At 47.2% G+C, this 144,179-nt stretch overlaps 1 protein-coding gene across 1 annotated transcript; it reads left to right on the forward strand.

Moving 5' to 3' along the window:
• Nucleotides 1–56,259: 56,259 nt before the first annotated feature.
• On the forward strand, nt 56,260–117,770 carry ZNF638 (zinc finger protein 638). The gene is made up of 24 exons (XM_069745120.1): nt 56,260–56,455; nt 77,100–79,110; nt 80,183–80,244; nt 82,027–82,065; nt 82,142–82,413; nt 83,138–83,613; nt 87,231–87,371; nt 87,617–87,733; nt 88,190–88,221; nt 88,342–88,373; nt 90,128–90,180; nt 90,254–90,382; nt 97,112–97,243; nt 99,645–99,686; nt 99,921–100,058; nt 101,825–101,950; nt 102,034–102,071; nt 102,688–104,290; nt 114,180–114,239; nt 114,709–115,420; nt 115,527–115,697; nt 116,235–116,339; nt 116,497–116,615; nt 117,084–117,770. Exons 2-24 carry the CDS (start codon nt 77,314–77,316, stop codon nt 117,135–117,137), a joined length of 6,450 nt encoding a protein of 2,149 aa, XP_069601221.1. The 5' UTR covers nt 56,260–56,455; nt 77,100–77,313; the 3' UTR covers nt 117,138–117,770.
• Nucleotides 117,771–144,179: the final 26,409 nt, after the last annotated feature.

The following is a 144,179-nucleotide window of genomic DNA, read 5'->3' on the forward strand; positions in this document are numbered from 1 at the left end:
CATAGAGTAACCGCTGTCATGTCCTATCTTTGTTGCTGGACTAACATGTAAGTAGCCTTATTCATACATCTCCTATCTCAGGAATGAGAACGCCTGTATTCACTGAGGACACATCTCACCTCTGACTTGAGAACGAATGATCAGTCCGATCAGATTTCTCTAATGTGACATAATCCGCAATTTGCTATTTTCACGGGTACTAATGATTTCAGAAAAGAAAAAAAATGGCGCTTACACTGCAATCTACTCGCTGACTCCATTAATGCAGATCGCGTTTCGCTGGTGGGGCTTCTGGCGTTCTCACAGTAAGGTTTGCCAAGCATCTTCACCTGTCTGCCTCCTGCTGATTGGAAAAGGACACCGAACAGGAATTAAAGTGACAACTTAGGCCGTTCATTAATTGTGGAAATAAGCCCTGTTTAGAGCTCGGCCTCGTACATGGGTGACATTTCAATTGAGATAATCCCTCGTAAATTGCATTAGTAACGACATTTGGCAAACTGAAGGGCACCGGTTCACAGTCTCCAGAAGAACAAGGGATTATCTGTCACTGGGACACATAGCAGTAAAGTCTGAGATTAGTTCAACCATATCCACAAGCGCCTTCAGCACATTTATTTAAAAAAATGCACTGGTTTTAGCCATATTTTGTTGTTTTTGTTGCCCAAAAATAATTTGAGCAGACATTTGCTACACGCCAATAAGGTAATATTAAATTATAATACCGGTATCCCTTAAAGGGAACCTGTCACCCCCGTTTTTTTAGATTGAGATATAAATACTGTTAAATAGGGCCTGCGCTGTGCGTTACTATAGTGTATGTAGTGTACCCCGATTCCCCACCTATGCTGAGAAATACATTACCAAAGTCGCCGTTTTCGCCTGTCAATCAGGCTGGTCTGGTCAGGTGGGCGTGGTGACATCGCTCTTTTCTTCCCCAGCTTTCCGTTGGTGGCGTAGTGGTGTGCGCATGTCCAGAGTTCCTAATCCCCTGCGCGCACGTGAAGCAAAAGCGCGCGTTGATGCAAACTCGGCTTTGGGAAAATGGCCGCCGCGATCTCTAATGCGCACGCGCGGCATCCCGCGGCCATTTTCCTGAAGCCCCGTGCAGCAGAGCACTCGATCTGCGCACGCGCGGCCCCAGGAAGATGGCCGCCTCCACCGATGACAGGGGGTAGTAGCGCAGAACGCGCGCTTTTGCTTCACGTGCGTGCAGGGGATTAGGAACTCTGGACATGCGCACACCACTACGCCACCAACGGAAAGCTGGGGAAGAAAATAGCGATGTCACCACGCCCACCTGACCAGACCAGCCTGATTGACAGGCGAAAACGGCGACTTTGGTAATGTATTTCTCAGCATAGGTGGGGAATCGGGGTACACTACATACACTGTAGTAACGCACAGCGCAGGCCCTATTTAACAGTATTTATATCTCAATCTCAAAAAACGGGGTGACAGGTTCCCTTTAAGGTGATAGCGCCCCCAGTAGGGCAATAGGGTACTTGGAGCCGGGTCCTTCGGTTCTCGGTGGAGATGTCACGGTGGCTGACCTGGTTCGTGGCCCTAGGGACGTCCGTGGATAAAAGGGGGAAAAGACTTTAAAGGGATAATGTTCGTGACGCCACCTGTGGTATTCGGTCTGGGTGCCGACGCTGCTTAGGGGTCTGCTGGGGTGATGTTGTGGCAGCTAGATGGTATACCTTCCCACAGGTGAAGTGTGTCCCAAGGACTTCCTGGAGTGTAGATCATGGATGGTGTGAGCAGTGAAGAACGAGGACACAAGGGTGCAGTCTCTTTACCTTTACTGAAGGCTTCAGAGTCCACAGTCCAGAGCACAGATCACAGGGCGGGCAGAGTCCGGCCGGTCTGAAGGCAAATCCAGAGTCCCCTTATCCAGGTGGAAATCAGTAGCCTTCCTCTAGCGCCTGGGTGTTGTAGTACCTCCCTGCTGTGCGTCTCGGTAAGGTCCTCACAACTGTTGTAGATGTTCTAGATGTTATGTCTCTTTCACTCTCTGTCCCCCCTGATGGTAAGGATAGGACAAACCCGTATGACTATCACGCCCCGGCCCCCACAGTTGCCACCGTGCCTCCTGGGTTTAAGGTCGGGCAACTAATATGGAACTAGAAGACACAAAAGAGCACAGTGAGGTCAAAAATACTCTATTGTAAAAAAAAATCACAGTAATAAGCAAGTGCTAGTCAAAAGATGGAAAAAACAGGGTATTTAGTCGATACTTTTTTTGCAAAAAAAAAGTATACTAAGCTGCTCCACCAATCGTCAAGGTATACCCATATAGAGCAGTCCTACCTAATGTATATAATCCCTATCTGATGTATTTAAAAACCTGATCATCTGTATAGTACCTGTATAAACAGGGTTCAGAGAGGGAATATCCATGTGGACATGCTGGAACAGCTTTGATGCAAATGACCCATAAGGAGTGGTGGACTCCCTAGTCTTGTAGAAACAAGAGAACAATTACAGAACCAGAACACATGGGCTACTTGCACAATGAACAAGTCTGTAGGAACCTGCAAAAAAACATATAAACTAAATACCCTGTTTTTTCCATCTTTTGACTAGCACTTGCTTATTACTGTGATTTTTTTGTACAACAGAGTATTTTTAACCTCACTGTGCTCTTTTGTGTCTTCAAGTTTCTTGGTGGTGTGTGAACAGTTTCCTACAGACTTGTTACTGTGTTTTTTAAACACATCAGATAGGGATTATATACATTAGGTAGGACTGCTCTATATGGGTATACCTTGATGATTGGTGGAGCAGCTTAGTATACTTTTTTTTGCAAAAAAACGTATCAACTAAATACCCAGTTTTTTCTATCTTTTGACGGGCACTTGCTTATTACTGTGATTTTTTTTTTACAACAGAGTATTTTTGACCTCACTGTGCTCTTTTGTGCCTTCAAGTTTCTTGGTGGTGCGTGAACAGGTTCCTACAGAATTGTTCATTGTGCAAGTAGCCCATGTGTTTCTGGTTCTGTAATATGGAACTAGCTGTCCTGCCGGTCTCTGGACCCAAGCTTGGAGACGATGACTCCCTCGGTGTTCCGGCTACCGGCTTCTGCGCCTCAGAAAAGAGGCAGCCTTTTACAGGGCAGAACTCCTTCTGGTTTCCTCTCCTTTTGTTATGACTTTGTTTCTAATTCTCAGCAACGCAATCCCCTTCAATGTCTCTTTCTTTGGATGCTGCTGCATTGGTAAGCAGGCGCAGCTCCGTGTCCTTCTGTCTAGGCCTCTGACAGGATCCCACCCCTGTCCGGGACCCACTACCTGAGTGGAGCTCAGATAGCAGCTCACTGGGTGAAGCCCAGCCAGCATCCGCCAGACTTGTGCTGCCTGGGTGAAACCCAGCTCGCCTCTCCCTACTTCCCGCCAAGCCCACCAGTTTTACCTGTGAGGAGTGCCCTGATAGGAGCATGGCTCCCCCTGGCGGACTGGAGTGTGAAGTGTGTTGTGTGGTTTGTGATACCTGGTAAAGAGATCTCCTTTATTGCCTTCAGACGTAACATCACTCCCCCTGGTGGAAGAATGACATTACTGCAACAACCAGGACTCTGGGGCGCTGTAATTCTTTTCCCGCTTTACTAGCTTTTCTTTCTTTGTGACTTTGTAAAATCCCAGCAAATTGGGGCAAAGCATTTTTTTTTGCAATTTGAGAATTTTTTTTCTTCCATAAATGTCTCAAATTGCAAAAAAAATGCAAGTTGTCACTTTAAGGCTGTGTGCACACGTTGCTGATTTTCCGTGTTTTTTTTTCCGCTTTTTTTGTTATAAAAACACTATAAAACTGCAAAAAAAAAGCATACATTATGCATCCCATCATTTAGAATGAATTCTGTTATTTTTGTGCACATGATGCGTGTTTTTCCGCGAAAAAAAACGCATCGCGGTAAAAAATGCAGCATGTTCATTAATTTTACATATTTTTTGCAGATTTCCCACTATATAATGCATTGGGAAATGTCCGGAAAAATCAGCAAAAAAAAAATGCACAAAAAATGTACCACAAACGCGCAAAAAACGCGCAAAAAACACATGCAGATTTCTTGCAGAAAATGTCAGGTTTTTCTCAGGAAATTTCTGCATGTGAAATCCTGAACGTACTGAACGTGTGTACATAGCCTAAATGTCCATAAATGTCTACAGATTTTTTTTCTCCTTACATTACAAATAAAGTGAGTCAAAGAGGGATCACATGACTTAAAAATATAGTAAAAAAACAAACAAAAAGAACAGGGACAAAACACCTTAATTTAAAAAAAAAGCCTAAAAAATGTCTGATAAACTCTTGTTAAAAAGTCAAACACTGGAAGATGTGTGCGCAGGTAGCCTAAAATTAATGCACAGTATATATGTAGATATTTCGGAATGTTTCTTCTCCTTTGTAGCTGAATAACAAGTTTTTTGGATTGTGCATGTCTGGGGGTAAGAGAAATGAGAACGTTGTGCAGGGCTGGTTGATCACAATTAAGATGGAAACATTTCTGATGTCCAAAGAAGTGCAAGATTACAGGAGTTGTACAGTATCAAAAGGGAATTTGTGCAAAGTGACAAAAACTATGGAAAGTCAAAACTGAAAACTTTTAAAACAGGAACAAAACAAATAGTCCATGGTGGGTGATCCCGATCATAGATCCAATGGAATTCATGCGATTCTTTATAGGTTCTGTTAGGTTCCGTTCACATGTCCAGTAATCATCCATTAAAACGGATCCAGCAGCAATCTGTTATGTAAGGTGTGGGGAAGATTTAATGTGTGTGGGGAGATTTAGTGTGTGTGGAGGGGATCTAGTGTGTGTTGGGATTTAGTGTGTGTGGGGGAGATTAAGTGTAGCGAGGGGAGCACTTGAGAACACAAATTTGGGGAGCAACGAGGAACAGGTGCAGACACAATATGGGTATTGAGAAAAATTTGAAGGCACAGTATGAGTACCAAGGGGGGAAATAGGGGCATATATAGGGAAACCTTATGGGGGGATGGGTGTGTACACAGTATGGTGAGTGGGAGGATTGGTGCAAATGCAGTATGGGTGTCATGCTGTGACGGTTTTCGGTACGGAATGGGGGCTCAAACTGTCCCTGGAAGTAGGACCCTAACTGTCCCTTTCCCAGGGATACTCTTGAAGGTAGAGCGGTCTGAGTCTCTGACCTTACTATGCTCCTGTCCTAAGCGGTCCCCTCCCCTTCGAGGCCTGGGACAGATATGTTAGTGTATAAATACATAAGGAATATAGGAAAGGATAGAAAGGTACAAACCAAACAGGAATAGGAGAAGGAAGAAAGCATACACCTCAAAACAGCAAACAATCTACAGCTGCAACTACAAACTCCAAATTCAGCACACTAACTCCAGCAAGCCAGGAAGTAAACTTTCACAGCAGGGGATGAGAAGGTCTGGCCAGGTTTAAGAGAGGAGGTTTTATAGAGAAGAGTTGTTAACCTATTCAGTGCCAAAGGAAACAAAGTCAATTTAATATGAGGAACAAATCACACAGGGTACATGGAAGACCTGTGATTCACAGAGTACGTAAAGATCACCTAACCCCAGATCTCCCAGGAGGACATGACACACTCATGAAAATAGTGAGCAAGTAGGAGGATGGATGCACACACAGTATGGTGAGTAGGGGAGATGGGTGAATACACATTATAGCAAGTGGGAGGATGGGTGCAGGCAATATGATTAGCGAGGGGAAAAATGTATGCAGAGACAGTATGGGGAGCGAGGCTGAGGATGTATGTGGACACAGTATATAGAGTGAGAGATGGGATGTGTGCAGACACAGTATGGGGAGTTAGGGGGATGTATGAGGGAGCAGTATAGAGAGTGAGGGGGTAAATATATGAGATAGTATGGTTCGCAGCGGGATGTGAGAGGAGACAGTATGAGGAGGGAGGGGAAAACGTGTGAGACTATTGATGGGAGAAGGGTGGGTTAGCATTGGGGGACAGTGTAAGGGCACAGTATGCCAGGTGAGGGGTAGTGTGAATAGGAGGCACAGTATAGAGACTGGGCTCTATAGGGGGGACACAGTGTGAGAGGACAGTGTGAAGAGGTGGCCTAGTATGGAGAGGGCAAGGTGGAGGACATCTACCATAAGAAGGTCAATGTGTGTTAGATTTTATGCAGGGAATATAGTGAGGGCAATCATTTATTCAGGGGCTTCACCTAGGGCAGATATTTTTTATTCAGGATCATTATAATTCTGCACAAGACCGGGGAAGATGGAAGTCTGCAGAGAAGAGCTGTGGATGAGAAAACACATTGTGGTGTCTGGACAAGATGAAGAAAAGAAAGAATGAATCCATTCGGAGACAACGTCATCTATAAGGTACCTGGATGTAAAAAAAAATTGTGATGCTAATTCTCATGTTTTTATTTATTTTAGGAGCATTAAAGGGGATGTCCAAGTTTGTGATGAGTCTGCAGTCATTCTACGTGTCTGCAGACACACTTATTTCATAGTTACTTTTGCTGAGCACAATCTGCATTGGCTGTAAACAACCAGTTCACATTGGGAAAGGCCTAGATGGGAAAGGATAAGATGCTGTTCTTCAAAAAAATGATGGTCAATCGTCTTCACTCTTCAGAACTGTTCTGGACAAGAAGTATGTTCTTTTTTATCCTGTCCAGAACATAGTAAACATCATCATAAAGAGGATATAAAAAATCTACACATCCCTGTTAAAAAACCCTACCAAGAAGAATCAGTTCAGAACGTTTTTCGCTATAATGTCACCTAGAATCTGTACAAATCAATTGAAAAATAAACAAATCTTTTCAGGTGAAAAAAAAAGAAAACTAAAATAATGTGGATAATGTGGTTGTATAAATCTGTCCATACATATACTAATAGTTTGGCTAGGCCATTTCAAAACTTTAATCTTCTTCTGGCAAAGCCATTCTTTTGTTGATGTGGAGGTCGCTTATGGTCATTGTCGTGCCTCAACTTTTTAACAGATGTTGGAAGGTTTTCTTTAACCCCTTCATGACCAGGGGATTTTTCGTTTTTCCGTGTTCGTTTTTCGCTCCCCTCCTTCCCAGAGCCATAACTTTTTTATTTTTCCGTCAATTTGGCCATGTGAGGGCTTATTTTTTGCGGGACGAGTTGTACTTTTGAACGACATCATTGGTTTTAGCATGTCGTGTACTAGAAAACAGGAAAAAAATTCCAAGTGCGGTGAAATTGCAAAAAAAGTGCAATCCCACATTGGTTTTTTGTTTGGCTTTTTTGCTAGGTTCACTAAATGCTAAAAATGACCTGCCATTATGATTCTCCAGGTCATTACGAGTTCATAGACACCAAACATGACTAGGTTATTTTTTATCTAAGTCGTGAAAAAAAATTCCAAACTTTGCTAAAAAAAAAAAAAAAAAAAATTGCGCCATTTTCCGATACTCGTAGCGTCTCCATTTTTCGTGATCTGGGGTCGGTTGAGGGCTTATTTTTTGCGTGCCGAGATGACGTTTTTAATGATAGCATTTCGGTGCAGATACGTTCTTTTGATCGCCCGTTATTGCATTTTAATGCAATGTCGCGGCGACCAAAAAAACGTAATTCTGGCGTTTCGAGTTTTTTTCCCGCTACGCTGTTTAGCGATCAGGTTAATACTTTTTTATATTTGATAGATCGGGCAATTCTGAGCGCGGCGATACCAAATATGCGTAGATTTGATATTTTTTTATTGATTTATTTTGATTGGGGCGAAAGGGGGGTGATTTAAACTTTTATGTTTTTTTTATTTTTTTCACATTTTTTTTAACTTTTTTTTTTAACTTTTGCCATGCTTCAATAGCCTCCATGGGAGGCTAGAAGCAGGGACAGCACGATCGGCTCTGCTACATAGCAGCGATCTGCTGATCGCTGCTATGTAGCAGAATTGCACGTGTGCTGTGAGCGCCGACCACAGGGTGGCGCTCACAGCGACGGGCAATCAGTAACCATAGAGGTCTCAAGGACCTCTATGGCTACAATGGAGACGCATCGCCGACCCCCGGACATGTGACGGGGGTCGGCGATGACGTCATTTCCGGCAGCCCGGCCGGAAGCGGTAGTTAAATGCCGCTGTCTGCGTTTGACAGCGGCATTTAACTAGTTAATAGGTGCGGGCAGATCGCGATTCTGCCCGCGCCTATTACGGGCACATGTCAGCTGTTCAAAACAGCTGACATGTCCTGGCTTTGGTGCGGGCTTACCGCGGAGCCCTGCATCAAAGCAGGGGAGCCGGCATCGGACGGTATAGTACGTCCGATGCCGGTAAGGGGTTAAAATTTGATGATATTTGAAACTATTCATAATTCCCTCCACCTTGATAAAACCCCCAGTTCCAGCTGCTGATAAACAGCATCAAAGCAGCCTCCGCCATGCTTCACTGTTGGCATGGTGATCTTTTGGTGATGTGCAGTGTTGGCTTTCTGCCAAACATATTTTGGAACTATGGACAAAATGTTTCACATAACACAGTTCCCACATACTTTTGGCAGACTGGATGAGGTTTTGACAAAACGTAGCCAGGCTTGAATGTTTCTATTTGTAAGAAGAAGTTTCCATCTTGCCATCGTACCCCATAGGCCAGACATATAAAGAACATGGCAGATTGCTGTCACATTAAATACACAACCAATACTTGCAAAAATATCCCGGTAGGTCCTTTAATGTTGCTGTAGGCCTTGTGGCAGACTCCTGGGCCAATTTTCATCTTGACATTTCATCAATTTCTAAGGGACGTCCACTTATAGGTAATTTCACTGTTCTAATACATTTATTCCAGTTTATGATGAGGTCTTCACAGGGCTCTGTCCTATATCTAATGCCTTGGAAAATGATTTGTACCCCTCTGACTGATAACTTTCAACAGTGAGATCCATTTGCTGTGTTGTAAGCTGTTTACGAACCATGGATTCTGCTGTAAGATTCAACAAACAAAATGTCATTAAATTCTTACTAGAACAGCGAAACTATATGTAGGGTTAATCAGAATCACTGTAAATGATGGCGGCTGTGCACTAATTACCATCAGTTTATATGTCATTGGCTAATTCTAAACACAAACACAAGCTCAATTATGAAAGTGCTCGGAACTATGTAACCACATTATTTTAGTTTTGCTTTTCTTTTTAATTCTCCCCTCAAAATTATTTCAGTTTGTTTCTCAATGAATTTTTACAGATTGTGGTTGAAAAACTTCTGATATGATTCTTCTTGGTATGTCTCTTTTACAAGACAAAAATCTTGTTTTGCCGCAGGGGTGTGTAGACTTTTTAGATCCACCTGGAGGTGTAATATAGCAATATGTGGCCTTGCATGTGCTGACAATCTCTCCTTTACATGCATCTGCATATTTCCCATAAGGGATGGGGGCAGTGTTCTGGAATCACTGCGTTGAGAAACACGTGATGGTGTCTCCGCGGTGTTGGATGTTTTGGTCTCCCCGAGGCCAATCATCTGTGCCTTTATTGACAATCTCTCCTAGTGAGCAGAAATTAGTTTTCTAGAAAGGAGGCTATTCAAATGAGTCTTCAGCCAAAGTCGTAGAGCGGCATTCCTTCAACATTCAACAGTTATGAAGAGACCCAGACTATTGCACTAAGAGAAATGCCTCAAGTGTTACAATTGACATTATAGGATTTATAGCATTTTCTTGGCGGTAATATGAAGGGTGTAACCTGACATCATTAAGATTACTAAGTCTGCGGATGTTGAAGTATTATGTGCAAAGAACTATCTCAATCCATTAATTTTTTTCAACGTTCAAATTCTCAAAATGTCAAGCCCAGTGATACTGCTGTTTGTACACCAGGTATTTGTACTTTTGGCCGTGTGGACAGGGGCCAAGTCTTGCTGGAGAATGACATTTACATATCCAAAAAGCTTGTCGACAGAGGGAAGCATGAAGTGCTCTAATATTTCTTGGTAGATGGCTGCGCTGACTTTGGTCTTGATAAAACACAGTGGACCTACACCAGCAGATGACATGGCTCCCCAAACCAACAGATTGTGGAAACTTCACACTGGACCTCCAGCAGCTTGGATTGTGGCCTCCATTCTTCCTCGAGACTCTGGGACCTTGATTTCCAAATGAAATGCAAAATTTACTTTAATCTGAAAACACCTTGGACCACTGACAACAGTCCGGTTCTTCTTCTCCTTGGCCCAGGTAAGACACTTCTGGCGTTGTCTATTGCTCATGACTGGTTGACACAAGGAATGTGACACTTGTAGACCATGTCCTGGATACGTCTGTGTGTGGTGGCTCTTGAAGCAATGATTCCAGCAGCAGTCCACTCCTTGTGAATCTTCCCCAAATTTTTGAATGATCTTTTCTTAACAATCCTTTCAAGACTATGGTTATCCCGGTTGCTTGTGCAGCTTTTTCTATCACACATTTTCCTTCCACTCAACTTTCCATTAATATTCTTGGATACAGCGCTTGTGAACAGCCGGCTTCTTTAGCAATGACCTTTTGTGGCTTCCCCTCCTTGTAGAGTGTGTCAATGGCTGCCTTCTGGACATCTGTCAGGTCGGCAGTCTTCCTCATGATTGTGGAGCTACTGAAACAGACTAAAGGACCTTTATAAAAGCATGGGAAACCTTTTCAGGTGTTTTTTGTTAATTATTCTAATTTACTGAGATAATGACTTTTGCGTTTTAATTGGCTGTAAGCCATATTCATAAACAGAAATAAACACGTAAAATAGATCACTCTGTGTGTAATGACTCTATAGAATATAGGAGTTTCACTTTTTGGATTGAAGAACTGAAATAAATTAACTTTATGATGATATTCTAATTTTGTGAGAAGCACCTGTATCTTGCTTCCAGAGTGAAGGACTTTCCGTACAGCACAAAGGAATAGCAGAGATGTATAAGGAAACTGGTATCTTGCTTGCAGAAATGCAGTTACACACAGGAATAACAGATTTGAAGACAAACTGGGTATCTGCAGAGATATTGCTACTCACAGGAATAGCAGGGTAGGAAATGTGAAGAGCATCAGGATAGCAGAGATGAGCTTGCTAACATAACTTGATACAACAAAGCCGAGAAAGCAGTATCACCAGGAATTGCCAAACTGAGCTTTGAAGTAGTAGCTGGTTTCTGGATTGCAGTCAAGAGTAATTGGGAACATATATATATATATATATACACATGACTAGAGAAGAGTCAAGAGGAAAATTATGCTAACTCCATTAAAAAGCATGTGGTAGTAAGGTGCTATACATCCTTACTACCACAGGTAGTCTGTCAGGTCAGCAGTCTTCCCCATGATTGTGGAGCTGCTGAAATAGACTAAGGGACCTTTATAAAAGCATGGGAAGCCTTTTCAGGTGTTTTTTTTATTAATTATTCTAATTTACTGAGATAATGACTTTTGAGTTTTTGTGGCCAATCTAAAATATGTGGGTTTTGGTGGCCAATCTAAGCTGTCCCTAAAAGACCTAGAATGATGACATCAGTGGTGCTTGTCGAGCTTCCACAGTAACCCGGCAGATTAGCACAGTGGGAGCTGGCCATAGGAGATGGATGCAAGACCCAGCACTGGAGCTGACCTGGCAATATGATTCCCCAGGGGTCAGTATGATTATGCACATACTAAACATGCATAGTTTTTGTTTTACTTAAAGGGGTTGTCAAAACCGATTAGTCTGCAGCCACTTGTATTGTATTGAGCAGAGGCCTGTCTAGTGACGCGGCCGGTCAGTGAGCATGACCGACTAGAGGGTGCGTCCTCACTCCATACAAATGTATATAGAGCAAGGTCATGCCCACCGGCCTGGGGTATGTATAACTCATATATAACCTCCGGTCACCGGGTCTAAAACCGACGAATCCCCGCAGCGCACAGTGCGTGTCCTGGGAGAATTCATAAGTCTGCAGTCACAAAGTGACGGTTTTGACCGTACAACGCCTTTAAGTGGTGAAAAAAAAAGAAATTTGTAAAAAAACAAAACTCGCAATGTTTTAAATTTTCATGATATGGAGGTTTGCTTTTTGCGAACAAAGCCAATGTTTTTATTAATATAGTTATGGGGTAGATATGATGTTTTGATCGCCTCTTGTTACATTTATTTGTGCTGTTGTAGCTTCTGAAAAAAAAAATTCTGGCGTTTTGATTTTGTTCTCATTATGCCATTTACCATTCGTATTATTTAATATGTCGATAGAACAGACTTTTTTTTTTTTACGAATGCAGCGATATTACATAGTAACATAGTTAGTAAGGCCGAAAAAAGACACTTGTCCATCCAGTTCAGCCTATATTCCATCATAATAAATCCCCAGATCTACGTCCTTCTACAGAACCTAATAATTGTATGATACAATATTGTTCTGCTCCAGGAAGACATCCAGACCTCTCTTGAACCCCTCGACTGAGATCGCCATCAGCACCTCCTCAGGCAAGCAATTCCAGATTCTCACTGCCCTAACAGTAAAGAATCCTCTTCTATGTTGATGGAAAAACCTTCTCTCCTCCAGACGCAAAGAATGCCCCCTTGTGCCCGTCACCTTCCTTGGTATAAACAGATCCTCAGCGAGATATGTGTATTGTCCCCTTATATACTTATACATGGTTATTAGATCGCCCCTCAGTCGTCTTTTTTCTAGACTAAATCCTAATTTCGCTAATCTATCTGGGTATTGTAGTTCTCCCATCCCCTTTATTAATTTTGTTGCCCTCCTTTGTACTCTCTCTAGTTCCATTATATCCTTCCTGAGCACCGGTGCCCAAAACTGGACACAGTACTCCATGTGCGGTCTAACTAGGGATTTGTACAGAGGCAGTATAATGCTCTCATCATGTGTATCCAGACCTCTTTTAATGCACCCCATGATCCTGTTTGCCTTGGCAGCTGCTGCCTGGCACTGGCTGCTCCAGGTAAGTTTATCATTAACTAGGATCCCCAAGTCCTTCTCCCTGTCAGATTTACCCAGTGGTTTCCTGTTCAGTGTGTAATGGTGATATTGATTCCTTCTTCCCATGTGTATAACCTTACATTTATCATTGTTAAACTGTTATGAAAGGTAATTCAGTACCACAATGGACATAGAGGTCAGCGCACATACAGTGACCTGGCAATAACCCAAAAAACAAGAACGAGCTCTGAGACGTGGGAACTCTGTTGACCGCAATTCCTAATCCTCTCCAACCACACTAAAGGCAGCCGTGGATTGCGCCTGACGCTCCCTATGCAACTCAGCACGGCCTGAGAAACTAGCTAGCCTGAAGATAGAAAATAAGCCTACCTTGCCTCAGAGAAATACCCCAAAGGAAAAGGCAGCCCCCACATATAATGACTGTGAGTTAAGATGAAAAGACAAACGTAGAGATGAAATAGATTTAGCAAAGTGAGGCCCAACTTTCTGAACCGAGCGAGGATAGGAAAGGTAACTTTGCGGTCAACACAAAACCCTACAAAGACCACGCAAAGGGGGCAAAAAGACCCTCCGTACCGAACTAACGGCACGGAGGTACACCCTCTGCGTCCCAGAGCTTCCAGCAAGAAGAAAAAAACAAATTGACAAGCTGGACAGAAAAAAACAGCAAACAAATAGCACAGAAGAACTTAGCTATGCAGAGCAGCAGGCCACAGGAACGATCCAGGAGGAAACAGGTCCAATACTAGAACATTGACTGGAGGCCAGGATCAAAGCACTAGGTGGAGTTAAATAGAGCAGCACCTAACGACTTCACCACATCACCTGAGGAAGGAAACTCAGAAGCCGCAGTACCACTTTCCTCCACCAACGGAAGCTCACAGAGAGAACCAGCCGAAGTACCACTTGTGACCACAGGAGGGAGCTCTGCCACAGAATTCACAACAGTACCCCCCCCCTTGAGGAGGGGTCACCGAACCCTCACCAGAGCTCCCAGGACGACCAGGATGAGCCATATGAAAGGCACGAACAAGATCGGGAGCATGGACATCAGAGGCAAAGACCCAGGAATTATCTTCCTGAGCATAACCCTTCCACTTAACCAGATACTGGAGTTTCCGCCTTGAAACATGAGAATCCAAAATCTTTTCCACAATATACTCCAACTCCCCCTCCACCAAAATCGGGGCAGGAGGATCAACAGATGGAACCATAGGTGCCACGTATCTCCGCAACAATGACCTATGGAATACGATATGTATGGAAAAAGAATCTGGAAGGGTCAGACGAAAAGACACAGGATTAAGAACCTCAGAAATCCTATACGGACCAATAAAACGAGGTTTAAACTTAGGAGAGGAAACCTTCATAGGAATATGACGAGAAGATAACCAAACCAAGTCCCCAACCCAAAGTCGGGGACCCACACAGCGTCTGCAATTAGCGAAACGTTGAGCCTTCTCCTGAGACAAAGTCAAATTGTCCACTACATGAGTCCAAATCTGCTGCAACCTGTCCACCACAGTATCCACACCAGGACAGTCCGAAGACTCAACCTGTCCTGAAGAGAAACGAGGATGGAACCCAGAGTTGCAGAAAAACGGTGAAACCAAGGTAGCCGAGCTGGCCCGATTATTAAGGGCGAACTCAGCCAAAGGCAAAAAGGATACCCAGTCATCCTGATCAGCAGAAACAAAGCATCTCAGATATGTTTCCAAGGTCTGATTGGTTCGTTCGGTCTGGCCATTAGTCTGAGGATGGAAAGCCGAGGAAAAAGACAAGTCAATGCCCATCCTACCACAAAAGGCTCGCCAAAACCTCGAAACAAACTGGGAACCTCTGTCAGAAACGATATTCTCTGGAATGCCATGTAAACGAACCACATGCTGGAAAAACAATGGCACCAAATCAGAGGAGGAAGGCAATTTAGGCAAGGGTACCAAATGGACCATCTTAGAGAAGCGATCACAGACCACCCAAATGACTGACATCTTTTGAGAGACGGGAAGATCTGAAATGAAATCCATAGAGATATGTGTCCAAGGCCTCTTCGGGACCGGCAAGGGCAAAAGCAACCCACTGGCACGAGAACAGCAGGGCTTAGCCCAAGCACAAATCCCACAGGACTGCACAAAAATACGCACATCCCGCGACAGAGATGGCCACCAAAAGGATCTAGCCACTAACTCTCTGGTACCAAAGATTCCAGGATGACCAGCCAACACCGAACAATGAACCTCAGAGACAACTTTATTCGTCCACCTATCAGGGACAAACAGTTTCTCCGCTGGGCAACGATCAGGTTTATTAGCCTGAAATTTTTGCAGCACCCGCCGCAAATCAGGGGAGATGGCAGACACAATTACTCCCTCTTTGAGGATACCCGCCGGCTCAGATACACCCGGAGAGTCGGGCACAAAACTCCTAGACAGAGCATCCGCCTTCACATTTTTAGAGCCCGGAAGGTATGAAATCACAAAGTCAAAACGGACAAAAAACAACGACCAACGAGCTTGTCTAGGATTCAACCGCTTGGCGGACTCGAGATAAGTCAAGTTCTTATGATCAGTCAAGACCACCACGCGATGCTTAGCTCCTTCAAGCCAATGACGCCACTCCTCGAATGCCCACTTCATGGCCAGCAACTCTCGATTGCCCACATCATAATTTCGCTCAGCAGGCGAAAACTTCCTGGAAAAGAAGGCGCATGGTTTCATCACCGAGCAATCAGAACTTCTCTGCGACAAAACAGCCCCTGCTCCAATCTCAGAAGCATCAACCTCGACCTGGAACGGAAGCGAAACATCTGGTTGACACAACACAGGGGCAGAAGAAAAACGACGCTTCAACTCTTGAAAAGCTTCCACCGCAGCAGAAGACCAATTGACCAAATCAGCACCTTTCTTGGTCAAATTGGTCAATGGTTTAGCAATACTAGAAAAATTGCAGATGAAGCGACGATAAAAATTAGCAAAGCCCAGGAACTTTTGCAGACTTTTCAGAGATGTCGGCTGAGTCCAATTATGGATGGCTTGGACCTTAACAGTGTCCATCTCGATAGTAGAAGGAGAAAAGATGAACCCCAAAAATGAAACCTTCTGAACACCAAAGAGACACTTTGATCCCTTCACAAACAAAGAATTAGCACGCAGGACCTGAAACACCGTTCTGACCTGCTTCACATGAGACTCCCAATCATCCGAGAAGATCAAAATGTCATCTAAGTACACAATCAGGAATTTATCCAGGTACTCTCGGAAGATGTCATGCATAAAGGACTGAAACACTGATGGAGCATTGGCAAGTCCGAATGGCATTACTAGATACTCAAAATGGCCCTCGGGCGTATTAAATGCAGGTTTCCACTCATCGCCTCGCTTAATACGCACAAGATTATACGCACCACGAAGATCTATCTTGGTGAACCAACTAGCCCCCTTAATCCGAGCAAACAAATCAGATAACAATGGCAAGGGGTACTGAAATTTAACCGTGATCTTATTAAGAAGGCGGTAATCTATACAAGGTCTCAGTGAACCATCCTTCTTGGCTACAAAAAAGAACCCTGCTCCTAATGGCGACGATGACGGGCGAATATGCCCCTTCTCCAAAGACTCCTTCACATAACTCCGCATAGCGGCGTGCTCAGGCACAGATAAATTAAACAGTCGACCTTTTGGGAATTTACTACCAGGAATCAAATCGATAGCACAATCACAATCCCTATGCGGAGGTAGGGTATCGGACTTGGGCTCATCAAATAAATCCCGGTAATCAGACAAGAACTCAGGAACCTCAGAAGGGGTGGATGACGAAATAGTCAGAAATGGGACATCACCATGTACCCCCTGACAACCCCAGCTGGACACAGACATGGATTTCCAATCTAATACTGGATTATGGACTTGTAGCCATGGCAACCCCAACACGACCACATCATGCAGATTATGCAACACCAGAAAGCGAATAACCTCCTGATGTGCAGGAGCCATGCACATGGTCAGCTGGGTCCAGTACTGAGGCTTATTCTTGGCCAAAGGCGTAGCATCAATTCCTCTCAATGGAATAGGACACTGCAAGGGCTCCAAGAAAAACCCACAACGCCTAGCATACTCCAAGTCCATCAAATTCAGAGCAGCGCCTGAGTCCACAAATGCCATGACAGAATACGATGACAAAGAGCAGATCAAGGTAACAGACAGAAGAAATTTTGACTGTACCATACCAATGGTGGCAGACCTAGCGAACCGCTTAGTGCGCTTAGGACAATCAGAGATAGCATGAGTGGAATCACCACAGTAGAAACACAGCCCATTCAGACATCTGTGTTCTTGCCGTTCAACTCTGGTCAAAGTCCTATCGCACTGCATAGGCTCAGGTTTAAGCTCAGGTAATACCGCCAAATGGTGCACAGATTTACGCTCGCGCAAGCGTCGACCGATCTGAATGGCCAAAGACATAGACTCATTCAGACCAGCAGGCATAGGAAATCCCACCATGACATCCTTAAGGGCTTCAGAGAGACCTTTTCTGAAAATAGCTGCGAGCGCACCTTCATTCCACTGAGTGAGTACGGACCACTTTCTAAATTTCTGACAATATACCTCTATTTCATCCTGACCCTGACACAGAGCCAGCAAATTCTTCTCTGCCTGATCCACAGAATTAGGCTCATCGTCCAGCAATCCGAGCGCCAGGAAAAATGCATCGATATTACTTAATGCAGGATCTCCTGACGCAAGAGAAAATGCCCAGTCCTGAGGGTCGCCACGCAAAAAAGAAATAATGATCCTAACTTGTTGAACTGGGTCACCAGAGGAGCGAGGTTTCAAAGCCAGAAATAGTTTACAATTATTTTTGAAACTCAGAAATTTAGTTCTATCTCCAAAAAACAAATCAGGAATAGGAATTCTCGGTTCTAACATAGAATTCTGAACCACAAAGTCTTGAATACTTTGTACTCTTGCCGTGAGCTGATCCACACATGAAGACAGACCTTTAATGTCCATTGCTACACCTGTGTCCTGAACCACCCAAATGTCTAGGGATAAAAAAAAGGCAAAACACAGTGCAAAGAAAAAAAAAATGGTCTCAGAACTTCTTTTTTCCCTCTATTGAGAATCATTAGTACTTTTGGCCTCCAGTACTGTTATGAAAGGTAATTCAGTACCACAATGGACATAGAGGTCAGCGCACATACAGTGACCTGGAAATAACCCAAAAAACAAGAACGAGCTCTGAGACGTGGGAACTCTGTGGACCGCAATTCCTAATCCTCTCCAACCACACTAAAGGCAGCCGTGGATTGCGCCTGACGCTCCCTATGCAACTCGGCACGGCCTGAGAAACTAGCTAGCCTGAAGATAGAAAATAAGCCTACCTTGCCTCAGAGAAATACCCCAAAGGAAAAGGCAGCTCCCACATATAATGACTGTGAGTTAAGATGAAAAGACAAACGTAGAGATGAAATAGATTTAGTGAGGCCCAACTTTCTGAACCGAGCGAGGATAGGAAAGGTAACTTTGCGGTCAACACAAAACACTACAAAGACCACGCAAAGGGGGCAAAAAGACCCTCCGTACCGAACTAACGGCACGGAGGTACACCCTCTGCGTCCCACAGCTTCCAGCAAGAAGAAAAAAACAAATTGACAAGCTGGACAGAAAAAAACAGCAAACAAATAGCAAAGAGGAACTTAGCTATGCAGAGCAGCAGGCCACAGGAACGATCCAGGAGGAAACAGGTCCAATACTAGAACATTGACTGGAGGCCAGGATCAAAGCACTAGGTGGAGTTAAATAGAGCAGCACCTAACGACTTCACCACATCACCTGAGGAAGGAAACTCAGAAGCCGCAGTACCACTTTCCTCCACCAACGGAAGCTCACAGAGAGAACCAGCCGAAGTACCACTTGTGACCACAGGAGGGAGATCTGCCACAGAATTCACAACATTAAACCTCATCTGCCACCTTTGAGCCCAAGTTTCCAACTTATCCAGATCCATCTGTTGCAGAATACTATCTTCTCTTGTATTAAAGGGAACCTGTCACCCCGTTTTTTCAGATTGAGATATAAATACTGTTAAATAGGGCCTGTGCTGTGCGTTACTATAGTGTATGTAGTGTACCCTGATTCCCCACCTATGCTGAGAAATACATTACCAAAGTCGCCGTTTTCGCCTGTCAATCAGGCTGGTCAGGTCAGGTGGGCGTGGTGACATCGCTCTTTTCTTCCCCAGCTTTCCGTTGGTGGCGTAGTGGTGTGTTATGAACTGGTGATTCAGAAACACAATAGACCTGGTTGTTAAGAGCACACAAGTGACCTGATAGTTACAAATAACATAGGACAAGCTCTGAGACGTGGGAACTCTGCTGACCGCAATCCCTAATCCTATCATACCACACTAAAGGTTGCCGTGGAGCGCTCCTGACAAAACCTAGGCGCCTCGGGCACAGCCTGAGAAACTAGCTAGCCTGAAGATAGAAAAATAAGCCTACCTTTCCTCAGAGAAATTCCCCAAAGGAAAAGGCAGCCCCCCACATATAATGACTGTGAGTTAAGATGAAAATACAAACACAGAGATGAAATAGATTTTAGCAAAGTGAGGCCCGACTGTTAGAGCTGGCAATCAGGCAACACAGCGTGCAGTAATCAGCGCACATACAGAGATCTGGCAATAACCAAAAACAATAGGACGAGGTCTGAGACGTGGAATCTCTGTAGACTGCAGTACCTGATCTATCCTCACACAACTATAAGCAGCAGTGGATTGCGCCTATCACTACCTATGCAACTCGGCACTGCCTGAGGAGCTGACTAGCCTGAAGATAGAAATACAAGCCTGACTTACCTCAGAGAAATACCCCAAAGGAATAGGCAGCCCCCCACATATAATGACTGTTAGCAAGATGAAAAGACAAACGTAGGAATGAAATAGATTCAGCAAAGTGAGGCCCGATATTCTAGACAGAGCGAGGATAGCAAAGAGAACTATGCAGTCTACAAAAAACCCTAAAACGAAAACCACGCAAAGGGGCAAAAAGACCCACCGTGCCGAACTAACAGCACGGCGGTGCACCCCTTTGAAGAAAACAAACTAGAAGCACTTATCTAGCAGAGCAGCAGGCCCAAGGAAAGATGCAGTAGCTCAGATCCAACACTGGAACATTGACAAGGAGCAAGGAAGACAGACTCAGGTGGAGCTAAATAGCAAGGCAGCCAACGAGCTCACCAAAACACCTGAGGGAGGAAGCCCAGAGACTGCAATACCACTTGTGACCACAGAAGTGAACTCAGCCACAGAATTCACAACAGTACCCCCCCCCTTGAGGAGGGGTCACCGAACCCTCACCAGAACCCCCAGGCCGACCAGGATGAGCCACATGAAAGGCACGAACAAGATCTGGGGCATGGACATCAGAGGCAAAAACCCAGGAATTATCTTCCTGAGCATAACCCTTCCATTTGACCAGATACTGGAGTTTCCGTCTAGAGACACGAGAATCCAAAATCTTCTCCACAATATACTCCAATTCCCCCTCCACCAAAACAGGGGCAGGAGGCTCCACAGATGGAACCATAGGTGCCACGTATCTCCTCAACAACGACCTATGGAATACATTATGTATGGAAAAGGAGTCTGGGAGGGTCAGACGAAAAGACACCGGATTGAGAATCTCAGAAATCCTATACGGACCAATAAAACGAGGTTTAAATTTAGGAGAGGAAACCTTCATAGGAATATGACGAGAAGATAACCAAACCAGATCCCCAACACGAAGTCGGGGTCCCACACGGCGTCTGCGATTAGCGAAAAGCTGAGCCTTCTCCTGGGACAAGGTCAAATTGTCCACTACCTGAGTCCAGATCTGCTGCAACCTGTCCACCACAGAATCCACACCAGGACAGTCCGAAGACTCAACCTGTCCTGAAGAGAAACGAGGATGGAACCCAGAATTGCAGAAAAATGGAGAGACCAAGGTAGCCGAGCTGGCCCGATTATTAAGGGCGAACTCAGCCAACGGCAAAAATGACACCCAATCATCCTGGTCAGCGGAAACAAAACATCTCAGATATGTTTCCAAGGTCTGATTGGTTCGTTCGGTCTGGCCATTAGTCTGAGGATGGAAGGCCGAGGAGAAAGATAGGTCAATGCCCATCCTACCACAAAAGGCTCGCCAGAACCTCGAGACAAACTGGGAACCTCTGTCAGAAACAATATTCTCAGGAATGCCATGTAAACGAACCACATGCTGGAAGAACAAAGGCACCAAATCAGAGGAGGAAGGCAATTTAACTAAGGGCACCAGATGGACCATTTTAGAAAAGCGATCACAGACCACCCAAATGACCGACATTTTTTGAGAAACGGGAAGGTCAGAAATGAAATCCATCGAAATATGTGTCCAAGGCCTCTTCGGGACCGGCAAGGGCAAAAGCAACCCACTGGCACGTGAACAGCAGGGCTTAGCCCTGGCACAAATTCCACAGGACTGCACAAAAGCACGCACATCCCGTGACAGAGATGGCCACCAGAAGGATCTAGCAACCAACTCCCTGGTACCAAAGATTCCTGGATGACCGGCCAGCACCGAACAATGAAGTTCAGAGATAACTTTACTAGTCCACCTATCAGGGACGAACAGTTTCTCGGCCGGACAACGATCAGGTTTATTAGCCTGAAATTTCTGCAACACTCTCCGCAAATCAGGGGAGATGGCAGACACAATGACTCCTTCCTTGAGGATACTCGCCGGCTCAGATAACCCCGGAGAGTCGGGCACAAAACTCCTAGACAGAGCATCCGCCTTCACATTTTTAGAGCCCGGAAGGTATGAAATCACAAAATCAAAACGAGCAAAAAATAACGACCAACGGGCCTGTCTAGGATTCAAGCGCTTGGCAGACTCAAGATAAGTAAGGTTCTTATGATCAGTCAAAACCACCACGCGATGCTTAGCACCCTCAAGCCAATGACGCCACTCCTCGAATGCCCACTTCATGGCCAGCAACTCTCGGTTGCCCACATCATAATTACGCTCAGCAGCAGAAAATTTCCTGGAAAAGAAAGCACATGGTTTGAACACTGAGCAACCAGAACCTCTCTGTGACAAAACCGCCCCTGCACCAATCTCAGAAGCATCAACCTCGACCTGGAACGGAAGAGAAACATCAGGTTGACACAACACAGGGGCACAGCAAAAACGACGCTTCAACTCCTGAAAAGCTTCCACGGCAGCAGAAGACCAATTAACCAAATCAGCACCCTTCTTGGTCAAATCGGTCAATGGTCTGGCAATGCTAGAAAAATTACAGATGAAGCGACGATAAAAATTAGCAAAGCCCAGGAATTTCTGCAGACTTTTTAGAGATGTCGGCTGAGTCCAATCCTGGATGGCCTGAACCTTAACCGGATCCATCTCGATAGTAGAAGGGGAAAAGATGAACCCCAAAAATGAAACTTTCTGCACACCGAAGAGACACTTTGATCCCTTCACGAACAAGGAATTAGCACGCAGTACCTGGAAAACCATTCTGACTTGCTTCACATGAGACTCCCAATCATCTGAGAAGATTAAAATGTCATCCAAGTAAACAATCAAGAATTTATCCAGATACTCACGGAAAATGTCATGCATAAAAGACTGAAAAACAGATGGAGCATTGGCAAGTCCGAACGGCATCACCAGATACTCAAAATGACCCTCGGGCGTATTAAATGCCGTTTTCCATTCATCTCCCTGCCTGATTCTCACCAGATTATACGCACCACGAAGATCAATCTTAGTAAACCAACTAGCCCCCTTAATCCGAGCAAACAAGTCAGAAATCAATGGCAAGGGATACTGAAACTTAACAGTGATCTTATTAAGAAGGCGGTAATCAATACACGGTCTTAGCGAACCATCCTTCTTGGCTACAAAAAAGAACCCTGCTCCCAATGGTGACGACGATGGGCGAATATGTCCCTTCTCCAGGGACTCCTTCACATAACTGCGCATAGCGGTGTGTTCAGGTACGGACAAATTAAATAAACGACCCTTAGGGAATTTACTACCAGGAATCAAATCGATAGCACAATCACAATTCCTATGCGGAGGTAGGGCATCAGACTTGGACTCTTCAAATACATCCTGAAAGTCCGACAAGAACTCTGGGATGTCAGAAGGAATGGATGACGAAATAGACAAAAATGGAACATCACCATGTACTCCCTGACAACCCCAGCTGGTTACCGACATAGAGTTCCAATCCAATACTGGATTATGGGTTTGTAGCCATGGCAACCCCAACACGACCACATCATGCAAATTATGCAGTACCAGAAAGCGAATAACTTCCTGATGTGCAGGAGCCATGCACATGGTCAGCTGGGCCCAGTACTGAGGCTTATTCTTGGCCAAAGGTGTAGCATCAATTCCTCTCAACGGAATAGGACACCGCAAAGGCTCCAAGAAAAATCCACAACGTTTAGCATAATCCAAATCCATCAGATTCAGGGCAGCGCCTGAATCCACAAACGCCATGACAGAATACGATGACAAAGAGCACATTAAGGTAATGGACAAAAGGAATTTGGACTGTACAGTACCAATAACGGCAGAGCTATCGAACCGCCTAGTGCGTTTAGGACAATTAGAAATAGCATGAGTAGAATCACCACAATAGAAACACAGTCTGTTCAGACGTCTGTGTTCTTGCCGTTCTACTTTAGTCATAGTCCTGTCGCACTGCATAGGCTCAGGTTTACTCTCAGACAATACCGCCAGATGGTGCACAGATTTACGCTCGCGCAAGCGACGACCGATCTGAACGGCCAAGGACATAGACTCATTCAAACCAGCAGGCATAGGAAATCCCACCATTACATCCTTAAGAGCTTCAGAGAGACCCTTTCTGAACAAAGCCGCTAGTGCAGATTCATTCCACAGAGTGAGTACTGACCACTTCCTAAATTTCTGACAATATACTTCTACATCATCCTGACCCTGGCATAAAGCCAGCAGATTTTTCTCAGCCTGATCCACTGAATTAGGCTCATCGTAAAGCAATCCCAGCGCCTGGAAAAATGCATCAACATTACTCAATGCAGAATCTCCTGGTGCAAGAGAAAACGCCCAGTCCTGTGGGTCGCCGCGCAAAAAAGAAATAATAATCAAAACCTGTTGAATAGGATTACCAGAAGAATGAGGTTTCAAGGCCAAAAATAGCTTACAATTATTTCTGAAGCTCAGGAACTTAGTTCTGTCACCAAAAAACAAATCAGGAATCGGAATTCTTGGTTCTAGCATCGATTTCTGATCAATAGTATCTTGAATCTTTTGTACATTTACAACGAGATTATCCATTGAGGAGCACAGAGCCTGAATATCCATGTCCACAGCTGTGTCCTGAAGCACTCTAATGTCTAGGGGAAAAAAAAGACTGAAGACAGAGCTAAGAAAAAAAAATGATGTCAGGATTTCTTTTTTCCCTCTATTGGGAATCATTGGTGTGGCTCCTTGTACTGTTAGAGCTGGCAATCAGGCAACACAGCGTGCAGTAATCAGCACACATACAGAGATCTGGCAATAACCAAAAACAATAGGACGAGCTCTGAGACGTGGAATCTCTGTAGACTGCAGTACCTGATCTATCCTCACACAACTATAAGCAGCAGTGGATTGCGCCTATCACTACCTATGCAACTCGGCACTGCCTGAGGAGCTGACTAGCCTGAAGATAGAAATACAAGCCTGACTTACCTCAGAGAAATACCCCAAAGGAATAGGCAGCCCCCCACATATAATGACTGTTAGCAAGATGAAAAGACAAACGTAGGAATGAAATAGATTCAGCAAAGTGAGGCCCGATATTCTAGACAGAGCGAGGATAGCAAAGAGAACTATGCAGTCTACAAAAAACCCTAAAACGAAAACCACGCAAAGGGGCAAAAAGACCCACCGTGCCGAACTAACAGCACGGCGGTGCACCCCTTTGCTTCTCAGAGCTTCCAGCAAAAGATAATAGCAAGCTGGACAGAAAAAACAGAAAACAAACTAGAAGCACTTATCTAGCAGAGCAGCAGGCCCAAGGAAAGATGCAGTAGCTCAGATCCAACACTGGAACATTGACAAGGAGCAAGGAAGACAGACTCAGGTGGAGCTAAATAGCAAGGCAGCCAACGAGCTCACCAAAACACCTGAGGGAGGAAGCCCAGAGACTGCAATACCACTTGTGACCACAGAAGTGAACTCAGCCACAGAATTCACAACACCCGACTTACTGAATAGACCGAGGATAGGAAAGATAGCTTTGCAATCAGCACAAAAACCTACAAACAACCACGCAGAGGGGGCAAAAAGACCCTCCGCGCCGACTAACGGTACGGAGGTGCTCCCTCTGCGTCTCAGAGCTTCCAGCAAGCAAGAAAAACCAATATAGCAAGCTGGACAGAAAAAATAGCAAACAAATGTAACACAAGCAGAACTTAGCTTATGCAGGGCAGACAGGCCACAAGAACGATCCAGGAGAGAGCACGACCAATACTGGAACATTGACTGGAGGCCAGGAACAAAGAACTAGGTGGAGTTAAATAGAGCAGCACCTAACGACTTAACCTCGTCACCTGAGAAAGGAAACTCAGAAGTCGCAGCCCCACTCACATCCACCAGAGGAAGCTCATAGACAGAACCAGCAGAAGTATCACTCATGACCACAGGAGGGAGCTTGACCACAGAATTCACAACAGTACCCCCCCTTGAGGAAGGGTCACCGAACCCTCACCAGAGCCCCCAGGCCGACCAGGATGAGCCAAATGAAAGGCACGAACCAGATCGGCGGCATGAACATCAGAGGCAAAGACCCAGGAATTATCTTCCTGACCATAACCCTTCCACTTAACCAGATACTGAAGTTTCCGTCTCGAAATACGAGAATCCAAAATCTTCTCCACTATATACTCCAACTCCCCCTCAACCAAAACCGGGGCAGGAGGATCAACGGATGGAACCACAGGTGTCACGTATCTCCGCAACAATGACCTATGGAATACGTTATGGATGGAAAAAGAAGCTGGAAGGGTCAAACGAAAAGACACAGGATTAAGAACCTCAGAAATCCTATACGGACCAATGAAACGAGGCTTAAACTTAGGAGAGGAAACTTTCATAGGAATATAACGAGATGACAACCAAACCAAATCCCCAACACGAAGTCGGGGACCCACACAGCGCCTGCGGTTAGCGAAACGTTGAGCCTTCTCCTGAGACAAGGTCAAATTGTCCACCACGAGTCCAAATCTGCTGCAACCTATCCACCACAGTATCCACACCAGGACAGTCAGAAGACTCAACCTGCCCTGAAGAGAAACGAGGATGGAAACCAGAATTGCAGAAAAACGGCGAAACCAAAGTAGCTGAGCTGGCCCGATTATTAAGGGCGAACTCAGCCAAAGGCAAAAAGGACACCCAATCATCCTGATCGGCAGAAACAAAACATCTCAGATATGTTTCCAAGGTCTGATTGGTTCGTTCAGTCTGGCCATTTGTCTGAGGATGGAAAGCCGAGGAAAAAGACAAATCAATGCCCATCCTAGCACAAAAGGCTCGCCAAAACCTCGAAACAAACTGGGAACCTCTGTCAGAAACGATGTTTTCCGGAATGCCATGTAAACGAACCACATGCTGGAAGAAGAATGGCACCAAATCAGAGGAGGAAGGCAATTTAGACAAGGGTACCAAATGGACCATCTTAGAGAAGCGATCACAAACAACCCAAATGACCGACATTTTTTGAGAGACGGGGAGATCCGAAATAAAATCCATAGAGATATGTGTCCAGGACCTCTTCGGGACCGGCAAGGGCAAAAGCAACCCACTGGCACGAGAACAGCAGGGCTTAGCCCGAGCACAAATCCCACAGGACTACACAAACGAACGCACATCCCGCGACAGAGACGGCCACCAAAAGGATCTAGCCACCAAATCCCTGGTACCAAAGATTCCAGGATGACCAGCCAACACCGAACAATGAACCTCAGAGATAACTCTACTCGTCCATTTATCAGGGACAAACAGTTTCTCCGCTGGGCAACGGTCAGGTCTATTAGCCTGAAATTTTTGCAGCACCCGCCGCAAATCAGGGGAGATGGCAGACAAAATTACCCCCTCTTTGAGAATACCTGCCGGCTCAGACAAACCCGGAGAGTTGGGCACAAAACTCCTAGACAGGGCATCCGCCTTCACATTTTTAGAGCCCGGAAGGTACGAAACCACAAAGTCAAAATGGGAGAAAAACAGCGACCAACGAGCCTGTCTAGGATTCAACCGTTTGGCAGACTCGAGATAAGTCAAGTTCTTGTGATCAGTCAAGACCACCACGCGATGCTTAGCTCCTTCAAGCCAATGACGCCACTCCTCGAATGCCCACTTCATGGCCAGCAGCTCTCGATTGCCAACATCATAATTACGCTCAGCAGGTGAAAACTTCCTGGAAAATAAAGCGCATGGTTTCATCACCAAGCCATCAGAACTTCTTTGCGACAAAACAGCCCCTGCTCCAATCTCAGAAGCATCAACCTCGACCTGAGAAACTAGCTAGCATGAAGATAGAAAAATAAGCCTACCTTGCCTCAGAGAAATTCCCCAAAGGAAAAGGCAGCCCCCCACATATAATGACTGTGAGTAAGAAGAAAATACAAACACAGAGATGAAATAGATTTTAGCAAAGTGAGGCCCGACTTACTGAATAGACCGAGGATAGGAAAGATAGCTTTGCGGTCAGCACAAAAACCTACAAACAACCACGCAGAGGGGGCAAAAAGACCCTCCGCACCGACTAACGGTACGGAGGTGCTCCCTCTGCGTCTCAGAGCTTCCAGCAAGCAAGAAAAACCAATATAGCAAGCTGGACAGAAAAAATAGCAAACAAATGTAACACAAGCAGAACTTAGCTTATGCAGGGCAGACAGGCCACAAGAACGATCCAGGAGAGAGCACGACCAACACTGGAACATTGACTGGAGGCCAGGAACAAAGAACTAGGTGGAGTTAAATAGAGCAGCACCTAACGACTTAACCTCGCCACCTGAGAAAGGAAACTCAGAAGCCGCAGCCCCACTCACATCCACCAGAGGAAGCTCATAGACAGAACCAGCCGAAGTACCACTCATGACCACAGGAGGGAGCTTGACCACAGAATTCACAACAGTGGTGTGCGCATGTCGCAGTGACGAATCCACTGCGCACACGTGAAGAAGTAGCGCGCGATCTGCGCTACTACCCCCTGTCATCGGTGGGGGCGGCCATCTTCCTGGGGCCGCGCGTGCGCAGATGGAGTGCTCTGCTGCACGGGGCTTCAGGAAAATGGCCGCGGGATGCTGCGCTTGCGCAGAAGAGATCGCGGCGGCCATTTTCCCAAAGCCGAGTTTGCATCTCGGCTTTGGGAAAATGGCCGCCGCGATCTCTAATGCGCACGCGCGGCATCCCGCTGCCATTTTCCTGAAGCCCCGTGCAGCAGAGCACTCCATCTGCGCACGCGCGGCCCCAAGAAGATGGCCGCCCCCACCGATGACAGGGGGTAGTAGCGCAGATCGCACGCTGCTTCTTCACGTGCGCGCAGTGGATTCGTCACTGCGACATGCGCACACCACTACGCCACCAACGGAAAGCTGGGGAAGAAAAGAGCGATGTCACCACGCCCACCTGACCTGACCAGCCTGATTGACAGGCGAAAACGGCGACTTTGGTAAAGTATTTCTCAGCATAGGTGGGGAATCAGGGTACACTACATACACTATAGTAACGCACAGCACAGGCCCTATTTAACAGTATTTATATCTCAATCTGAAAAAACGGGGTGACAGGTTCCATTTAACTGCTTTACATAGTTTTGTATCATCTGCAAATATCAATATTTTACTGTGTAAACCTTCTACCAGATCATTAATGAATATGTTGAAGAGAACAGGTCCCAATACCAACCCCTGCGGTACCCCACTGGTGACAGCGACCCAGTTAGAGACTATACCATTTATAACCACCCTCTGCTTTCTATCACTAAGCCAGTTACTAACCCATTTACACACATTTTCCCCCAGACCAAGCATTCTCATTTTGTGTACCAACCTCTTGTGCGGCACGGTATCAAACGCTTTGGAAAAATCGAGATATACCACGTCCAATGACTCACCGTGGTCCAGCCTATAGCTTACCTCTTCATAAAAACTGATTAGATTGGTTTGACAGGAGCGATTTCTCATAAACCCATGCTGATATGGAGTTAAACAGTTATTCTCATTGAGATAATCCACAATAACATCCCTCAGAAACCCTTCAAATATTTTACCAACAATAGAGGTTAGACTTACTGGCCTATAATTTCCAGGTTCACTTTTAGAGCCCTTTTTGAATATTGGCACCACATTTGCTATGCGCCAGTCCTGCGGAACAGACACCGTCGCTATAGAGTCCCTAAAAATAAGAAATAATGGTTTATCTATTACATTACTTAGTTCTCTTAGTACTCGTGGGTGTATGCCATCCGGACCCGGAGATTTATCTATTTTAATCTTATTTAGCCGGTTTCGCACCTCTTCTTGGGTTAGATTGGTGACCCTTAATATAGGGTTTTCATTGTTTCTTGGGATTTCACCTAGCATTTCATTTTCCACTGTGAATACCGTGGAGAAGAAGGTGTTTAATATGTTAGCTTTTTCCTCGTCATCTACAACCATTCTTTCCTCACTATTTTTTAAGGGGCCTACATTTTCAGTTTTTATTCTTTTACTATTGATATAGTTGAAGAACAGTTTGGGATTAGTTTTACTCTCCTTAGCAATGTGCTTCTCTGTTTCCTTTTTGGCAGCTTTAATTAGTTTTTTAGATAAAGTATTTTTCTCCCTATAGTTTTTTAGAGCTTCAATGGTGCCATCCTGCTTTAGTAGTGCAAATGCTTTCTTTTTACTGTTAATTGCCTGTCTTACTTCTTTGTTTAGCCACATTGGGTTTTTCCTATTTCTAGTCCTTTTATTCCCACAAGGTATAAACCGCTTACAGTGCCTATTTAGGATGTTCTTAAACATTTTCCATTTATTATCTGTATTCTTAATTCTGAGGATATTGTCCCAGTCTACCAGATTAAGGGCATCTCTAAGCTGGTCAAACTTTGCCTTCCTAAAGTTCAGTGATTTTGTGACTCCCTGACAAGTTCCCCTAGTGAAAGACAGGTGAAACTGCACAATATTGTGGTCGCTATTTCCTAGATGCCCGACCACCTGCAGATTTGTTATTCTGTCAGGTCTATTAGATAGTATTAGGTCTAAAAGTGCTGCTCCTCTGGTTGGATTCTGCACCAATTGTAAAAGATAATTTTTCTTGGTTATTAGCAGAAACCTGTTGCCTTTATGGGTTTCACAGGTTTCTGTTTCCCAGTTAATATCCGGGTAGTTAAAGTCCCCCATAACCAGGACCTCATTATGGGTTGCAGCTTCATCTATCTGCTTTAGAAGTAGACTTTCCATGCTTTCTGTTATATTTGGGGGTTTGTAACAGACCCCAATGAGAATTTTGTTACCATTTTTCCCTCCATGAATTTCGACCCATATGGACTCGACATCCTCATTCCCTTCGCTAATATCCTCCCTTAAAGTGGACTTTAGACAAGACTTTACATAGAGACAAACCCCTCCTCCTCTCCGATTTTTATGATCCTTTCTAAACAGACTGTAACCCTGTAAGTTAACTGCCCAGTCATAGCTTTCATCTAACCATGTCTCGGTTATTCCCACTATGTCAAAGTTACCTGTAGATATTTCTGCTTCTAGTTCTTCCATCTTGTTTGTCAGGCTTCTGGCGTTTGCGAGCATGCAGTTTAGAGGATTTTGTTTTGTTCCAATATCCTCGCTGTGGATTGTTTTAGAAATGTTCTTACCTCCCTTCTGAGTATGTTTTCCTGGGTCTTCTTTGTTCAAGTCTCATGTTTTTCTTCCCGTCCCCTCTTCTTCTAGTTTAACGCCCTCCTGATGAGTGTAGCGAGTCTTCTGGCGAATGTGTGCTTCCCAGGTTTGTTGAGGTGTAGTCCGTCTCTGGCAAGGAGTCCATCGTACAAGTAATTCACACCGTGGTCCAGGAATCCGAATCCTTGTTGTCTGCACCATCGTCTTAGCCAGTTGTTCGCATCAAGGATCCTGTTCCATCTCCTGGTGCCATGCCCATCTACTGGAAGGATAGAATAAAAAACTACCTGTGCATCTAGTTCCTTTACTTTCTTCCCCAACTCTTCAAAGTCCTTGCAGATTGTCGGTAGGTCCTTCCTTGCTGTGTCATTGGTGCCAACATGTATCAGAAGAAATGGGTGGACGTCCTTGGAGCTGAAGAGCTTTGGTATCCTATCGGTCACATCCTTGATCATCGCACCTGGAAGGCAGCATACTTCTCTTGCGGTTATGTCCGGTCTGCAGATGGCTGCTTCTGTGCCTCTCAGTAGTGAGTCTCCCACCACCACCACTCTTCGTTGCTTCTTGGCTGTACTTTTTGCTGTCTTGGCTGTACTTTTTGCTGTCACTTGTTGTTGTGTGCCCTTTTCTTTTTTGCTTGCTGGTATTGCTTCATCCTTAGTTGTGCCATCTTCATCCTCTACAAAGATTTGATATCGGTTCTTCAGTTGTGTGGTTGGTGATTTCTCCATGGTCTTCTTGCTTCTTTTGGTCACATGCTTCCACTCATCTGCTTTTGGAGGTTCTCTGACAATTTTTTCACCTTCTGTGACCAGTAGAGATGCTTCTGTTCTGTCTAGGAAGTCTTCATTCTCTTTGATGAGTTTCAAAGTTGCTATTCTTTCTTCCAGACCCCGCACCTTTTCTTCTAAAAGGGCCACTAGTCTACACTTCTGACAGGTGAAATTCGATTCTTCTTCTGGTCGATCTGTGAACATGTAGCACATGCTGCAGCTCACCATGTAGGTTGTCACATCTGCCATGTTGCTCCTAGATCCTGCTGACTTGCTGTGTGTTTTCCTTCTTGTGTAATCTACTCAGCCAAGCTTTCTTGCAATAATGTCCTACAGGCAAAAATTCGTGATGCTTTCCAAGCAGCTGGTCTGTTGTGAATTCTGTGGCTGAGTTCACTTCTGTGGTCACAAGTGGTATTGCAGTCTCTGGGCTTCCTCCCTCAGGTGTTTTGGTGAGCTCGTTGGCTGCCTTGCTATTTAGCTCCACCTGAGTCTGTCTTCCTTGCTCCTTGTCAATGTTCCAGTGTTGGATCTGAGCTACTGCATCTTTCCTTGGGCCTGCTGCTCTGCTAGATAAGTGCTTCTAGTTTGTTTTCTGTTTTTTCTGTCCAGCTTGCTATTAACTTTTGCTGGAAGCTCTGAGAAGCAAAGGGGTGCACCGCCGTGCTGTTAGTTCGGCACGGTGGGTCTTTTTGCCCCTTTGCGTGGTTTTCGTTTTAGGGTTTTTTGTAGACTGCATAGTTCTCTTTGCTATCCTCGCTCTGTCTAGAATATCGGGCCTCACTTTGCTGAATCTATTTCATTCCTACGTTTGTCTTTTCATCTTGCTAACAGTCATTATATGTAGGGGGCAGTACAAGGAGCCCCACCAATGATTCCCAATAGAGGGAAAAAAGAAATCCTGACATCATTTTTTTTTCTTAGCTCTGTCTTCAGTCTTTTTTTTCCCCTAGACATTAGAGTGCTTCAGGACACAGCTGTGGACATGGATATTCAGGCTCTGTGCTCCTCAATGGATAATCTCGTTGTAAATGTACAAAAGATTCAAGATACTATTGATCAGAAATCGATGCTAGAACCAAGAATTCCGATTCCTGATTTGTTTTTTGGTGATAGAACTAAGTTCCTGAGCTTCAGAAATAATTGTAAGCTATTTTTGGCCTTGAAACCTCATTCTTCTGGTAATCCTATTCAACAGGTTTTGATTATTATTTCTTTTTTGCGCGGCGACCCACAGGACTGGGCGTTTTCTCTTGCACCAGGAGATTCTGCATTGAGTAATGTTGATGCATTTTTCCAGGCGCTGGGATTGCTTTACGATGAGCCTAATTCAGTGGATCAGGCTGAGAAAAATCTGCTGGCTTTATGCCAGGGTCAGGATGATGTAGAAGTATATTGTCAGAAATTTAGGAAGTGGTCAGTACTCACTCTGTGGAATGAATCTGCACTAGCGGCTTTGTTCAGAAAGGGTCTCTCTGAAGCTCTTAAGGATGTAATGGTGGGATTTCCTATGCCTGCTGGTTTGAATGAGTCTATGTCCTTGGCCATTCAGATCGGTCGTCGCTTGCGCGAGCGTAAATCTGTGCACCATCTGGCGGTATTGTCTGAGAGTAAACCTGAGCCTATGCAGTGCGACAGGACTATGACTAAAGTAGAACGGCAAGAACACAGACGTCTGAACAGACTGTGTTTCTATTGTGGTGATTCTACTCATGCTATTTCTAATTATTCCATGGTATGCACTGACTTTACCCAGCTCTCCCTGGCTCCAGAATATCTCTGTATACTGCATTGATTTTCCATGGTATGCACTGACTTTACCCAGCTCTCCCTGGCTCCAGAATATCTCTGTATACTGCATTGATTTTCCATGGTATGCACTGACTTTACCCAGCTCTCCCTGGCTCCAGAATATCTCTGTATACTGCATTGATTTTCCATGGTATGCACTGACTTTACCCAGCTCTCCCTGGCTCCAGAATATCTCTGTATACTGCATTGATTTTCCATGGTATGCACTGACTTTACCCAGCTCTCCCTGGCTCCAGAATATCTCTGTATACTGCATTGATTTTCCATGGTATGCACTGACTTTACCCAGCTCTCCCTGGCTCCAGAATATCTCTGTATACTGCATTGATTTTCCATGGTATGCACTGACTTTACCCAGCTCTCCCTGGCTCCAGAATATCTCTGTATACTGCATTGATTTTCCATGGTATGCACTGACTTTACCCAGCTCTCCCTGGCTCCAGAATATCTCTGTATACTGCATTGATTTTCCATGGTATGCACTGACTTTACCCAGCTCTCCCTGGCTCCAGAATATCTCTGTATACTGCATTGATTTTCCATGGTATGCACTGACTTTACCCAGCTCTCCCTGGCTCCAGAATATCTCTGTATACTGCATTGATTTTCCATGGTATGCACTGACTTTACCCAGCTCTCCCTGGCTCCAGAATATCTCTGTATACTGCATTGATTTTCCATGGTATGCACTGACTTTACCCAGCTCTCCCTGGCTCCAGAATATCTCTGTATACTGCATTGATTTTCCATGGTATGCACTGACTTTACCCAGCTCTCCCTGGCTCCAGAATATCTCTGTATACTGCATTGATTTTCCATGGTATGCACTGACTTTACCCAGCTCTCCCTGGCTTCTGAATGTTTCTGTATATTGCACTGGCTTTTCTATGCTTCCCCTGGATCTGAGTGTCTTAGTGCAGCACATATAATCCTTTTAGTATGCTTTCTCACCTATGAGCTTGTTTCCACGACCTGTTTTCATGTCTCTCATTGTGTGATCCTGGCATCTCTTTGAGTGGTCAGTCTTACCCCTCCCTCACTTTATGACCTTTGCTTAACTCTCTACATCTGGTCTCCCATACCCAGCCACCCCCTCATTCACACCTGATTGCCCTTAACTGGGGATATATTCACATGCAGGAGTCTGCTATAGACTCAGTCTGCTGCAAATCATCTTTTAACTTCCATCTTTTAAATTACATCTTTTTAATTATGATTCTGAATTAGACTGAATTGGACTGGAATTGACTGGAAGGTAACAGAACACCAACCACTACAATGTTTCGGTTTCTTTTCTCTTTCACCCCCATACTACTTTCCTTCTTACAATCTCCTGCAATCCCTCCTCCTAGTAAGGAACTAGTCATTTCTTCCTCCATACTCCCCAGCCATCTCACCTTCCCCTCAGAACTGTTCCTCCACATACAATCCTTTTTATCCAGACACACACGGCCACATCATGTCCTATCCTGCTCCCACCTTCTAATGATCTGTCTGTTACTCCTCATTGCTGGTGACATATCCCCAAATCCCGGCCCTCCCCAATTCATCCCCACACTCGTTTCTAACCCCCTGCCACGATCCTCCGCACGTTTTCCCAACCACGACAACCTCATACCCATTCATCCAGCCCCCACTCCCCCGCTCCCCCTACTTGGAGCACTATGGAACGCACGCTCCATCTGCAACAAACTGCCATTTATCCATGACCTCTTCATCACCAACAAACTCTCCTTCCTCGGCCTCACTGAAACCTGGCTCACCCCCTCTGACTCGGCCTCTCCAGCTGCGCTCTCCTATGGCGGATTCCACCTCTCTCACACCCCTCGCCCCAGCAACAAACGCGGTGGAGGAGTTGGCTTGCTCCTGTCCGACACCTGCTCCTTTACTCCAATCCCGCTACCACCCTCCGCTACTCTTCCCTCGTTTGAGGTGCACTCTGTCCGCATCTATTCCCCCTCCAACCTCCAGCTGGCTGTCATCTACCGCCCCCCAGAACTAGCCATCTCCACCTTTCTCGACCACTTCACCACCTGGCTACTTCATTTCCTCTCTGTTGACATCCCCACTATCATCATGGGTGATTTCAATGTCCCCATTGACACTTTCACCTCAGCTACCTCTAAACTTTTATCACTGACTGCCTCCTTTGGCCTCACTCAATGGTCCTCTGAGGCCACTCACAAAGATGGCCACACGCTCGACCTCATCTTCACCCGCTTCTGCTCCCTTACTAACCTCACTAACACACCCCTCCCCCTGTCTGACCACAACCTACTGACATTCTCGTCCCTCTCCTCTCCTAGTGTGCAACCCCCACTCCACAAACTCACTCACCCTCGCAGAAATCTCAAACATCTCAACTTACAATCACTCTCTGAGTCCCTTCTCCCTCTCACAGACATAGCCTCCCTTCATGACACAGATGCTGCTGCCACTTTTTATAACACCACAATAACAACAACACTCGATTCGGCCACCCCACTCATGCATAGTAAAACTCGTACAATTAACAGGCAGCCCTGGCTGACCAGCCTGACCAAAGAATTGAGACGGGCTTCCAGGATTGCTGAGCGGAGATGGAAGCGATCCCACTCTGCCGACCACTTCACTGCATACAAGCAGTCCCTCGCCAGCTTCAAGTCTGCGCTCACTGCCGCAAAACAAACTTACTTCTCATCCCTCATATCCTCCCTGTCCCACAACCCTAAACAGCTTTTCAACACTTTCAATTCTCTACTCCGTCCCCCCGCACCTCCTCCCTCCCCCCTCATTTCTGCTGATGACTTCGCCTCTTTCTTTAAACAGAAGATCGATACGATCAGAGAAAGCTTTGGCCCACAGCGCCCACTGCCCCTCTTAGCTGCTCAACCCTGCTCCTCCAAAACCAGCTTCTCCACCATGACAGAAGATCAGCTCTCCACCCTCCTGTCAAGATCACACCTCACCACCTGCACGCTTGACCCGCTCCCATCCCACCTCATCCCTAACCTTTCCACGGTCTTCATCCCAACCCTAACACACCTCTTCAACCTCTCACTCACAACAGGTGTCTTTCCCTCATCCTTCAAGCATGCCAAGATCACACCCATCCTCAAAAAGCCCTCCCTCGACCCATCCTCTGTGTCTAGCTATTGCCCAATATCTCTTCTCCCTTATGCCTCCAAATTGCTGGAGCAACACGTCCATCTTGAACTGTCCTCCCACTTCTCCTCCTGCTCCCTCTTTGATCGGTTACAATCAGGCTTCCGTTCCCATCACTCAACTGAAACTGCCCTAACTAAAGTCACCAATGACCTACTAACTGCCAGGAGCAAGCGACACTACTCTGTCCTCCTTCTCCTGGACTTGTCTTCTGCCTTTGACACTGTAGACCACTCCCTTTTGCTACAAATCCTCTCATCCCTTGGCATCACAGACTTGGCCCTTTCCTGGATCTCGTCATATCTGACAGACCGAACATTCAGTGTCTCCCTCCCCCACACCACCTCCTCACTTCGCCCCTTGTCAGTCGGTGTTCCTCAAGGCTCTGTTCTAGGACCCCTACTCTTCTCCATCTACACTTTCGGCCTGGGACAGCTCATAGAATCCCACGGTATGCAGTACCATCTCTACGCTGACGACACGCAGATCTACCTCTCCGGACCTGACCTCTCCTCCTTGCTTACCAAAATCCCGCACTGTCTGTCTGCCATTTCAGCCTTCTTTTCTGCTCGCTTTCTACAACTGAACATGGACAAAACAGAATTCATCATCTTTCCCCCATCTCACTCTACCCCTCCACCAGACCTATCCATCAATGTCAATGGCTGCTCACTATCCCCAGTCCCACACGCCCGGTGCCTCGGGGTGATCCTCGACTCTGCCCTCTCTTTCAAGCCACATATCCAAGCCCTTGCCTCCTCCTGTCGTCTCAAACTCAAAAATATTTCCCGGATCCATGCTTTCCTTGACCGCAACACTGCAAAAACGCTAGTGCATGCCCTTATCATCTCCCGCCTCGACTACTGCAACCTCCTACTCTCTGGACTCCCCTCTAGCACTCTGGCACCACTCCAATCCATCCTACACTCTGCTGCCCGACTAATCCACCTGTCCCCCCGCTATTCCCCAGCCTCTCCCCTGTGTCAAGCCCTTCACTGGCTTCCTATCGCCCAGAGACTCCAGTTCAAAACCCTCACACTGACATACAAAGCCATCCACAACCTGTCTCCTCCATACATCTGTGACATGGTCTCCCGGTACCTACCTACACGCGACCTCCGATCCTCCCAAGACCTCCTTCTCTACTCCCCTCTCATCTCTTCTTCCCATAACCGCATCCAAGACTTCTCCCGTGCTTCCCCCATACTCTGGAACTCTCTACCCCAACACATCAGACTCTCGCCTAACATAGAAACCTTCAAAAAGAACCTGAAGACCCACCTCTTCCGACAAGCCTACAGCCTGCAGTGATCCTCAACCTACTGAACAGCCGCGCAACCTGCCCTACCCTCTCCTAGTGTTTCCTCACCCACCCCCTGCAGACTGTGAGCCCTCGCGGGCAGGGTCCTCCCTCCTTATGTACTTGTGTGCCTTGTTATCTGCTCATGTTTAATGTATTTGTCTATATTTGCCCCGTATTCACATGTAAAGCGCCATGGAATAAATGGCGCTATAAAAATGTATAATAATAAATAATAATAATTGTCCTAAACGCACTAGGCGGTTCGATAGCTCTGCCGTTATTGGTACTGTACAGTCCAAATTCCTTTTGTCCATTACCTTAATGTGCTCTTTGTCATCGTATTCTGTCATGGCGTTTGTGGATTCAGGCGCTGCCCTGAATCTGATGGATTTGGATTATGCTAAACGTTGTGGATTTTTCTTGGAGCCTTTGCGGTGTCCTATTCCGTTGAGAGGAATTGATGCTACACCTTTGGCCAAGAATAAGCCTCAGTACTGGGCCCAGCTGACCATGTGCATGGCTCCTGCACATCAGGAAGTTATTCGCTTTCTGGTACTGCATAATTTGCATGATGTGGTCGTGTTGGGGTTGCCATGGCTAGAAACCCATAATCCAGTATTGGATTGGAACTCTATGTCGGTAACCAGCTGGGGTTGTCAGGGAGTACATGGTGATGTTCCATTTTTGTCTATTTCGTCATCCATTCCTTCTGACATCCCAGAGTTCTTGTCGGACTTTCAGGATGTATTTGAAGAGTCCAAGTCTGATGCCCTACCTCCGCATAGGAATTGTGATTGTGCTATCGATTTGATTCCTGGTAGTAAATTCCCTAAGGGTCGTTTATTTAATTTGTCCGTACCTGAACACACCGCTATGCGCAGTTATGTGAAGGAGTCCCTGGAGAAAGGACATATTCGCCCATCGTCGTCACCATTGGGAGCAGGGTTCTTTTTTGTAGCCAAGAAGGATGGTTCGCTAAGACCGTGTATTGATTACCGCCTTCTTAATAAGATCACTGTTAAGTTTCAGTATCCCTTGCCATTGATTTCTGACTTGTTTGCTCGGATTAAGGGGGCTAGTTGGTTTACTAAGATTGATCTTCGTGGTGCGTATAATCTGGTGAGAATCAGGCAGGGAGATGAATGGAAAACGGCATTTAATACGCCCGAGGGTCATTTTGAGTATCTGGTGATGCCGTTCGGACTTGCCAATGCTCCATCTGTTTTTCAGTCTTTTATGCATGACATTTTCCGTGAGTATCTGGATAAATTCTTGATTGTTTACTTGGATGACATTTTGATCTTCTCAGATGATTGGGAGTCTCATGTGAAGCAAGTCAGAATGGTTTTCCAGGTACTGCGTGCTAATTCCTTGTTCGTGAAGGGATCAAAGTGTCTCTTCGGTGTGCAGAAAGTTTCATTTTTGGGGTTCATCTTTTCCCCTTCTACTATCGAGATGGATCCGGTTAAGGTTCAGGCCATCCAGGATTGGACTCAGCCGACATCTCTAAAAAGTCTGCAGAAATTCCTGGGCTTTGCTAATTTTTATCGTCGCTTCATCTGTAATTTTTCTAGCATTGCCAGACCATTGACCGATTTGACCAAGAAGGGTGCTGATTTGGTTAATTGGTCTTCTGCTGCAGTGGAAGCTTTTCAGGAGTTGAAGCGTCGTTTTTGCTGTGCCCCTGTGTTGTGTCAACCTGATGTTTCTCTTCCGTTCCAGGTCGAGGTTGATGCTTCTGAGATTGGTGCAGGGGCGGTTTTGTCACAGAGAGGTTCTGGTTGCTCAGTGTTCAAACCATGTGCTTTCTTTTCCAGGAAATTTTCTGCTGCTGAGCGTAATTATGATGTGGGCAACCGAGAGTTGCTGGCCATGAAGTGGGCATTCGAGGAGTGGCGTCATTGGCTTGAGGGTGCTAAGCATCGCGTGGTGGTTTTGACTGATCATAAGAACCTTACTTATCTTGAGTCTGCCAAGCGCTTGAATCCTAGACAGGCCCGTTGGTCGTTATTTTTTGCTCGTTTTGATTTTGTGATTTCATACCTTCCGGGCTCTAAAAATGTGAAGGCGGATGCTCTGTCTAGGAGTTTTGTGCCCGACTCTCCGGGGTTATCTGAGCCGGCGAGTATCCTCAAGGAAGGAGTCATTGTGTCTGCCATCTCCCCTGATTTGCGGAGAGTGTTGCAGAAATTTCAGGCTAATAAACCTGATCGTTGTCCGGCCGAGAAACTGTTCGTCCCTGATAGGTGGACTAGTAAAGTTATCTCTGAACTTCATTGTTCGGTGCTGGCCGGTCATCCAGGAATCTTTGGTACCAGGGAGTTGGTTGCTAGATCCTTCTGGTGGCCATCTCTGTCACGGGATGTGCGTGCTTTTGTGCAGTCCTGTGGAATTTGTGCTAGGGCTAAGCCCTGCTGTTCACGTGCCAGTGGGTTGCTTTTGCCCTTGCCGGTCCCGAAGAGGCCTTGGACACATATTTCGATGGATTTCATTTCTGACCTTCCCGTTTCTCAAAAAATGTCGGTCATTTGGGTGGTCTGTGATCGCTTTTCTAAAATGGTCCATCTGGTGCCCTTGGTTAAATTGCCTTCCTCCTCTGATTTGGTGCCTTTGTTCTTCCAGCATGTGGTTCGTTTACATGGCATTCCTGAGAATATTGTTTCTGACAGAGGTTCCCAGTTTGTCTCGAGGTTCTGGCGAGCCTTTTGTGGTAGGATGGGCATTGACCTATCTTTCTCCTCGGCCTTCCATCCTCAGACTAATGGCCAGACCGAACGAACCAATCAGACCTTGGAAACATATCTGAGATGTTTTGTTTCCGCTGACCAGGATGATTGGGTGTCATTTTTGCCGTTGGCTGAGTTCGCCCTTAATAATCGGGCCAGCTCGGCTACCTTGGTCTCTCCATTTTTCTGCAATTCTGGGTTCCATCCTCGTTTCTCTTCAGGACAGGTTGAGTCTTCGGACTGTCCTGGTGTGGATTCTGTGGTGGACAGGTTGCAGCAGATCTGGACTCAGGTAGTGGACAATTTGACCTTGTCCCAGGAGAAGGCTCAGCTTTTCGCTAATCGCAGACGCCGTGTGGGACCCCGACTTCGTGTTGGGGATCTGGTTTGGTTATCTTCTCGTCATATTCCTATGAAGGTTTCCTCTCCTAAATTTAAACCTCGTTTTATTGGTCCGTATAGGATTTCTGAGATTCTCAATCCGGTGTCTTTTCGTCTGACCCTCCCAGACTCCTTTTCCATACATAATGTATTCCATAGGTCGTTGTTGAGGAGATACGTGGCACCTATGGTTCCATCTGTGGAGCCTCCTGCCCCTGTTTTGGTGGAGGGGGAATTGGAGTATATTGTGGAGAAGATTTTGGATTCTCGTGTCTCTAGACGGAAACTCCAGTATCTGGTCAAATGGAAGGGTTATGCTCAGGAAGATAATTCCTGGGTTTTTGCCTCTGATGTCCATGCCCCAGATCTTGTTCGTGCCTTTCATGTGGCTCATCCTGGTCGGCCTGGGGGTTCTGGTGAGGGTTCGGTGACCCCTCCTCAAGGGGGGGGTACTGTTGTGAATTCTGTGGCTGAGTTCACTTCTGTGGTCACAAGTGGTATTGCAGTCTCTGGGCTTCCTCCCTCAGGTGTTTTGGTGAGCTCGTTGGCTGCCTTGCTATTTAGCTCCACCTGAGTCTGTCTTCCTTGCTCCTTGTCAATGTTCCAGTGTTGGATCTGAGCTACTGCATCTTTCCTTAGGCCTGCTGCTCTGCTAGATAAGTGCTTCTAGTTTGTTTTCTGTTTTTTCTGTCCAGCTTGCTATTAACTTTTGCTGGAAGCTCTGAGAAGCAAAGGGGTGCACCGCCGTGCTGTTAGTTCGGCACGGTGGGTCTTTTTGCCCCTTTGCGTGGTTTTCGTTTTAGGGTTTTTTGTAGACTGCATAGTTCTCTTTGCTATCCTCGCTCTGTCTAGAATATCGGGCCTCACTTTGCTGAATCTATTTCATTCCTACGTTTGTCTTTTCATCTTGCTAACAGTCATTATATGTGGGGGGCTGCCTATTCCTTTGGGGTATTTCTCTGAGGTAAGTCAGGCTTGTATTTCTATCTTCAGGCTAGTCAGCTCCTCAGGCAGTGCCGAGTTGCATAGGTAGTGATAGGCGCAATCCACTGCTGCTTATAGTTGTGTGAGGATAGATCAGGTACTGCAGTCTACAGAGATTCCACGTCTCAGAGCGCGTCCTATTGTTTTTGGTTATTGCCAGATCTCTGTATGTGCGCTGATTACTGCACGCTGTGTTGCCTGATTGCCAGCCATAACACTGGTCCCAGCTGTACCCAACGATCTTCTAGCTGAGGGAGACTCTTCGTTTTTCCCAGAAGGCACCTGGAATATGCAAATTATCCTCCTCAAGCTTGAATCCCTGGTTTGGTGATGCTTTCCAAGCAGCTGGTCCCGGCTGTACCCAACGATCTTCTAGCTGAGGGAGACTCTTCGCTTTTCCCAGAAGGCACCTGGAATATGCAAATTATCCTCCTCAAGCTTGAATCCCTGGTTTGGTGATGCTTTCCAAGCAGCTGGTCCCGGCTGTACCCAACGATCTTCTAGCTGAGGGAGACTCTTTGCTTTTCCCAGAAGGCACCTGGAATATGCAAATTATCCTCCTCAAGCTTGAATCCCTGGTATGTGTATTTTTTTTATTTTTAATGGGGTAAAATGGGGTGATTTGCACTTTTACATATTTATATTTTTAAACTTTTTTTTTTTTTTTTTTTACTGAATTTGTAAGTCCGTTTAGGGGACTTGAACCTGTGATCATCTGATCACTTCTGCTATACACAGCAATGCCACGGGCTGGTTTTCGCAGAAGTACCATCACGACAGGCACAATGGTCTTCAGCAGAGGCATGGTCATAATGTCAACCCATCGTCGCCCCCCGATCACGTCATGGGCATGCCAATGGGAGCATAGAACAAAGCGCCCCTGTGCCAGTGCGTGGTCATTGCCATTGTCACAGACTGACAGCAGCATTTAACATGTTAACAGCTCAGTTCCACCCGCGATTGTTAAGAGTCAAATGATGGCCAATTATTATAGCCATCATCTGCTGAGAAAGATGCAAGCCCACATCAAACCTTGTACGTCATATGTCGTTAAGTGTTAAAGCAGCTGGTTCACAGCTTGTTACAAACCACTGCATGCTAGGAATATCCCAAAGACCCACCATAATAATGTTGCCCTAGTCCAAGTAATTCAGAGCCTTACACTTACCCTACTTCTAACAAATAAATTTCACAAATTGACCGTTCAATTTGCTCCTCGCTGTATCCCACCATTTGACAAGCGCCATTCTAACAAGATAACCATTGTTATTCATTTGACCTGTAAGTGGCTTTAATGTGATGGCTTAAAAACAATCTGTAACCCAGTTATTAACTGAGCCAACGTGAAAAATAGTCAACCGTCAAAGGGTAAATAGTTGTCCAAAGAGCGAAGAGAAAATACCTATATTTACGTCGTTTTCACCTTTTGCAGTTCCACAATATTTAATGCATAGGGGTCAATCAATTGATATTTTATTTCTGAAACACAATTCTAATGTACAGTGGGGCAAAAAAGTATTTAGTCAGTCAGCAATAGTGCAAGTTCCACCACTTAAAAAGATGAGAGGCGTCTGTAATTTACATCATAGGTAGACCTCAACTATGGGAGACAAACTGAGAAAAAAAAATCCAGAAAATCACATTGTCTGTTTTTTTATCATTTTTTTTTTTGCATATTATGGTGGAAAATAAGTATTTGGTCAGAAACAAACAATCAAGATTTCTGGCTCTCACAGACCTGTAACTTCTTCAAGAGTCTCCTCTTTCCTCCACTCATTACCTGTAGTAATGGCACCTGTTTAACCCCTTAGCGACCGCCGATACGCCTTTTAACGGCGGCCGCTAAGGGTACTTAAACCACAGCGCCGTTAACGGCGCTGTGGAAAAAGTCAATAGCACCCCCCAGAGGCCGATTTTCTCCGGGGTCTCGACTGCCGAGGGTAGCCGAGACCCCAGAGAACATGATTCGGGGGGTTTTTAACCCACCCCGCATTTGCGATCGCCGGTAATTAACCGTTTACCGGCGATCGCCAAAAAAAAAAAAAAAACGCGATCTCTTTTTAATTTCTCTGTCCTCCGATGTGATCGCACATCGGAGGACAGAGAAAAGGGGTCCCAGGTGGCCCCCCAATACTCACCTAGCTCCCCCGATGCTCCTCGTGTCTCCCGGTGGGCGCCGCCATCTTCAAAATGGCGGGCGCATGCGCAGTGCGCCCGCCGGCCGGCACCGGGAGAATCTTTGGGGTCTCGGCTGCCGGGGGTAGCCGAGACCCCAAAGAGCATGATCGGGGTCGGTATTACCGACCCGTTTTGCGATCGCCGGTAATTAACTGTTTACCGGCGACCGCAAAAAAAAAAAAAAAAAAAAGTAAAGTGTAATTCTCTGTCCTCTGATGTGATCGCACATCAGAGGACAGAGAAATAGGGGGATTCGGGGACCCTAGCATACTCACCTGTGTCCCTGGATCCTCCTGCTGCTCCTCCTGGCCGCCGGCAGAAGAACATGGCGGACGCATGCCCAGCGCACCCGCCATCTGTCTCCATCTGCCGGCCGGCAGGAGAACAGCAGTTGGGGCTAAAATTAGTGTTAGGGGTAGGGTTAGGGGTAGGGTTAGGGCTAGGGTTGGGGCTAAATTTAGGGTTGGGGTTGGGGCTAAATTTAGGTTTAGAGTTGGGGCTAAATTTAGGGTTAGGCTTCTTTCACACTTACGTCGATACGGGCCGTCGCAATGCGTCGGCCCGACATACCGACGCACGTTGTGAAAATTGTGCACAACGTGGGCAGCAGCTGTAGTTTTTCAACGCATCCGCTGCCCAATCTTTGTCCTGGGGAGGAGGGGGCGGAGTTACGGCCACGCATGCGCGGTCAGAAATGGCGGATGCGACGTACAAAAAAACGTTTCATTGAACTTTTTTTGTGCCGACGCTCCGCCAAAACACAACTGATCCAGTGCACTACGGACGCGACGTGTGGCCATCCGTCACGATCCGTCGGCAATACAAGTCTATGGGCAAAAAACGCATCCTGCGGGCACATTTGCAGGATCCGTTTCTTGTCCAAAACGACGGATTGCGACGGAATGCCAAACGACGCAAGTGTGAAAGTAGCCTTAGAGCTAGGGTTAGGGTTGGGGCTAAAGTTAGGGCTAGGGTTGGGGCTAAAGTTAGGGTTAGAGCTGGGATTAGGGTTAGGGTTTGGATTAGGGTTGGTATTAGGGTTAGGGTTGGCATTAGGGTTACGCTTGGGATTAGGGTTAGGTTTGGGATTAGGGTTAAGGTTAGGGTTGTGATTAGGGGTGTATTGGGATTAGGGTTAGGTTTGAGATTAGGATTTAGGGGTGTGTTGGATTTAGGGTTTTGATTAGGGTTATGGTTAGGGTTGACATTAGGGTTGTTTTGGGGTAAGGGTTGTGATTATGGTTAGGGTTAGTGATTAGGATTATGGATCAGGTTGGGATTAGGGTTAGGGGTGTGTTGGGGTTAGGGTTGGAGCTAGAATTGGGGGGTTTCCACTGTTTAGGTACATCAGGGGGTCTCCAAACACGACAGCCAATTTTGCGCTCAAAAAGTCAAATGGTGCTCCCTCCCTTCTGAGCTCTGCCGTGCGCCCTAACAGTGGGTTACCCCCACATATGGGGCATCAGCGTACTCGGGATAAATTGGACAACAACTTCTGGGGTCCAATTTCTCTTGTTACCCTTGTGAAAATAAAAACTTGGGGGCTACAAAATCTTTTTTGTGAAAAAAAAAAATATTTTTTATTTTCACGACTCTGCATTCTAAACTTCTGTGAAGCACTTGGGCATTCAAAGTTCTCACCACACATCTATATAAGTTCCTTGGGGGGTCTAGTTTCCAAAATGGGGTCACTTGTGGGGGGTTACTACAGTTTAGGTATATCAGGGGCTCTGCAATCGCAACATAATGCCCACAGACCATTCTATCAAAGTCTGCATTCCAAAAAGGCGCTCCTTCCCTTCCGAGCTCTGCCGTGCGCCCAAACAGTGGTTTACCCCCACATATTGGGTATCGACGTACTCAGGAGAAATTGCACAACAACTTTTGTGGTCTAATTTCTCCTGTTACCCTTGTGAAAATAAAAATTTGTGGGCAAAAAGATCATTTTTGTAGAAAAATGCGATTTTTTTTTTCACGGCTCTACGTTATAAGCTTCTGTGAAGCACATGGGGGTTCAAAGTGCTCGCCACACATCTAGATAAGTTCCTTAAGGGGTCTAGTTTCCAAAATGGTGTCACTTGTGGGGGGTTTCCACTGTTTAGGCACATCAGGGGCTCTCCAAACGCGACATGGCGTCCAATCTCAATTCCAGCCAATTTTACATTGAAAAAGTAAAACGGCGCTCCTTCACTTCCAAGCTCTGCGGTACGCCCAAACAGTGGTTTACCCTCACATATGGGGTATCAACGTATTCAGGAGAAATCGCACAACTTTTGTGGTCTAATTTCTCCTGTTACCCTTGTGAAAATAAGAATTTGTGGGCGAAAAGATCATTTTTGTGTAAACAAAAGCGATTTTTTATTTTCACGGCTCTACGTTATAAACTTCTGTGAAGCACTTGGGGGTTCAAAGTGCTCACCACACATCTAGATAAGTTCCTTAAGGGGTCTAGTTTGCAAAATGGTGTCACTTGTGGGGAGTTTCCACTGTTTAGGCACATCAGGGGCTCTCTAAACGTGACATGGCGTCCGATCTCAATTCCAGCCAATTCTGCATTGAAAAAGTCAAACGGCGCTCCTTCACTTCTAAGTTCTGCGGTGCGCCCTAACAGTGGTTTACCCCCACATATGGGGTATTGGCGTATTCAGGAGAAATTGCATAATAAAATTTATGGTTACATTTCTGTTTTTACACTTGTGAAAATAAAAAAAAAAGGTTCTGAATTAAGATGTTTGCAAAAAAAAGTTAAATGTTCATTTTTTCCTTCCACATTGTTTCAGTTCCTGTGAAGCACGTAAAGGGTTAATAAACTTCTTGAATGTGGTTTTGAGAACCTTGAGGGGTGTAGTTTTTAGAATGGTGTCACACTTCATTATTTTCTATCATATAGACCCCTCAAAATGACTTCAAATGTGATGTGGTCCCTAAAAAAAAATGGTGTTGTAAAAATGAGAAATTGCTGGTCAACTTTTAACCCTTATAACTCCCTAACAAAAAAAAATTTTGTTTCCAAAATTGTGCTGATGTAAAGTAGACATGTGGGAAATGTTATTTATTAACTATTTTTCGTGACATATCTCTCTGATTTAAGGGCATAAAAATACAAAGTTTGTAGTTTTTTTCATAAATAATCGCAAGTAATATCGAAGAAATGTTACCACTAACATGAAGTACAATATGTCACGAAAAAACAATCTCAGAATCAGCGGGATCCGTTGAAGCGTTCCAGAGTTATAACCTCATAAAATGACAGTGGTCAGAATTGCAAAAATTGGCCTGGTCATTAAGTACCAAATTGGCTCTGTCACTAAGGGGTTAAACTTGTTATCAGTATAAAAAGACACCTGTGCACACCCTCAAACAGTCTGACTCCAAACTCCACTATGGTGAAGACCAAAGAGCTGTCAAAGGACACCAGAAACAAATTGTAGCCCTGCACCAGGCTGGGAAGACTGAATCTGCAATAGCCAACCAGCTTGGAGTGAAGAAATCAACAGTGGGAGCAATAATTAGAAAATGGAAGACATACAAGACCACTGATAATCTCCCTAGATCTGGGGCTCCACGCAAAATCCCACCCCGTGGGGTCAGAATGATCACAAGAACGGTGAGCAAAAATCCCAGAACCACGCGGGGGGACCTAGTGAATGAACTGCAGAGAGCTGGGACCAATGTAACAAGGCCTACCATACGTAACACACTACGCCACCATGGACTCAGATCCTGCAGTGCCAGACGTGTCCCACTGCTTAAGCCAGTACATGTCCGGGCCCGTCTGAAGTTTGCTAGAGAGCATTTCGATGATCCAGAGGAGTTTTGGGAGAATGTCCTATGGTCTGATGAAACCAAACTGGAACTGTTTGGTAGAAACACAACTTGTCGTGTTTGGAGGAAAAAGAATACTGAGTTGCATCCATCAAACACCATACCTACTGTAAAGCATGGTGGTGGAAACATCATGCTTTGGGGCTGTTTCTCTGCAAAGGGGCCAGGACGACTGATCCGGGTACATGAAAGAATGAATGGGGCCATGTATCGTGAGATTTTGAGTGCAAACCTCCTTCCATCAGCAAGGGCATTGAAGATGAAACGTGGCTGGGTCTTTCAACATGACAATGATCCAAAGCACACCGCCAGGGCAACGAAGGAGTGGCTTCGTAAGAAGCATTTCAAGGTCCTGGAGTGGCCTAGCCAGTCTCCAGATCTCAACCCTATAGAAAACCTTTGGAGGGAGTTGAAAGTCCGTGTTGCCAAGCGAAAAGCCAAAAACATCACTGCTCTAGAGGAGATCTGCATGGAGGAATGGGCCAACATACCAACAACAGTGTGTGGCAACCTTGTGAAGACTTACAGAAAATGTGTGACCTCTGTCATTGCCAACAAAGGATATATTACAAAGTATTGAGATGAAATTTTGTTTCTGACCAAATACTTATTTTCCACCATAATATGCAAATAAAATGTAAAAAAAACAGACAATGTGATTTTCTGGATTTTTTTTTCTCAGTTTGTCTCCCATATTTGAGGTCTACCTATGATATAAATTACAGACGCCTCTCATCTTTTTAAGTGGTGGAACTTGCACTATTGCTGACTAAATACTTTTTTGCCCCACTGTATAGTCTAGAAATGTAAAATAAAATGGTCAAAATCTAACCGGAAAAGGACCTTGCAAGGATAAAAACAATCAGTCCGCCTTTTACACAGATTACAACACATCTCTGCAGTTTTTAGTAATAGTAGTGACCATTGACCGCTGTGTGCACACTTGGAAACCGTACATGTTAGTTGCGACTCCTGTCTATTTAGATGTGATGCAGCTCTTTTGTTTGGAATTACAGAGGTCAGACGTTTCCTGTGGTTCTTGACCAAGTTTGCACACCCTGCAGCAGGGATTTTGGCCCCCTCCTACATACAGATCTTCTCCTGATCTTTCAGGTTTCAGGGCTGTCGCTGTGTGACTGAGTTTCAGCTCCCTCCAAAGATTTTCTATTGGGTTCATGTCTGAAGACTAGCTAGGCCACTCCGGACTGTGAAATGCTTCTTACGGAGCCACTCCTTGGTTTCACTGGCTGTGTTTCAGGTCATTCTCATGCTGGAAGACCCAGCCTCAATCCATCTTCAATGCTCTTACTGAGGGAAGGAGGTTGTTGGCCAAAATCTTGTGGTACATGACACCATCCATCCTCCCTTCAATACGGTGAAGTCGTCCTGTCCCCTTTGCAGAAAAAACACCTCCAAAGTATGATGATTCCCCCACCATGCTTCACAGTTGGGACAGTGTTCTTGGGGTTGCACTCATCCTTTTTCCTTCAAACAAGGCGAGTGGAGTTAATGCCAAGAAGTTCTATTTTAGTGCCGGGAGCAGCAGTCATGCGATATGTATACTCCCAGCCACACTCCAACTAGATTGTTTTCAGCCTCAAAACACTGACATTGAGTGAGGAATCGCTCATCTAGTCAGAATATGGCCGGGATAATGTGTATGGCATATTTGTGGTCATATAACTGCTGAGAATTCTCAGAGTGCAGTGTTAACAAAAAAATTAAGTTTTCGCAAGAGAAACTTCCCAACTCTCTAATTAAAACTAATGGTTTTTGGAGATGAGTGTGAAGATACCCTAACGGTGGCTAATTCCCCTCTTACCATTGAAAACACATGATGCATGCTCCACCGACCACATACGGTCTGTTATCTTGATTTTCTGAGTGGTTTGTCTTTTTTTTTTTTTGCTTTTCATCTGCTCTATCAAGCTTTTGTGCTTTTTTATTTATCACATTTTCGTCAGTTTGATTTTATGTCTGGAAGTGGAAGTATGGTTTATTAAAGTGACGTGTACTGCTTGATTTATCATGATCGACATTTTTAAAAGTTGATAAGAAAAATGGCAAATTCACTCCACTCGCTTGGTGGCTAAAAAGTTTTGAAAATGAGGTTACATTTACCAAGACTTTTTGTCATGTTCAAATTTTAATCAGAGCAGGTTTACAATTAACTTTGTCTACATGAGTTAATTAGTATTTAGCTTTCGATTCACATACAAGGTCAGGTATGTAATCTACTCACAATTATCTTCCATTATATTTTTTTATTATGTGTAAATAACTTGTGCAATGTTAATAAGTTATAAGTTCATGCCATCTTTTATACTGTAATATTCTTTGAAAATGTTTAAGTTAATGACAGAAATGATTGAGACAGTCACATCTGCAAATTGCTACATGACAGGCTCCGTGCACTCCTGGTCAATGCACTGACCAAAACCATATATGTTTAAACCAGACTTTAAAGGGTACATTTTTTTTACCTTTAAAATTATAGCAGGCCATTCAGAAGGGCTTTGGTGACCAATAATTAGACATTGCAGTGTAAGGTTCTCCTAGACAACTATAAATTCTTCACAAATCAGGATGTGATGATCCAGGCCGGGGTTTACTGTCTGCCTTTCCTTCTCCGGTCTGGTCATGGCAGGGTTAACATTTCCTGCCTCTCTTTGATTTTTGGGTGGCTATTTATTGGTGCTGTTGCTAGCAGCCTTTGTCAGCGATAGTTCTGGTCCTCGGCTTGAGCAGCTGACCCATTATTCCCTAGTGGTAGTGATCCTTCTGCCTCTGACTTCCTGTATTCATGTTTGATCTGTTCCCTATCCCTGACTTAGCACTTGTTTGGCAATTACTCTATAGTGTATGACTCGGCCTGAACTTTGAACCCCGCCTCCTGTTCCCCGATTTTGATACTACGCTCTCTGACCGACTTTTGACTTACTGGCTTGTAATCTGACTCCGCCTCTGGTTTTGGATACCGCGTTCCTTGTCCGGCTTTGACTCTCTGGCTAGTACCGACTCCGCTTTCCGTCTCTGGCACTGCGCTCTTGGCTGTTAATGACCCGGCTAGTTTGACTTCTCTCCAGCCGTCTCGCGGCTCCTCTACTCCTCTGGAGGTTAGCTATGGTCATCCTCCAGGGGTACTGCACCCTTGGCAACACATTATCGCTGACCTTTCTAATTTTGGGGGATCCCTTCTCCCCTTCACTGTGTGTTGTGGTATGGATCCACTCCGTACTCTGGTGGACCAACCTACTCAAATGATGCAAGAATTATCTGTGGAGCACAGGCCTTTGGCTACTTCTCAGAAGCAGGTGCAGAGGGAGCTGGCTGAGACAGTTAAAATAGCCCAGGTGACTGTCAGTAAGGCTGGTGAGGTGACTGATGTGTCTCTGCACTCTCCGGAGCCTTCAGTGAAACTCCCTGACACTTTCTATGGCGAGAAGGATAAGCTCCGCATGTTCAGGGAGGGTTGTGGACTATTGTTTTCCATTAAGACCCCAATCTTCAGGGGATGAGAGTCAGTGGGTGGGGATAATTATATCTTTACTGAGGGAGGGTCCAGTCTTGGGCTTTTTCCTTACCCCCGACAGCTCCTGTGAGAATGTCTGTGGATAATTTCTCTGGGCCTCATCTATAACGAACCAGACCGAGTCAGATTGGCAGAGGACACTTATGGGTCTATCTCAAGGAAAGCTCTCTGCCGAATGGTACTGTTCAGATTTTCTGCGATGGTCCCCAGAGGTGTCATGGATTGACTCGGCACTCAGGTGTCAGTTCCGGAGGGGACTGTCTGATCATTTAAAGGATGCTCTGGAAGAGGCCATGACTCAAGCCATCCGCATGGATCAGAAGTTACGGGAGAGAGGAGTCATGCAACGGGAGGCTTTTCCTTCCGGTTAAAACGGCATCCTCAAAGCTGCTGAGCCCATGGAAGTTGGGGCCATCACCTTTAAGGATAGGGAGATGGTAACGGGAAGGCAAATTTTGTTTTTACTGCGGTGCTCCAGGACATTGGAAGGACTGTCCCTCCTGACCTCCCACTCCCAAGGTGTCAGGAAACGCCTAAGTCTGGGTAACTACCAAGGAGGTTGCCCAGACTGACAGGTACCTTTTTCCTCATTCCTTAAAGTACTGTTAAAAGGGGAACTTGATATTGAGAACTGCTTCAGTCCCACTTCGGCCTTTGTGGACTGGGGGTCATCCATGAACTTGACTCTAACTTGGTGGCCAGCTGCAAGTTAGGAACAGTTAGGTTGGGGACTCCCATTAAAATCGTGGCCATTGAGTCAACACCTCTCACCAAGAGTGATGTTAATTTCATTTCTGAAGAGTTCACCCTCAAGGTTGGGGCCCTACACCAGGAGCGTATTTCTGTCAGCGCCTCGTGCACAGCTCGTCATCCCGTCAGCGCCTCATGCAGCTTGCTTTCCCGTCAGCACCTCGTGTACAGCTTGCTTTCCCGTCAGCGCCACGTGCACAGCTCGTCATCCCGTCAGCACCGTGGGCACAGCTCGCTTTCCCGTCAGCGCCTTGTGCACAGCTCGCTTTCCCGTCAGCGCCTCGTGCACAGCTCGCTTTCCCCTCAGCGCCTCGTGCACAGCTCGCTTTCCCCTCAGCGCCTCGTGCAGAGCTCGCTTTCCCGTCAGCGCCTAGTGCACAGCTCGCTTTCCCCTCAGCGCCTCGTGCATAGCTCGTCATCCCATCAGCGCCTCGTGCAGCTTGCTTTCCCGTCAGCACCTCGTGTACAGCTCGCTTTCCCCTCAGCGCCTCGTGCACAGCTCGTCATCCCGTCAGCGCCTCGTGCAGCTTGCTTTCCCGTCAGCACCTTGTGTACAGCTTGCTTTCCCGTCAGCGCCTCGTGCTCAGCTCGCTTTCCCGTCAGCGCCTCGTGCACAGCTCGCTTTCCCGTCAGCGCCTCGTGTACAGCTCACTTTCCCGTTAGGGCCTCGTGCACAGCTCGTTTTCCCGTCAGCGCCTCGTGCACAGCTCGCTTTCCCGTCAGGGCCTCGTGAACAGCTCGCTTTCCCCTCAGCGCCTCGTGCACAGCTCGCTTTCCCGTCAGGGCCTCGTGCACAGCTCGCTTTCCCCTCAGCGCCTCGTGCAGAGCTCGCTTTCCCGTCAGGGCCTCGTGCACAGCTCGCTTTCCCGTCAGCGCCTCGTGCACAGCTCGCTTTCTCCTCAGCGCCTCGTGCAGAGCTCGCTTTCCCGTCAGCGCCTCGTGCACAGCTCGCTTTCCCCTCAGCGCCTCGTGCAGAGCTCGCTTTCCCCTCAGCGCCTCGTGCAGAGCTCGCTTTCCCGTCAGCGCCTAGTGCACAGCTCGCTTTCCCCTCAGCGCCTCGTGCATAGCTCGTCATCCCATCAGCGCCTCGTGCAGCTTGCTTTCCCGTCAGCACCTCGTGTACAGCTCGCTTTCCCCTCAGCGCCTCGTGCACAGCTCGTCATCCCGTCAGCGCCTCGTGCAGCTTGCTTTCCCGTCAGCACCTCGTGTACAGCTTGCTTTCCCGTCAGCGCCACGTGCACAGCTCGTCATCCCGTCAGCGCCGTGGGCACAGCTCGCTTTCCCGTCAGGGCCTCGGGCACAGCTCGTTTTCCCGTCAGCGCCTCGTGTACAGCTCACTTTCCCGTCAGGGCCTCGTGCACAGCTCGTTTTCCCGTCAGCGCCTCGTGCATAGCTCGCTTTCCCGTCAGGGCCTCGTGAACAGCTCGCTTTCCCCTCAGCGCCTCGTGCACAGCTCGCTTTCCCGTCAGGGCCTCGTGCACAGCTCGCTTTCCCCTCAGCGCCTCGTGCAGAGCTCGCTTTCCCGTCAGGGCCTCGTGCACAGCTCGCTTTACCGTCAGCACCTCGTGCAGAGCTCGCTTTCCCGTCAGCGCCTCGTGCAGAGCTCGCTTTCCCGTCAGCGCCTCGTGCACAGCTCGTTTTCCCGTCAGCGCCTCGTGCACAGCTCGCTTTCCCGTCAGGGCCTCGTGCACAGCTCGTTTTCCCGTCAGCGCCTCGTGCACAGCTCGCTTTCCCGTCAGCGCCTCGTGCACAGCTCGCTTTCCCGTCAGCGCCTCGTGCACAGCTCGCTTTCCCGTCAGCGCCTCGTGCACAGCTCGCTTTCCCGTCAGCGCCTCGTGCACAGCTCGCTTTCCCGTCAGCGCCTCGTGCACAGCTCGCTTTCCCGTCAGCGCCTCGTGCAGAGCTCGCTTTCCCGTCAGGGCCTCGTGCACAGCTCGCTTTCCCCTCAGTGCCTCGTGCACAGCTCGCTTTCCCGTCAGGGCCTCGTGCACAGCTCGCTTTCCCCTCAGCGCCTCGTGCAGAGCTCGCTTTCCCGTCAGGGCCTCGTGCACAGCTCGTTTTCCCGTCAGCGCCTCGTGCACAGCTCGCTTTCCCCTCAGCGCCTCGTGCACAGCTCGCTTTCCCGTCAGCGCCTCGTGCACAGCTCGCTTTCCCGTCAGCGCCTTGTGCACAGCTCGCTTTCCCGTCAGCGCCTCGTGCACAGCTCGCTTTCCTCTCAGCGCCTCGTGCACAGCTCACTTTCCCGTCAGCGCCTCGTGCAGAGCTCGCTTTCCCGTCAGCGCCTCGTGCACAGCTCGCTTTCCCGTCAGCGCCTCATGCACAGCTCGCTTTCCCGTCAGCGCCTCGTGCACAGCTCGCTTTCCCGTCAGCGCCTCGTGCACAGCTCGCTTTCCCGTCAGCGCCTCGTGCACAGCTCGCTTTCCCGTTAGCGCCTCGTACACAGCTCGCTTTCCTCTCATCGCCTCGTGCACAGCTCGCTTTCCCGTCAGCGCCTCGTGCACAGCTCGCTTTCCCGTTAGCGCCTCGTACACAGCTCGCTTTCCTCTCAGCGCCTCGTGCACAGCTCGCTTTCCCGTCAGCGCCTCGTGCACAGCTCGCTTTCCCGTCAGCGCCTCGTGCACAGCTCGCTTTCCCGTCAGCGCCTCGTGCACAGCTCGCTTTCCTGTCAGCGCCTCGTGCAGAGCTTGCTTTCCTGTCAGCGCCTTGTGCACAGCTCGCTTTCCCCTCAGCGCCTCGTACACAGCTCGCTTTCCTCTCAGCGCCTCGTGCACAGCTCGCTTTCCCGTCAGCGCCTCGTGCACAGCTCGCTTTCCCGTCAGCGCCTCGTGCAGAGCTCACTTTCCCGTCAGCGCCTCGTGCAGAGCTCGCTTTCCCGTCAGCGCCTCGTGCAGAGCTCCCTTTCCCGTCAGCGCCTCGTGCACAGCTCGCTTTCCCGTCAGCGCCTCGTGCAGAGCTTGCTTTCCCGTCAGCGCCTCGTGCAGAGCTTGCTTTCCTGTCAGCGCCTCGTGCAGAGCTCGCTTTCCTCTCAGCGCCTCGTGCACAGCTCGCTTTCCCGTCAGCGCCTCGTGCACAGCTCGCTTTCCCGTCAGCGCCTCGTGCACAGCTCGCTTTCCTGTCAGCGCCTCGTGCAGAGCTCGCTTTCCCGTCAGCGCCTCGTGCACAGCTCGCTTTCCCGTCAGCGCCTCGTGCACAGCTCGCTTTCCCGTCAGCGCCTCGTGCAGAGCTCGCTTTCCCGTCAGCGCCTCGTGCAGAGCTCCCTTTCCCGTCAGCGCCTCGTGCACAGCTCGCTTTCCCGTCAGCGCCTCGTGCACAGCTCGCTTTCCCGTCAGCGCCTCGTGCAGAGCTCGCTTTCCCGTCAGCGCCTCGTGCAGAGCTCGCTTTCCCATCAGCGCCTCGTGCAGAGCTCGTTTTCCCGTCAGCGCCTCGTGCACAGCTCGCTTTCTCGTCAGCGCCTCGTGCACAGCTCGCTTTCCCGTCAGCGCCTCGTGCACAGCTCGCTTTCCCATCAGCGCCTCGTGCACAGCTCGCTTTCCCGTCAGCGCCTCGTGCACAGCTCCCTTTCCCGTCAGCGCCTCGTGCACAGCTCGCTTTCCCGTCAGCGCCTCGTGCACAGCTCGCTTTCCTGTCAGCGCCTCGTGCAGAGCTTGCTTTCCTGTCAGCGCCTCGTGCAGAGCTCGCTTTCCCGTCAGCGCCTCGTGCAGAGCTCCCTTTCCCGTCAGCGCCTCGTGCACAGCTCGCTTTCCTCTCAGCGCCTCGTGCACAGCTCGCTTTCCTCTCAGCGCCTCGTGCAGAGCTTGCTTTCCTGTCAGCGCCTCGTGCAGAGCTCCCTTTCCCGTCAGCGCCTCGTGCAGAGCTCCCTTTCCCGTCAGCGCCTCGTGCACAGCTCGCTTTCCCGTCAGCCTCGGGCACGGGCAGAGCTCGCAGTCTGTCAGTTTGAGGTAAAAAAAATATGGCGCCAAAATCTCCAAGGCGAGAGCGACACGAGAGCGCTCACGCTGGGTGCCGCGTGTGCTGACGTCAGCACGTTTCAGCCGCGGAGTCGCGCACGTCGGAGGAGGAGCTTCGTTCGCGCTGTGAGGAGAAGTCGTTGTCGTGACGTCTGCGTTCGGTGACCGCTGCCGAGTTCCAGTGTGCGGAGAAGCGCGGCCGGAAACGGCGGCAGCACCCGCGGTGTGAGGAGGAGGGAGAAGGCGAGCAGCGGAGCCGGTAAGTGGAGACACGGGCGGAGGGAGAGCAGCGACTGCGTGACTGCAGGAGGAGACAAGATGGCGGCGGCCGCCAGAGTGAGGGGAGGGAAGGGAGACCTCACTGCTCTGTACCGAGACGGGGGCCGAGGGGTTAATATTTCCCATCACGCCGCGCTCTGGGTGTTAATATGAGGATTTTGCTGCGTTTTATTTACACATCCTCTATATATATATATATATATATATATATGTGTGTGTGTATGTATATATATATATATTTCTGTGCTCGGTCAGCGCCACATCCGCTGCCGTTTCCCTCCTGACTGCGTCACGTCCTGTGATTTCCGCTGAACGCCGCCGTTTCTGGGGCGCGTCCTCGTAGCTCGTCTGTATGTTGGCCGTTACCGTTTGTATCTCTATTTTGCTGTATTTGCTGCTTATTCGGCTCAGCCTGACACTTCTAAAAACGTTTTCTTAATAATAGCTGGGGAAAAAAAGTATTTAAAGGGTTTAAAATTAAAGGGGCGACCCGCTGTGGTATGTTCTACATTAGCGCAAAGCGATCGGCAGGACCCGGGTCATCGTCCACGGCGGAGAACCTGCTGTTACCTGACGACGTCCGTGGCGCTTTATTAGCCGGCCTGGCATAACATAATCATTGTGCATATATAGTACGGCCATCGCCATTAGTCATACAGCATCCCAGTCTGCAAATCCTCTAAAAACCAGCAGCAGCCGTGTGAGGACGAGGAAGAAGGAGAGAGGAGTGGCGGGAGAGCAGTGACTGCAGGAGACGAGATGGCGGCGGCCACCGCAGCCACACCGAGGCCCTCACTGCTCACAACTTCTTCTCATACCCCATGTACGGGGCGAGGCTGTGCCCGCTGGCCAGGGGTGTGTATAACGTATACATACCCGTTCCTGGGTCGGAAGCCGGCGAATCCCCACAGTACAGTTCGTGTCCTGGGAGGATTCAGAAGTCTGCAGACTTTATTGGTTTTGACCGGACAACCACTTTAAAATAGAGAAATAAGACACCTACCAAACCGCACCATTTCACATTACTCTGGCAGCCAATCACAGGCCACGCTCTCTCCGCGTCTGAGTGGCAACTAATTGGCTGCAGTGGTCCTCTGCTAGAAGGGAGAATGTGGAGATGTCCAGTAGCGTGATGGTTGGGTAGGTATTTTTTTTATACAAAAAAATTGTAGTGGATAACCTTAAAGGCTACCTGTGACTTGGGGGGGCAATGTGGGTTTAATCTGCAGGTTACTAGCCTTCTCAATATGTCCTGTGTCCGAACTTGAAGCCCTTCTGCTAGGAAGAAATAAACTTTACCCCCCCTGCAGTGTTTGGTTATGGGGGAGGTGCTGTGTATAGGGTTGGGGTTTCCTCCCAGGCTCGAAGTGCAGGAATTGGGCACGTTCTGGACGCTATTAAGGCTACTTTCACACTAGCGTCGTGCACTGCACGTCGCAATGCGTCGTTTTGGAGAAAAAACGCATCTTGCAAAATTGCGTGCAGGATGCGTTTTTTCGCCATTGACTAACATTAGCGACGCATTGACACACGTCGCAACTGTCGTGCGACGGTTGCGTCGTGTTGTGGTGGACCGTCGGCAGCAAAAAACGTTAAATGTAACGTTTTTGCTGCGTTGTGTCCGCCATTTCCGACCGCGCATGCGCGGCCGGAACTCCGCCCCCACCTCCCCGCAACTCACAATGGGGCAGCGGATGCGCTGGAAAAATGCATCTGCTGCCCCCGTTGTGCGGCACTTGCACAGTATGCGTCGGTAGGTCGGGCCGACGCAGCGCGACGGCCCCGTACCGACGCTAATGTGAAAGTAGCCTAACCTGCAAAAATAAGTTTGAATTGCTCCCCATGTAAAATGAAAAAATAAAAAAAAATACAATTATCTTCTTTTCATTGTGTCAAAAACACATCCTTTTGCAGTTCCAGGAAAGTGAATCGATTTTTTTTGTTTGTTTGTTTGTTTTCACAATTTTGCTGTACTAAGAATTTTTTTTTTACAGCTTTCCATTACCTCACGTGATAAAAAGGACTGTATAATTCAAAAGTGCAACTCGTCCCGCAAAAAACAGGTCCTCATACGACTGCGGAAGAATGTAAAAAGTTAAGGGCTGTTGGAAGAGGGGCTTAAAGGGAACCTGTCACCCCGTTTTTTCAGTAGGAGATAAAAATACCGTTAAATAGGGCCTGAGGGTATTTTTTGTCCCCTGATTCCCTACCTATGCTGCCGAAATACCTTACAAAAGTGTCCTTTTTCGCCTTTCAATCAGGCTAGTCAGGTCAGATGGGCATGGTCACAGCGCTGTTTCTCCCCCACATCTTGCTTATGTTCCCGTTGGTGGCGTAGTGCTTCTCGCATGCGCAAGTGCCGAATGCACTGCGCAGCTGTAGAAAAAGCGCGCTCGCCGCTATTCAGCGGTTTCTCGGTGGGCGCGGCCATCTTCCTGAGGCCGCGCGTGCGCAGATGGAGTCTCCTGCTTCCCGGGGCTTCAGGAAAATGGCCGCGGGATGCCGCGCGTGTGCAGATGGACATCGCGGCGGCCATTTTCCTGAAGCCGAGATTCTGGGAAAGGGTTAGAAGGGATGTCATAACAATATGACCAATTCTCTTAAGTAAACATATTTTTGAGTAATCTTTCTATGCTATGTCACTATGTCTTGTACTTTTCACACTGAGGCCTCGGTCTCTTTCGTCCCGCTACATTTAGCCCAACTTGGGTCTCTCCCTAAGGTGGCTAGCATGTGTGTATCGCTTGCTCACCGAGCCCCACTCCATACAGCCAACCAATTCCAGCCCTGTGCTGATGAGGGCCTAAAGCCCGAAACACGTGTCCACAGGTAGGAATTGGTTGGCTGTGTAAATTTAGAAACTAATCCGCAGCATTGCACGCTTGGCGGTTCCAAGCGCTGTGGATTAGACTGGGGTGGAAAGAGATGATTTGCATAGCTCCGCCTACTGCAAAGGATTCTGGGTAAACCTGCTATTCTTTGTATTATGCTGCTTGCAAGTACTTTCCGTTTCAGGAAAGCATCCACTATATAATAAACTAAGTCTTTCTGCTCTGTAGACATCATGGTGGGCAGGGTAAGGATGACACTGATTTATAGATGTTGCAGGATCCGTCAGTCACAATAGACGTGTTCCTCCGTGTCCACGGCCCAGGACACTAAGCATTAATAAACCTCTCCAGACTATTGTTTCCTAAGCACCATATGGCTGCCTCCATAACATACAGAAATTAATAAAGGAATTTTCAATTTATCAATAAAAATTGGTGATATATTCCTTTTTAGAAATGTCTGTTTAGTGGAAAATTTCTCTTTACAGGAATTACTGTAATCAAGGAGCACTGAGTGCATTGACCAAGTGAGCAAAAAGAGTTTCAAAATAAGCATGTTCTTCAAAAAGTCAGGAAATATATTTGCAAGAAATGTTTTACACATATCATTCTAGATATTGTGACATTCCCTTAATCTGGCGTTTATGGTAACTGCCATGGATATTATGCTAATCCAGAGTATGCAGCTAACATTTTGGCCCAGATTTGTTATCGTCTTTGCGCCTTTTTCTGGATTTGGCTCTAATGGCATGTATACATACTGCATTTTTGCAGCATTTTTTTTGATTGGGGAGGGAGCTGTGTTCTACATTACTTGTGAAAGCCATGAGATTTCAGAAATCTCTTGCAACCCCGTGTTTGTTTTTTTTTCTTGACTGAATTTTATCACTGCAGCATTTTTGAAAATCTGCAAAATGTCACCTCTTTGTGTTTGTGCAACTTTATTTTACCCATTGAAGGTGACGAGAAAGTTAAAAAAAACACAGCATAACATTCATTCTGAGTTTTTACAGCATTTTTGGTGAATAAATAACATGTTTTGTAGACAAGTCACACATATAATCTGCACCAAAAAAAATCTCAGCGAATAGGTGCATTTTATATGCAGTGTTGTTAATGCTATAGTATGATATATATAGAATGGGCCATGTATATGGATACACCTAAATAAAATGAGAATAGGTGATGATGTCAACTTCCGGTTTGTGGCACATTAATATATGGGTGGTGTCCATGGCGGCCATTTTTACATCCAACTTAATTTTTCCCAATGTGAAGAGGGTCATGTGACACATCAATCTTATTGAGAATTTCAGAAGAAAAACAATGCTGTGCTGTCATAAGCCATCAGTATGAAGACCTAAGCAGAGCACCACATAGAGCCCTCTCCACACGCCACACCGGAGCACGAGAATCTCATTAACTGAAAACACAGATTACACAAGAACCACCAGACAGATTTCATGTATAATTTTAATCAGTGTAATGGTGCCAACCTGACACTGTCTGTAGGATACTCGTTTTTAGTTAATTTTGTTCATGAGAAAGGCCATTGCATTTTTGGCAGCATTTTTTCCCCCTTTCTATTGATGCAAAAACGGTTACAGAATCTAAATGCTGCAGATTTAAAAAAAAAAAAAAAAAACATAGCAGGTTTTCCCTTCTCCCATGACAGCACCACCTGAGAGAGTATGCGCCCACCAGGACAGGAAGTGTACTGAATTAAAAGGCTGTACCTCTCCTCCGCATCAGTTTCCTCGTGGGATCCTACAGATGAAGCGGCACACGTAGCCGGGAGGATGTCTGGGAACATAGGATGCCATCTGCGGGTGAGGTGACGCTGACCAGGAGGTTGGTGCAGGCTTAGACCTCTTGGGCAAATGTCTCCTAGATTCCATGGTGCTGTTCATGAGAGGATTGCATATAAATTGGTGAACCATCTAAAGGTACCGTCACACTAAGCGACGCTGCAGCGATACCGACAACGATGTCGATCGCTGCAGCGTCGCTGTTTGGTCGCTGGAGAGCTGTCACACAGACCGCTCTCCAGCGACCAACGATCCCGAGGTCCCCGGTAACCAGGGTAAACATCGGGTTACTAAGCGCAGGGCCGCGCTTAGTAACCCGATGTTTACCCTGGTTACCAGCGTAAACGTTAAAAAAACAAACACTACATACTTACCTTCAGCTGTCTGTCCCCGGCGCTCTGCTTTCCTCTGCACTGTCAGCGCCGGTCAGCCGGAAAGCAGAGCGGTGACGTCACTGCTGTGCTTTCTGGCTGGCCGGCGCTGACACAGGATGCAGGAGGAGTGCAGAGAAGCAGAGCGCCGGGGACAGACAGCTGAAGGTAAGTATGTAGTGTTTGTTTTTTTAACGTTTACGCTGGTAACAAGGGTAAACATCGGGTTACTAAGCGCGGCCCTGCGCTTAGTAACCCGATGTTTACCCTGGTTACCAGTGAAGACATCGCTGGATCGGCGTCACACACGCCGATCCAGCGATGTCAGCGGGAGATCCAGCGACGAAATAAAGTTCTGGACTTTCCTCAGCGACCAACGATCTCCCAGCAGGGGCCTGATCGTTGGTCACTGTCACACATAACGATTTCCTTAACGATATCGTTGCTGCGTCACAAAAAGCAATGATATCGTTATGTGTGACGGTACCTTAACAATGACAGACTGATAAAGAGAGGAGATGGCCCTGCTGCTGCCAGCTTCCATTCTGTAGGATTCAGTCTGGAAAAAGTGTGTGCATGACATATCCGAAGTCTCATAGCTTTGTAAAAAGTATCTTTTAATTTTAAAAAAGTGCAATGGGTGAACATGGCCTAATCGTGACTTTATTTGTGTGTGTGTGTGTGTGTGTATATATATGTATATATATATGTATGTATGTATGTATGTATGTATGTATATATATATATATGTATGTATATATATATATGTATGTATATATATGTGTATATATATGTATGTATATATATGTGTATATATATGTATGTATATGTATGTATATATATGTGTATATATATATATATATGTGTGTATATATATATATGTGTGTATATATATATATGTGTGTATATATATATATATATATATATATATATATATATATATATATATAATTTTTTTTTTTTTACAGGTATGGGGGATTAGTCAACCAGTTCAAGCCCAGGCCATGATCCCCCTCCCCTCTTTTCCAGATTAGGCAGAAGTATATAATGTTTTAAGAGCGCTAACAAACATTCTTGTTTTAGATATAAATAAATGTTACATTTTTTTTTCATGATTTGTGCGGTATAATATCTACTCGAATTCTTTTTCTTCCTTCCTCTTTGCCAATATCTGGGTAAGTGTTTGGGGAAACGCATATTTTCGTCGTCTGCGCGGGATCTTAGCTGTTACCAGCATTGCTCTTTTCTGGACAGAGAGCTCAGATGTTGCTCCTGGGATCTGTTGTAGCCATTCTTCCAACTTAGGGGTCACTGCTCCAAGTGCTCCTATCGCCACTGGAATCACTGTTGCCTTCACCTTCCACATCTTCTCCACTTCTCCTTTGAGGCCCTGGTATTTCTCCAGCTTCTCATATTCTTTCTTTCTGATGTTGCTGGGCACTGCCACATCTATTATTGCTGTCTTCTGGTCCCTGTCTACGATCACTATGTCTGGTTGGTTAGCCAACACCTGCCTATCTGTCTGGAACTTGAAGTCCCACCGGATTTTAGCCCTTTCATTCTTCCACTTTTTTCTGGGGTCTCCCACTTGGACTTGGGGGGGACTTATCCCATATGCTGTGCAGATGTTCCTGTATACAATCCCTGCTACGTGGTTGTGGCGTTCGGTATACGCTGTTCTTGCATTTTGCATCCCGCCCCTGTGTTGGACGGTTTCTGAGGGTTCTTTGCATAGTCTGCACCTTAGGTCTTGCCTTGTTTGGTAGATTCCTGCTTCTATGGATCTGGTACTTAAGGCCCCTTCACATTAAGCGACGCTGCAGCGATACCGACAACGATCCGGATCGCTGCAGCGTCGCTGTTTGGTCGCTGGAGAGCTGTCACACAGACCGCTCTCCAGCGACCAACGATGCCGGTAACCAGGGTAAACATCGGGTAACTAAGCGCAGGGCCGCGCTTAGTAACCCGATGTTTACCCTGGTTACCATCCTAAAAGTAAAAAAAAAAAAAACACTAGATACTTACCTACCGCTGTCTGTCCTCCAGCGCTGCGCTCTGCTTCTCTGCTCTCCTCCTGTACTGGCTGGGAGCCGGAAAGCAGAGCGGTGACGTCACCGCTCTGCTTTCCGGCTCACAGCCAGTATAGGAGGAGTGCAGAGCACAGCGCTGGAGGACAGACAGCGTTAGGTAAGTATCTAGTGTTTGTTTTTTTTTACTTTTAGCATGGTAACCAGGGTAAACATCGGGTTACTAAGCGCGGCCCTGCGCTTAGTTACCCGATGTTTACCCTGGTTACCAGTGAAGACATCGCTGGATCGGTGTCACACACGCCGATCCAGCGATGTCTCCAGGGAGTCCAGCGACGAAATAAAGTTCTGGACTTTGTTCAGCGACCAACGATCTCCCAGCAGGGGCCTGATCGTTGGTCGCTGTCACACATAACGATTTCATTAACGATATCGTTGCTACGTCACAAATAGCAACGATATCGTTAACAATATCGTTATGTGTGAAGGTACCTTTAGTGCTTCCTCTTGTGCCGCAATGATTGGTGCCTCTGTGCTGTCTCGGTGTCCCGTTTTCTCCAGCCATTGGTAAGATTTCTCGATGTCTTCCACCTCCATTATCGGTCGATGGTACGTCCCATGCAGCAGCTTGTCTTGCCATGGTGCCTCATGGTCCAGTTCTTCCTTCCAAATCTGTTGTTGTTGCTGCCTTAGACTTTCTCTCAGCATCTCATGGTGACATTTTCCTGATGTATTCCTGGATACTCCTTGTTTCATCCGTGATGGTGCCTTGGATGCTCATCAAGCCTCGACCACCCTCCTTCCTGTTGGTGTACAATCTTTGTAAGTAAGGCTAGGTTCACATTGTGTTAATGGGTTCACGCTAACGAACTGCGTTGCACTGCGAAAATGTCGCAATTAACGCCGTTCAACGGGTCCGTTAGCGCACCCATTGACAGCAATGTGATTTGTGCCTGTAGCACATTGCTTGCGCATGCCATTTTCGGCACGCGCTAGTGATGTGCCGTTCTTTTGTGTCCGAGGTCCGTCCCTCGCTACCGCAGATCGGGGATCTGCGCTAGCGGGGACGGCGAACGCGGACCCAAAATAAACATTGCGTTAGCGCTATGCGCTTAACGGATTGCCCTAACGCAATGTGAACCTAGCCTTAGACTTGGGGTGGAGACCTCCATGCATTGTGAGGAGCTTTCATGTCTTCACATCTGCAGCTTCCATCTCTTCCTTTGGCCAGCACACTATGCCATCAGGATATCTGATTGTGAAGGAACAGATTAAAGGGAACCTGTCACCCCGTTTTTTGTGATTGAGCTATAAATACTGTTAAATAGGGCCTGCGCTGTGTGTTCCTATAGTGTATGTAGTGTACCCCGATTCCCCATGTATGCTGAGAAATAACTTACCAAAGTCGCCGTTTTCGCCTGTCAATCAGGCTGGTCAGGTCGGGAGGGCGTGGTGACATCGCTGGTTCTTCCTCAGCTTTACGTTGGTGGCGTAGTGGCGTAGTGGTGAAGACACAGCGCGCGATCTGCGCTGTCATCCCTTTCGTCGGTGGGGGCGGCCATCTTCCTGGGGCCGCGCGTGCGCAGATCGAGTGCTCTGCTGCACGGGGCTTCAGGAAAATGGCCGCGGGATGCCGCGCGTGCGCATTAGAGATCGCGGCGGCCATTTTCCCAAAGCCGAGATGCAAACTCGGCTTTGGGAAAATGGCCGCCGCGATCTCTAATGCGCACGCGCGGCATCCCGCGGCCATTTTCCTGAAGCCCCGTGCAGCAGAGCACTCGATCTGCGCACGCGCGGCCCCAGGAAGATGGCCGCCCCCACCGACGAAAGGGATGACAGCGCAGATCGCGCGCTGTGTCTTCACCACTATGCCACCACGCCACCAACGTAAAGCTGAGGAAGAACCAGCGATGTCACCACGCCCTCCCGACCTGACCAGCCTGATTGACAGGCGAAAACGGCGACTTTGGTAAGCTTATTTCTCAGCATACATGGGGAATCGGGGTACACTACATACACTATAGGAACACACAGCGCAGGCCCTATTTAACAGTATTTATAGCTCAATCTCAAAAAACGGGGTGACAGGTTCCCTTTAAGAAAGACTCTCCATTTTGTGCTTTGACTCCATTTTCTTGTTGGTTAAAGATAAATTCTGTTATTTAATTAGGTAAAGGGTTACTGCTGCCATGAAGTAACTTTTATTTTGTTTTTCACAAGCCTGTTATTCAACTAGGCTATGGTTCATAATTGGTATAAAGACCTTGAGTGTTCTAACTCGAGCCAGATAACAGACTCGGGGGGGGTGTATCGCTATACAAGACTTTGAGACACATGTTAATATGTTCTTTTATGCCAAAAAGACACGACCATATATGTAGTTTCCGTTTTTTCCTGTATTCTCATGGGTTAAGTTTTTCCTGCATTCTTATAGGTTAAGAACTGTGAGCATGTTCTTATGCTGATTGGTTGAAGTATAATTTCTATGACTATGAAAAGTCATACACAATAAATGGGGGCTCAGAGATGTGCTCGATTCCCCCATACAGAGGCACGCGTCTCCGTCTGGTCATTTTCAGTTGCTGGCAACGCCCTGTAGATTAATTTGGAAATCACTGAGTCAACCGTGAAGGATCAATTTAGATCCTCCCTCAACATAACTGGCAGGGCATATGTATTGATGGCGCGGGTTTTATTCTTCCCATTGAGCTGGCTCTTCAGGACCTGTCTTACCCTTTGATGGTATTTGGATGTTGCTGCTTTCCTTGCCTCCTCATCATGGTTACCGTATCCCTGTGGGATGCCGAGGTACTTGTAGGTTGTCTGTACATCCATGTGCCCTGCTGGTAATTTCACTCCGTCAGTCTTGACTACTTGCCTCTTTATTACCAACTGGCTGCACTTTCCAGTCCGAAGGACATCTCGATGTTCTTCACTGTAGATCCTTGTCAGGTGGATCAGTGAGTTGATGTCTCATTTGTTTTTCGCTTACAGCTTGATGTCATCCATATAGAGGAGGTGGCTGATGGTGTTTCCACTCTTGACCTTGTATTCATAGCCGGACTGTAATTATCCGACTGAGGGGGTTCACACCTATGCACAACAACAATGGGGACAGAGCATCACCTTGGTATATGCCGCATTTGATGGTCACTTGTGCTAGTTGTCTTGAGTTGACTTCCAGTGTTCTTCTCCATTGCCCCATTAACTTTCTGAGGAAGCTTCTTAATTTCCTGCTGACATTGTAGAGAGCCAAGCATTCGCAGATCCATGTGTGTGGCATTGAGTCATAGGCTTTCCTGTAGTCAATCCAGGCTGTGCTGAGATTGGTCTGTCTGGATCTTGAGTGACTGCTCTATCTACTAGGAGCAGGTGCTTGGAGCCTCTGGTGTCGGACCCAATGCCTTTCTGAGCTGGATTCATGTACTAGTTCATATGGTTCTGTAGCTTGGTGGCTATGATGCCTGACAGGAGTTTCCATGTTGTTGGAAGGCAGGTTATTGGGTTGGAGTTGGATGGTACTGTTCCTTTTGTGAGGATCTTTCATGATCAGCACTGTTCTTCCTTGTGTTAGGCCGGGTTCACATTGCATTAAACAGCAGCCCGTTCAACACATACGTGAATGGGCTGCTGAAGCAAGTGCCGACATTCTCCATCGCGCTAGCGCACATAGAGCATCTGCTAGCTCTATCTGCGCTAGCAGTGACGGACCCGGAAACGCTGCAGCCCGCGTCTCAGGGTCCGTCACTCAGTGACGGCACATCCCTAGCGCACGCCCATTGTGGGCGCGCGCTAGGGATGCATCCGACATAGGAATTAATGGCGGCCTTAACGGACTACGTTACACCGCGTTTATGCCGTGGTGTAACGTCCGTCTAACGGACTGCCAGAACGCAGTGTGAACCCAGCCTTAGCCAAGCTGGGTGGTGGCCTGCTTCTAGCAGTTGGTTCATCTGCTTTGCCATGCAGTCATGTACCGCTGTTAATTTCTTTAGCCAGTAGGTGTGGATCATTTCTGGGCCAGGTGCTGTCCAGCTCTTCATGTTCTTGACCTGCTGTTGGATGTCTGCTTCTGTAATGGTGACTGGTTCTTTCTTTAGGTGGTTGCTGTGTTTCATTCTCAGATCTTGCAGTCGCATTGCACTGGTGTCGTGTAATTTATATATTTTTTTTTTCCTTCTCCCGTATGTTCCTCCAGTATTGTTCAGTCTCTGCTATTGGTGGAGTTGCTGCCTTTGTGCTGTTATTCTGTAGTTGGGAGTACACCTTGGATGGTTCTTTGGAGAACAGGGCATTTATCCTCTTGGCCTCAGCTTCTCTAGTATATCTCCCTAGTCTTGCAGCGAGTGCTGTGAACTTCTGTTTTGCAGTCTCTAGTGCTTCGGTTGGGATCAGACCTTTGTACTTGTCTAACTTGGTCTTATTCTTGATCTTTACACCCTTCTGTATTTGCTGACTTCCCTTCATGTCACCTTGATCTTTGTCTCTCCAGTCTTCTTTTCCAAGGGGGGCACGTACTTCTGTTGTTCTTGCTGGTTGTATAGCCAAGCATTTCCATGATTGCTGAGGCAGTAGCGTATATCAGTTTATTGGTTTGAATTATGGTGGTATTAGGTATTGATGCAAGTGCTCTATTGGCATCTTCTAGCATACTGTCTTGTAGTTTTTTTTTTTTTTTTTCTTGCTGAGCCTTGGCTGTAGATCTCTGGTATTTATGGTATTTAGTTTATCCAAGATCTTGTGTTTCAGATCAGCTGCAGTGCTCTCCAGTTGCAGGGTTGGATCAGGATCTTCAGGGGTTGCACATGTTGTTCTTCCAGGTCTTCGTGTGGGGTGGATCTGAAGTACAGTTGATCCATCTCAAGTTGTGATAATAGCTTTCTCTTCATGATATTGAAACGTTGGGTGACTAGTTGTTTCTCAGTCACTGGAAATGCATGTCTTTCTTCCATCCAGAGTTTCCTCACATGCTTCATATATCCCCTCTCATTTGGTCTGCTGTTATAGTAGCATTTCACCAGATCTAGGTTCTCTTGCCTTGTCCATGTATGGTTTGTTCCAGTAGCCCATTTATCATCAGATAGTCCTGGTCCCTCAGCACCTGACGCAGACCTTGTTAATCCGGGGGATATCCAAGCCGGCATGACTCTTCTTTTGTGACACTGTCATGTTTATTGATGTAGACACTATAATGTTAGTAGTCTTCCCTAAGGACGACTACTGGAATAATATTTTCAACAGGGCAGAGCCAGATTGGTGGTTGTGCAGCTTAACCGCTACGCTAGAACAGCCACCTAGGGTAGGTATTAGTGTATTATGGTGTTAGGAGCCATATAGGGAATGTCTGTCTGTCTGTCACGGAAATCCCGCATCGCTGATTGGTCGCGTTCGCTCTTCCTACTCTCACAGTGCTCCCTCCAGTCAGCGCTCACACAGGGTTAATGGCTGCGTTACACCGCTTTATGCCGCAGTGTAACGCAGTCCTTTAACGCTGCTATTAACCCTGTGTGACCAACTTTTTACTACTGATGCTGCCTATTCTGCATCAATAGTAAAAAGATCTAATGTTAAAAATAAGGAAAAAAAAATCATTATATGCTCGCCGTCCGGTGCCTTTCCTGCTTATCGCGATGCTCCGGCCCATGCATTGCGGTCTCGCGAGACCGCTAAGTGATCTGGGTAATTTCACAATGCATTACTGGGAACGGAAGTCGGCGGCTGCATCGCGCTCATAGGGACAGCTACGCTGGACGCCGGAGGGTGAGTATATAACTATTTATCTTTTTTGAACAGGGATATGGTGCCCACAGTGCCATATAGTACTTGGGCTGTGTTATATACTGCGAGGCTGCTATATACTATGTGGCAGTGTTATATACTGTGTGGCCTGTTATATACTGCGCGGGCAATTTTATATACTACGTGGGCTGTTATATACTACGTGGATGCTATATATTACGTGGGCAGTGTGATATACTACGTGGGCAGTGTGATATACACATACCTACCTACCTACCTAGACATTTGTGTCTACATGTTTTTTGGTGGTGTGAACCGGTTTCTACAGACTTGTTCACTGTGCAAGTAGCCCTACATACATACATACATACATACATACATACATACATACATACATACATGCATACATATTCTAGAATACCCGATGCGTTAGAATCGGGGCACCATCTAGTATATAGCCAAGTAAATCAAACTTCTGTGAAATCAAACTGTCCACTTAGGAAGCAGCACTGTTTGACAATCAATTTCACATGCTGTTGTGCAAATGGAATAGACAACAGAGAGAAATTATTGGCAATTATCAAGACACTCGATAAAGGAGTGGTTCTGCAGGTGGGGACCACAGACCACATCTCAGTACCAATGCTTTCTGGCTGAAGTTTTGTTCACTTTTGAATGTTGGTTGTGGTAGCATGAGCCTTACTCTACAACCCACACAAGTGGCTCAGGTAGTGCAGTTCATCCAGGATGGCACATCAATGCGAGCAGTGGCAAGAAGATTTTCTGTGTCTTGTCAGCGTAGTTTCCAGAGGCTGGAGGCGCTACCAGGAGACAGGCCAGTACACCAGGAGACATGAAAAGGGCCGTAGGAAGGCAACAACCCAGCAGCAGTACTGCTACCTCAGCCTTTGTACAAGGAGGAACAGGAGGAGCACTGCCAGAGCTCTGCAAAATGACTTCCAGCAGGCCACAAATGTGCATGTCTGCAAAAATGGTTAAACTCCATGAGGATGGTCTGAGTGCCCGATGTCCACAGATGGAGGTTGTGCTCACAGCCCAACACCGTGCAGGAAGCTTGGTATTTGCCACAGAACACCAGGATTGGCAAATTCGCCACTGGCGCTATGTGCTCTTCACAGATGAAAGCAGGTTCACACTGAGCACATGTGACAGAGTCTGGAGACGCCGTGGAGAGCGATCTGCTGCCTGCAACATCCTTCAGCATGACGGGTTTGGCAGTGGTTCAGTAATGGTGTGGGGTGGCATTTCTTTGGAGGGCCGCACAGCCCTCCTTGTGATCGCCAGAGGTAGCCTGACTGCCATTAGGTACCGAGATGAGATCGTCAGACCCCTTGTGAGACCCCTTGTGAGACCATATGCTGGTGCAGTTGGCCCTGGGTTCCTCCTAATGCAGGACAGTGCCAGACCTCATGTGGCTGGAGTATGCCAGCAGTTCCTGCAAGATGAAGGCATTGAAGCTATGGACTGGCCTGCCCGTTCCTCAGACCTGAATCCAATTGAGCACATCTGGGACATCATGGCTCGCTCCATCCATCAACGTCACGTTGCACCACAGACTGTCCAGGAGTTGGCGGATGCTTTAGTCCAGGTCTGGGAGGAGATCCCTCAGGAGACCATCCGCCACCTCATCAGCAGCATGCCCAGGCGTTGTAGGGAGGTCATACAGGCACGTGGAGGCTACACACACTACTGAGCATCATTTCCTTGTCTTGAGGCATTTCCACTGAAGTTAGATCAGCCTGTAACTTAATTTACCACTTTGATTTTGAGCACCATTCCAACTCCAGACCTTCGTGGGATATTAGTTGTTATTTACGTTGATAATGTTTATGTTTTACTGTTCTCAACATATTCCACTATAATGAATGAAGACTTACAACTGGAATATTTCATTCAGTGATATCTAGGATGTGGGATTTGTGTTCCCTTTATTTTTTTGAGCTGTGTGTGTATGTTACTGTCCTTTTATAGTCTGTTGTGTAAGCAGACGGCACACTGACCGAAAATACATTCATCTGAATGTAGCCTCCATCAGCATTCAGAAAGCTTTATTTTGGTCTGAGTTTCCACTGATGGACCTTGCGGTTTTAATGAAGTATATTTACCATGTCTTAGAGCTCCAATAGAGATGCTGAGTACATGACATCAGTGTGAATGCAGCCGAACATGTAGCAGCAGCAGTGGTGTAACGGCCATTGGAAGTTCTCATCTGCTCCACACCTACCGAGCAAGCTCTTGTGCAGCTCTGTTCATGGGAGACTGTGTGTGTGTAGGCCGCCATGCTAAAGATATGCCAAATTGACTTTAATTGTGAGCCCATACTGTTCGAATGTACACTTTTTGGCCCTTTTCTTTTACGAAGGTATTCTCTTGTATGAGTGGGATAATTGGCTCTGTGGGTGCCGTAAATTCCAAAACCGTATTTCAAATGCACTCAGACCCATGCTGCACAACCGTTCACATCCCCATAAGTTACCAGCACTCGAGGACGCTAGTTATCACCAAGAGTTCATTCAGAAATCGTGACTGTGGAAGCTTATGCAGCATTTTTTAGCCTGAGTGCGTTTGTGACACCTGGATTTTTGCGACTTAGTATTTGTTTGCTTTTTAATGATCTGAAATAAAATATTGGATTTTACTGCACTCTTAGAACTGAACCATTTTCCTACTCAAACATAAGTTTTCCCTGGAAATGGCATTGTAAAGACGTGTAAAAACACAGTATTGGAGAGCTGGCAGACTAACATACAATCTATCACAATAGTGTGTACACCCCTTTTTCACTTTTTTATAAATATTTTATATATTTTCATGGGACAACACTGAGGATACTACACATGTATATTTGGCGTGCCCTCTAAATAACTCAACACACATTCATTAATGTCTAAACTGCTGACAACAAAAGTGAGTACTCCCCTAAGTGAAAATGGCGAAATTGTGCCCAATTAGCCATTTTTCCTCTCCGGTGTCATGTGTCTCATCAGTATTAAAAGGTCCATGTGAATGGGGAGCAAGTATGTCAAATTTGTTATCTTCTCACACTTACTGGTCACGGCAAGTTCAGCATGGCCCCTCATGGCAAAAAACTGAGGATCTGAAAAAAGAATTGTTGCTCTACAAAAAGATGGCTGAGGCTATAAGAAGATTGCCAACACCCTCAACCTGAGCTGCGGCACGGTGGCCAAGACCATACATCGGTGTAACAAGACAGGATCCACTCAGAACAGGCCTTGCCATGGATGACCACAGAAGAAGAGTGCACATGCTCAGCATCCTATCCAGAGGTCATATTTTCACAATAAATGTATGAGTGCTGACAGTATTGTTGCAGAAATTGCAGGGGCTGGGGGTTCCTCCTGTCAGTGCTCATACCATACATCGCACACTGCATCAAATTGGTCTTCATGGCTGCCATCCCACAAGGATGCCCCAAACACTTTGCTGAAGACAAGCAGACTAAGAACATGGATTACTGGAACCATGGCCTGTGCTCTGAGACCATGATAAACTTACTTAGTTCAGATGGCGTCAAGCGTGTGTGGTGGCCACCAGGTGAGAAGTACTAAGACAAGTGTGTCCTGCCTACAGTCAAGCATGGTGGTGGGAGGGTCATGGTTTGGGGCTGCGTGAGTGCTGCCGGCTGTGGGGACTTAGTTCATTGAGGGAACCATGAGCAGTTCATGATCCCATCCCTACGGAAACTTGGCTGCAGGGTAGTATTCCAACATAACTACTCCCCCACACCTCCAGGATGGCCACTGCCTTGCTAAAGAAACTAAGGTTAAGGCCGGGATCACACATACGCGAGATACGCTCCGCTCCAGAGTGCCGGCGCCAAAGCTTGGATTCCACCTGCGAGACTCGGACGTATCTCGCGTATGTGTGATCCTGGCCTAAAAGTGCAGGACTGGTCAAGCATGTCTCCAGACCTAAACCCTATTGAGCATCTGAGGGGCATCCTCAAATGGAAGGGGGAAAGGTGCATGGTCTCCAACATCCATCAGCTCCGTGATGTAGTCATGGAGGAGTGAAGAGGATTCTAGTGGCGACCTGTGAAGCTCTAGTGACCTCCATGTCCCAAGAGTGCGAAGGCAGTGCTGGAAAATGGTGGCCACACAAAATATTCACACTTTAGGCACAATTTGGTCATTTTCACTTCAGGGTTTACTCACTTTTGTTGCCACTGGTTAAGACGTTAATGGCTGTGGTGTTAGAAAATGAAAGCAAGCTGCTGTAGCTTCATTTTTTTTTGTTTTTCATTGTTTGTTATATAATGCCCAAGAAGTACTTGCTAGTTTTTCACTAAGGCAAAAGAATTAAGTAAGGCGGTAAATGTAGACATGCTTGCTGAGATGATAGAAAACTGCCGACCTTATCCTTAGTTGACTGGTGGTTCGGCACTTCAGACCTGATGGTCAGCAGGTATGGGGGAGTGTAACTTGATTTCAGTTATTTTCCTCTGATGTCCTTTTTTTATTCCTAAGTGATGTGCATCAAATTATCTAATAAAATGGATGTGGGGACCCCCAAGTATTCCTCGGGCGGATGACATTGAGGAAGCGAGGGATTGGACAGATGGATTTCAACGTGCTCAAGCCTCTTATTCTCTGGGATGATAAACTGCCTGTTCAGTATAGCAGTACCTGCCCTTGCAGAACATACTCGCACTTGAACAATGGTTGAAGGTTGAACTTGATGAACCTAGGTCTTTTGTCAACCTATGTGACAAGCTGAGTGCGTCTAGGGGTAGAGGAGGTCTGTCGAGTGAGGATGCATTATGGTCAGACAGTAATTCACTTTTGTCGTGTATATACCCGGGACTGCTCCTGTCATTTGTCAAAGATGTCACTAAGGGTACCGTCACACAGTGAAATTTTGATCGCTACAACGGTACGATCCGTGACGCTCCAGCGTCGTAACAATATCGCTCCAGAGTCGTAGACTGCTGTCACACTTTGCAATGTACGACGCTGGAGCGATAATTTCATGACGTATGTGCGATGTAGAAGCCGTTGGTTACTATGCGCACATCGTATACGATATATGTTACACCATGCGATCATGCCGTCACAGCGGGACACTAGACGACGAAAGAAAGTTTCAAACGATCTGCTACGACGTACGATTCTCAGCGGGGTTCCTGATCGCAGGAGCGTGTCAGACACAGCGATATCGCTCGAACGTCACGGATATATCGCTCGAACGTCACGAATCGTGCCGTCGTAGCGATCAAAATTTCACTGTGTGACGGAAAGGCTACTTTCACACTTGCGTTTTTAGCAATGTGTCGCAATCTGTAGTTTTGGACAAACAATGGATCCTGCAAATGTGCCCGCAGGATGCGTTTTTTTTGCCCATAGACTTGTATTGCCGACGGATGGCCACACGTCGTGTCCGTCGGGCACTGGATCCGTTGTGTTTTGGCGGACCGTCGTCACAAAACATTCAATGTAACATTTTTTTTTTGTACGTCGCGTCCTCCATTTCCATCTGCGCATGTGCGGTCAGAGCTCCGCCCCCTCCTCCCCGGGACATAGACTGGGCAGCGGATGTGTTGAACAACTGCATCCGCTGCCCACGTTGTGCACAATTTTCACAACGTGCGTCGGTATGTCGGGCCGACGCAAGTGTGAAAGAGGCCTTACACCTATGTGTTACAACCATTTAGTAAGGTTTGTTCCAGCCACAGGCTTTGTGTATTACTCTAGGGACGGCACTCATCCCAGGAAACAATTCTATAGATTCCTTGTCAATAATTTTTTTTTTTTTTAAAGATTTTTGTGGGTTCAGGTGACAGGACCCCCAAAAATGTTGCAATCTTCTATTATAATAGAGAATTTTGCAGCTGCCCCTTTTTTACCTTCTAGTCTTGCAATTACTGGACATTGGATGAGTAATATTTTCACAGGTTAATGTCGATATGTGACATCCTGCTTTTGTGAAAAGTACATCAAATAAAAATAAAATAAACCCTACATTGCTTCACGTCAGGCCACAGTCATTGTCTGTCATACAAACATGACCTTGTAGGATCTATGTTAAAGTACGGTGACTTCCTTTTGACCTGACCCGTGCTAGATTTTAGATTTTTAAGATTATTCCTCAGAAAACATAACATTCAGAAGGAAGATAATAAAATGTTAATACAAAATCTTGTATACCTTCATTATAGAATATACTTCTGTTTGTAAATTGAGACCTTGTAATGCAGGCTAGGCCTGGAAATTGGTGCATAAATTAAAAAGATGATTAAATAAGCTGCTGAATTTATGGAATTTCACTCTATACGATAAATGTTTTGCTATGGTAAAATGACATGTGGGACGTTCTACATGGTTAATGCACTGAATACGATTACTTCTGACTGCTAATAGCCGCTGTATACTTTTTGACGACCCTTTATGCTGTGAATTTGCTGGCTGAATTTATAAGGCTGAAAATGAAGTTATCGTCAACTCCCATGATGTGAACATTTGCCAGCTCACGGCCCTACCATAAAGTAATGACACGGCACTGTTATACCGCTTCATTGGTACTTTGTCTGACGCACTAAGCAGTACGTAAATAAAGCCATTAGGAACAGTCTTTCTTCTATGAAACTCCAGGCAAAAAAAGGTTAAAGTTCAGCTTTATCACCTAATTTCTATTAACCTGAGTAGCAATGTGTCAGGGATGTCGCAGTCCTCTTCTCGACAGCGTATCTGCGCTCGGCAGCACAGTCAGATGGCAATAGTCATCTGGCTGTGGTCAGTAGTATTTCTAAGTCTTGGCCAGCACCAGTTTTAATACCGGCAGAGCATATCACATTGAGTGGAAATCTGCAAAATGGCAGCGTAAAAGGCGTGACCTACCTGGCGACATGTGAAACTCCATAATGACTTCCTAAGGTGCATTGTTGTGACCTGCAACACACGTGTTTGACTTATTGGTGTCGGTCACAAGTCGCTCGGGACTCGCTTGCTATGGAGTTTAATGCAAGTTCATGTGTTATTTTCTAGACGACGAAATGGCTATTCTGAAATAATAACATGACCCGCAGCAAAGTAAGTTGTTTTCGGATATGGGACTTGTCTCCGAATTGCTGTCTGAAGACACATTGCCAAGTAGTCGCAGCCAAAAACCCTGAGTTTCCTTAATTAGTCTTGAATTTAACAATTGTAAATACTGTTCCCTTTGGTTTCCCCCAAAATCTTATTTGCTATGGTTTAGTGCCTACAGCATTTGAGCAGTTTCTGTTCCTGGTCTTCTATTGTTAAGATTAGAACAATATTTGGCCATATTGTGCATAAAGAAAAAAGTGTGGTCCTGAAATATGTATGGAGGAAAAAAGACAATAGAGCAACGTGTGGGCCAGCTATTTGTGTGGGCCAGCTATCCTCCCTTGCATCGGAGTATCTACTGCCCGTATCGGTCCTTTAACTATTGCCTCTTCCTGCCGATGAGTTGCCTGCCGTATAACAGGAGGGGTGGTTGCAGCTGGCTATTAAGCTGGTACTGAAGTATGGAGAGTAGCGAGAATAAAAGGATTTAGTACATGTTAATAAGTCATCGGAAAACGCCAACTTTCTATATATCCACCATTGTAGATTTTTCTTTCGGTATATATTGTGATCTCGTAAAAAAAAGGTTTCAAATCCTTTTCTGGTTTTAACCTTCATTCATCAAGGTAAAAAAAAAATGCTAATACTTCCTCAAATTAAGACATTAATTACTACCAGACAGCTTGGTGAATTGGCTGATAATTCTGTATTTCCATCTCTGGTTGTACCCAGTATATGTAGATTGAAATGATGACAAATCTAATACCTGTGTTTTAAATTTCAGCTTTGTGTTGTTCTTGGAAAATTGTGCTCCAGTTGCGAATACCTTGAACTTTGGAGTTTCTAATCCAGTCCCCTTGAGCCTTCCTCATTTGCAGCTTGCCCAAATTAAGACTCAGTTGGCTCTTCACCATTTGACTTCCGTCACCTCCAACAATACTTCCTCAATTTTTGCTTTGTTAAACCAGGCTTTGTTGAAATTAAGTACTGTTCACACCATGTTTAACCGTGGAGGGTTTCCCGGGCAGAGGCCAATGGGCCATACTCCTATGAATCAACCCAGTATGAACCTTCCTGGAATGAATATGACGGGTATGAATATGTCTGGAATGACTATGTCGGGAATGAGCATGCCTGGAATGACCATGTCTGGTTTGGGTATGTCTCCCATGAACCAACCAAGTATGAATCTCACTGGTATGAACCATCCTGGCATGAACCACCAACGTATGGGTCATCCTGGAATAACACCTCCAAACATGGGCCTATCTGGAATGAATCAACCAAGTATGAATATGAATCTAAATCGAATGAATCAACCAAGTATGAATCAACCAAGTATGAATCAACCAAGTATGAATCAACCAAGTATGAATCAACCAAGTATGAATCAACCAAGTATGAATCAACCAAGTATGAATCAACCAAGTATGAATCAACCAAGTATGAATCAACCAAGTATGAATCAACCAAGTATGAGTCAACCAAATATGAATCTAAATCGAATGAACCATCCAGACATGAACCAAGGAGGAGGAATGGGTTTCCGTTCAGAAATGAATAATCAAGGATTTGGCATGAGGCCTATGGACAATACTGGAGTCTTTGGTGGTGGAAATACAGACTCAATGGGAATGCCGATAAGACCAGTAATGCAGCATACTACTCCTAATATGCTCATAGGTCCACAAGTGTTACAACAACGGTTTTCGAGCCCAAGTGTCCCCATGCATCAAGGACAACCAAGAATGCCAACCCAGACCCAAGAAATTCCTTCTATTGTGAATCGTGTGGTGACGCATTCCTCAGATCCTATGATGATGAAGCCTAAAGCCCCTTTACAAGAACCTGCACATGTCATGAAGAAAACCCTATGGGACACCAATGTATATGGAAATGAAGGTCAAGACATGGGAATGAAATTGGTCCCAAGTGGCCCTTCACTTGATAATGTTTCCAATGTCCAGAATCGCTACACGAATGAAAGTGCCTCAAGTATTCTAGAAAGCTTTGGCCTGTCAAATGAAGACTTGGAAGAGCTCAGCCGCTATCCTGACGATCAGTTGACCCCGGGAAACATGCCAGCTATCTTGAGAGACATCAGACTACGTAAAATTAGTCGTCCTGCACCTGCACCACTGCCTGAGCAGACCCCTGAAAGAAGACCTGCTATTGAAGCTGCCCCAAGTAACGTTATTGATTATGGACACTCAAGCAAGTACAAGTATAACGAACCCGCCGTGTCGGTACGTTCTTATGACTCTCCAAGAACAGTACAAAAGCCTCTACCAGCCAAGAAAGCGACTGTAGCACCGAGCATCGCGAAGCCCCAGATAACTCCTGAAAAAAAAATGGATAACAAAATTCCCACTTTATCTGGAAGCCGTAAACCGGTGCGGCAATCTTCTTCAAAGCTTGACCGATCCAACAATAAGACTTTAGTTGGTAAAGATCCCACACCAGTGACGGCCGTAGTGACGGTCTCTACTACAGAAAGTCCTGTGATTGCTATTAAAGCTGACGCGACCACCATCCCGGATGTCGTGCCTCCTGTCCAGGCCGACTTGACGCCAGCTGTCCAAATCGTGGCCGGTGTCAGCCAAGTCACCTACCAACCACCCGCTGAAAAGCCTGCTGCCGGCAAAGAGGGCTATGCGCCAGGCTTGTCTCAAGAAGAAGCACAGAAAATGAAGAAGTTGCCGACTCCTTCCATGATGAATGATTACTATGCCGCTTCTCCTCGGATATTTCCTCATATCTGTTCTCTGTGTAACGTAGAATGTAGGCACCTGAAGGTGAGTGTTTTCATGTTTGTATGTATATAACAATCAGTGTATGCATGCTAGGCCGCTGATGAGTGTCAGTCATAGAAGGCTTTACCTAGTTAGATGTGTGCCTAATGTTCTATTAGGACCATCCAAGGCACATGTGTATTGACCCTTTACTACCCACCTTACACAGAAACTGTTAATCGTAGCCCTATATTAAGCGGAGGCTATATCTGTACTTTCCTGACAGAATGGGACTTCTATTATGGGAGAAAAAAATATTGTATATGCTCCATATTACCCAATTGATCCCGGTGAGGGATGCAAACTTGCTGGTGTGGGGTTAAGATTAATGTCAGGGTAAAGTAGATGGGGGGGAAATTCACCGAAGACTGTTGGAAAATTGCCGAACACCAGCCCCTGCCATTTAAGACAAGAGATGAAGAATCTACAAGACGGGTCAAGGATTGAAGATCTTCCCCCACCTTTATATCTGTGGCAATAATTGGATGAACCGGCAAAGTTGCGAAGACTGAAGAGGGCTCATCGAAGACTTACAACAGTACTATATAGTGACCATTAAAGATTTGTCACTATTGGGGGGAAGAGGGGGCGTCGTTATGGGGAAAGGTAAGTTTGGGAAATGTCACTGCCTACGTTAGAAGCTACCAGCCTTATAGGTCTGAGTTCATGGTGAAAGATATACTTTTTCCATTTTTCTTTTTTGTCCGAATAGGTATACATTTACATATTAAATAAGTTGTGGTTACTGCATCATCACAGTTCTTATTTTTATTTATTTTTGGTAAAACATTTTTTTTAAACTTCTCTTTAATGGTTAAAAAGATAATCCTCCATGTGTCCGTGTGCAGCTCGCCCACCTCCTAGCCTCGGCTTCTTAAGGGTCCTTCATTGCCACGGCTGGGACACTTTGGCTGCAATGTAAACCATTTAATAGAAGGGATTTTTTTTTTCTATACAATTAATGAAGTCTCGCCCACCCAGCACCCCCCGCTCCTTTTTTTTTTTTTTTCCCCGAAACGTCCCCTATTAATTCTGCCGGTATCCCATCCTAACTATTCTCTCCCTTATTGTTTAGGACTGGATTAAACACCAGAATAACACGTCCCACATTGAAAGCTGTCGGAACCTGCATCAACAGTAAGAGAAATCATTTGTGCTTTGATGCAAAAAAAAATAATAAAAAAATCTGGATTTTACAAATGCAGGATAAATGTGAGCACATGTGAATGTTTGTATTCAGGAGAGCAGCTGGCAGTATATATGGCTATTACTACTGGCTTTCTTTATTGGTCCTGTCTGCTGTCATACACCGGTTACACCTCAGCGCATCCAGTCACCATTATACAACCAATCCCCTGCTGTAAAACAAAAAAAAAATGATACACTACTCCGGACCGCCGGCCCTCCTCACTATGGGTCCTGCAGCAGCACGGATGGTTCGGGTGGAGTACGACTGCTGCTGCTCCACGAGACTCCTGCGAGCATCCATACAACCAATCCCCTGCTGTAAAACCAAAAAATGATTCTCTACTCTGGACCGCTGCCGGCCCTCCCCGCTATCGGCACTGCAGCAGCACGGATGGTTCAGGTGGTGAACGACTGCTGCGAGCATCCATACAACCAATCCCCTGCTGTAAAACCAAAAAAACGATACTCTACTCCAGACTGCCGGCCCTCCTCGCTATTGGCACTGCAGCAGCACGGATGGTTCGGGTGGAGTACGACTGCTGCTTCTCCACGAGACTCCTGCAAGAGGGTCACACTTGGGGGTTGGCGGTGTTTGCTGTATGGAGTGCGGAGATTTTATTTCCTACCTACCTAGGACTGTAATAGCAGGTTACCCAATAGTATTCCGCTCCTTTTAAAAAGGATCTGTCAGTTCTGAGAAAAATGCAAAAAATTGGGGTGTAAAGCTAGCGTCACACCAGCGTGTTTTCTCTCATCTGAGAAAATCGGACATGTGCATGGCCCCTTAGGCTAACATTGGTCCAGGTGTGAGCCGATGTTTCGTCTGATTGTGGATGGTGAGGGAAAATTAATTTTTACCATATTGAGCTCAAAATATCTTAATTTTTATTTTTTCAATTTTATAGATTTCTTAAAAATTCACTGAAAATAAGTCAGAAAGAAAAAAGGTGCAAAAACGGTTAGAGAAGGCTGCGTGGTGGTGACGGCGCGCTCTGTGTAGGAATTCGAAAAAAGCCTGCTCATTAACTGGTGAAGTTCTGTAGAAATGCAGATGGACAGGCAATAGCCCCTTATCGACTTTTGGCAGCACCTGCATCTGCTGAACATTTATGATAAAAGAAGTTTGCCCAACAATATATATATTTTTTTTCTCCTGTCTATGTAATTAGTGTGAGTGGATTAATATACTTACTGGTCACCATCTTCTCCACTTTCCAGCCCTCTCTGAGTGCTTCTCTGATGGCTCACACAAGAACCATTGTGTCTTTCTCGTAGCATAGTCTTGTGTTGTGAAAGTGACTCCGTGTGATCCGGCGAGTATAATTGTCACGTGACTTAAGACACTCCGAGCGGCTGGAAACCAGGGAAGACTTCAGTCGGTAATTATATTAAACACCTACTCTGCATTACATGGACTGGAGTAGAAAAAAAATATATATATTTTTGTGATTTTCTAATAGATATGCCCTAAATGTTCCAGCTGAGGAGAAACCCAAACTAAAGGGTTCCCTACAATTGATAGCATATTTTAAGGCACTCCCAAAAGTCACAATAATGAAGGAGCGGAGATCTGACACGTTTGCTCGCACAACTCTTAGGGTTATAGACTGCGTTCCCCAGGTATGTTAGTATGTAGGCGCCCCAACCTTGTGCATGATAATAAAGACCATGGACTTATTGTCTTCAGTAAAGACATCATTTTAATATTTTTTTTTTTACGTTGTCCGTTAGGTATCCTGACTGGAACCCACAAGTCCTCTCTTCTCTAAGGTAATATCGTCCTATTTAATTGCGAGTTGGATCATAGACGTGGTCTGTTTTCTTAAATTGTGTTTTATTAATCTAGGAACGAGGGCAAAAAAGATGAACCAACCTCAAAAAATTCAAAGTCCAAGAGTCCCAGCCCCCGGAGAGCTAGAAGGTCTGGGTCCAGGCACAGAGGTCGTAAATCGCGATCTCGCTCTCCAAAGTCTGGCGGGAGAAGGTCTCGGAGCCGGAGTCCACGTAGATCTCGGCATAGTCCAAAGAGGTCACGTAGCCCGCGACGTGGGCCAAGGTCTCCTCTCCGCTCACGCTCTCCCAGAAGACAGAAGCGATCCTCTCATAGCAAATCTCCTGGTGAGACACTATCTGGGTGTACGTTTCTACAGGACAGTGCTGACAATATATACTGTACGTTTAAGGCTGTACACATGAAGGTTTTTATTATTTAGGTGATCACGAACGACATGTTTTCTAGTGGAAACTGCTTCAGGAAACACTCCTCCTTGGGTCAGTTTTTGGAGGAATTTTTTTGTTTCATGAATTGGTGTTGAAGTGTTTCTTAAAAGATTTTTCCTTTAAGTTTTTTTGCTGCCTTCTGATTATAGCGGCAAATTTGGAGCATTTTCCATCATGAGCATGAGGCACTTCAAACGATTGATGTGCACTTCAACCAGGCGTTTCTCAAAACCTTAAATGGGTTATCCAGTACTGTTAGTTTTTAGGCACATAGTAAAAAGCAGGCAAGTACCTGCTACTGATTGGGACCTAAACAAAGCAGGAGTGGAGCAGCTGAAGGACTTCCCACCCAACTCGCGTCACCTGAAAGGTTCTAGAATTACTGGTGCAGAAGGTCCCGCAGCCTCCGCTCCATCGATCAGGTTGGGTAGATCGGGAAGGACTGAGTGTCGGCGATTTCCTTCATTACATGAAACTGCCTCCGGACTGCAAGATGCACACACTTTTTTACAAGAGTTTAAAAAAAATATATATATATTTGTTTCTCTGTGTGTTTTTGGGAGCGTATTTCTGTAAATTTACGTATGCCCATACCCTTATACCTGTTTGTATTTGCTTGCAGATAAGAAGGCTGTGGATGCAGCGGTGCAAAGCTTCATAGAAGCCACCAAATTCAAATATGGTGACAAGGCAAAGTCTGCAAAGCCAAGTAATGGCAAGAAGCCGCCACCCAAGCCGTACAATCCTAATGACCGCAAGAAGCCAGCCGGCAGTGCACCAACTCAGAAGAAACCTGGCAGCACCAGTAACTCCAGCAGCTCATCCACCCGGCCCAGTAGTGCACAGACTCCAAAGAAATCTACCACTGCTACTTCTAGGTCTGGCAGCAGCTCATCCACCAGCTCGGCACGGAAGCCCAGCTACACCAGCTCGGCCACCCAAAAATCCACATCTGCCAGCTCCAACACTAAGAAGCCTGTTGTGAGCTCAGGGGCCAAAAAGACCACTACGAGCACGTCCTCTGGAAAGAGAGAGTCGCCGCCCAAATGGTTTCCTCCAATCAGACAACCTGCATCAAGCTCTAACCGCATAAATAAGGTACGGGGTCTTATTCTCAGAGTTGTGCGGGGGCATTAGTCACTCCCGGGTAAGTATAGTTGTGGTCATAAGTTTTAAGAACTTATAGGGCAGCACGGTGGCGCAGTGGTTAGCACTACAGCCTTGCAGCGCTGGAGTCCTGGGTTCTAATCCCACCCAGGACAACATCTGCAAAGAGTTTGTATGTTCTCTCCGTGTTTGCGTGGGTTTCCTCCGGGCACTCCGGTTTCCTCCCACATTCGAAAGACATACTGATAGGAATTCTAGATTGTGAGCCCAATCGGGGACAGTGATGATAATGTGTGCAAAAACTGTAAAGCGCTGCGGAATAGGTTAGCGCTATATAAAAATAAAGATTATTATTATTATTTATAAAGATTATTTAAGAAGGACAAGCTTTGATTTTCACATTTCATTGCTTACTTTTCGCTCTTTAAGTTGGATGTTTCTATGGTTACTGACGTACAATTTTAAGCATTCTATCAGGTATACTATTATTGACAACTACATGAAATTTCTATGATGCCTCAATATTTCCTGAATTTTCCAGACTTCTGTCCTTTGCTCCGGCAGATGGATTTCCGCTTCTGGGCAGATCGTGACTCATGGTCGCCCGTTCTAGTCTCATCAGAGTTGTCACTTGTCTCTTTTTTTTTTTTTGAGGGTTGACCTCAGGTTCTCAATGGGATGAGATCTCTGAAGTTTCCTGACCATGGGCCCAAAGATCTTGTTCCTTTTCCACTTTATCACATTTGCCTTGTGACCTTGTCTCCATCATTGCCACATTGTCCTTGGTGAAAGGGGGAGGTTTAGATCCCATTCTTCATTAATGGACGTGGTCTTAGGTAAAATTTTGAATGACTCCCTACATCAGGGGTCCCCAACTCCAGGCCTCGAGGGCCGCCAACAGTGCAGGTTTTCAGGATTTCTTTAGTATTGCATCGGTGGTAATGTGATCATCTGCACAGGTGATGATTCCAACCCCTGTGCAATACTAAGGAAATCCTGAAAACCTGCACTGTTGGCGGCCCTCGAGGCCTGAAGTTGGGGACCACTGCCCTACATAGATGAGAAGCGCCCACACACTGTGATGAGTGACCCCACCCTCCATGGATGAGAAGCCACCACACATTGTGAGTGACCCCCTCCATGGATGAGAAGCCTCCACACATTGTGAGTGATCCCCTCCATGGATGACAAGCCTCCACACATTGTGAGTGACCCCCTCCATGGATGAGAATCCTCCACACATTGTGAGTGACCCCCTCCATGGATGAGAAGCCCCCACACAGTGACCCCCTCCATGGATGAGAAGCCCCCACACATTGTGAGTGACCCCCTCCATGGATGAGAAGCCCCCACACATTGTGAGTGACCCCCTCCATGGATGAGAAGCCTCCACACATTGTGAGTGATCCCCTCCATGGATGAGAAGCCCCCGCACATTGTGAGTGACCCCCTCCATGGGTGAGAAGCCCCCACACATTGTGAGTGACCCCCTCCATGGATGAGAAGCCTCCACACATTGTGAGTGATCCCCTCTATGGATGAGAAGCCTCCACACATTGTGAGTGATCCCCTCCATGGATGAGAAGCCCCCACACATTGTGAGTGATCCCCTCCATGGATGAGAAGCCCCCACACATTGTGAGTGACCCCCTCTATGGATGAGAAGCCCCCACACATTGTGAGTGATCCCCTCTATGGATGAGAAGCCTCCACACATTGTGAGTGACCCCCTCCATGGATGAGAAGCCCCCGCACATTGTGAGTGACCCCCTCCATGGATGAGAAGCCTCCGCACATTGTGAGTGATCCCCTCCATGGATGAGAAGCCCCCACACATTGTGAGTGACCCCCTCCATGGATGAGAAGCCCCCACACATTGTGAGTGACCCCCTCCATGGATGAGAAGCCCCCACACATTGTGAGTGACCCCCTCCATGGATGAGAAGCCTCCACACATTGTGAGTGATCCCCTCCATGGATGAGAAGCCCCCGCACATTGTGAGTGACCCCCTCCATGGGTGAGAAGCCCCCACACATTGTGAGTGACCCCCTCCATGGATGAGAAGCCTCCACACATTGTGAGTGATCCCCTCTATGGATGAGAAGCCTCCACACATTGTGAGTGATCCCCTCCATGGATGAGAAGCCCCCACACATTGTGAGTGATCCCCTCCATGGATGAGAAGCCCCCACACATTGTGAGTGATCGCCTCCATGGATGAGAAGCCTCCACACATTGTGAGTGATCCCCTCCATGGATGAGAAGCCCCCACACATTGTGAGTGACCCCCTCTATGGATGAGAAGCCTCCACACATTGTGAGTGACCCCCTCCATGGATGAGAAGCCCCCGCACATTGTGAGTGACCCCCTCCATGGATGAGAAGCCCCCGCACATTGTGAGTGATCCCCTCCATGGATGAGAAGCCCCCGCACATTGTGAGTGATCCCCTCCATGGATGAGAAGCCCCCGCACATTGAGAGTGACCCCCTCCATGGGTGAGAAGCCCCCACACATTGAGAGTGACCCCTTCCATGGATGAGAAGCCTCCACACATTGTGAGTGATCCCCTCCATGGATGAGAAGCCCCCACACATTGTGAGTGACCCCCTCCATGGATGAGAAGCCCCCACACATTGTGAGTGATCCCCTCCATGGATGAGAAGCCTCCACACATTGTGAGTGACCCCCTCCATGGATGAGAAGCCCCCGCACATTGTGAGTGACCCCCTCCATGGATGAGAAACCCCCACACATTGTGAGTGACCCCCTCCATGGATGAGAAGCCCCCGCACATTGTGAGTGACCCTTCCATCGATTAGAAGCCCCCACAAATTGTGAGTGACCCCTTCCCCTACATGAATAGTCTCGAGGATTCGCTGTTGTCAGACACAGGATCAGGGCAGCGTCACCTTCTCTTCCTGACGTCCCAGATAATCTAAAGGGGCTTCACCGGAAAACATAACTTGCCCCCGTCCTCTACGCTGCAGTCTCTGTGCTCTTTGCATTTACTCTGCCCCTTCAGTAACCAGAAAAAAAACATCCGACTAAAAATGGTAAAATGGCAGAGTTTGTGAAAGCCAATATTTGTACCATAGCAGATAAGAAAAATTACCATATTTTTCTGACTATAAGAGGCACCCCAAATTTTCAGAAGGAAAATGGGGGGAAAAAAATGAATGTGTCAAATGGGGGTCCGTCTTAGTCTGAATTCAGCTTACTGGGGGGGGTGGGCATCGCTGGTGGAGCGTGGTCACAGGGGGTGTTCAGTGGACTCCCAGACCGGATTGGGGTGCAGGGGGCTCCGTCTGCATTTTGTGGAATCCCGGATGCAGTGGCCTCTGGGAGAATGGCCGCCAGGGGCAGCGCATGCTCAGTTTGGGATCTCGGCAATAAGTAAACAGTTCTCAGGAGTGTCACTGTAAATGTACGACCAGCAGGGCTGCCCTGTAATGGTCTGAGTGCATTCTGTATATTTCAATATTGACTTAATATCCATTTTTATATTCATACTACAGGTGGGTGCAAAATTTTAGTCTATTTAATGAATGTCTTTTATAATAAAAAATTCTGATTTTTTTTTTTTTTTTTTATATTTGATTTTACAGTTCATAGCTAAAAACAGCTCTAACAAAATCATTCACGTCACCAACTTACCGAACAAAGGCTACACCGATCAAGATATCCTGAAACTTGCCGAGCCCTTTGGAAAAGTCTGCGACGTCCTCATTATTCGTTCGAAAAATGAGGTATGTTGCCTGAAATAAGGGGTTAAATGTTGCAGAACCTTTACACACAAATTCTAATAACACCTAGAAATGTGATGGAACCATAAAATAAACCAGGACGCTAATGTCCCAGTCCCTGGTGTCTCGGCCGCGCTTAGACACGCTGTAGTGTAAATGGGCAGAAGGTTATTCTGCTCACTCAGATCAGTAATGGCAGGTAGGCGTTTGGATACTTGTGGAGATATTTATGCATTCTTCTTTTCAAGGCGTTCATTGAAACCAACTTTAAAGAAGCAGCCGCGGCGGCAGTCAAGTACAGCGAATCCAATCCGGTCAGGATAAATAAACAGCAGGTCACCCTGTCAATCTTTGGCCATAAAAAAGTGAGTGGTTCTGTACATATGTCTGTGTATCCAGGTGTGAGACCTTCTCATTCCTGATGCCGAAGGACGGTTATTTTATTTGCGTTGTGTACAATTGCTTTTTTGGGTCTCTCGGCAAGTAGCAGGTTGTGAAGAGTTGTGCCCCTCTCCATGACCTACGGTCGCCTCACGGAGGCGCACTGCAAGTCGTCCATTTCCCTTTGTGGAAATGAATATTCCTGGACACATTCATGCCACTGATCTTTTGGAACCTCCCCGCAACCTAAAAGGGATTTTCCATTTTTAATAAAATGATAGTTTTCCCTTTTCCCGGAGTCCAGCACAGACTGTTATCATCACCACTGCAACCAATCACTGAGCTCTGCTGTTCTGCCTCAGTATACGGCACCACAACGTGCTACTTAATTATTGGAAACCATACGCTCTAAAACTTTGTCCTTCGTTTTGTTTTTACAGACATATGGGAAGAGCCTTGAGGAGGATGAACCGTAAGTAGCGTTTATTCTATACACGGCATTCTTGCGTCTGCAAGGGGTTCAGGTTTATCTTGGTTTTCTGAAGTGTATTATAATAGCTTTTCTTTTTTTCTTCCCCTTCGCCCCCTCCAGAGAGGAACCTGCTGAATCTGCAGCACAGCCAGGTACGTGTTCGGCGATTTCTGTAAGGCTTATAGACGTGATTGTAGAAGGCCACCTCTCTAGTCATTCTCGACGGGCAGCCTTATCAGGCCAGGACTTGAGGAAAGATTCAGCGGCCCAGAAGTGGGTCCTACATGTGTCAGGCACGATCACTTATAATAAGTATCTACGGTAGGACAACCCTGGTATTATTCCTAAGTTCGGACGTAGTGATATCACTGCAACCTGTGTATCGGAGGCACCTCTTCTCCTTTTTGTGTATTGTAGCAGACCTGACAAGTGGGGACAAAGGAGAAACTGCTTCCAAACTTTTGTGCTTTATTCACATGTCAGTATTTCAAAACCAAAATGTGGATTGAAGCCTACAGAGTAACTAAAAACAATGGGAAAATTTGCATCTAATGTTTTGGAGCCACTTCTAGTTTTAGCTTATAAATCCAACTTGTTTGTCAACAGAAATACGTTTCAGGAAAAGCCTCGGTGGAGCATTTCTTTTTCACTTTGACCTTGTCTAGTTTGCAGCAAATTACGAGGGATGCACCCCAACATGGTGACATGCTTAATTCCCCTTTTTTATTGTGATGTTGGTCTTAAATCCTTGACAGGGAAATATATATTTTTTTTAATTATTATAAAATTCCTCTCTAATTCAATCCATTGGGGGACATAGGAGCGTGGGTGCACACCCTGCCACAAGAAGGCTCCACACTAGGTGAAGTAGTGTTGACAATACCCTTTCCTCAGACTCTGGGCAGCTCAGTTTACTGCTAAGAGCTGTAGAAAGAAAAACAGAAAAAGGCAGGAACCAACATGACCTGAACCTGGTGAAGATTAATAGAGGCCACAGGCTACAAAACTAATGTCGGAGCATCAGGGATAGGGTGGGAGCGAGAAAGGGATTTTACGGTAAGTAGAAAAATCCAATATTCTCATTAATGGCATTAGGGGACGCAGGACCATGGGATGTCCTAATGGGTGAGGAAAAACCACAGCAGACTGTGTGCACCACCCAGCGGCCTACAGCACCCCCCCCCAACCAGGCTAGTATCGGTAGAAGCCATAAAGGGGATTTGGCAAGGTAGGCAAATGTATGAGCTGATGCACAGGTGGTAGACTTCTGGACCTGAGCAGAAGAGGCGTGAAGGCCTTTTTGGGGCCTTTTTGTTCTCTGCTTTATAAGCTAAACCAGGATGTCAGAGGTGATCCAGCAGGCAATGGTCGCCTCAGTGACAGAGAGAACACGGTGAAGTATTTCTGGAATGACAAACAGGGAATCTGAAGGAAATCGTCACTTTCACTCTGACCAGATCCAAAACGGTGTCAGGATTTCTCCTCGAGGGTAGAAGAAAGGATTAATGGTCTGTCCATGATGGTACGAAGACACTGGATGCAACACCACCTTGTGCGGGTGAAGAACAAGAAAAGGAGCCGCCAGATAGAAGTGAGGGCAGTCGGGTATACCACCTTCCAGGAAAGCCAGAGCCAGATGGCGAATGTAGCCTTGGAGTCATGATAGGAGACTGAAACCAGGATGACAAGCTCACTCTGTAGGCCGCTAATGAACAGCTCCATACTTTACACTGCTGGCTGCATCCAGAGAACTAATAACGCAATGTTGTCTGTCACCCGGTGACGACTTGTTGCTACTAATGAAGGCTGATCACAGGGCAGAGTCTCCCGTCAGGATGCTTGTGGTTTCTTCGTCACTTGCTCTGTCCCTTTGTTGCTGATCTGTCGATTTGTGTTCTTATTCCAGATCTTCCTCCAGGCTTTATCAAGTGCTACATGCTGGAAGATCCTCCTCTGAAGGTAGGCCGCCGGCCGATTGTGTATCGTGGTGTCTGTGTGACGTAAAAGGTGACACGTGTCCTTCTCTCTGCAGCATGAGGACAAATGTGTCGTTCTGGTCTCCAACCTGCCCGACTTCCAGTGCAACGTGGATGAAATCACCAACCTGGCTAAACCGTTTGGCGGTGTAACAGACGTCCTCGTCGTTTCCACCCATAAAGAGGTAACGTGACCGCTTTCCTGTTCATAGGGAATAGATGAGGAGTAGAAGCAGTATGTGATCCCTGCCACGTATTCTCACTGCCCCATCATATGCCGCTCTCTCAGATTTGAGCCCCATCGAAATTAGCCTTTTTTTTTGGTCAGTGAGATGTCCATGTGGATGATGGACCACTGTTATTGAGTCATTCCCAACTCAAATAAATCAGTGTTTTCATCGGGGCGGGTTTCTTTTGATGATTTTTAGCCATTTTTGACACAACGCTTTAGCTTACAGCTTACGTCTAAGTCACATTAATTAGAATAACCCATGTGATCTGCTGACCACCCGCTCCTCCCCCACAAACAAAACTAAGAAATACTCAACCAATTACATGGAGATCCTGGTCACCTGCTAGCCCTGCCCCTCCCAAGACTCCCGTGAGGGGGCTGGGCTAGCTGTAAATTAAGTCTGGAAGTGCTAAGTTTTCAGTCAAATGGCGGAGGTAAAGAGCAAGCCCGTGGGTGCGATGCCTCCGTCGTGCCCGTACAGGCATCAGTGCTCTAGTGTAGATCCTCTTTTCTCTATCGCCTTTCATTGGGGGACACTGGAACCATGGGTGTATGCTGCTGCCACTAGGAGGCTGACACTATGCAAATATAAAAAAAGTTGGCTCCTCCTGTGCAGTGTACACCCCACCGACAGGAAGAAAGATCTTCAGTTTAGCTTAGTGTCAGTAGGAGGTGGACACGGGTCTTTCATTAGACCCTTATCTACCTCAATGTGCGTCGTTCCTTTTCAGGTTTTCCGGAAGGGATACAGGGTGAGCAGTCACACCTGTAGTCCCACAATATGGACTATGAGTACGGCGTGTACTGCCACCCCGTATCCTCATAGATCCCTCACCAGGACCAAGATCCTAGCACACAAGCGTGCTCAGAAGTCCGGTCCTGCATCCGTCCCCCACCCACTCGCCCACCAGAGCCTGTCGGTTTGGAGGAGACGAGGACGTCCATCAGCTCCCTGGACGTCTGAAATTTTCCCCAGAATGAGGTTAGTAAGGACAGCGTGGGATGTTTTAGGTAAGTATTCCAAAGTACCTCTGAGACCTTCCTCAGTCCCAGGGCAGTCATTTGGGGGTCCCTTGGGATATTTTTCCAGGCTGCCTTCACTTTCACATGGGGCGGGGGTCTTCGCCCCTTTCGCGTGGCAGCCGCGCTATGGCGGCTGCGCTGTTATTGGCCTTACAGGCGGCCGCGTTGCCCTTTTTCCCCCGGCCGCATTGTGCTCTGGCCTGGTGCGGCGGTCATGTGACCTGCGGCCGCACTGTTTCTGCCCCGGCGCGGCGGCCTTAGGTAGCCGCGCCGATTCCCTCTTACGGCCGCACTTTTCTGCTCGCTGGCAGCCGCGCCGCTTTCTACGGCGGCACAGTTTCTTCTGGCGCAGCGGCTTTGCTGGCACCGCGCCGCTTCCTCTCCCGGCCTCACTGTGCCCTTTTGCCTCAGCGCGGCGGCCTTGCAGGCAACCGCGCCGCTTTTCCTGACGTCGGCACTTTACCCGCCGCCGCGACCCTTCCGGGTGGCCTCCAGCCTCAAATTTAGGCCCCGGCTTCTCCCGGGGCCTACTTCCGGCTTCCTCCTCTGGCCACACCGTGCCCTTTTGCCGCGGCGCGGCAGCCTTGCAGGCAACCGCGCCGTTTTTCCCGCCGCCGCGGCCCTTCCTGGCGGCCACCGGCCTCAAATTTAGGCCCCGGCTTCTTCCGGGGCCTACTTCCGGCGCCGCGTCCCCTCCCACTTCCTCTCTCTCGGGCGGGCTTTTCTCCCGCCCGATTATCACGGCAAGCTCCGCCCACCGCCGCCATCTTGGTGCTCCTGGCCTGGCGTTAAGCCCGCCCACCACTCCCAGGCAGCCACAGATACTTATTTCTGAGCCAGGAACGTTTCTCTTTGCCCATCTTAAGAGCGCAATTTTCTGGCGTCCTCACATCTCCCACTGGCCTGCAGGCAGCTACATCGGACAAGAGAGTCCATCAGATGTCTGCCTGTTCTCCTAGGGGCTATCGTTCCTGAGGAGCATCTTCCAAGCCGTGCAGCCTTCCATCCGGAAACCGCAGCGTCTGCCGTGAGTACCTCTACACCGCAGTTTTACTTAATCCCCTGCCAGACCACCCCCCGTCCCCTACTCTCCAGACATTTCCTTCAGGGGCCCCTTCGGGCTAATTTTAAAGGTGGTCTCTCCCGGCCTCCTACTTTGTCCTGTGCCTTACTGAAACACTTTCAGGGTTCGTCTTGTAACCCCAAGCTTCCCTCAGGCAGGCCCGCAGCAACCCACATTATGTTCACCGCCTAAGACTCCCCTGCTGCTCCGCCTCAGAGTGAAATTCCCTCCCCAGGCTGGGCCTCCCCTCTGTCTCTTTCAGTAGCGAATCTCACACGGGTGTCCCAGACCCTTGTGTCCGTGCTCGATTAGTTGCCCTTGCGGACTTCCGTAGTAGCCAGCGGGTCGCTAGAAGCTCCGTCCGAGTCTTCCATGCAGGCCGCGAAAGATCCAGACGGGAACGCCGGTCTGAGTTCTCTTCTCGGTCCATCTCGCCTCACGGTCCTTCTCTGTGGTCGACTTCCCCCTGATCCCCTTCCCGGAGTCAGGCGAGGCCTCGGAGGATAATTTGGGGCCGAAGTTGAACCAAATCATAGCATGAGGGATATGGTTCAAAGCTTCATTGGAGCGTCCAATCTGACCTGTGGCATCAAAGATCCCTCTACGGAACCTGCAGATCAGGCGGTTTCGTTTAGACGGTCTAAACTACCTCCCAAGGGATTCGCTCCTCATCCTGACTCGAGGAGCTTCTGGCCAGAGAAAGAGAGAATTCGACCAGACATTCTCAAAGAGGCGAGCGTCTTGGAGTCTCATATTTCCTTCCTCCGGATCTCATCGCCAACCGGAACGAGAGGCGATAGAGAACGACCTCTCCCTCTGTGGATCCGCCGACTGCTAGACTTGCCACCAACACAGTCCTCACGCTGTCCGGTGGGGCGAATCTGACAGATTCCATCAATAAGATCATGGAATCCTTCGCGAATTCGGTTTTCGCAGCTGCCGCATCATCCCTCTGCCCGGCTTTCGCTTCCATTTGGGTTTCGAAGTCTATCCGAAGGGGCTAAACAACTCCGTTGGGGCATTCTGGCTGGAGCTCCACCAGACTTGCTGGCGAAAGTTGCCACCCAGATTACTCGCTCTGTTTGGCTCAAGGGTCATCAAGAAGTCCCTTACGAGCCTGCCTTTTTCAAGGATCACGTCTTTTCGGTTCCAAGCTGGACTAAATTATCAAGGATGCCACTGGTGGCACCAGTTCTCTCCTTAGGCGGCAACTTCGGTCCTTTCGGCCCTCTTTTTCGTCGTTTTCGCGGCATTTGACCCCTTTTTTCGCAACAGCAGAGGCCACAGGCACGTTAAGAGAAGAAGGTAGTCTTCGACTCACTCCTTCCTGGCGTTCCCGCTACTCCTAAGGTGGATTCTCCAGGTCCAGGACTGAAAATTCCACCTAGGCAGGACCCACGACTAGGCCCCAGCCCGTTTCCTAGGCTGGGCAGCCGTTCTCCTGTTCCCCAGGGACGTCTTTGTCTCCTCAACAGAGAACGCATGGGCCAGGGAACTTGTATCCTCTGGAGACAAAATAGATTAATTTCACGGTCCTGGGATCGTTTTCTCTAATCCCAACCTCCAAGAGAACCCGTTCTAGTCCTGGGTTTCTTTACAGCCATTGTTTCCCTCCTTAAATCCGGGGTAACATTCCCGTCCCTGAACAGGAACGGTTCACAGGCTTCTCTTCGAACCTATTTGTACTGAAAGAGGACGACAAGGTTCGTCCCAGTCCGGATCTGAAATTGCTGAACAGGAAGTTTCGTCTGAGACTCTTCAGGTTGATATTCCCTCGTTCAGTAATCACTTCCGTGGAGGCTCAGGAATTTCGGTTTCAGGCTCCCGAAAGTCTATCCCTCTTCCCCGACAGTCTAGCCGTTGCGGCGGCTCGTCAACAGGAAGAAGTTCCGTCTTGTTGCTCCAGGGTTCTCGGCTCCCCTCCTTGCTGATGGACCATAAAGGTCCTAAGGAGGTTGGTTGCAACATCGGAAGCAATTTTTCCCTTCGCCCGTTTCATTCAAGACTTCTTCAGCAGGCTATTCTATCACAGGAGGACAGGTCTGTCTTCTCCCTGCATCGTCCGATCCGTCTTTCTACCGGGATCAAACGGTTCCTCCACTGGTGGCCGAGGTCCCTGCTCTTATCCCAGAGCACATACCTCACAGCATATCCTTCCTTCCAGTTTCCTGGCAGGTGGTGACGACGGTCTCCAGCCTTCTCGGCGGAGGCGTGGGGCTTTGTCACCTGTTCTTTTCATCGTGGTTGGTCGGCACAGGAGTCCTCTCTGCCAATCAATGTCCTCGAGTTCCGGATCTTCTTTCTATCTTTCCTTCACTGGGTAAGGATTCTCAGCAGCCTGCCAATTCGAATCCAGACAATGACACAGCAGTGGCATATGTCAACCACCAGGGGTGGACGCGGAGTTCTCTGGCCTTGGCCGAGATTCCAGGATCCTCTTTTAGACAGAGGCAACGGTCCTGGTGAGATCCTCAGTGCAGGTCCCTGGCGTGGACATTTTGGCCGCCGTCTTCCTCGGGCCTCGCGGCAGGGGAATGGTCCTTACTTCAGAAGGTCTCTTATCGGATTGCTCTTAGTTGGGGGACTCCAGAGGTGGTCCTCACGGCGTCCCGATTGAACAGAAAGGTCCATCGGGTCGTCCCAAGGTCCCGCGATTCTCTCGCAGTGGTGTTGACATTTTGGCCATTCCTTGGTCGCAGTTCCTGCTCCCCTATTGATTCCCACACCTTCCCTTGCTTTCCAAACTGTCGTAAAAGATCAAGGCGGGATGGGTGCCGGTCATTCTGATCATCCCGGATTGGCCCAGGAGGTCTTGGTTTGCAGGCATCGTCACTCTTCTCGCGGACACCCCTGGTGCCTTCCAAACAGACCCGATCTGCTGTCTCAGGGTCCGATCTGCCACCCGAAATATCGGTCGCTCAGTTTAACGGCGTGGCTGTGACCTCCACAGTTTTAAGAGCGTCCGGCCTTTCGGCCCGGATGAGTCACACTATAATCCAGGCTAGGAAGCCTTCGTCTTCTTCCAGGATCTACTATCGTACCTGGAAGGCTTACTTTCGTTGATGCGAGTCCAACCGCTTTTCACTTATGTCCTTTTTCCCTGCCTTCCATTTGGTTTTCCTTTGGGCAGGACTGGATTCGGGCTTCGCTCTCAGTTCCCTAAAGGGCCAGGTTCCTGCGCTCTTCTTCCCTTTAAGAAGACTTTATCTTCTCAGCCACAGGTTAAGACCTTCCTTCAAGGAGTAGTCCACGCTGTCCCTCCGTACAGGGCCTCTGTGGATTCATGGGATTTAAAGGTTGTGTTGGTTGTTCTTAGGGGTTCCCCCTTTTGAGCTTCTCAGGGAGTTTTCCCTGTCAGTTCTATCTCGGAAGGTGGCTTTTCTCAGGTCCATCTCTTCGATCCGCCGCGTTTTTGAGTTGACGGCCATTTCCTGCCGACCTCCTTTCTTGATTATCCACCAGGATAAGGTGGTCCCAGGCCTCCGCCTTCCTTCCTTCCTTTCTCGAGGTGGTTTTCATCTTTCCACCTCAACGAGGACATCGTTCTACCTTCCTTTTGTCCAGCTCCGACTCATCCTCTGGAGCGATCGTTGAACAGGCTGGACCTCGTCAGGGCAGTGAGGATCTCCCTGGCTAGCACGGCCGCTTTCCGAAAGATGGATTCTCTTTTCGCCATCCCTGATGGCGTGCGTAGAGTCCTGCCGGCTTCCAAGGCGACGATTGCTCGCTCGATCAGAACGGCAATTTTGGAAGCTTACCAGGTCAAGCACGGAGGGCCCCTCCTGAGATGAAGGCTCACTCTACCCAGGCAGTCGGCGCTTCCAGTGCGGTACGTCACAGGGCTTTCGCCGACGGCTTTGCAAAGCGGCAACCTGGTCTTCCATCCACACGTTTCGCCGAACTACGGCGGACTCCAGCCTGGGCAGAAGGATCCTGCAGGCGGCAGTGGTGAGTCCTCTCACCTGATGGAAGTCTGTTTTTCCCACCCCAGGGACTGCTTTGGGACGTCCCATGGTTCCTGTGTCCCCCAATGAAAGGCGATAGAGAAAACAGGATTTTTGGTTGCTTACCGTAAAATCTGTTTCTCGGAGCCTTCATTGGGGGACACAGCTCCCTCCCAAGTTGAACAGCTCTGTTTACTGTATACGTTTGAGTTCTTTGAACACTCTTTGGGTGTTTGAATCTGTTAATCTGTGAAGCGCCGTGGATTTTGTTGGCGCTATATAAAGTTTATTATATTATTATTCTTTCTCTTTTACACGTTGCTTCTCCTACTGCTTTCTCACTAACTGAAGATCTTTCTTCCTGTCGGTGGGGTGTACACTGCACAGGAGGAGCCAACTTTTTTTATATTTGCATAGTGTCAGCCTCCTAGTGGCAGCAGCATACACCCATGGTTCCTGTGTCCCCCAATGAAGGCTCCGAGAAACAGATTTTACGGTAAGCAACCAAAAATCTTGTTTTTATCACTATAAGTTGTGATTTGCTGACCCCTGTAATGTGTGGAGTCGGTAGAAAGCTGTCAGAGCAGGGTGCTGTGTAACACTGCAGAGACTGAATGGCGGGCCATCAATTCTCCCCTTTGTGTCCATACAGGCGTACCTACAGCTGCCCAACAGGACCTCAGTGGACTCAATGATGAAGTTTTATAGCGTTTTCCCTACTTACCTCTGCGGCAATCTGCTATCCATAAGCGTCGCAGGAAGGTACAAGGATCTGAAAAATGAGGTAAGCCGATGTCTCGAGTGGCCAGAAAGACTTGTCCTGTGGTCAGGGATAGTGGATGACCGGGGAAAATGTACTAAGTGGGGTAAACGCCTATCATGGAAAGTGGGCAGCTTCCCAATACAGGGATTACCCAACACTCCTGTGTCTGGCTTGTGATATAATTCTTGTCGTGCTCCCTGACGGTCTCTCGACCACCTCTGAGGGCCCACCTAATTTATCCAATTCTGTTCAAGACTCTCCTTTACTGGCCAAATATCGTATCACAGCAGTCCGTGTGTTAGGACGGAGCCCGTTAATATGCACGATAGGTGCGTGGACTCAGATGTCCTGTGCTGCGGTCATTATTTTATTTATTTTTTTTTCTTTTGCAAAAAGGAAAATGGGCCACTGCAAAAGTTTTGGCCCCCTGCATGGTTGGTACCTAGTAGCACCCCTTTTCTGTAAGCCCCACAGCTTGTAAATGCCTTTTGTAACCAGACAAGTCTTACAGTTCTTGTTTGAGGGATTTTCATCCATTATTCCTTGGAAAATGCTTCCATTTCTGTGAAATTCCTTTTTTTTTTTCTGTTTTGTTTTAATGCAGTGGCATTTTATAAAATCTAAAATGAGGCCTTTGCTGACCTGACAGCAGTGCTGTTTGGAGAGATATTGGTACAGGGTCTGGAAAAAGTCATCCAAGAGCTCTGAACAGCACTGAATGTTTTACACTTTTTTTTTCTCATCACCCCACACACACTTTTTCTCTCTTCTATTGCATAGAAGAGTGGCGCGGCATTTCGCATAGTGGCTGCCGGACCCCATTCCTCATCGACAACCTCACACATTTCCTCCTATCTCTGCTTCTTCCTTGTGTCCTCTGTGGTTTTTCTTCATCGCTTAATTTAGGGACACGGGTAACCATGGGTGTATGCTGCTGTCGCTGTACACCCACCGACCGGCATAGAGCTCATCAGTGTTTCTTTTAGTGTTTGTAGGAGGCAGACCTAGATCTGATCCCAGATCAGTCTTTTTTTTTTTTATAGGTCATCTTGTTGTGCGTGCGTCATTCTTTTTCCTTTGTCCTTTGTCACGGTGTAACTTCTCACACTGTTTTCCCACACAGCAGTGATGAAGAGAGCAGTGTGGTGCCGTTCACATCGCCCACTCTCTGGTCTACGAGTCAGGACCTTTCCCCCCTGTCACTTCACTGTGCTCGTGGCGGGCAATCCTTGCCTAATTCTCCCCCCAGCCCCCTCTTGGGAGGAATATTGTGGTCACTTCAGTGACCTTCCCTCATTCGGGGTTGATACCATCTTTTGTACTGTCCAGGACCATGGCAATAAACTGTCTGAGCTTTAACTGATCTATTGACTTAAAGCAATGTACTTCTTCTATTTTCATGGATACTCATAGACTTTTTAATGACTGAGTCTTATCTTCTAAGCTGATGAGTAGACCATGCCCAAGTCTGGCAGATCGGACACACGGATCCTTTAACATTGATGTATACGGATGAGTGAAACACCCCAGGTCCATGTGATGTCCTCCCATTGGAAATCAGAGCGAGACTGCTTGTCTAAGGCTAATGTATAGATTTGGGGATATACAGTCTGAAGAGGGACTCTGTCTGCTAATCTGAGATGTGGTTCCAGTGATGTCCCTTACTGGGCTGCTTGCTGCAGTTTTCAGAAGCTCTTAGGGTATGTCCAGCACATATCTGCTGCGTCCAAAGCACTGCCATCTTTTGAACGCAGGTAACATAGTAACATAGTAAGGCCGAAAAAAGACATTTGTCCATCCAGTTCAGCCTATATTCCATCATAATAAATCCCCAGATCTACGTCCTTCTACAGAACCTAATAATTGTATGATACAATATTGTTCTGCTCCAGGAAGACATCCAGGCCTCTCTTGAACCCCTCGACTGAGTTCGCCATCACCACCTCCTGTGGTGATTGTGATTCCGCATGTGTTCATTGAAGCGTGTAGAATCATCGCGCCCAATATTGAACGAGTGAAATTTATCTTGTGGAGGCTCGCGTTTCCACAAGATAAATAGGCATGCTGCAGTCTGGAAAGATGCGCCGCATGTCCGTCTCCGCAGGGAAGCCGCGGGTGCCAGTGCACACATAGTGGAGATGGGATTTCATGAAATCCCATCCACTATGCTGTAACATCTAGACACTGTGGGTTAGATTCTGCAGATATACGCAGCGTCCAACCCGCAGCGTTTACTGACCGTGGGAAACATACCCTACAAGCTTTCTCTGAGGGCGGGACGGATGGCTTCAGGTCCCAGCGCTCCTTCACTGCTACTCAATAACTTGGGAGGAAGAAAAGTCATACGTCATCGCAAGTCTTATGTGCTCGTTCTGATTGTTGCCCTCTTTCAATTCATTTCTATATTTTCTCCTTCTCGCAGGACCTCATCTTTACTGATCTGATAGAGCAGTCTTCCTACAAGGTAAATATAATGACCTTTTTTTAATGGTGGCAATTTTCCTTATGAATGCAAGGTTTGGTTTCTCCTATAAACCATCAGGAGTTACGAGGAGAAATAATCTAGGATTAGAAATCCATCCCCCAGCAATCGGTCACCATCTCTGGGGGAGAACCAGAACGATCCCAGTTACTAAGCCAGAAAACATACACTAGTTTTCTATGTGTACATGTATAATTGTATTTTCCCCATCACCAGATCACACCCTCAATATATGAGAAGTTCGTCCATCTCACAAACCTGCCTGACAAGCCCGTGGAAGATTTTGAGATAATTCGCGTGGGTCTTCGCTTTGGGAGAGTTGAGCACCACGTGATCTTCAGTAATAGGCAGAAGGTGAGTAGGTAGCACTTACAGGCTCTGCCCCCTACTGGCCATACTTAGCAGTGCAAACACTTAACTTAGACTAATTTTCATACATTTTATGTTAATGGATTAGTTACTTTTTCCCGTCATGACATGCTGGTACGTACATTGTCTGGCTCCCTACCTTTCAAGCATGCTCCAGAGTTGAGCTTGCCGCATTCCCACCAGATGATGGTTGTTATTCAGCCATCTATCATCTATCAGAATCTGTCTTTAACCACTTAATTGGCACTGTCAATTTCTGATAGCAGAAGTTGCTGTGCAAGCTGTGGATGGTTTGCCATGACTTCTAAAGACCCCCACATGCCTGTCGGTGCTCCTGCGAAGACCAGCTTGTGGTTGGAGTTCATAGGTGACCGTGCCTTATTACACTACAGAAAGCAATATTGTAGTATTGCCGTACACAGAATAAGCAGTTGGATCACAACTGGATCAAGTCCCCCTAAGGGAACTTCACAGCCTATTTATTTATTTTTTTTTTTAACAAGCTCAGATTTTTCTTCGATCACTTAAATACAATATACCGTATTTTCCCTTTTGTAAGACGCACTTTATTTCCCCCAAATTTGGGGGGGAAATAGGGGTGCGTCTTACAAAGCAGATATACCACTTACCGTTACAGGCTGGGGTGAGGGGGTGTCCGCCGCCACTGCCGCCCACCACCGCTGTCACCTCGCCCGCCACCGCTGCTGCCCCGGGTGATGCTGGAGGCTTCGGTGCTGCGGGGGGCTCTGGTGACATTTTGTGAAAGACCAGAGCCCCCCGGCAGTTCGTCCATGCGTTCCTGTATGACTGACTCCGGGAAAATGGCCGCCGGAATCTCGGGAGGAGATTTCGGCGCTGAGATCTTATCTCTCGAGATTCCGGCGGCCATTTTCCCGGAGTCAGTCATACAGGAACGCATGGACGAACTGCCGGGGGGCTTTGGTCTTTCACAAATTGTCGCCAGAGCCCCCCGCAGCACCGGAGACAGCACCGGAGCCCCCCTGCAGACCCGCTCATCCCAGCCTGCAGCACAGGAGCCCCCTGCAGCACCGGAGCCCCCTGCAGACCCCCTCATCCCAGCCTGCAGCACAGGAGCCCCCTGGAGCACAGAAGCCTTCCTGCAGACCCCCTCATCCCAGCCTGCAGAAATGTTCCACTCCTGCCTCCAGCAAAGACCCTGGGACCCTGATCCACCGCAACCACAACCCCTGGTAAGTAATAAGACGCATGGATTATAAGACGCCCCACCAATTTATTAAAAAAAGTTTTTTCCTATTTTTCTCAAAATTTGGGGTGCGTCTTATAATCCGGAGCGTCTTACAAAGCGAAAAATACGGTATGTAAAGGTTCGGTTTTGCCGCAATGGCGCTGACCTGGAGAATCATGTTGTCATGTAATGTTTAGAACATTGCAAAAGGAAACCTCAATCAATCATGGGAGTTCATTTTTTTTTTTTAATTTGCATAATTTCACTGCACTCTTTTCACATTTCCTGATGCATCAGTTTTGGCAAAATGAATATGGTCATTCAAAGCAATTTGTCCAACTAATGACAAGCACTTTATATGGCTATAAAACAAAAAAAAGTTATGGCTCCTAAATAACAAAAATAAAGGAAACAAAACAGAAAATCGACTTGTCAGCAAATTGTTACACATCCAGTGGTTGGAGACCTCCTGCATTGGCTCCTGAAGCTCCTCTTTGTTTTGATCAGTTTTGTGTAATTTTTATTTATTCTTCCCATTTTACAGGCGATAGTCCACCTGCATAGCCCCTCCGCGGCCAAAGCCATGCATAGTTTCCTGTCTCAGTATTCGTGCAGCATTGGAGAAAATGTCATAAAGTGCTCCCTCCCATCCCAGACCACGCTCGCCAAGGTACCTTGGTAGTAAGAATCAATGTCTGGGTGTAAAATACCCATGTTCTTCAGTTGTTAGTATTTTTGTTTTTTTCTTCACAGGGTGAATATAGAACTTACATTGAAGAGGACAAATCGAGGTAAATATACGACGTGACCATTGCACTTCCTTATGTGTCCCTGAACCTCACAGGATTTTCCTGTAATGGCTATAGTGTTTTAGCCAAACGGGTGCACCACTCGCCTTCCCACACACTAATTGATGGCGCTAACTGTGGTCTCCCCCGTTCTACAAGCAGAGATAGTTTGTCGCTCTGTGCCATCAAAGGAGCACGAGGATTTGAGGCACCTTTAGTTCTCCAGGTTGGAAATGCTTTAGAGCCACAATTTTTCCATTGGTTCCGGTTTTTGACCCGAAGACATCCACATTATGTGGTCAGACACGTTTATATAAATTATTAGATTATTTACAGATGCAATATTTCACAAATGGCATACACATTATCAGCCTGGTGTTCTGTGGCCAGAGGGGTCCCTGATGCCCTGTTTAAACTATTTACCAAAAGTGGAGTCTGAGCCTCCCGGACTCTTCTGGCCACTTTTTCTAATGAGTGGTGTTTATAGAAATCACTGTTGTGAGACTTCCACCTGTCGTCTTATATAAAGAGGGCGGCCTCTAGGTGATGTCTCTCTTCAAGTGCATGAGGGTAGAGGTTGATAGAATGGGTCTAATTTGTCTGTAATTCTTCTTAACAGCCAAGTAATCAACACAGAGAACCTGAAGGCTCCTGAATCTAAAAAGCCTGATGTTACAGAAAATCCAAAGGCTCCTGAATCTAAAAAGCCCGATGTCACAGAAAAAGCGATGGCTCCTGAATCTAAACAGCCCGATGTCACAGAAAAAACGATTGCCCCTGAATCTAAAAAGTCCGATGTCCTAGAAAAAACAACGGCTCCTGAATCTAAAAAGCCTGATGTCGCAGAAAAAACGACGGCTCCTGAATCTAAAAAGCCCAGTGTCACAAAAAAACTGACGGCTCCTGAATCTCAAAAGCCCAGTGTTACAGAAAAAACTACGGCCCCTGAATCTAAAAAGCCCAGTGTCACAGAAAAAATGACGGCTCCTGAACCTAAAAAGCCCAGTGTCACAGAAAAACTGACGGTGACAGCTCCTGAATCTCAAAAGCCCAGTGCCACAGAAGAACTGACGGTGACGGCACCTGACTCTAAAAAGCCCAATGTCAACGAAGAACTGACGGCTCCTGAATCTCAAAAGCCCAGTGTCACAGTAGAGAACCTCTCAGCTACTGATAAACAGTCTGAAAATGAATCTCTGTCTCCCTCTCCGGTCAGCGACACTGAAATGGAGGTGGACTCGGCAGAACCTGAGGAGTCCTCTGCACCTGAGAGGTCACCAGAGGATGCATCCACGCAGCCTCCTTGTGTCCAAGACGTGACATCGGACACAACCTCTGCTGAGATCCAGGCCCAACCCTCTACCTGCAGTATGGTTGCCACAGATGAAGATGATGAAAATGATGATGAAGATGAAGATGATGAAGAAGAGGCTGCACAGGCACCTGAAGCTTCGAACTCGTCTCCTCTGTACATACAGGCAGAACCAGAGACATATCATCCCGAGCCTCACTCTGTGTCTCATCCTCAATTGTCGGAGGAGCTAGAAGTTTTCGTCTCTGTGGAGTCAGATGAAGAGGAAACTGAAGAACTGGAGCACATTCCGCTCGGCACGGAGAAGGACATGGATGCATCTGCTGATGAAGGTACAAGTGACAGTCCAGAGGCTCAAAGGAAAGGAGAAGGTCAGTTACCAAAATCTAGAGATGTAGACTTCTCCTGTACCTCCTCCAAGGTGAAAGGAACCAACTTGATCCCTGCAGGAAAGGCGGAAGAGAAGAACATGAAGGAGTCGAACTTGAAAGCTGCAGCCACATCTAAAGGCAAGGCTGGAATGGAAAGACCGGGGTCGGGCAAGGGGGCAGCAACATCCAGTGCATCCATCAGGACCACCAAATACAATGCCCAAAAGGGAGAGATCTCCGTGACGGTCACATTGGAGAGCCAAAGGGCATCACTAAAAACTGTGGACTCCAGGAAGAGGTCTTCAAGGGAAAGAGGGACATCCTCCTATGAAAGCAGCACACCAAGGTCCAGTAGCAACAGGTCCAGCCCGGCAGATATCGCCTCCAGTCACTCCAAATCCAGCTCCAACTTCCCTCAGAAGAAAAGCATGGGAAAGTATGTGACTTCACAACCAGAGAGGGACTCGAAGGATATAGCCCGGACACGAGAGAGGGAGGCCCGGACAAGTAGCCGAAAGGATGACCGGACGAGAGGCAGTGTAAGTTACCCACTGGGTAAGGGGTAGTCCTACCATCAGACACAAAGTATAGAGTCCCAGAAGTGTGCCAAGGGGCAGCTGCTGCCCCGAAATCGCTGGAATAGCTGTAGATTTTTGGTGCTAGCCCATTAGTAATTCCCAGTACTCGCTGTCTCCTCATCTCCTTCATGACCTCGCGATTTTCCCTTTTTTTGCACTTTGTTTTCTTCTCTCCTTTCTAGAGCTATAACTGTTTTGAGGGCTTGTTTTTTTGTGGGACGAGTGGTACTTTTGAATGACACCATTTTGTCATGTGCACTGGAAAGGGGGGGGGGAAATTCCAAATGTTTTGAAATTGCAAAAAAAAAGTGTGCAGTTCCGCAATAGTTTATTTACAGTGATCACACTATATGGTAAAACTGACGATTACACGGATACCAAACAAGTGGTAAAAAAAATTTAGACATTTGTAAGGGAAACATTTTTTTGCTTGTCGCCATATTCCGGTACCCTTAACCCCTTTAAACCATATGACGTACTATCCCGTCGAGGTGACCTGGGACTTAATTCCCAGTGACGGGACAGTACGTCATAGGCGATCGGCCGCGCTGACCTCCGACACTGTGCCAGGAGCGGTCACGGGCCGCTCCCGACACATTAGCCCCCGGACCACTTCGATCAAACATGATCGCAGCGTTCCGGCGGCATAGGGAAGCTTCGCGCAGGGATGTGATTGTGTTGCTCCGAGGGTCTCCTACCTCCTCCTCCCTGCAGGCCATGGATCCAAAATGGGCTCAGTCTGGGTCCTGCAGGGAGATGACTTTCAAGCGCCTTCTCTGAGCACACTGCTTTGCAAAGTGTCAGATCAGCGACATGCCCCCCCCCCCCTTCCCCGGGGCAAAGTAAAAAGAAAAAAAAGGGATTTTTTGGTACTTACCGTAAAATCTTTCTTGGAGCCTTCATTGGGGGACACAGACAACCATGGGTGTATGCTGCTAGGAGGCTGACACTATGCAGAAAAAGAAAAAAGAATAGCTCCTTCCCGGCAGTATATACCCACCGACAGGCACCAAGTACCTCAGTTGGTGAAAAAAGCAGTAGGAAAAGCGACCAGAACTCAGAACATATAAGTACCAATTCAACCAGGGCGCTAAGACCCAAACACGGTACTAGAAAAACCAGAAGGGAGGGTGCTGTCCCCCAATGAAGGCTCCATGAAAGAGATTTTACGGTAAGTACCAAAAAATCCCTGTTTATATATCGCTTCATTGGGGGATACAGACAACCAGGGTGGATAAAAATCAATGTGTTTTTTTTTTTTTTTTTTTAAATCAAAAAAATCGGATTTTTTTTATTTAAATCGGATTTTTTTTATTTAAATCAGATTTTTTTTTAATTTAAATCGGATTTTTTTCAATAAACTGCTTTTTGAGGAAAATATTTTACCATCCAAAGGTTCTTCCATCATGAGATAAAGCTGACTTGTTTAACTCAGTAGAATAAAGGCTGTATATGTGTAACATTCACAATGCCATGCTCTTCCAGAGGTTTCTGTAGGATTAGTGGGCAGTTTCTCTCCTATATTATCACAGACGCTCGCTTTACTTACGCAGTTCTCAAAACTGAATTTGACTCCGTAGAGGTCCCAGCCTCTTCTTCACGGCAAAAATGTTACAACATGAACAGAGTTGAGAAAAAGACCTTAATCCTATTGTTCTACAAACCTATGAATACAGAATCAACCCCTTCAGTGCCAAGTCCAAGAAGTTAGACAATATGTTTCTGATTGTTTGGAGTGGAATAGATCTGCACAACACAAGAAGAATGTGAATCTAAGTGTGAGGAGGAGGAAGGGCAAGCAGACAAGAAAATGAAAGTGAAACTTTGAGCACAATACTGCAGCATAGCCACAGACAGACAAGTCTGGATCTGTTTGTGTGTACGATCTGAGGTTTATTACATTCTTTCCTTATAATGGCAGCAGGCCGTAAAAGAGACCCAGTTTGGGAATATTTTAATGAAGCTCCTTCGCCTATCGGTAAGGCAGGCATGCGTGCAAAATGCAAATGATGCAACAAAGAGATGCAAGGCCTGGTGGCGCGAATGAGGCAACATCATGAGAAGTGCGGTGATGAAGATGACTCATCTTGTAACATTTTTGCCGTGAAGAAGAGGCTGGGACCTCTGCGGAGTCAAATTCAGTTAGGTAGAAACTTAGATTTAAATCAAGCCTTACTGACTAGTGATTTAAATCGTGATTTAAATCAGATTTAAATCAAATCCACCATGCAGACATCCATGGGTCATCCAAAAGCAGTCGCAAAAGAAGGGTGGGGATAAAACAAAGAGAAAGGTTTCATGTCGGCCGGTGTGCAACCACCGCCTGCAGTACCTTCCTACTAAAACCTGCATCAGACGAGGCCTGGGTATGAACCCTATAGAACCTCATAAAAGTGTGCAAGGACGACAGCCTTGGTGGAGTGGGCTTGTACCCCCGGAGGGGGCCATTTCTCATGGACGCGGTAGACTTCCAATATCGCTGAACGAATCCAACGAGAGATCATGGATTTGGACGCCTGAAGACCTTTCCGGCGACCTTCAGAGATGACAAACAGGGAATCGGACTTGCGAAAGGTGGCAGTTCTAGAAAGATAGATTCGAATGGCTGACCACCTCCAGTTTGTGATGACTTCTCCAGAGGATGAACTGGGGAAGGGCAAAATGAGGGAAGAATGATGTCCTCACTGATGTGGAAAGCAGATACCACCTTGGGAAGGAAAGAAGGGACAGGTCTGAGAACTACCTTGTCCTGATGAAGAATCAGAAACGGAGAACGGCAGGATAAGGCTGCCAACTCGGAGACCCTCCTAATTGATGTGATAGCAATCAGAAAAGCCATCTTCTAAGAAAGAAGGGAAAAGGAAATGTGTTGAAGAGGTTCGAAGGGTGCAGCCTGTAGAACACCCAGAACCAGGATGAGATCCCAAGGTTCCAACGGGGAATGGAATGGCGGAGCAAAATGCGCAACTCAATGGAGAAATGTCTTTACCTGAGGGATGGAGGATAGATCCCTCTGAAAAAGAATGGACAAAGCGGAGACCTGACCCTTTAGAGTACTGAGGGACAGCCCTGAATCGAGACCTGCCTGGACGAAATCAAGAAAGTCTGGAAGGGAAAAAGTCATCGGAAAAACATTCTCACTCCATCGGAAGAAAGCCTTCCAGTACCTGTGGTAAATGCGGGAAGGAGCTGGTTTTCTAGCTCTGATCCTGGTCTGAATGACCTGGTGAGAAGAACCAGACTCCCTTAGGACCGTGGCCTCAACGGCCATGCTGTTAAACTCAGAGACTGAGGAATCTGGTGGAAGAGTGGACCTTGTGAGAGAAGGTCTGGGAGCCTCCAGAGAGTATCCGAGAGCATGTTCACGAGTTCCGCATACCAAGGGCACCTTTGCCAGTCTGGCGCTATCAGGATAACTGGAATCCCTTCTGACTTTATCATCTTTACGACCCTTGGGATCAAGGGAAGTGGAGGGAACTGGTAAGGGAGCTGAAACTGGGACCACAAAATTACCAGGGAGGATCCCGGGACCTTGCTGCGAATCGAGCTACGTTGTGGTTTATCCAAGACGCCATGAAGTCGACGTCTGGAGTGCCCCAATCGGTGACATCTGATTGAAGACCGAGGGATGGGGAGACCACTCGCCCGCTGCCAGTCCTTGGCGGCTTAAGAAATCTGCTGCTCAATTTTCGACCCCCGGAATGTGAAAGGCTAAAATGGCTGGAACGTGACGTTCCGCCCAACGCAGAATTTTTGCCGTTTCCGCCATCACCTGATTGCTGTGAGTCCCGCCCTGGTGATTTAAGTATGCCACGGCCGTGGCGTTGTCCGACTGAATGCGGACGGGCCCGCCTGTCAGGAGAGACTGCCAGTGCATTAGGGCTAGAAAGATTGCCCTGATCTCCAGGAGGTTGATGGGAAGAAGAGCCTCCTGAGCGGTCCAGCGACCTTGCGCTGTGTGATGTCGGAAGACTGCTTCCCATCCGAGGAAACTGGCGTCTGTGGTAATGACCTGCCACCGAAAAGGGAGGAAGGTCCTCCCTTTGAGGACTGAGGAGGACAGAGTCCACCAGGTTAGGGACTGCCGCACTTGGGGAGGTTGAGGAACGGGACAGTCCAGGGAAGACATGGACTTGTTCCAGGTGGAGAGAAGAACCAGCTGGAGGGGGCGAGTGTGGAACTGGGCGAAAGGCATGGCTTCCATGGAGGCAACCATCTTTCCCAGGACTCCCATACAGCATCATAGGGGACAGGGGGGGCTGGGCATTTTAGAGATCGGACTGCCTTGCAGAGAACGGGAAACTTATCCTTTGGGAGAAAGACCTGAGCCAAGTTCGTGTCGAATTCCATGCCCAGGAATGTCGGACGCTGGGAAGGAATCAGAGGATCCAGCCGAGACGAGTCATTGTGTCCAGAGAGATCTGAAGGCTTCGAGCACAGTCTCGATGGAATGATCCCTTGATCAGCAGATCGTCCAGGTAAGGGATAATGAGAATCCTCTTGGAACGAAGAATGGCCATGAACTTGGTGAAAACCCTGGGGGCAGACGCCAGACCGAAGGGAAGGGCCGTGAATTGGTAGTGATCGTCATGATTGCAAACCGAAGGCATCTCAGGTGCCCCTTAAAACTGGAACGTGAAGATAAGCATCCTGAATGTCTACCAAGCAGAGAAATTCCCCCGGCTCCATGGCGGCGATCACTGACCGAAGGGATTCAATCCTGAAGTGGCGGAGTCGAACGTGACAATACAGCATTTTTAAGTCCAAATTGGACGGAGAGAACAGTCTTTTTTTTTTGGGGGGGGGGGGGGGAAGGAGCCTTGGAAGGCTAAGTTGGTGAGGGACCTCTTGGAAAAGTTGTATCTGCACTCCATGCCTTCAACCAAAGGATGCGGCGTATAGCCACGATGTTGCTACTTGCTCTGGCAGAACAGGCTGCTGCATCCAAAGGAGGTAGATAAAACATATTTGCCAGCGTGGCCAATCTGTTCTGCCAATTCGGCCAGCTCGTCCGGAGAAGCCGAAGCTAAGATGCCCCAGCGAAGGATCTTGGCCCAGGCGGAGATGGCTTTTGCCACCCAGGTGGAGGCTAAATTAGGGCAGAGGGATGCTCCAGATGCCTCAGGCAGATTTGGCTAGTGCCTCTATCTGACTTGTCTGTCACATCTTTAAGAGACGCACCATCCGGTAAGGACAGAACCGTCTTAGAGGAAAGACGAGAAACCGGTGGATCCACCTGCCAAGAAGATCGACACTGAAGGGGTTTAGGACGTCCAAGTGTTTTCGTCCTGAAAAGCGATTTTCGTGATGCTCCCAGTGGTTTGACAGGGTAGACTCCAACTCCTTGTGGTTGGGAAAGGAGCGAGAGGGATGTTTTACCCGCTTGAAAGAGACGGAAGGATCCTGGGGAGGAGCCTCGTCCTGTTTAAGTTTGAGGGTTAGAGAGATAGCTGAGATAAGACTATCAACCATTGCCTGCATACTGGCAGTCTGGTCTGAATCAGTCAGACCCAGACTGTGAAGCTATATCCGACCCAAGGTCCTCCTCCGAAGAGGGGAATTGGGAAGAGGAAAGCAGCTTGGGTGCTGCGGAGGGACCCGGAGAGCTGGAAGAGGAGCCAGACAGTCCTCTTTCTAGAACGACTAGCTGATCTGTCTATTTTTGAAGGTCGATATCAGGTGCGTGCAAATTGCCATGAGAGACTTTGAAGCACTGGTGGCTGTAGACAGGTGTGGGAGTCGTTGAAGCGCTTGGACCAGAGACCAACTGAGACATGGCAACGGCCCACTCTGGGGGAGGGGAAGTGCACTCATCCTGGGAGTCGGGGGGTTCCTGTGGGGCAGAAATTCGACAACTGGCGTGTTGACCACTTTTTCTTGCAGGGTGCGCAAGCGTAATAAATTATAGTGGGCTTAGAGAGGCCCCTATAGAGTTGGACATATGTAGAGCCTGGTGCGCTATAATAATAGCCTTGGGGGACCCTGCTGGAGTATTAGTGAGATACTGCGGGGAGGCGCTGGTAGAAGATAAGGGCAAAAGCCTACCGGTACAGCAAACTGCATTTAGGAGTTATCTGTGTCCCCTGAGCCGAGATTCCGTCCAGAGAGGAAACGATGTACAAGGAGCTGTGCAGCTTCCAAGACGGAGGATAGGCAGGAGGCCTCGTGATGAAGAGGGGCGTGCCTAACTGTATAGCCAATGATGGCGAAGACCAAGTGCCCCAGGATAGGGCTGGCGGGAGAAGGGGCATGCACCATATGGCAGTGCGAGCTGTGACTGGCCGGATGAAACACTGGCCAAAAGGGGGCGTGGCCAGCCGGCCGAAGCGAACGTGAAAGTAAAAGCTCCGGGGGAGTAAGTGAACGCGCCTTGAGAAAAGGAAAAGGTGCGGTGGTACCCGTTAAGAGACGGCGCTATGAGTGGCCGAGGGTCTGTGGGAAGCAGGCACTGAGGGGAAGAGCCGTGTGTAAAGGCGCGCAATTCAAAACGTCCCTCAGGCGGCTTGCGGCGATTGTGATCCTTTACCTTGCTTAATTTCGGCTCCACATATGTCATGAGGATCGTCCAGGGGGCCTATGGGTGGGGAGGGTCGCTGAACACGAAGATCCTTTATCCAGAGGACATTTGGCAAGGACCAGCCACCAATTAGACCCTGGAGCACCCGTGAGGGTGACGGGATATTGTCCTGCCAGCGGCCTGAGAGTTGCGATGTTGGTGACACCACACTGCTCGCTCAGCCGCCTATCATGGGAAGGCAGGGTGAAAATAACACACCGTTTCCCTCACGCTGTATCTGAAAAACAAAGGAGAAAGTTACTAAAACACAAAACCTGTAAGGAAAAAATGATTAGCTGCGCATCTGGGGAGATCCAGGTCCGCTCCTACAGACACTAAGCACAAACTGGGGTACTTGGTGCCTGTCGGTGGGTGTATACTGCCGGGGAGGAGCTATTCTTTTTCTTTTCTTTTTTTTTCCATTTTTTGCATTGGCAGCCTCCTAGCAGCAGCAGCAGCATAGACCCATAGTTATCCGTTTCCCCCAATGAAGCGATAAAGAAAAAAATGTACATGACAAAAAAAAAAACCCAATAAAAGTACATTTTTAGTATCGCCGCGTCCGTTACGACCCGACCTATAAAACTGTCCCACTGGTTAACCCCTTCAGTGAACACCGTAAAAAAAGGCAAAAAACAACGCTGCTTTATACCGCTGAACAAAGTGGAATAACACGGGATCAAAAAGACGGATATAAATAACCATGGTACCGTTGAAAACGTCATCTTGTCCCGCAAAAAAGGAGCCGCCATACAGCATCAGCGAAAAAATAAAAAATTTAGTCCTCAGAATAAAGCGATGCAAAAATAATTATTTTTTTTTTATATAAAACATATATATATATATATATATATATATATATATATATATATATATATATATATATATATATATATATATTTATATATATATATATATTTATATATATATATTAATATATATATATATATATATATATATATATATATATATATATATATATATATATATATATATATATATATATATATATCTCAATTTTACCAAATGCGGAACGATATAAACGCCACCCCCCTAAAAGAAATTCATGAATAGCTGGTTTTTGGTCATTCTGCCTCACAAAAATCGGAATAAAAAGCGATCAAATAATGTTACGTGCCTGAAAAATGGTACCAATAAAAACGTCAACTCGTCCCGCAAAAAACAAGACCTGACATGACTCTCTGGACCAAAATATGGAAAAATTATAGCTCTCAAATATTTTTTGAAATAAAAATGTGTGTGGTGGCTGCCAGTCATAAACATCCGCTAAAAAAAATGCTATAAAAGTAAATCGAACCCCCCTTCATCACCCCCTTAGTTAGGGAAAAATAATAAAATTAAAAAAATCTATTTCCATTTTCCAATTAGGGTTGGGGCTATAGTTAGGGTTTGGATTACATTTACGGTTGGAACTAGGGTTGGGATTACGGTTAGGGGTGTGGTTAGGGTTATGGTTGGGATTAGGGTTAGGGGGTGTGTTGGAGTTAGGGTTGGGAGTAGGGTTAGGGGTGTGGTTGAGGTTAGGGGTGTGGTTGGGATTAGGGTTTCAGTTATAATTGGGGGTTTCCACTGTTTAGACACATCAGGGGCTCTCCAAACTCGACATGGCGTCCGATCTCAATTCCAGCTAATTCTGTGTTGAAAAAGTAAAAGTGCTCCTTCCCTTCCGAGCTCTCCCATGCGCCCAAACAGGGGTTTGCCCTAACATATGGGGGTATCAGCGTACTCAGGACAAATTGGACAACAACTTTTGGGGTCCAATTTCTCCTGTTACCCTTGGGAAAATGCAAAACTGGGGGCTAAAAAATCATTTTTATGGAAACATTTTTTATTTATTTTTTATTTTCACGGCTCTGCGTTATAAACTGTAGTGAAACACATGGGGATTTACAGTTCTCACAACACATCTAGTAAGTTTTTTAGGGGGTCTACTTTCCAAAATGGTGTCACTTGTGGGGGGTTTCAATGTTTAGGCACATCAGGGGCTCTCCAAACGCAACATGGTGTCCCATCTCAATTCCAGTCAATTTTGCATTGAAAAGTCAAATGGCGCTCCTTCGCTTCCAAGCTCTCCCATGCGTCCAAACAGTGGTTTCCCCCATATATGGGGTATCAGCATACTCAGGACAAATTGTATAACAACATTTGGGGTCCATTTTCTCCTGTTACCCTTGGGAAAATTAAAACAAATTGGAGCTGAAGTAAATTTTTTGTGAAAAAAGTTACCGTAAATGTTCTTTTTCTTTTTTTCTTTTTTTTTTTTATAATACATTCCAAAAATTCCTGTGAAACACCTGAAGGGTTAATAAACTTCTTGAATGTGGTTTTGAGAACCTTGAGTGGTGCAGTTTTTAGAATGGTGTCACACTTGGTTATTTTCTATCATATAGACCCCTCAAAGTGACTTCAAATGTGATGTCGTCTCTAAAAAAGAAATGGTGTTGTAAAAATGAGAAATTGCTGGTCAACTTTTAACCCTTATAACTCCCTAACAAAAAAATTTTGTTTTTAAAATTGTGCTGATGTAAAGTGGGAAATATTACTTAACTATTTTGTGACGCATCTCTGTGATTTAAGGGCATAAAAATTCAAAGTTGGAAAATTGCAAACAAATTTTTTTCCACAAATGCAGGTAATATCAAATACATTTTACCACTATCATGAAGTACAATATGTCACGAGAAAACAATGTCAGAATCATCATGATCCGTTGAAGCGTTCCAGAGTTATAACCTCATAAAGGGACAGTGGCCAGAATTGTAAAAATGAATTGTAAAAATTGGCCCGGTCATTAGCATGCAAACCACCCTTGGGGGGTGGTTAAGGGGTTAAAGTTTCCATTTTTGGGGATCTGGAGCTGGGTGAAGACTTGTCTTTTGTACATCGAGCTGACTTTTTTAGTCATACCATTTTGGGGTAGTTATGTTTTGATCGCCTGTTATTACATTTCATTGCAACATTATGGTGGCCAAAAAACTTAATTGTGCTGGCATCTACAGGGAGTATTGTAATGACAGGCATGGGGGGTCTTCAGCAGACAACCCATTGGGTCCCTGCGATCATGTGACAGGGGCGCTGACTTGTTTGAGACGCGCTTCCAGCCGGTTGCACGTGTATACGTGTCTTATCCTAGAATAACACTGACACTTGCACGTGAAATTCGTACATCTGAACTGGGGCTTTAATGATAAAAAAAAAAAAAAGTCCATTGAAGTTCACTGAACTGCACTTGTTCTCGGTTTTCTAATCTCCCCTTTTTTCTTCCCTGTACAGACTTCTTCACGTTACTCTCGAAGCTCCAAAAGCAACAACCGGAGTCCGAGATCTAAAGCGGTAAGTACGCCGCGAAGCCTGCATTGCCAATCTTGCACGACATATTTCAGTGGATCAACAGCTGAAGTTGAAGGGAGGTTTTAGGATGGTCGGCAGCCTGGAAACAAGAGGACAACGTTTTTTGGTACTCGCCGTAAAATCCATTTCCTATAGCCTCTATTGGGGGACACGGCAACCCTGGGTGTATGCTGTTGATACCAGGAGGCTGACATGAAGAATTACACCCACCTGCAGGCACTGGAAGAAGCTACCTGTGCTACAGTGCTTAAACTTCTTAGCTGCTGAAATCCAGCAGGTTTGGATTTGGGGTTTTTTGGTTTTTTTTTTAGGCCGCATGTCTCAAACCTATTTATGATTACGTGACCTTGCGATATTAGTGTCTCGCAGCTGAAGTCGTCCTGTCACCGCAGCCTAAGTAATGTGATGGTAAATGTCTGACACTCCTTTATTCTCCCTTTGTCTCTCGCAGGAGGAGGAGGAAAGTTTCCCATTTAACCTGGATGAGTTTGTTACTGTGGACGAGATTGTAGAGGAGCACATAGACCCCAAGAAGAATGCAGAAGAGCCTGATTCTGCCAGGAAAGGAAAGAGGAAAGAAAATGACTCCGTCACCTCAGACACAAAGAAGTCTCGGCTGGTGAGCGGGGAGTCACACGTGCCGTCATTTGTCACCTTAGACGAAGTGGGTGACGAGGAGGAAAGTGCCTGCGCCCCGGAGAGCGTAGCCGACAAGACAGTCCAGTCACTGGTGACGGTAGATGACATGGATGCTGAGGACATACCTGTCATCACCAAAGAGGAGCAGATGCTGATGACCCTGGATGAGATAAGTGACGATGACGAGGCCCAGGACGCCTCCACAGTGCAGCACTCCTCTGCAACACCCAAGACCCTAAATAAGGGTCAGACTGCAGCTACCGTGGCGCCAAAGGTAGAGGAGCCCAAATTACTGCAAGAAACAAAGGATGCTGCCGTCAAAGGCCTGCAGGACCCCCCTACCAGCAGAGATGAGGTCAAAGCTGAGGACGACGAGGAGCTGTCATTTGCCGATATCGAGCATCAGTTCCTGACAGTGGACGAGATCGGGGAAGAGGAGGAAGAGTCTGAGAGCAAGCCCCAACATGGCGATAGTAAATCCTCAAAGGCCAACGTGTCCGACCAGAGCAAAGCCTCCAAGCCCAGTACGTATTCAAGTCCGATGTAGCTGTATTAGGAAACATCAGCCTTCTCCTCCGTAGTAATGGTTGCAGTCTGATACTAATTCATTGATTTTGTTTTTACTAATAGCAACCCCCGCAAGAAGGGGGCGACCACGAAAAAGGCCACTCCCTGAAAGTGCCGAAGGCAACAAAGACTCCCTAAATACAAGCAAAGGAGCTGAAGCAAAGCCTACTAAAGACGAGAAGGAAGCCACTGGGGGCGTACAAGACCACAGTGCAACAGTCACGGGTAAACCAGGTAAGATGCCTGTATGCCCCCCAAATCAAGACTGAACCTGTAACCCCAGGATGGGAGCTTTGCCAATCACCTACAGGCTGCGGACATGGCTGGACTTCGCAGCAGTCACAAGGTGGTCTCCAGGTGCCCTCTTAACCCATCTAAACCCCATGGTCACAATCTGGGGGGCTAAGGCAGCTGCTGCACTGGCATTTTCTCGATGTAAATGCAGGTGTCATTTACTGGCATCTAGAAGGTAAACGGCAGCGACTGGAGCAAGCTCTGGTCACTGCTGTTACAGGCAGGTGATGGCTGGGTAACATGGCCGATGACGGGTGGAGTTGTGGAGCCCACCATGGATGTACAGGTATATTTGTGCAGAGCAATTCTGGCCATGGTGGGGGCAGACATTCAGAACTCAGAGCATTCAGTCATGATTGTAGCAGGCAAGTTATATTTTACCTGATGGACTGACAATGTGAGAAGATGCTTTGCCGGCTTGTCAGCGGCGACGTGCTCATCACATTTTGCTCTTTCTCAACTCTCTTGTCTTTTCAGCTGACGGGAAATCGGGCCCTGAAGCATCGGCCAAGAAAACTAAACTGGAAACTCCAACAGCGGAAAAGACGAAATTGGCGCCGTACAACTCCAGCACCGCAGTCGGTGAGTCCTCTGTAGACATCTGGTGACCAGTATATCCTCTTCTGCATCATCTTAGTCAGTCAGTGAAGCATATGGACATCGTTTAAGAACTTGGATGTATTTTGGGCTTAACTCGATTTGAGCGCTTTCTGATCATCAATTCTTTAATGTTTTGCAGGGTTGGAATTTCTTATACCTAAAACAGGATACTTTTGTGAATTGTGTTCCCTTTTTTACATGGACGATTCCTCAAAGCTGAAACACTGCAGAAGTCTGCGACATTACCAACAAGTAGAGGTAACGCTGCTCACCTTCTGCGCTCATTTCACAGGTTACATAGTGTTACTGGCCTCCTGTTGGAAAATAAAGTCCTGAAACGCGTCATCTTGAATTAGATCATCTCGTGTAAATGGTCACATAATCGGGGCACGCGCCAACACCTGAAGTATGTATCTGATGGTGGCCATACTCTGGTTCTGCAGGACGCTTTTATTAAGCGAATTACTATCAGATATGCATTTAAAGGTTTTTCAGGCATTCATATATATGGTCTCTTCTGGGATCTGATGTGTGATACGGGCGGGGGTCCTGCCTAGGTTAACTACTTTACGGTAGGAGGCCTCACTGCAGTAGTGGGTGCCGCTGCCGCTCTGCACCATTTACATACCACGGAGGGAATTCACACTGATGCCACCAATTGTATATAGGATGCCCTACAACCCTGACATCTGATTCTGACTTCTTCTTTTTTCCTTTTTCTTCAAGAAACACTTGGACAAGTTACAGGCAGCTCCGGAGGGGAAATCTTCCAGCACTTGATAGACCGATTTGTGACATCCCGTTTCTACGATTGGGTCCATCGTGTACATTTTCTTAAGGCAGATGTTTATGTTGTATTATAAAGAACTTGCTAGATTATTTTTTTTTTTCTTGCATATAAAGAGCGTAGTGGAGGATCGTCTTACATCAGTTGATCATTTGTTCTCATGACACACTTGCGTTGACGCTTGCGTTACAAAACTCTGTAGATGAGCGCCGTTGGTTGATGTCATGTCACGTCCAGCTGTGTCTGTGAACGCAGCGTCATCAGCGCCCCTCATCTGACTTAAACATGAGCGGTTTGGTCCACACCCCCCTTGAGGTTCCCTGACATGTCCCATTCAATGTGAATTTTGTGTCGGGACCTTCCTGGATAACTTTTCCACAGCGGTCACACATCCCCAAATGTCCGCACCATATTAGTATTGTAACACTGGTTAAGTTTTTAAGCAAGACCCTTTTATATGAAGTATGATTTTTAGTTAGTCGCATTGTCGCACTGCTTTCAGAAGACTTTTTTTTTTTTTTTTGCTTGTCTTTTCATGCAGAATGTAATTTTATTTTAACTTTTTGCAAATATGTGCTACACAAGCTGTACACACAAAGGGCGTTTCTAATAAATGAGTTACGTTGTTTTGTGTGACGTGTGCCCGATTTATGATGCGGAAGACGTAGATCGGACCTCAGCTCACAGCAGACGGGCTCCAAACACTCCAGGATGTAACGTCTCAGGGGGTCCTGAGTAGTGATGAGCGAGTGTGCTCGTTACTTCGGGTGTTTCCGAGTATCTTGGGCGTGCGCGGAGATTATGTTTGTGTCCCCACAGCTGCATGATTTGCGGCTGTTAGACAGCCTGAACACATGCAGGGATTACCTGTTTGTTAGGGAGTCACCACATGTACTCAGCCTGTCTAGCAGCCGCAAATCATGCAGCTGCGGGGACTCAAACATAATCCAACGTTGTCTCTTCACAGACTCTTCATATGGCCCAGAGTGAAAAAATAGGCGCTACCTTTTATTTCTTATCACTGGCATTTATTGCATGATCTGAGCCTCTTTACTAACCCCTACCCAATGAACTGTATTATATTTCTGTCTCAATCGCCGTGTCACGTACTCTCTTTGCAGCACGTGACTTGGGGTTGCGCCTGCAAGGGTTAATCTCTCATCTCACTCAGTCCAGCATTCAACCTCTGTCCTATGCTGTAATGGGAACATAAATCACACCCAGGCACAGTCCATACACCCCCACTTTAGCCACCACTCGCCGAAGACACGGGTGATGAGTCCTGGAAGTACTACTACTATCTGCCATTCAGCAGGATCATACACTCTAAGGTTATGGATTCTTTTAGAGCATACAAGGTTCAGACTTAATACATTTTTAAGCCTTAATAGAAAAGGTACAGTGCTTGCAATAAATGGGTATAAAAATGTGTAAATATAAGTGAGTTACAATTATGCAAAACAGTTATAAAAATAAAAGGGAGAAACTTACAGAAATATCTAAACTTTGCAGTCTGACTGCGGTTTCCTGCTTGGCTTGGCTGCTATCAAACTGAACCCCTGATTTTGTGAATTGCCTATTTTATAGGTTTAACCTGGAGGTCCGATTTCTAGGCCAGCCTTTCATGTTAATATTCCAATCCCTGGTTTGTGACTGGACCACAGCTACTTTACCAATTAGTACATTATTATTATTTTTTTTTTTTTGTAAACACGCTTTCTGTAACTTTTCTTCTCATAGTAAACAGCAATTATCGGGTCCCATTTGGTGTCTTTCCTCAAAGCATCAGAGGTGTGAAATGTTTCCTATTCTGTGTGTTCTCAGGAAGGCACACTTGGGTCTGAGACCAGGAAAGCTGCTTTTCTTTATCCCTTCATTGGGGTATGCAGGTAACCATATCATCCTGTCTGAGACACTGCTCCTTCTGGCATATCTTCTCCTCTCAGCGTCGGTCCCGCATTAATCCTGAGAGCATCCGCCGCAGGGGGACACAGCTAACCTTGCAGTCATCTGTCGCAGGCGTCGGGTAGGCTCTGCCTTTTCCCTCCCCTCTGTCTCCATTTTCCTATATAGCCATCCTCAGCAGTATTTCCAAGGCTCGACTTATGCCTATCCCTGCAGAGGCTTCTCATTAGTAACATAGTAAGGCCGAAAAAAGACATTTGTCCATCCAGTTCAGCCTATATTCCATCATAATAAATCCCCAGATCTACGTCCTTCTACAGAACCTAATTGTATGATACAATATTGTTCTGCTCCAGGAAGACATCCAGGCCTCTCTTGAACCCCTCGACTGAGTTCGCCATCACCACCTCCTCAGGCAAGCAATTCCAGATTCTCACTGCCCTAACAGTAAAGAATCCTCTTCTATGTTGGTGGAAAAACCTTCTCTCCTCCAGACGCAAAGAATGCCCCCTTGTGCCCGTCACCTTCCTTGGTATAAACAGATCGTCAGCGAGATATTTGTATTGTCCCCTTATATACTTATACATGGTTATTAGATCGCCCCTCAGTCGTCTTTTTTCTAGACTAAATAATCCTAATTTCGCTAATCTATCTGGGTATTGTAGTTCTCCCATCCCCTTTATTAATTTTGTTGCCCTCCTTTGTACTCTCTCTAGTTCCATTATATCCTTCCTGAGCACCGGTGCCCAAAACTGGACACAGTACTCCATGTGCGGTCTAACTAGGGATTTGTACAGAGGCAGTATAATGCTCTCATCATGTGTATCCAGACCTCTTTTAATGCACCCCATGATCCTGTTTGCCTTGGCAGCTGCTGCCTGGCACTGGCTGCTCCAGGTAAGTTTATCATTAACTAGGATCCCCAAGTCCTTCTCCCTGTCAGATTTACCCAGTGGTTTCCCGTTCAGTGTGTAATGGTGATATTGATTCCTTCTTCCCATGTGTATAACCTTACATTTACCATTGTTAAACCTCATCTGCCACCTTTCAGCCCAAGTTTCCAACTTATCCAGATCCATCTGTAGCAGAATACTATCTTCTCTTGTATTAACTGCTTTACATAGTTTTGTATCATCTGCAAATATCGATATTTTACTGTGTAAACCTTCTACCAGATCATTAATAAATATGTTGAAGAGAACAGGTCCCAATACTGACCCCTGCGGTACCCCACTGGTCACAGCGACCCAGTTAGAGACTATACCATTTATAACCACCCTCTGCTTTCTATCACTAAGCCAGTTACTAACCCATTTACGCACATTTTCTCCCAGACCAAGCATTCTCATTTTGTGTACCAACCTCTTGTGCGGCACGGTATCAAACGCTTTGGAAAAATCGAGATATACCACGTCCAATGACTCACCGTGGTCCAGCCTATAGCTTACCTCTTCATAAAAACTGATTAGATTGGTTTGACAGGAGCGATTTCTCATAAACCCATGCTGATATGGAGTTAAACAGTTATTCTCATTGAGATAATCATTGCCCCTTTCATCCTACTGTGGTTCATTATGCCTGTGACCTTTGTGAAAGGAAGTGGTCTTCAGGTCAGCCTTCCCCTTTCTGCCCGTCCTGCAGCCCTTCCACCATGTCTGCCCCACAGGAGCACCCTAATGTCCGAGATAAGAGCACACCCCTCTCTCCGGAATGGGCTGTTGTCATGTCACAGTCGGTCTCTGACCTGACTAAAGTATTACAGTCCCTGGTCCAGGTCTTGGAGCATCTTCCACATCTGCCGCCACCAGTGCTCCGAACGCCTCTCACAGTGATACGCGCACACCTGACCACGACCTTTGCAGGGACAGATCAGGTACTAAGCCTAGGAAGCGGACTCTAGTTCCTCATCCAGTTCCCCGGGTCGTTCTGCATCATCCTGGATGCCCCCCTCTCCCCATGCCCCCTCCTCGGAGGCGACTTTTGGGTCAGATTTGGATTCCCAGTCGGCGTCTGATTCAGACCAGACCTCAAAGATGTAGGACATGGTATATAGCCTTATTTTGGCTATTACACAAACTCTTAGGCTAGGTTCACATTGCGTTAGGGCAATCCGTTTAGCGCATACGCTAGCGGATTGCGCTAACGCAATGTCCCAAAAGGGATCGCGTTTGGCAATCCCGCTAGCTAGCAAGCAGCGTCCGCGGTCTGTCCGAAACTAACGGGACATCGCTAGCGCATGCCAAAAATGGCATGCGCTAGAGAGCCGTTAGCACATTGCAGTCAATGGGTGCGCTAACGGATCCGTTGCATGGCGCAATTGTCGCAATTAACGCTATGTAACGGAGTCCGCTAGCGGACACCCATTAACGCAATGTGAACCTAGCCTTAAACTAAAAGAGGATGTAGTTCCCACTCGGGAGCACTCCGTTTCCTTTCAAAGGGTAAAACATCCTTCCCAGACTTTTCCCAATTACAGATAGTGTAAAGCGACTGTGGCTAAACATTGGGAACACCACAAAAAGCACTTCCTGGGAAGGAAAGCTGGTAGACAGCCTTTAGCCCAGACTTAGTCGGTAAATGGGCAGAGTCCCCTAAGGTGTACCCTCCGGTTTCTCGCCTGTCTTCCAAGACAATTCTGTCTTTACCGGATGATGCGTCTCTAAAGGACGGTACGGGCAGATCGAGTCTTTGGCTAAATCGGCCTTTGAAGCGGCTGCCGCTTCCCTGTGCTCCATCTTCGCTTCCACCTGGGTGGCAAAGGCCTGGGCAAAAATGCTTTGCCATGGCATCCTAGCGGCAGCTCCTCCTTATGAGATGACCGATTTGGCAGACCAGATTGCCCACGCTGGCAAATATCTTCTGTCTGCCTGTTTGGACGCTTCCGGTTGTTCTGCCAGGGCTGACGGCAACATCATTGCTATAAGCCGCATCCTCTGGTTGAAGGCGTGGATTGCAGATCCACCCTCAAAAATAAAAAGTCTCTGTTACCTGGCCTTCAGGGTTCTAGGCTTTTCGGGCCCAAACGGAATCAGATAATATTGGATGCTACCGGGGGGAAGAGTACTTCTCATCCTCCGTCCATGCCTAAACGTCCTTTCAATAGGAAAGTGCCTCAGCCTTTTCGTTCCTTTTGACCCTTCTCAAGGGACTTCCAGCAGTACTGCTCTTCTGTCCCAGGGGAAAGGAGGAAACAATCCTTCAAACCCGCACATCACAGGAGGCCAAAGAGTCATTCCTCTAAATCCTCTGGGTCCCGCTCTCACAGGTTCTCTTCTAAGTGACGGGTCACCCCCACCCGGGAATCTCTCCAGGGTGGGAGGCCGGCTTCTCTTCAGGGATGCATGGTTTTCGGTGGTCAACGACACCTGGGTCAGAGAGATAGTTGTGTCCAGTTACAAAATCGACTTTTCTTCACCCCCAAAAAGACATTTGTCTTGCCCGCCATGACTCCTTCACATTCCTGTTTGTGTTCAGCATCAGAGATTCCTTCGGTTTGCGATCCAGGGGGATCATTATCAGTTCATGGCCCTTCCCTTCGGCCTGGCCTCTGCCCCTAGAGTTTTCACAAAGGTCATGGCCATTCTTCGCTCCAAGGAGATTCTCATAATCTCTTACCTGGATGATCTTCTGATCAAGGGGCCGTCCTGCCGAGACTGCGACCAGAGTGTTCAGATCACTCTGGTCCATCTTGGCTGGATAATCAACAGAGAGAAAGTCCTCCCTGACCCCAGCTCAGCACCTGGTGTTTCTGGGTATGAGATTTGACACGTGCTCTCAGGATGAATGTGGGACCGACGCAGAGTGAGGAGAAGATATGGCAGAGGGAGCAGTGTCTCAGACAGGATGATATGGTACCTGTGTCCCCCAAAGAAGGCTCCAAAAAAGAGATTCTACTGTGAGTACCAAAGATCCCAGGATCTTTATGAGAGCTGCAGCCTAAGGACAGATGCTAGTTTTCACTGCCAGCCATACGTATCCATATTTTCTCTACACGCTGTATGGAGGGCTCGAGTTATAGGTGTGAATAACACCATTCACTTTACCATATAATGTACTGGAAAATGGGTGTGGGGGGATTCTTAGTGGGGCAAATGTTCATGAAAAGGACGGTAGTTTTTTTTTACAGCGGTCAATGGCATTGGTTGAAAATGCATAAACTCAGTACTGGAGTGATCGTGGACTATTAACATACAGTATCAGAAAAGTAAGTACACCCCCTGACACTTGTACAGCTTATATTTTTTTTTCATAGAATGTGAAGTAGCCAGTATACAGTTTGTATAAGGCCACGTTCACACTATCAGTATTTTACATCAGTGTTTGTAAGCCAAAATCAGGAGTGGAACGATCAGAGGAAAAGTAGAATAGAAGCACGTCACCACTCCTGGATTTATCACCCACTCCTGGTTTTGGATTACAAATACTGGTGTGAAATACTGAACGTGGTGTCCTTTAAATAACAACACACAGCCATTAATGTCTAAACCGCTGGTGAGTGAGTAAACCCCTATGTGAAAATGGCCAAATTCTGCCCAATTGGACATTTTCCCGCCCTGGTGTAATGTGACTCATTTGTGTTGCAGTCCCAGAAAAAAAAATTACTGCTCTACATAAAGATGGCCAAGGCTATAAGAAGATGGACAAAACACAGATTGATGCTGGGCTGCATCACGGTGGCCAAGACCATATAGCGGTGTAACAATACAGGGTCCATTCAGAACTGGCCTTGCCATGGACGACCACAGAAGCGGAGTGCGTGTGCTCAGTGTTGTTGCCACATATTATGAGATGTTCTGTCTGATCCAAATTACGTTCTAAAATTGAAGTACATGTACAATGATAGAGGACTGCACTGACACTCCGTTCGGAATAGAACTTTTATTACATTATTACTCAATGTTTCATAGAAGCATAGATTGTTTCAGTTGGAAGGGACTTCCAGGCTCCTTGTGTCCATCGCCTGGCCAAGGAGGAGTAGCGAAGGATAATTACTTCACATGATCTAGACGCTAAGCTTCACTTAAAACATCCTAGAATTGCGTTTGCCTTTTTTTTTTTTTTTTTTTGCTGCTGCATCACACTGTTGACTCATGTGCAGTCTGTGATTTACTAGTATACCCAAGTCTTTTTTTTTCCTTTTTACACCTGCTGTTACTCAGTTTATTCCTCTCGTTTTATAGATGTAAGTTTTGTTTTTCTTGCTCGGATGTAGAATCTTGTATTTCTCTATTGCTTCATTAGGGGACACCATGAGTGTATGCTGCAGTCACTAGGAGGCTGACACTACGCATGATAATATTAGCTCCTACCCAACAGTGTACACTCCACCAACTGGCACCAAGTCAGTTTAGCCTGGTATCAGTAGGAGGTGGGCATGGTTCTTTCACTAGACACAACCTTGGTTTTCAGTATTTTTTTTTTTTCAGAAAGGTTCCTCTTCTATCCCTGAAGGGAAACCGTGTGGTCAGTGATCTTGCGTAGAGATAGAACGGCGTAAACTGCCACCCCTTAGCCTCTTCTGGCTCTTCGATAGTACTCCAGCACATAACACATCAAAAAAGTTCCCTTCTCGACCTCTGAGAATTTTGTTGAATCCCACCCCCGTAGGGACCAGGTGCAAGGTTTCTTCACAGCCATTCCTTCTCTCTTTTGTACAAGCGTCATCATTCCTGTCCCACCTCAGGAACACTTCGTACCACTTTGTAGTTCCAAAGAATGACCAGTCCGTTCGACCCACCCTTGATCTCAAGTTGCTGAACATCTATCATTTCAGGATGGAATCCCTTTGTTCAGTAATAGCTTCCATGGAATCACAGGAATTCCTGTGCTCAGGTGATATCCAAGACTTTCTGTGTCCCGATTTTCCTGGGTCATCAGAGATTCCTTTAGTTCTCGGTACAGCAGAACCACTTTCAATTTGTTGCCCTTCCTTTCGGCCTGGCAACTGTGCCCAAAGTCTTTAATGGTAGAGGTGATGGCCATCTTATGGACCATAATACAGTAGTGTTCCAAATAATAGCAGTCCAATATGACTTATAACAAAAACAGTGATTAATCTGGTTAATTTTATTCCAGTAGATTCTAAGAAAACCAACAGACTGCATTAATGGCCTGCATATTAGAATAATTGAACGGGGTGTGTTCAAAATAATTGCAGTGTGGCGTTCAATTAATTAGTGTGGTCAATCGTTCTATGAATAGGTGTGAATGAGGTGGCTCTTATTTATAGCTGAACCCAAGTCATGTTGGACATGCATTTCTCCATGAAAGTCTGAGAAATATGGGACATTCGAGACATTGCTCAGGACAGTGTATTTTGATTAAAAAGTTACTTGGGAGAGGGTAAAACTTATAGAGAAGTGCAGACAATGATCTCCAATACTTTACAATGGAATCCCAAACCAGAGAGACGCGGAAGACGACCATTCTAATGGATGGAAGAATGGCCAGAATGGAAAAGGCTCAGCCAATGATCGGCTCCAGGATGATCACAGACAGCCTCACGTGACCTTTGAGGACTGTGACAGGTAGAAGATGCCTGTGTGACGCTGGTCTCTTAGCAAAAAGTCCCCGCAAAGTCCTACTGTTAGAAAAAAAAGAGACGTACTGAAGCGGGTACAAATTGCCAAAGAACACATCAACTGGCCTAAAGAGAAATGGAGAAACATTTTGTGGACTGATGAAAGTAAAATTGTTCTTTTTGGGTCTAAGCGCCACAGACAGTTCGTCAAAAGACCCCCAAACTCTGCATTCAAGCCACAGTACACTCTGAAGACCGTGAAGCCTGGTGGTGCAAGCATGATATGGGCAGGATTCTCTTACTATGGTGCCGGACATATTTACCACATTCCAGGGATCATGGACCAGTTTGCATATATTAAAATACTTGGGAGATATCATGTTGCCTTGCGCTGAAGAGGATATGCCCTCCATATGGGTGTTTTAAAAGACAGTGACACTAAACACCAGTAAATGAGCAAAACCTTGGTTCCAGTCCAAAAAAATTGAGGTTATGGCGTGGCCAGCCCAATCCGATAGAACACTTGAGGGGTGACTTACAAAATGCAGTTTCTAAGGCAAAGCCGATTTTTTTAGAACAGCCCAATATTAATTTTTTTTGTTATTTTCTGTAAAGTAATAAAAAGTTATCTACATTTCTCTTTATGGTTTGAATTAGAAAGCAGTGTGCAATGTTCCCAATGCATGGAAATAAAAGCTAGTATAAAGATTCTGTGATTAACTCATGTTTTTGATCACACTGCTGTTATTTTTAACACTACTGTACCTTACCTGGACGACATTCTCTTCAAGGCTCTGTCCTCCTTAGCTTAGGAAAGCCTGTCTATCACTCTCGACACCCTGTCTCAGCTTGGTTGTCAACAGGTCAAAATCTTGTCTAGTTCCGACCCAGCGTCTGATGTTCCTGGGCATGCTTTTCAACATTCTACAGGTCTATCTCCACAAAGAAAAAAGAGCAACTCTCCAACGGGGGGGAGAGGGTTCGCTCATTCAGATCTCGGCCACGCAGGTGATTCCCTTTGCCCAGCTTCATATCAGGCCGCTTCAGCAGACCATCCTGTCCCAATTGAATAGGTCTGTTCTCTCTTTGGATTGTCTTGTCCAGATCCTCTCTCGTGTCTGAACATACCTAAACTGGTGGCTGCCCCCCCTCCCCTCATTCACCAGGGTTGGTCCTCTACATCCACTGGAAAGTAGTTACAACAGATGCCAGTCTCCTCGGCTGCGGAGCTGTTATCCGCAACCTCACAGTCATTGGTCACCGGAAGAGACTTGTTTTCCAATCAACGTACTTGAGATTAGAGCCATTCTTCTGTCTCTTCTCCACTGGCAGGGCCTTCTCAGGGGCCTTCTGGTTAGACTCCAGATGGACAATGCCATGGTGGTGGCATATGTCAACCACCATGGGGGAAATCTGAGTCCTTTGGCCATAACCAAAGTCTTCAAGATCCTTCTCTTGGCAGAGAACAGGATTTCGGCAATTCCTGGAGTAGACAATTGGGCTGCCGACTTTCTCAGTGGCGAAGGTCTCTGCATCGACATTTTTCATCAGATGTGTCTATGGTGTGGCACTTCGGATGAAACTTATGGCCTTCAGGTAAACAAAAAGGTGTCGTAGTTCATCTCCAAATCCCATGATCTTCCTGCAGAGGGCAGCGACACCGAGGTGATACCCTGGTCACAGTTTGCTCTTCCTTATCTGTTCCCACCTCTTCCACTGCTTCCCAGGCTGTTGAAAAAATTCAAGGCGGAAAGGGTGCCAGTCATCCTAATAGCACTAGATGCAGAGGTCATCAATTTACCTGCAGACGCTCCTTAGAGACTCCCAGACAGGCCAGATCTTCCTTCTCAAGGACCCATCTTCCATCAGAATTCTCGGTAGCTCAATTTGACTGCGAGGCTGTTGAGACTGCAGTTCTAAAAGCGTCCGGTTTCTCGGAACGAGGGATTCAGACAATGATTTGGATTCGGATTCCGGCATCGTCTTGAGTCTACTATAGGACTTGGAAAGCCTTCTTGCGCTGGTGTGAGACTAATCACATTATGCCTATGGTTTTCTCTCTTCCTTCTGTTCTGGCTTTCCTTCAATCTGGACTTGATTCAGGTCTAGCTCACAGTTCGCTGAAGGGACAAGTCTCTGCTCTGGCTATTCTTTTCCAAAAGGATTTAACTTCACATTCCCAGGTCAGACCCTTTTTTCAAGGAATGGCCAATGCACCTCTCCTTATGGTCCCCTGATACCCCAACCTGGTTCTGGAGGCTCTCAAGAGTCCTTTGAGCTGCTCAAAGAGGCTTCTTTGACTCTTCTTTCTTGGAAGGTGGGTTTTCTGGTGGCCATCATCTCCATCAGGCGGGTTTTGGAGAGGCAGCTCTTTCATGTCGCTCACCCTTTATTAGGCTACGTTCAGATTAGAGTTGCGCGCCGCTGCGTCGGCGACGCAACGCACGACGCACGAAAAAACGCGTTTTGCGACGCGTGCGTCGTTTTTTTGACGAAATCGGACGCAAGAAAAATGCAACTTGTTGCGTTTTCTTGCGTCCGACGCTAGCGTCAAAAACGACGCACGTGTCGGAAAACGCAACAAGAAAAACTCATGCATCCCCCATGTAAAACATAGGGGCGCATGACGCGTGCGTCGCCGCTGCGTTTCCCGACGCAGCGTCGGGAAACGCTAATCTGAACGTAGCCTTATCCTGCTTCAGGATAAGGTGATTTTGCAATCTGTATCTTCCTTTCTTCCCAAGATATTAATGAGGACATCTTCCTTTTTCCGTCCATCTCTAGTTCACCCTCTGTAGCGGTCTCTGAACAGGTTGGACCCGGTCAGGGCGGTTCGAGTTTACCTTTCCCGGACCATGGATTCTCTGTTCGTGATCCCTGAGGGCCCTCTGAGAGGCCTTCTGGTGTCCAAAGCTACTATTGCTCGCTGAATTCGGGCGACCATCTTGGAAACATACCGGATTAAGAACAGACCGCCTCTCCCTAAAATTAAGGCCCACTCTACCCGAGGATCTGTTTATACCAAGATATGTGACTGTCACAAGGAGGCATTCTTCTCCATCTCATGTCCTGATTCTGCTCTGAAGCATTACAATGAAACCCTGCAAAGTGCTCTGGATGAAGCTGCCCCTCCTATACATAAAACAACTCGGCACAGACGGCAACAACCGTGGCACACGCTGCAAACACGTTTCCTGCAGCGGTGCTCCAGGTGCGCAGAACGTCTGTGGAGAAAATCTAATCTACCCGAAGACTTCATCCATTATAAGTTCATGCTAAAGACATACAATTCTGCCTTTCACCTCTCCAAACAAACCTATTTCAACACCCTCATCACCTCCCTGTCCAATAACCCTAAACGTATCTTTGACACGTTCCAGTCCCTACTCAACCCAAGAGAGCAGGCCCCAACCACGGATCTCCGCGCTGACGATCTGGCCAATTACTTCAAAGAAAAAATTGACCACATTCGACAGGAAATCATCTCCCAATCTCTTCATACCATGCACTGTCCTCCCTCCCCCACTGCATCTAGTTCACTCTCTGACTTTGAACCAGTTACAGAAGAAGAACTAAGCAAGCTCCTTGCATCCTCTCGCCCAACCACTTGCACCAGTGACCCCATTCCGTCACATCTCCTCCAGTCCCTTTCCCCGGCTGTCACCTCTCACCTAACAAAAATATTCAACCTTTCCCTCACTTCCGGTATTTTTCCCTCCTCATTTAAGCATGCCATCATACATCCATTACTTAAAAAACCATCCCTCGACCAAAACTGTGCCGCTAATTATAGACCTGTCTCTAATCTTCCCTTCATCTCTAAACTCCTCGAACGCCTGGTCCACTCCCGTCTTACCCGCTATCTCTCAGATAACTCTCTTCTAGACCCTCTTCAATCTGGCTTCCGCTCTTTACACTCTACTGAAACTGCCCTCACTAAAGTCTCTAATGACCTACTAACAGCTAAATCTAATGGTCACTACTCCATGCTAATTCTCTTGGATCTCTCTGCAGCATTCGATACTGTGGACCATCAGCTCCTCCTCACTATGCTCCGCTCCATCGGCCTCAAGGACACCGTTCTCTCCTGGTTCCCCTCCTATCTCTCTGACCGATCCTTCACTGTATGTTTTGCTGGTTCCTCCTCCTCTCACCTTCCCCTTACTGTTGGGGTTCCTCAAGGATCAGTCCTAGGCCCCCTCCTCTTCTCTTTGTATACCGCCCCTATTGGACAAACAATCAGTAGATTTGGTTTCCAGTACCATCTCTATGCTGACGACACCCAATTATACACTTCTGCTCCTGATATCTCGCCTGCCTTATTAGAAAACACCAGTGATTGTCTTACCGCTGTCTCTAACATCATGTCCTCCCTCTATCTGAAACTAAACCTGTAAAAAACTGAACTCCTCGTGTTCTCTCCCTCTACTAACCTACCTTTGCCTGACATTGCCATCTCCGTGTGCGGTTCCACCATTACTCCAAAGCAACATGCCCGCTGCCTTGGGGTCATCCTTGATTCTGACCTTTCATTCACCCCCCACATCCGATCACTGGCTCGCTCTTCTTATCTGCATCTCAAAAACATTTCTAGAATTCGCCCTTTTCTTACTTTCAACTCTGCAAAAACTCTTACTGTTTCACTTATTCATTCTCGTCTGGACTATTGTAACTCTCTACTAATCGGCCTCCCTCTTACCAAACTCTCCCCGCTCCAATCTGTCCTGAATGCTGCTGCCAGGATCATATTCCTCACCAATCGGTACACCGATGCCTCTACCTTGTGCCAGTCATTACACTGGTTACCCATCCACTCCAGAATCCAGTACAAAACTACTACCCTCATCCACAAAGCACTCCATGGCTCAGCACCACCCTATATCTCCTCTCTGGTCTCGGTCTACCACCCTACCCGTGCCCTCCGCTCCGCTAATGACCTCAGGTTAGCATCCTCAATAATCAGAGCCTCCCACTCCCGTCTCCAAGACTTTACACGTGCTGCGCCGATTCTTTGGAATGCACTACCTAGGTTAATGCGATTAATCCCCAATCCCCACAGTTTTAAGCGTGCCCTAAAAACTCATTTGTTCAGACTGGCCTACCGCCTCAATGCATTAATGTAAGGATCCCTGTGTGGCCTATTTAAAAAAAAAAAAAAATTGTTCTCATTCACTTTATGCAGTTAATAGCCCTCTGTGTCTGTACTGTTACATACTTAGGCATTTAACTGGTTCATGCAGCTTTACATGAACACCCGAGCCTTACACTATGGCCGGTCCGAATAACTATAGCAATTGTCACCATCCACCTCTCGTGTCTCCCCTTTTCCTCATAGATTGTAGCTTGCGAGCAGCAGGGCCCTCACTCCTCCTGGTATCTGTTTTGAACTGTATTCCTGTTATGCTGTAATGTCTATTGTCTGTGCAAGTCCCCTCTATAATTTGTAAAGCGCTGCGGAATATGTTGGCGCTATATAAATAAAAATTATTATTATATTATTATTCTCTGCGTCTGGAGGAGAGAAGGTTTTTCCACCAACATAGAGGAGGATTCTTTACTGTTAGGGCAAACTCAGTTGAGGGGTTCAAGAGAAGCTTGGATGTCTTCTTGGAGCGCAACGATATTGTATCTTACAGTTATTAGGTTCTTTAGAAGGACGTAGATCTGGGGATTTATTCTGACGGAATATAGGCTGAACTGGATGGACAGATGTCTTTTTTCGTCCTTCCTGCCCTATGTTACTATGTTACCCGAGCGGTGGGGGCCTTCGGGGCCATTAGTCATCGGGCGGAATCCGCCTTCCCAGCTTGCAAAGCTGCGACATGGTATCCTATGAGAGGGTATCCTATGCCATTCTTAAATGAGGCACAAAATTGGGTTGAAAATATGTCACAGATTGATATTTTAAAAAGAAATCGATATGTGAAAATAGGGATGAAAAATGTAGAGAAAGATTTATTTTTAGTTTTAAACATAGTTCTATGGACAATGCAATTCATATTTCATACAGCAATTTGCAAGAATTGGCATATATTACAATCAGATAGAGACCTAGGTAAAATAAGTGTTAATGCTCCACAGTTTGTGTATAAAAGAACACAAAACTTGTCAGATGTGTTAGTTCAGAACCGATTGTTGCCAATAGATAACAACTGGTTAAAAAAAGAATGCTCCACAAGGGAATCATAAATGTGGTAATTGCAGCTATTGTCACCTGCGTATTGTTAAAAACCTGTTGCAGATTGGTTCAATAAAGCATACCGTTTGTGGTGTATGTTTTATACTGCCCATGTTTATTTTTCTACATTGGAAAAAACTATTAGACCAATGGTCACCAGATTTCAGCTGCCGTGATGAAAACTAAATCTCCGAGCAGTCATAAATACTCGGAGACCACCCGAGCGTGCTCGGAAAAACGTGAGCAACGAGTATACTCGCTCATCGCTAGTGATGCTCGTTACTCGAGTGTGGCTGGGCTGCTCCAGTGATATGTTCAAGACACAAACAGGGGAAATCTCCGTATGTTTTGTGCCTAACAGCCGCGAAACATGCGGCCACGGGGAGCGGCACATGTCACTCGTGCACCCGCGATCCTCCATACATACCGAGCACCCTAGGAGAACTGGTACAAGCACTTTACTGCTTATTCCCATGAGTTGGGGCAGCTCTGGCCTGTGTGAGATCAGTGTCGCAGTGATGGCCGCTGTCTATTTTGGTGTGAGGGGGTGAGACACCTGCTAGGCTGAGCGGTCATAGGCAGGGCTGTGTGTGACCAGAGGAGCACAGACATCTCCCTGGGACAGAGGGAGGGGGACGACCGCTCCCAGCTCAGCACAGAACACTGCTGCTATACCCAGCTGCAATGCTGAGAGTATTCATCCTCCACGCGGAGAATGTGCGGACCCCTGACTCCGACATCAGCGATGCCTACTGCTCGGTGGTCTTCCAGGGTAAGAGGCTGGCTGGGGTTCAGCAGGGCGCAGAGGGGCAGGGGGCTTACAATGCATGGGGATGACTGCAGCCTACAACAGCTGAGGGTATTTATGGAAAGAGATGACCTGGAAGCATCGAATATCAGATCTCCAGGGAAGGAGGCACCCAGCTGGGACGTGTCCCCAAACGGGGCACCTCGTACACCCCAGGGATACCTAGTAGTAGTACCACCATTATTATTCTTACTGGTAGTAACATCATTACTGTCAATAATTGCTTTGTATTATCTGCAGTCCTTCAGACCACAGAGTAAAATATTCATGGCGTGGACCCTCGCTGTATTACAGAGGTGTTCGCAGCATAGACTAGGAATACAGCTAATGGGTAACATCTACCCAGTGCCATCATGTAATTCGTGCTTGCACTCATTTCAATAACTTAAAATTAGTGACCCAATTTCCCCACCTGATAGCCCCCACGACGATGGCTTGGATACATTCACACGTGGCAACTTTTGCTGCGAAGACTTTCAGTTTTGAGTTGAGCAAATTGTGCAAATTTTGGGCTGTAGCCAAACCCCGTTAGAGACCACAACTTATCCTACTCTAGACCCTCCAAACACCAGGACCCCTCAAAAAATCTACACTGGCTGTTACGGGAGGGTCCTAGGAGGCCTGGGAGACAACTTATCCAGGAGGTTTTGGGGGGGAATCTCCTGGATGTTGCAGGAGACCTGACGAGTCTAGCAAGAAGCATGTATCCAGAACGGGTGTTTGGCCTCTATGTGTGAACAATTTTTTTTTTCTTCGATTTGCTTACAGCAAGAACAGATCTTAGAATGAAATCAAACATGGTGCTTACATTTTTCACCCAACTTGATCTCACTGGATAAATAATGTGATAAATAGTGAAATCTGCAAATCAGTTAGTTTAAAAATTATGTTGTCTTATCCTGAAACATAACTTTAAACTGCCGGCCACTATGGGACTCCTTCTCTGTAACCTGATGTTCACTGACTGTTGTCAAGTATAATCCCTCCCCAGCAGCAGAAACATTGAGATGAATTACAAGTGTGGGTGGGTCCCTGTCTATCTACAAAAAGTGCAGGTGGGTCCCTGTCTCTACACGAAGTGTGGGTGGGTCCCTGTCTATCTACAAAAAGTGCAGGTGGGTTCCTGTCTATCTACAAGAAGTGTGGGTGGGTCCCTGTCTACAAGAAGTGTGGATGGGTCTATGTCTACAAGAAGTGCGGGTAGGTCTCTATCTACAAGAAGTGCGGGTGGGTCCCTGTCTATCTACAAGAAGTGCGGGTGGGTCTCTCTTCAAGAATTGCGGGTGGGTCCCTGTCTATCTACAATAAGTGCTGGTGGGTCCCTGTCTATCTACAAGAAGTGCGGATGAGTCCCTGTCTATCTACAAGAAGTCAAGAAGTGCAAGTGGGTCCCTGTCTATCTACAAGAAGTGCTGGTGGGTTCCTGTCTATCTACAAGAAGTGTGGGTGGGTTCCTGTCTATATACAAGAAGTGTGGGTGGGTCTCTACAAGAAGTGCGGGTGGGTCTCTACAAGAAGTGCGGGTGGGTCCCTGTCTATCTACAAGAAGTGCGGATGAGTCCCTGTCTATAAGAAGTCAAGAAGTGCAAGTGGGTCCCTTTCTACAAGAAGTGAGGTGGGTCCCTGTCTCTCTACAAGAAGTGCAGGTGGGTCCCTGTCTACAAGAAGTGCGGGTGGGTCCCTGTCTGTCTACAAGAAGTGCGGGTGGGTCCCTGTCTATCTACAAGAAGTGTGGGTTGGTCCATGTCTATGTAAAAGAAGTCTGGATTACTATACAGTAAATGGGGACAGGTCTCTGTCTCTGTACAGTAAGTGGGGGGAGGTCTCTGTTTCTCTGCAGTAAGTGGGGGCGGGTCTCTATCTCTGCAGTAAGCGGGGGCGGGTCTCTGTCTCTGTACAGTAAGTGACAACACACCAAAGAATTTTCTTCATTTTCATATGAGGTGGATATCATTAGGTGTTGTTCTGTACAGTAAGTGGGGGCGTGTCTCTGTCTCTATACAGTAAATGGGGGCGGGTCTCTGTCTCTGTACAGTAAGTGTGGGCGGGTCTCTGTCTGCAGTAAGTGGGGGCGGGTCTCAGTCTCTATACAGTAAATGGGGGCGGTCTTTGTTTCTCTAAAGGAAGTTCAGGCCAGTCTTTGCTTCTGTAGTGACAATGCATGTTGGGAAGTGAAAGTTTCATCCCCTATAGTGCTGTCAGAATGCTGATGTAGAGGAACTATCCACTGAAAAATAACTAATTACATAGGATTGGGACAGCTCCAGGATTTGTTAGTCTGGATTGTGCACCAAAAGCAGTTTTACCTTGGCAGCAGGACCCGGCTTTTCTGCACTGTAATATTGAGATATTTATATATAGTATAGTGCTGTATTCTTCTCTTTTTTGACGCCTTTTGACTTTCAAATTAAAATGCTCACAACTTTTTTTATGAAGTTTTTCTCCACTTTAGTGTGAAAGGTAAAGTTCTGGTGCGAAATACAAATGTTAATAAGCTCACTGTCGTTTCCACAAACTTTCCATAAATCAGAGGTGTAAGTGAATGTAACAAACTGTGTGATGTGTCCTATCAGAGAAATATACATTTTCCATTTATGAGCCACTTCTTCTCCCTGCCCATTTTAAGACAATCTGCCAGTTCACTGAAGGGTCACATTACAGCTGCCTATTAAAACTATCAAGAGGGGAGCTGAGTAAAAGAGTTAGAGGGACATACAGAAAGACCATGCTGCGACTTTCTAGTAAGTGTTTTATCTGACCACAAAGCTAGATTCATAATAACACTATCAAATATTGCTGTAAAATATTCTTTATGTTACTATTTTTTAAGTCTTTTTCTCACTACTAATGCCGGGTTCACAGCTACTTTGCTCAATATTGCTGTAAAATGTTTTTTTATTCTGCTTTTTATTAAGTGTTTTTCTTTCCTGGTCCTGAATTCTCATCTGAACTGCTTTGTACTTATGTATAATCTCCTCCATGCTGTTTTTTTTCTAGTAAGCATGAAGGACATTATACCATGTCATCACAGCTACACTGCTCAGTACTGATCTATTATGTACTCCATGTTGCTTTTTTTCTAGTAAGCATGAAGGACATTATACATTATAGCATGGATTCCCAGCTACACTGCTTAGTACTGATGCATAATGTACTCCATGTTGTTTTTTTTCTAGTAAGTTTTTTCTCACCTCTTGCTGGATTCACAGCTACACTGCTCAGTACTGATGTATAATGTACTCCATGTTGTTTTTTTTCTAGTAAGCATAAAGCATATTATATATTATAGCATGGATTCACAGCTACAATGCTCAGCACTGATGTATAATGTACTCCATGTTTCTTTTTTTCTGGTAAGTTTTATACCACCCCTTGCTGTATTCACAGCTACACTGCTCAGTTGTGCTGTATAATATCTCCACCCAATGGCTCAGAGAGAATTTAAAATTAAAGATGGAGGTTAAAACTGTTGAAAAATGCAGGATTCAATTCATATAGTGGCTAGAAATAGTGTTATTCCTCATGCACACAACAGCTGAGTTTCAAGTGTGACCGGAAACAGCAGGTGTGTTTTAAAGGATTTTCTTGGTGTGCGATTCCTTTCAGCTTGTGCTGTTAATCACCCTCTTTTGCTCCAGAAACGTATCTTTCCCGCTGCTCCGGTCTTTGCTGACAGGCTGCAGCGGCGATATCATCATTGCACGTCCTATACCACCCCTGTCAAAAATTATGGAATCACCGGCCTTGGCGGATGTTCATTCAGTTGTTTAACTTTGCAGAAAAAAGCCGATCACAGACATGGCACAAAACTACAGTCATTTCACATGGCAACTTTCTGGCTTTAAGAAACACTAAAAGAAATCAAGAACAAAAAATTTGGTAGTCAGTAATGGTTACTTTTTTAACCAAGCAATAGGGGAAAAATTATGGAATCACTCAATTCTGACGAAAAAATCATGGAATCACCCTGTAAATTTTCATACCCAAAAATAACACCTGCATCAAATTAGATCTGCTCGTTAGTCTGCATCTAAAAAGAAGTGATCACGCCTTGGAGAGCTGCTGCACCAAGTGGACTGACATGAATCGTGGCTCCTGTTGTAAACAAAAACCTGGCACTCAACTTTATATGTCTGAGGAGATTTTATTGTTCAGCAACAAAAACGTTTCGGTCCTTTACAAGTTGGACCTTCATCAGTTACTGCAAATTTAAACAATATACAAAAACAGGGAACACAAAATCAAAAACAGAAAAAAAGACCAAATAATATAATAATGAAAACCAAAGTATGTACATGAGAAGACATATCAATAGATGGCAAATACCTATGAATCTAATAGCCAAACAACAATTTGGAACCATCCGCTAGTGGCACAATGCTACTGAGGAAAAAAATGATAGGATGAGAAGGTGATAACATACCGTGCTATTGAGCATGTAGTTGTGGGCAGTGTACTTCTATGAGTGCGCATTAATCTGTAATAGGAGATTAACCATGAGGGTAGTGGATAGAGAATAAGGTCAATATAAGGAGAACTGATACCTACAGGGATGGCTGTCAGAACGCTGACAATATAAGTGCAAAGGCTAAATCCTGTAGGGATAGAATACATCTGTGAACAGGGTTGCAGGTCAGCGCTAATAAGGCCCCATGTGAGTGAGCGTGAAGAGATCTCTTACCAGATGCTGTAGTCGGAGTAGACGCGGTGTCCACCGCTGGTCCTAATGCTCGTGCTGGGAAGACGCCAAAGATAGACTCCGGTCTCAGCGGTAAAATACACCGCCGACCGGAAGTGGGCGTGTCAATCGCGTCCTAACCCGCGGCCAACTACGTCATAGCTATGGCGGTGCGCTGCAAGCCATGCGCGTCCAGCCATGGGAGGGTCCAGGCTATGGGGGAGTGTCGGTCACATACTGACATGCGGCCATTCACGTCACCGCTATGGCGGTGCGTGAGGCGCCTAATGCGTGTCAAGCCATGAGAGGATCCAGGCTAAGGGGGAGTGTCTATCCTGTCGTAGTGAAAAGGGCATAATTGCGGCGTGAAAAAAGGGGGAATCCAATAGGTAATGAACTAGATAGATACCAGGATGGTAAATACTACAGGAAAAACTATGCAAGCCATGCGAGCCTATGGTTATGATAAGCACCTATCTGAATAAATGGTATCGGGACATCCTAAACATTAAAGAAGGACCAATATGAAATAAGAGGTGTTAGAACTATGGATTATGCAGACATGAGAGCCAGGGCAAGGTTAGTTACTAGTGTTGAGCGATACCTTCCGATATCGGAAAGTATCGGTATCGGTTTGGATCGGCCGATATTCAAAAAATATCGGATATCGCCGATACCGATACCCGATCCCAATGCAAGTCAATGGGACCAAAATATCGGAATTAAAATAAACCCTTTCTTTCCTTGTAGGTTCATTCTACATGAAGGAAAACAACTAAGAATAATGCCGGATGTATTTGGGGAGGTGGCGGAGACATTAAAGTCATAGAGGTTTATCCCAATCAAATAGAATAGCATGTTTTTTGTTTTTTTTTAAGACGTTCGGAGTGACAAAGATATTGACTATGTAAATTTTTTTTTTATTTTGTCAGATATTGATGTTTCACTATTCCACGCCCTTCCCCTTCTTTTTTTTCTTTTTTTTTTTCTTTTCCCACACTTTCATCTTCATCATCATCAGCATCTTTGACATCAACTTCTTCACCTTATTCATCTTCTTCTTCATCTTCTACCTATTTTTTTTTTTTTATTACATTCTTCATATTCATTTTATTCAACTATTATTATTCTTCTTATTCTACATATTCTTTTTATTCCACTGTTATTATTCTTCCTATTCTACTTCTTCATCATATTCTCATTTGTGACAGGCATTCCCGTAGTTGTTATCTATAAAAGTTTGAAGATTACACCTTCCGTTCTGCCAGTCACAAAAGTTACATTTGTCCGCGTTCAGTTTGGCCTGCAGCATCAGGCTTTATCCAGGGGCACCACGAGGAGGAACGGACTCACCCCCATACACTGCTTAGTCTTCTTCTGCATATAATTTAGATAATATCTTTTGCTCTGATATTAAGTCTTATGCTTAATGTTCTTCTGCTCTTTGTTCTGCAGCCTCTTGTTCTTCTGCTTCTCGGTCTTCCATGTTGTCGTCTCCAGGGTCGTCGTCTCCAGTGTCGTCATCTCCGCCGTCGTCGTCGTCGTCATCGGGGTGGTCTTCCGTGTCGTCGTCATCGTGGTGGTCTTCCGGGTCGTCGACGTTAGGGTCTTCAACTTGGAAATGTAGCAGAAGGTACAAGAAGGCTGAGAAAATGCCAAGAACCAGCTGATGGAACTGGAACTCGGATGGCTACCCGAAGGTTCAAGAGCCTATGGAACTACCGAGGACCAGCTGACGTTACTGGAACCCGGTTACTAAGCAGGAGGTACCCGTGCTAAAAAGCACTACCAAGGACCGCCTGACGTTGACGGAACTCGGATACCCAGAAGGAGGCACCTAAGCCAAAGGCTCTGCCCGGAACCAGCTGACGTTACTGGAACCAGGATGGGGAGCAGAAGGTACAAGAGCAAAAGACACTGCCGAGAACCAGCTGACGGTACTGGAACCCGGATGGGTAGCCGAAGGTCCAAGAGCCAATGGAACTACCGAGGACCAGCTGACGTTACTGGAACCCGGTTACTAAGCAGGAGGTACCCGTGCCTGAAAGCACTACCAAGGACCACCTGACGTTGGTGGAACTTGGATACCCAGAAGGAGGCACCTAAGCCAAAGGCTCTGCCCGGAACCAGCTGACGGTACTGGAACCAGGATGGGGAGCAGAAGGTACAAGAGCAAAAGACACTGCCGAGAACCAGCTGACGGTGCTGGAACCAGGTGGTGGACCCGAAGGCCCACAGGAGAGGAGAGAACAGCTAGGCCGCGAGGCAGCCGCAGTTACCGAACCCCAACAGTCCTACAGGGGGAGCTGGGCCTACTGGCACTACAGAACCAGCCTTGACTACCAGTTCACGCAGCCCACATAGGAAGCTCCTAAACTGGAGGCACCCTGGAGTTGGCTAACCCGACCGCACCACGACGAGGCAAGCATAGGTGTCTCAGTGAGCTTGACACAACCCGGAAACAGCTGACGGTGCTGAAACCAGGCTTGGCACGAGGGAGTACCTGTGACAAAAACACTGCCGAGAACCAGCTGGCGGTGCTGGAACCCGGATGCGTTGCCCCAGTGTGCAAGAGCCAATGGCACGACCGAGGACCAGCTGACGGTGCTGGAACCCGGTTACTAAGCTGTAGGTGCCCGCGCTTAAAAGCACTACCAAGGACCGCCTGGCGTTGGCGGAACTCGGATACCCAGGAGGAGGCACCTAAGCCAAAGGCTCGGCCCGGAACCAGCTGACGGTGCTGGAACCAGGTGGTGGACCCGAAGGTCCACAGGAGAGGAGAGAACAGCTAGGCCGCGAGGCAGCCGCAGTTACCGAACCCCAACAGTCCTACAGGGGGAGCTGGGCCTACTGGCACTACAGAACCAGCCTTGACTACCAGTTCACGCAGCCCACATAGGAAGCTCCTAAACTGGAGGCACCCTGGAGTTGGCTAACCCGACCGCACCACGACGAGGCAAGCATAGGTGTCTCAGTGAAGTTGACACAACCCGGAAACAGCTGACGGTGCTGAAACCAGGCTTGGCACGAGGGAGTACCTGTGACAAGAACACTGCCGAGAACCAGCTGGCGGTGCTGGAACCCGGATGCGTTGCCCCAGTGTGCAAGAGCCAATGGCACGACCGAGGACCAGCTGACGGTGCTGGAACCCGGTTACTAAGCTGTAGGTGCCCGCGCTTAAAAGCACTACCAAGGACCGCCTGGCGTTGGCGGAACTCGGATACCCAGGAGGAGGCACCTAAGCCAAAGGCTCGGCCCGGAACCAGCTGACGGTGCTGGAACCAGGTGGTGGACCCGAAGGTCCACAGGAGAGGAGAGAACAGCTAGGCCGCGAGGCAGCCGCAGTTACCGAACCCCAACAGTCCTACAGGGGGAGCTGGGCCTACTGGCACTACAGAACCAGCCTTGACTACCAGTTCACGCAGCCCACATAGGAAGCTCCTAAACTGGAGGCACCCTGGAGTTGGCTAACCCGACCGCACCACGACGAGGCAAGCATAGGTGTCTCAGTGAAGTTGACACAACCCGGAAACAGCTGACGGTGCTGAAACCAGGCTTGGCACGAGGGAGTACCTGTGACAAGAACACTGCCGAGAACCAGCTGGCGGTGCTGGAACCCGGATGCGTTGCCCCAGTGTGCAAGAGCCAATGGCACGACCGAGGACCAGCTGACGGTGCTGGAACCCGGTTACTAAGCTGTAGGTGCCCGCGCTTAAAAGCACTACCAAGGACCGCCTGGCGTTGGCGGAACTCGGATACCCAGGAGGAGGCACCTAAGCCAAAGGCTCGGCCCGGAACCAGCTGACGGTGCTGGAACCAGGTGGTGGACCCGAAGGTCCACAGGAGAGGAGAGAACAGCTAGGCCGCGAGGCAGCCGCAGTTACCGAACCCCAACAGTCCTACAGGGGGAGCTGGGCCTACTGGCACTACAGAACCAGCCTTGACTACCAGTTCACGCAGCCCACATAGGAAGCTCCTAAACTGGAGGCACCCTGGAGTTGGCTAACCCGACCGCACCACGACGAGGCAAGCATAGGTGTCTCAGTGAAGTTGACACAACCCGGAAACAGCTGACGGTGCTGAAACCAGGCTTGGCACGAGGGAGTACCTGTGACAAGAACACTGCCGAGAACCAGCTGGCGGTGCTGGAACCCGGATGCGTTGCCCCAGTGTGCAAGAGCCAATGGCACGACCGAGGACCAGCTGACGGTGCTGGAACCCGGTTACTAAGCTGTAGGTGCCCGCGCTTAAAAGCACTACCAAGGACCGCCTGGCGTTGGCGGAACTCGGATACCCAGGAGGAGGCACCTAAGCCAAAGGCTCGGCCCGGAACCAGCTGACGGTGCTGGAACCAGGTGGTGGACCCGAAGGTCCACAGGAGAGGAGAGAACAGCTAGGCCGCGAGGCAGCCGCAGTTACCGAACCCCAACAGTCCTACAGGGGGAGCTGGGCCTACTGGCACTACAGAACCAGCCTTGACTACCAGTTCACGCAGCCCACATAGGAAGCTCCTAAACTGGAGGCACCCTGGAGTTGGCTAACCCGACCGCACCACGACGAGGCAAGCATAGGTGTCTCAGTGAAGTTGACACAACCCGGAAACAGCTGACGGTGCTGAAACCAGGCTTGGCACGAGGGAGTACCTGTGACAAGAACACTGCCGAGAACCAGCTGGCGGTGCTGGAACCCGGATGCGTTGCCCCAGTGTGCAAGAGCCAATGGCACGACCGAGGACCAGCTGACGGTGCTGGAACCCGGTTACTAAGCTGTAGGTGCCCGCGCTTAAAAGCACTACCAAGGACCGCCTGGCGTTGGCGGAACTCGGATACCCAGGAGGAGGCACCTAAGCCAAAGGCTCGGCCCGGAACCAGCTGACGGTGCTGGAACCAGGTGGTGGACCCGAAGGTCCACAGGAGAGGAGAGAACAGCTAGGCCGCGAGGCAGCCGCAGTTACCGAACCCCAACAGTCCTACAGGGGGAGCTGGGCCTACTGGCACTACAGAACCAGCCTTGACTACCAGTTCACGCAGCCCACATAGGAAGCTCCTAAACTGGAGGCACCCTGGAGTTGGCTAACCCGACCGCACCACGACGAGGCAAGCATAGGTGTCTCAGTGAAGTTGACACAACCCGGAAACAGCTGACGGTGCTGAAACCAGGCTTGGCACGAGGGAGTACCTGTGACAAGAACACTGCCGAGAACCAGCTGGCGGTGCTGGAACCCGGATGCGTTGCCCCAGTGTGCAAGAGCCAATGGCACGACCGAGGACCAGCTGACGGTGCTGGAACCCGGTTACTAAGCTGTAGGTGCCCGCGCTTAAAAGCACTACCAAGGACCGCCTGGCGTTGGCGGAACTCGGATACCCAGGAGGAGGCACCTTAGCCAAAGGCTCGGCCCGGAACCAGCTGACGGTGCTGGAACCAGGTGGTGGACCCCAAGGCCCACAGGAGAGGAGAGAACAGCTAGGCCGCGAGGCAGCCGCAGTTACCGAACCCCAACAGTCCTACAGGGGGAGCTGGGCCTACTGGCACTACAGAACCAGCCTTGACTACCAGTTCACGCAGCCCACATAGGAAGCTCCTAAACTGGAGGCACCCTGGAGTTGGCTAACTCGACCGCCCCACGACGGGGCAAGCATAGGCGTCTCAGTGAAGTTGACACAACCCGGAAACAGCTGACGGTGCTGAAACCAGGCTTGGCACGAGGGAGTACCTGTGACAAGAACACTGCCGAGAACCAGCTGGCGGTGCTGGAACCCGGATGCGTTGCCCCAGTGTGCAAGAGCCAATGGCACGACCGAGGACCAGCTGACGGTGCTGGAACCCGGTTACTAAGCTGTAGGTGCCCGCGCTTAAAAGCACTACCAAGGACCGCCTGGCGTTGGCGGAACTCGGATACCCAGGAGGAGGCACCTAAGCCAAAGGCTCGGCCCGGAACCAGCTGACGGTGCTGGAACCAGGTGGTGGACCCGAAGGCCCACAGGAGAGGAGAGAACAGCTAGGCCGCGAGGCAGCCGCAGTTACCGAACCCCAACAGTCCTACAGGGGGAGCTGGGCCTACTGGCACTACAGAACCAGCCTTGACTACCAGTTCACGCAGCCCACATAGGAAGCTCCTAAACTGGAGGCACCCTGGAGTTGGCTAACTCGACCGCCCCACGACGGGGCAAGCATAGGCGTCTCAGTGAAGTTGACACAACCCGGAAACAGCTGACGGTGCTGAAACCAGGCTTGGCACGAGGGAGTACCTGTGACAAGAACACTGCCGAGAACCAGCTGGCGGTGCTGGAACCCGGATGCGTTGCCCCAGTGTGCAAGAGCCAATGGCACGACCGAGGACCAGCTGACGGTGCTGGAACCCGGTTACTAAGCTGTAGGTGCCCGCGCTTAAAAGCACTACCAAGGACCGCCTGGCGTTGGCGGAACTCGGATACCCAGGAGGAGGCACCTAAGCCAAAGGCTCGGCCCGGAACCAGCTGACGGTGCTGGAACCAGGTGGTGGACCCGAAGGTCCACAGGAGAGGAGAGAACAGCTAGGCCGCGAGGCAGCCGCAGTTACCGAACCCCAACAGTCCTACAGGGGGAGCTGGGCCTACTGGCACTACAGAACCAGCCTTGACTACCAGTTCACGCAGCCCACATAGGAAGCTCCTAAACTGGAGGCACCCTGGAGTTGGCTAACCCGACCGCACCACGACGAGGCAAGCATAGGTGTCTCAGTGAAGTTGACACAACCCGGAAACAGCTGACGGTGCTGAAACCAGGCTTGGCACGAGGGAGTACCTGTGACAAGAACACTGCCGAGAACCAGCTGGCGGTGCTGGAACCCGGATGCGTTGCCCCAGTGTGCAAGAGCCAATGGCACGACCGAGGACCAGCTGACGGTGCTGGAACCCGGTTACTAAGCTGTAGGTGCCCGCGCTTAAAAGCACTACCAAGGACCGCC

The sequence above is a fragment of the Ranitomeya imitator genome, chromosome 1, assembly GCF_032444005.1.
Source record: "Ranitomeya imitator isolate aRanImi1 chromosome 1, aRanImi1.pri, whole genome shotgun sequence".
Lineage (NCBI taxonomy): Eukaryota > Metazoa > Chordata > Amphibia > Anura > Dendrobatidae > Ranitomeya > Ranitomeya imitator.

Bases quoted from the DNA above. Each gene is read 5' to 3' on its own strand.
- ZNF638 (XM_069745120.1), top strand. From the start codon at position 77,314: ATGTTTAACCGTGGAGGGTTTCCCGGGCAGAGGCCAATGGGCCATACT. The intron at 90,383-97,111 runs GTAACGTGACCG...GTGTCCATACAG, and splicing joins TCGTTTCCACCCATAAAGAG to GCGTACCTACAGCTGCCCAA. The intron at 100,059-101,824 runs GTGAGTAGGTAG...CCCATTTTACAG, and splicing joins TCTTCAGTAATAGGCAGAAG to GCGATAGTCCACCTGCATAG.